The 144179-nt window shown below is 36.9% G+C and overlaps 3 protein-coding genes across 4 annotated transcripts; 2 read left to right on the top strand and 1 right to left on the bottom strand.

Annotated features, from left to right (window-relative positions):
• The first annotated feature begins 56587 nt into the window (after positions 1–56587).
• Positions 56588–132597, top strand: LOC131061908 (F-box/kelch-repeat protein OR23). Its single transcript, XM_057995756.2, has 4 exons — positions 56588–57224; positions 58003–58290; positions 59328–59645; positions 132017–132597. Exons 1-4 carry the CDS (start codon positions 56911–56913, stop codon positions 132345–132347), a joined length of 1251 nt encoding a protein of 416 aa, XP_057851739.1. The 5' UTR covers positions 56588–56910; the 3' UTR covers positions 132348–132597.
• LOC131858075 (uncharacterized) lies at positions 83434–85524 on the bottom strand. Its single transcript, XM_059211022.1, has 4 exons — positions 85280–85524; positions 84787–85187; positions 84265–84673; positions 83434–84165 (listed from the first exon to the last, which is right to left on the bottom strand). Exons 2-4 carry the CDS (start codon positions 85174–85176, stop codon positions 83567–83569), a joined length of 1398 nt encoding a protein of 465 aa, XP_059067005.1. The 5' UTR covers positions 85177–85187; positions 85280–85524; the 3' UTR covers positions 83434–83566.
• Positions 114115–117686, top strand: LOC131855932 (uncharacterized). 2 transcript variants are annotated; one of them, XM_059211021.1, is made up of 7 exons: positions 114115–114383; positions 114665–115310; positions 115406–115638; positions 115733–115885; positions 115986–116386; positions 116540–116945; positions 117069–117686. In XM_059211021.1, exons 2-7 carry the CDS (start codon positions 114697–114699, stop codon positions 117554–117556), a joined length of 2295 nt encoding a protein of 764 aa, XP_059067004.1. In that variant the 5' UTR covers positions 114115–114383; positions 114665–114696; the 3' UTR covers positions 117557–117686. The 2 variants fall into 2 exon arrangements, with proteins under 2 accessions (XP_059067004.1, XP_059067003.1); XM_059211020.1 differs by having other exon boundaries at positions 114662–115310.
• Positions 132598–144179: the final 11582 nt, after the last annotated feature.

Raw genomic sequence — 144179 nt, 5'->3', positions numbered from 1 at the left:
AGGTTATTTTAGCAAAGCCCTAATTTTAAATTTCAATTTCCTAGGGGATTGCATAATTTTTCGCAATTATCAATTTTCTTATTTAATTGAGTAATCATTTTTTCCAAAAAATTGCATTATTCAATTACTTTGCAAATTTCAAATCTCAAATTTCAAATTTCAAATTTCCCTCCCTTAGTGCATGAGTTTTACTACTATTAGTCCAACCTATAATCTCCCTGTGAGAAGAAGTTGTAGAATCAAGGCTTCCCAATATTTGATTACCAAGGAGATGGATCATAATTTGGATAACTTGTTTCATGAGGATATGGGTGGTTCTAGCAATCCTACAAATGTCCCCATTTATCCTCATTTTTTTCATAATTCTCATGATGTGGATGAATCACTAACTAAGGTTTCCATTGCCCAATTGGAGAAGATTGACAATCAATTTGAAAATCCTCAACAATGGATGAGTCAACAATACCCGAAAAGTGAAGCTCTCCCATTGATTGAAGGATTGAAAAGAATGGCTCAAAGTGATAAACTTGGTGTTGATGTCTTGTGTGGTATTACTCATATTGTTTATACTAATATCATGCCTATGAAGAGTTGTGTTGAAGTCCTTGGCTATACACAACCTCCTAGCCAATTTAATCATTCAATTCCTTTGACTACTCCTATGGTTAGTGTTCCCACATTTACATCAAACATCATGGCTACCTCTAAACAAAATTTCATACCTACAAGTGTTAGTCAAGGGGGAAACTCCTCTAATCATAATTCCTTCATTCCTCCTACTACGAGTCTTCCATTTGTTACACAATCATCTCCCATACCTACCTATCATAGTGTTCCACCTCCTTATAACAATATCCCTCCTTATTATCAAGCTCCTCCATCCTTCAACAATCTTACTCCTCCTTCATTCAACAATGTTACTCCTCATTCTCAATCCAACATGTTTAATTTCAATCCTTCTACCAAAGATACCTTCAATATTCTATCCCAAACAATGTCTTCTTTACAACAACAAATAGCTTCCATGAATCAATCTAAGTATAATGTGCCCACATTTGATGTAGTGATCTCATTATCCAATGACATTGTCCGAGTTGTCCCTCCTAAACATGTGGAATTCCCTCAATTTGGAATTTATAATGGAAAAGGTGATCCCTTGACTCATGTGAAAACATTTCAAACTCTATATAGTGACTTAGTTCATGACCAAAGATTGTTGCCCAAATTGTTTACTAGAACACTAAGGGGTAAAGCTTTGCAATGGTATCGTTATTTGCCTCCTTATTCTATAACTTCATTTAAACAATTGGCTAATGCTTACATTCAACAATTTCACAATAATGTTGGTCCTAAAATTACTTTGACTGATTTGATGCATTGTAAGCAAGGTGTTAAAGAAAAAGTGACTGATTTTATTAGTAGATATAAGCATTTGTATTCTCAAATTTATTTTCATGTGCCTGATCAAGATATTCAAATAATTTTTATTTCTAATTTGCAAAAAGATATTAGGGATAGACTTCTCTTTTTTGAGTTTACTTCCTTTATGTAGTTGTGCATGGTACTTTACAATTATCATCTTACTGTGAGTCAATTGGCACAATCCTCTTCAATGGCTCTGAATGATAAAAGTGAAAGTGTTCAACAACCTTTTGTGAAGTTCAAAATGAATAAGGGATTCATCAAGTTCAACGAGAACAACAACACTCAAGTAGCAGCCATAACAACAAGTGTGCCTCCTTTGTCCAAATATTTAGAAAAGAATTCACTCTTCTTAATGAATCTTTGCATAGTATTATGTCGCAATTGTTACAAAGGAATGTATTGAAACTTACCCATATTAAACCAATTGATACAAATAAGCCTTTGACACCTTCCTATGATGCCAAAGCTTTTTTTCAATACCATCGTCAACCTGGTCATGACACTAAAAAGTGTTATTCCTTAAGAAGTAAGATTCAAAAATTGATTGATAACAATACCATATATGTGGCTAGTGTGAATGATAAAGGAAACAAATGAGTATCTCCTCCTAGTCAAAACCTTCAAATTTTAACTAATCATTTACCTTCCCATTTCACTAATGTGGTTGAGATTGATTGTCTTGCCTCCTCTCTCGATGATCTTGGCCTTGAGTCTAACAATGTGGTGAACATTATTGATAAAAATGAACCTCCTAAGGACTTATGCATTAGATTTGATCCTAGTGAGACTATCAAAGCACCTCATGGCCCACTTTACATAATTGCAAAAATCAAAGGTATACCCTCTCAAGGGGTACTAATAGATCTAGCTTGCATGGTTAATGTGATAACTAAAGAATTTATTTATACTTTTCAATTGCATCAAGTGACATATGATTAAACATATGTGATAGTTAGAGTTTTCGATGGCTTCTCTTGTCCTTCTATTGGCTCTATCACACTTCCTATTGATGTTGGCACTAAATACTTAGATGTTGTCTTTGTTATCATTGCTACATTCGATCAATTTTGTGTGAAGTTGGGATATCCATGGCTCTCTTCCATGAAAATGATTGCTTATACTATTCATAAGTGTTTTAAATTTCCCCATGGTAATAAAATCATAATTATTAATCATAGCATATATCAACCTACGATGAGGCATGAAGATGTGTATCTTGTTTATTTTTGGTCTGAACAATTCTGACCTCTTCAACCTAGAAATGATGCTCTCTTTAAATCATATCAAAAATGGAAAAATGAGATGATTTTTTCCTTGAGTAAGCCTCGAAATCCAACACTTAATCTTCCTCCAACTGATGATCATGTGCCTCTTCTTACAGATAAGTATATCCTTCCTCCTAAGGAAAGCGATAATCTTTCTCCTAAGGAATAATCTATTCCTTCTCCTAAGGATGAATCTATTTGTCCTCCCAAGGATAGAAAAGCTCTTCCTCCTAAGCATAAATTTATTCATCCTCCTAAGACTAAACATATTATTCCTCCTAAGGATAGACCTATTCCTCCTCCTCATGATGGACCTGGTCTCCTTCCTACACCTCATATTCCTTCTTTATATGGTGTAGTTAGGCCTCCTACATCTTACAAAGGGAAGCAATTGGCCTCTCTTATTGTTCAACCTAAAAGACCTTCCCCTATGAATCCTTCCTTTAAATAAGAAAGTAAGCCTACACTTGATGAACGCAAACCTTCACAACCTTCAACTAAAACTAAAATAAACCATTGTGTGAGAGAACGTTGATGGATACGTTGTGCTAGAGCTCATGAAATTGCTTCCCAAACCATTTCTTCCCCTAGCACACCAACCCTTGATATAATACCATTTTCTCAACCTTCTCCTAACCAAGAGGTTCAACCTAATTCTCCATGACACAAAATGATTAAGACAAATGATGGTTCAAATTCTATTCCTATTAGAGCTCCTATTTTAGTTAATCTTGATGAATAAATAGGTGAGAATGTTGAAAATGTTGATCCTAATATTTTTTATAATGAATATGAATATTTTTATGTTGACAATGATTTATCTGAGAAATTTTCAAAACCATTAATCCTAGCTCTAAGTAACAAACAAAGTGACTCATCATTAGAGCATGGTCCTTGTTTGGAACTTGTGATAGCTCCATCTACCATGCTCGATGTCCTCCTCTTGCATGTTGTCCACCTTCTCGAAATAATGATTAGCAAGGTCAGGGGGTGGGCGACATGCTTGATTAGCTTCATTAGCACCATGGATTCTCTCTCTCCTATCTTTCTTGTTTGTGACTTTCTTCTATTTCTCTCTCAATTATTATATCTTTTGCCCCTAGTTTTGTCTACTTTAGGATGATGCAAAGTGTAGAGATCTCTTTTGGTCTCTCATATGTTGACTTAAAAGACACATGTGCCCTTTTTCCATGGTGATTTCCTTTCTCTAGAGGATGAGGACAATTATATGCATATATATACACATGATATACATTGGTTATCATAAACAACATACTGACTCTAGAGTTAAGTGAAACCACCCTATGTTTTGTGTTTTGTGATTATTATCTTTTGATTTGTCCTCTCTTGGGGGCTTATTATTGTGATAATGTGCTTGTATTTTTGGTTGTATCTGTCATGCCTGTGAAGTGTGATACATGCAGTTGTAACACAAAACACTCAATAGATCATTACAAGCATGGTTAGAGAATGATAAGAAAACAAAGATGAACCATGACAAAGTGACCTATCACCTCCTAAGAGATGCGAGTATGGATTTGCTCTCAGATCTGGATAAGCAATCCCAGTGACTTGACTACACCTAGACGGAGGATTTGAAATGATAATGATATGCAAAGATGAGATTGATTATAATAGATTGATCCGAGAGACTAATTAAGCTAATGATATGCATTATTAAGTTATGATGATGATGCAATTAAGCTAGAAAAGAGATTTATTAAGCTACATGATTCAACAATTATGCTAGAAAATGATCAAATTAAGCTAAATCTAAGATGCAATTGCTTAAAACAACAATGCTCAAATGATATGCCTATAGTAACAATACCTAAATTGATAATGAGATGGGATCTGCCTATAATAACAATGCATAAGATGAAATGAGATGGGATCCTTATTGCTCCAAAATGGGGGATATTTATAGGTTTTCCAAGGCCAGGGGTGAGGTGGTGGGAATCAACGGTCAAGATTGAGTCTGAAGATATCGAGGGTGAACTTGGAGGAGGTTGGAGAAGAGGTTGGAGGAAGGGACACTTGTCATCTTTGTGGTGACAAGTGTCAAGGAGCTTTGCTCATAAAAGGGAAAGTGTCCAAGACATGAGACATGTGGCCAAAGTGCCATGTGTCTCAAGAAGAAAATATCCACACCATAGGAGGTTTGGATAAGGAGGTTAGAATGTGCAAGATAGGATAGGGTTAGTTAAACCCCAGGTTAGGTAGAATGGGTTAGGTTAGAGGTATGGTTAGGTTAGGTGGTTAGAAGTTAGGAGGCATGTGGGTAATTTGAATTTTAAAATTCAAATAATGGGAAAAGACTAATAATTCTCAACAACTCATAAATTGATTTGTTTTAATTAATTAGAGGATTAGAATAATTTATTGAAGATGGGGGGAGGATTAATTAATTTGAATTAAATAATCAAAGGGAACTATTGAAATGAACCTATTAAATAAATCCTTAGATTTATTAATAAGTAGATGAAAGGGAGAATTTAATCAAATTGCCTAATGAATTCAATTAAATTAGGAAGGGGATTAATTAAATAACTGCTTATTTAATTAATTATCTTCAGACCATTTTTAGGTGTATATAGTATCCTACCTTAAAGCAATTTATCTTGATAATGTGCATGCAATCGCTTTAACGTGGGGGCATAGACTCCACTCAATGATTCTCTCTCTGGCATATCTTGATAATTAAAGTTACTTAGTGAACATTGTCTTTTGCTTTGTAATTTTTGGTATTTTTTTCTCTTCATGACTTTGTTGTCATAAAATTTTGCACCCTTGATGACCCAAGAGACCTTGGTCATCAACCTTCTAAAATATGGAAACAACCTCTCAAGTGTGGGAGCTTGTGCTATATGAGGTTGAGTCTCCGGAGAAGGTCAAATTCCTATTCAATCTGATGCAAGTGTTGGACCAACCCAACACATGAAATTATAATAGATACTTTGACAGGCAAGAGAGAGAGAGAGAGAGAAGGGTTGCATGAAAGGAGGGAAATAATTTTTGCACCTAGACTAAAAGTTGATCTACCCCCACCTGTAATTGCATAGAAAATTAACAAAACTGCCCAAAAGATACACGTTTCTATCTAAGTCTAGCTTTCTAAGACTGAGTCAAGGTTGGAATTCTTAATAATAGAAGAGGAACAAACAATGTTCATACATGCCACCCTAAGAGGATTCAATACTATCACACATGATGAGAAATCAAGAAAAGATGCATTCATACAAGCAGGTAAGAAAATACACACATTTGCATAGACTGAAACTACGTAAGACAAGCAAATTCTATTAATGTAGAGGCAAGGTAATTTTTACAGTCACAAAATTCATAGACTATTGTAAGAGAAAAGAGGGAAGATGTTGAGAAAATGTTACACAATTGCCTTTATAGTTCAGGCATAACTCTGGATTGTTACCATTGAGAAAACCCTAACCCTACCTGGGTTAGGTTACAAAATATGAGAACGGAGAAGATGATCAGATCGACAGATTGAATAGCATGTTGAATCCGGCCTCTGAAGGCATCCTCTGCTTCTAGAAGAGAGAAAACCACCCCTCGGTGAAGTAATCCCTATCGACAAGCATGGTTGGGTACACTTGCAAGGACAACAGTCTTTGTTCAACATTGAAGAGGGCATGGTGGCATCTGAAATCAAATTGCAGGAGTCACCTCTGAAGTTATGGCATGCAAATCCAGTGGTTGGTGTGAGATCAAGACCAAAATCGAGCACCGACCAAGCAAAATGAAGACCTCAACCATCGGGTTCACAACCACCCGCATGTTGAGCGTTCAAAACCCAACAACCACTATGAAATTAAATCTTAGTCATTGAACAAGAGATCTTGTGCGAAGATGGACGCATGAGATCTCGTCATGTAAGCATGCTAAAAACCCCCAATCTGAGATTAAAACATCGTTGTTGGATCGAGCTTTATGAATATCAAATGACCGTCAATGGCTGACGTGGCACCCCGGGTCCATGCTTTCTTCATCATGTTTGACCGCTAAGTAGCCTTGTATACCACGAGGGATAAGCTCTTTCTTTGTTTTTCCATGTTTTCTTATCTCGCGACATCCTTTGTTGTCTTTGTTTACCCCACGGGATAAGGATTCTAAGCTTTGGTCCTCCTTATTTCTTATCCCATGGCATTACATTATGTTCCTTTTAACTTCTTGGGATAAGGAAAATACATCTGCCTTTATTTTTCTTATCTCACGGCACTACATTGTGTTCCTTTTAACTCCGTGGGATAAGGAAAAAACATCTACCTTTATGTTTCTTACCACACGACACTAAATTGTCTTTGTTTTCATTCATGGGATAAGGGGAAAACCTCCCCACCTTTGAGGAGTCTTATCCCGCGGCACTTTCTTGTGGCCTTTCTAAGCTCAGGGGATAAGCAAAATGTTTATCATTGTCGCTTGATGCTCTTATCCCACGGTGTCATGCTGTGTTCTTCATCACCGCGCTGGATAAGAGGAAAAGTTGCCCGCCTTTCTTATCCTGCGGAGTCCCGTTGTCACCATTTTATCTTCACGGGATAAGCAAAATGCCTTTTTCCCTTTGACCTCCTTATCCTATGGCACTTATGCACTATTCTTTTTAGCTCGCGGGATAATGGGGAAACCCCTTTAGCTTTGTGGTTTCTTATCCCTCACAGCCTTATCCCACGAGACCACCTTTGTATTCTTTGTTTCTCTTTTATGCCAATTAGGACCCGCCTTGATGACAAATAACATGACCTGGTCAATAACACAACATGTTATTGACATGAGCTGTTGATATAGCATATTAGGCATGGGGTCAATAACACTCGTGTTATTGACACATCATATAACCCTCGTGTTATATGACTCTGCAAAACTATGAAGAAGTAGCTAACTTTGCTAAGATTGATAACATGACATGTTATCGGCATTGACTAACATGAAATGTTAGCCATACTGAAATCCTGGAACTGATCCCTGCTAAGGTTGGCACAAAAATTGCCAACAGACTCATAGTAAGATAACCTTACTAGTTCATAGTCATGGTTGTCTCTCTCTTTCTCTCATGATGTCCCCTTTATCTTGTTAATGAAGTTGTGAGATCCAAAAGTGGGGGCTTGGTGTATCTTTCCTCCTTGACAACTTGGTGAATTTTTTCAATGTGAACCATTTGTACTTTACCAAGAGTATGAGCTAAAGTGGGGGCTAAATGTAGTATCCTAAAATTGCACCCCTTTGCAATTTTGACCACTTTTGGGTCTTCACCTTAGTGATTGTGCCCCTTGGCCTATTTGAAGACCTGATTATGCTCATGTCTATCATAAATGACACAAACCTTGATTCCCCCCCCTTGGGCACCTTGATCCTAACCAAAAATAGGGTAGGACCAGGGAATGGCACCCTAGTCCTCACTGGGACCATGGTGCCATGCCATGGTCCTCCCTAATTTGAGCCCTCTTTAAAACCATTTTTGCAATTAAAAAATGAGCGGGATTCCCCTCTCCATGTCGGCTCATGTCAAAAAATTAATCATTTTTCTCGACGGGCAAGTATATAAAAGGATTTCCCCTCTCATTTGACATCGATCAACAATCTAAGATATCTATCAAGCATCTGACAATTACATGAGATCAAGCATTCAAGCAATTGAGAATTTTAAATCTTCCTTCAAGCCTTGGAGCAATAATAAAGTCAAGATTCAAGCATTGAGGAGGATATTATTCATCCTACTTTGGTGAAGACTTCATAAACCCTATTTTGTGTGAAGGCAAGCAAAAATTCACAAGGAGGTATCATCATTCAATTTTCAATCATAATTTAGCATCTCCCTCAAAAGGATAACCTTTCATTACAGTCATGTTTCAATTATCTTTTTCATGGTTAATTATAAAACTAGGATTTCACTTAAGGCAAGCCCCTATTCCCAACATTTTTCCCCTCTTTATGTGTGCAGGAAACAAGTACGGAGCTGCGATCTTCAGAATAAGCATTATTTGTAGAGACAAATCAACCCTTTTTGGCATGTGAAAAAGTAGGAGGACTAGGGCACCCACCACCATGGTCCTGATATTTTTTGAGCTTTTTCGAGGATTAGATCCAAATCTGCATATACTTCTCAGATCCAATTGCATGCAAAAATCTTGCGTCTGTAGCTCACTATTTTCTTAGTTTTACCTTCCCATTTCAGCATTTCAACCTACAAAAGAGGAAATGAAAATTAATTTCAATCCATTTAGTATTCATTCCTTGTCTAATTTGTGATTGAATCTAGTGGATTCCCTTCCCTCTTTTGAATTTAATGTCCACAAAAATCTCGAGTCTATAGCTCACTGTTTTCTCCGTTTTACCTTCACTTTTTAGCATTTTACCTAATTTCAGCATTTCAACTTACAAAAGAGGAAATCAAAATTAATTTCAATCCATTCAGTATTCATTCCTTGTCTAATTTATGACTGAATCTAGTGGATTCCCTTCCCTCTTTTGAATGTAATGTCCCTAAGTGAAGAAATTGGGGTTTTCTCTCTCTTGGGTGGAAACCTTAAAAAAAATTCCACATTACACATTGTAATCCTTAGATTCCAACGTGATTAGATATGTGAGTTATGTTGACTTAAAAAGAATCCTAGATACAGTCTCACTGCTAGCAAGTGTCTATAGCCATGACAAGGTTATCATTGTAATTTCATGAATATTTGCTCCATTGTCGGCCAAGTGTCCATAGCCCCGATGGAGTTACTTGCATGTTCCCAAATCCACATATTTTGATGTTTCCTTTCAGTTCATATTTTATTTTTATTTCCCAATTTTTCATTTTATTTCTCATTCTTTCCTTTTGATCTTTTGATATTGCTTTTCTTTTGTCATTTATTTTTCACACATTGGCTCGCAATAAATGAAGCTCATGTGGGTTAGGAAATTACAATGGTTCTAAAGTAGGATTTTAGGTTTTTCACTAGCTACATCTTCAACTAAGAAACCACAATGTCTCAAATAAAATTATTGTGTAAGATATAATAATCGAAAGATGTTGGCATCAAGATACAATAAGTGATACTTTTCCAAGTCAAGTAAAAATCATAACCACAAGATAATGTTAAAGTTATATTATGTGGGTTAGGAAATTACAATGGTTCTAAAGTAGGATTTTAGGTTTTTCACTAGCTACATCTTCAACTAAGAAACCACAATGTCTCAAATAAAATTATTGTGTAAGATATAATAATCGAAAGATGTTGGCATCAAGATACAATAAGTGATACTTTTCCAAGTCAAGTAAAAATCATAACCTCGGATTCCAAAGCATTTCATGAATAAATATCTAGAAAATGGACTGAATATAAAGTTAAGCATGTCCAAGCATGTGACAAAGCAACACAAATGCCTTCTTTACAAATGAAGAATCCTACATAGGAAACCTAGGACTAAGCAAATGGACTAATGCTAACAACTTAAAGCAAACTAAAACTAATGCAACTAAACTAAACTACACAAACTCTGAATGTAGTATTTCTTTAAATGCATTTTATTGACTGGATCGGGTAATGGTTCACCTTAAGTTGTTGCTAATTGATATGTACCATTTCCAAAAACTCTTGTGATCACATAAGGCCCCAACCAATTCAGTTCAAATTTGTTTGGCCTTTCTCTTTCTGCAAGATTCATCTGATTTTCCCTTAGAACTAGGTCTCAAATTTCAAAGAATCAAACTCTCACCCTCTTGTTATAACTTCTTCTCAGACATTTTTGATATGCTTGCAAGTGATTAAGGGCACTTCATCTTTTCTCATCGAGCATTTCTAGTTCTTGTAATATGGCCACTCTGTAATCTTCCTCTGAAATCACATGTTGCAGTTAGAATTGAAGGGATGGTAATTGGACCTTGATAGGGAGGATAGCCTCATATCCAAACATCAGGGAGTAAGGAGTGGCATATATGGGGGATGCATACACAAATTTGATAAGCCTAGAGAATAGGGTTTGGTGTCAAATGCCAATCATGACTAACTTCATTAACAACTTTCTTGAGGATTTCCAAGATTGTTTTATAGTTGCTTCGCTTGACCATTACTTTGTGGGTAGTAAGGAGTGGAAAAATGATGTTGGATGTGAAATTGATCACAGATCTTGTGCACTTCCTGGTTCTTAAAAGGGTGACCATCACTGTGACTATGGTCTATGGGATTGCATGCTAGCATATGATGTAATTAAGAAGGAATTTTGCTATTTATTTACTAGTTATGTAAGTAAGTGGGATCTCTTCCACCCACTTAGTGAAGTATGATGTAGCAACCAAGATAAATTTGTGTCCATTGGAAGAATTAGAGTTCATCTTCCTAACGAGGTTGAGTCCCCATTGCAAAAAGGGTCATGGTCATGTTATGGATTGAAGATCCTGTGCGGGCACATGAATCAAATCACCATGAATTTGACACTATCAACATTTATAAACATACTTGTATGTGTCCTTCTCCATAGTTGGCTAGTAATATTTAGTATGCATAAGTTTTCTAGCCAAAGCAGGACCTTCGAAGTGAGCCCCACAAATTCCTTCGTGTACCTCCCTCAAAGCTAGTTGATTCGTTGAAGGTTGCTTATGTGTAATGAAATTCTATGTTTTAGTTCATGTTGTTGATCATCATAGTTATTTTTATGTTATCATATCATTGTTATTAGGGTTTTTTGTTGTGATCTCTTGATGGCTATTTGTTACATAATGTATTATGTTATGATGTGCTAAAATATGTCCTAATGATTTTTGTGATTACCAATGTCATTTGTTAGATGTATACTTGGATATTTGTGATGTGCTAACCTATATTTCAGGTGATACTATTGAGGATGGACTATTGGTACTAATGTCAATTGATGCTATTGATTAGAGTAGAGTATTGTTATGATGTTATTTGCATATTAGGTAAGAGGGATGATATTGTATTACCTATTCATGAGAGGCATATGATGTTACAATTCCCTATCAAAAAATTTAATTGATTCGCATATTACATATGTCTATGTATATATGTTATTAGGCGTAGGTGTATTGTGTCTCATAGGTACCAGGCATTGACTCCACCTAGCTTCACAGGTTTGAGCGTGCCTAAGAATCCTTGGTGGTGGTAATGGAGATGGCATGAGACCCATGTTGACTTAACCCCAACAATTGTCCCATAATAGGACAATTATCTTTGGGTCATATGTTTACCTATTCAAATTTGCCCTAAAGGTGATATTTGCTACCCTAAGTCAGTTGCTTGAGTTTGTGGTGAATGTTGTCTTTATCTTAGTTATGGTGTAAGTATTTATGTGTAATATTTTATTGGGATGATAATATTATTTTATATTTAATTATTGATGATTGTTAGTATCATTATTAATATTATTATTTAATTAAATATATGATTTATTTGTATCTATATTAAAGTGTTTATTGACACTATTTAGTTATGAGATTAATTATTTATGAGTTGAATATTTTAATTTAAGTGAGAGTATTTATAATTATTAGTATTATTATTCATATTATTATTATTTAATTGTATGATTGTATGTATGTATGTATGTATGTATGTATGTATGTATGTATGTATGTATGTATGTATGTATGTATGAATGTATGCACGTATGTATTTCACTTATATTAATATTAAATTATTATACCCACTATGCAATTTAAGAGATTATTTTATGTGTATTTTATCTAGTGGGGAATAATAAATGGTAAATAAAGTAATATTTAATAATAATTTTTTTAATTGCACATCCATGTTGAGTGGGATGGTTATATTTTATAGTTTTAATCATTTGTTTTATTGCATTTTGATTGGTGGTGAGATGAGTTGTATTATTCAAGTTAACCTTGGTTTATGAATTTTATTTTAATTTTTAATTGTGGCATTTGGTACACATCTTTGTGAGGGAAAATTAGTGTGGTTTTATGTAAGGTTTTTGAGAGATATTGGTTGTTCATGAATGGTGGTTTTGCTGGAAATTGAGAGGCTTAGATTTTTGGTTTGAAAAGAGAGGGATTGGTTGGAGTTTTCTTTCCTTTTTTCTTATGCAATTGAAAGGGGTTTTTGTGGGATATTTCTTGAGATTTTTGAAGGAGATATTGTTGGCTCTTGGATGATATTTTGTGGCTTGTTTGTGGTTGAATTGATATAATTGAGTGTGACCTTCATCCAGGCTTCTTCTCTCATTGAATCTCCTTCAGTTTGTGTTGTCTCCACAGGACCCGAGGTTAGGTTTTGAGACACAAATGTAGGATCTAATGATTAAGTTCTTGTTTTGAAAAGAAAATAATATTGTTTTCAGTTCTTTTTTTTGTTATTTGAATTTATTTTATTTGCTAGGAATGTATGGGAGAAGAGGGCTTTCAATTCATTCCCATTTCCTTGAGTTTTAGGGGCTGATTTTTTAGAAATTTTTATGTTGTTTTTTAGGATCTTCAAGTATAGTTATATGGATTTCTTGTTGTGAAAGATTTTGTTGATATTCTTTAGAATTATGTTTCTCTTATCATGGTTTTAATCTTATTTATGTGTTGTTATTTCTATTTGTTATTCAACAAAAATAGTTTGTGGTGTTCTGGGTGAATCGGGTAGTGTAGTTTTATCACAGTTTTGTGGGTTTGGTAGAGATTTTGGGAATAAAATATATATCATTTTCTACTATGTTAAATCAGATTTCAGACCTTATATTTTGCTGTTAAATATTATAAAATACATTTCCATGGTACTCTACAAGATTACATTCAATTTGGTGTTCCTTTGTGCAAGTCTAGTTGATCAGTTTTGTTGTTTTCGATTGATTCGACAAGATAGATTATGAATCCATTAGCAAGTGTACATGTTGTTTGACTTTTTTCATCAATTAGGGTGTCTTGTTGGATTCTAGAGGCTTTTCATGAGGTTGTTATCTATTATATCAATGCATGGGGGTCAGTAAGACCTGATTTGATATTGATTCATGTTTATTTATGTGTTCCCATGCTTGGATATAAGAATATCATGTGGTTATGGCAATTGGAAGTGAGCTCATTGATATATCTTGATGGTAAGGCCTAGAGAGGCCCTGTGTATGATCTATGATTCTGATTATTGATTATGGATTCATGTAAGATTCATTTGAGATATCTATTCTATTGATGTTTATCATACCTTGAGATGAAACCCTAGGTTAGTGGTGTCTAGGTGCAAGTCAGGGGGGAGTGACTCTCAAGTGGGTGTCGGTGTCCTAAAGTGGCTACCAAGATCTCTCATTGAGAGTTGGATTAATCAAGTGATAACATTAAATTAAATGAATTAAGGGGTAGGTAGAACACACATTAATAAGATAATTATTGGTGCCCCACTCATGGCTTGGAGTGCTTGTTTAGACTCAGGATGAGATTGGGAAGGCTTGTATGGCAGATCAAACTTCCTTGCCTCCATGAAAGCTTTATTTGGCTCCCCATGTGCAATCAAATGGGTGCCAAGGCTTGGATTTTGGAGAGAGTCAGACTGCTAGGATCACCCATGTTGATGCCATGTGATGACACTCTTCCCTAGTTGTAGCCTAGTACCCTATCCTATATGGTGTTTTAGAAGCCTTTGTGTTGTTATATGGAGCTTAATCAGACTCAGAGGTTAAATTTTCCCTACTTCTATCAACGTGGTTTCTCCCCATATTTTTTGATGAGGGTTTGGGGGCAGCGCCCCTAATATGGTGTCAAGGGGCAGTGCCCCTTGCAGGGTCCAAGGGTAGCAGGATAGTGTCTCGCGAGGCCAAAAGGACTTATTATTTTATAAAGGCATCGGGTGTTATTTTTATATTGGTTGACATGTTGTAACCCTAATTTTGTAACTGACATAAGTCTTGATAAAAAGGCTAAGGGTTAGGGTTTTCTGTAGAAAATTTTGTAGCATTTTGCAGTGGTATTGAGTTGCAAGGGGATTGTTTTGATTTACTGGATAATAATATTGGACTCTCTGTTTGGTGGATGTAGCCTAATATTGGGTGAACCACATTAAATATTGTCTCTTTGTTGTTATTATTTATGTGTTTTTTCATTCCTGTGTTAAATATTTATCTTCATATAATTGATATTTTTCGCATGTAATTCCTAACATTCTAGTGAAACCTAGTGATGCCATATTTATTCATATGTATCCTTGTGTCATTGTGTCTTCTTCGATGTTGTTTGGTCAGACTAGTTTGCTTGTTTTGTGTGGGGCCTCATGTTTATCTCTTGAGCATGGTGGGGTGGACCTAAGGGTTCCACATGGTCGAGAGGTTGTTGCCTACCTCCATTGGGGATCGATGGACATATTCATGCATTGGATGGATCCTATGTCTTCTTTCTATTTTTCTCCCAAAGCTTGATGTGGATGATTCAATGATGTATTAGGAGGTGCTATGTATTTAATTATCATTATAATTTGTACACTCCCTTAGGGAGAATAATGTAATTTGATGTAATGTAATGCAATGTGTAGTAATCAAAAGAATGTAATTCTAGATTAGTGTTAAGTGATTCAGTGTTGGTACCAACCACTCTTGTGTGATTGGATGTATCATTATATCTTTCCAAAGGTTATCACATGAATACTTAAATTGGTGATTAAAATAAATATCTAATGGTAGATATGTTTACTCATGTAAATGCTATGTCATGATGATTATTATGGGTTGAGTTATTCATGTTGTTACTTAGGTAGCGACGTTAGGAAACCCACATGAGGATGTAGTTGGGAGAATTATTATCTTCCACACGTGGAAATGTTATTTAATTTCATGTTGAGTTTGTAATGTTATGTAATTTGTTTAAAAAAAAAAATTGTTGCTATGTTGAATTGCTTAGTGAGTTTTTGTCCTATGGGGTTCCTTGGTGGGGCGTAACAACTGGTATCTAAGCCCAAGTTTCTACATTGGGATCTCTGGTTAACATTATTGCCCTTAGTTTTGTGTAATGTGTTTTTGTGGCAAGTTAGATATAGTGCTTCTTGTTTATGTGTTTGTCATCCTAGATGTATGCTTTGAAAAAGTTCATGAAGACCCTGGAGCTTGTTTGATTGTATCTATTGGTGTTATCTCTTCTTGTATTATAGTTGTTTGCTAAAATTATATGCATTTGTCTCTTTTGTATGCTCGCAATGAAAGTGATTGCTTATTTGAGATTAAGTGGCCTTGAGTTGCCCCTGTGAATTCTAGTGTCTTCTTGAATGCAAAGATAGTATTAGACATTTGGATGATCATGTTTATAGATCTGAAAGAAAATGTATATACCCCTCCTTATTAATGATGCTATGCATATAAAATAAGAAATATTATTATATGATCATGCTTATTGACCTTATTATGTTGAAATGATGAATCATTCCTTAAGATTAATGAAATGAAGTGCTTGCTTGAGCTTAGGAATATGTATGAATGTTATGTATCGTGATAAATATAAGAACTTATTTTGATATAAATAATATTGGTCTCTCTCTCTCTCTCTCTCTCTCTCTCTCTCTCTCTCTCTCTCTCTCTCTCTCTCTCTCTCTCTCTCTCTCTCTCTCTCTCTCTCTCTCTCTCTCTCTAGGTATATGATTAATAAGGATGCAACTTGGTGTTGTAGTTTGTATCGATTGGGATCTTTGAGTGCTTACCTAAGAATATAATCTAGTTTGCATATAAGGAATGTGTGGATTAAGAAAGTTTTGGTTGAGGGCCTAATTTCTTTATTGCATTCATGACACTATAGAATGAGTAATTAGAGGAATGTTTCTTTGCATGATAATACTAGAAACTCTTTTGAGAGGTTTGATTAGTAAGTCTTATATAGAATAAATTTTGTTTATAGAGTAAGGAAGATGCATTGCAAGATAAAAAATTTGCTTCTTATGAGGAAATCATCCTTGCATGCCCGCATGTTATTGGTTGTTTTGGAGAGATGAATGTTTTTAAAGTTGAAGGAGATCTACATGATTTTTAAGAGATATAAATGTTGTGCTTGACCAAGTGAAAATGTTTAGCAATGATGTTATTACCTTCTCGTGATTGGATCTTGAAGAGGCATATTTATTTTGAGAGTTTTAGTAAAATGAACGATAGTATAACATGTTCTTTAATGATGAATTTCCTTATAATTTGTTGATTTTATGATGTTAATGAAATGCTATGCATTTGAAAACAGATAAAATGTGACGTAGATATGTTATATTTTATGTTATTGTTATGAATTAGTGTGATGCCTTGTGAAATGAGGATGTATTGCTCATAGGTATGCCTTGGGTATTTAGTTTTAAATTATGTAAAGTGGAGTGAGTTATAAGAAATTCCATTCTAGAAAGAAAGTAATATCAGATGCTTCAGCACCCTAAAATTGCACCCCTTGACAATTGTTGACCGCATTTGGGTCCTTGCCTTAGCGTTTGTACTCCTGAGCCTAACTGGGAATTGATTTTGCTTGCACCATGCAAATATGACCCTATTATTGTTATTTATATCAAATTAGCCCCTTATCCTAGCCCTAAAATGGGGTAGGATGAGGGCACCACGCCTTGGTCCTCCCCATTTAGGCCCCCCTTTAAACCCTTTTTTTTAATTTCAAATATGAGCAGAAAACCTAGCCTCGTATCGGCTCATGTCAGAAAATTAAGTTTTTTAATGGGCAAGTATAAAAGGAGGTTTTTCCCTCTCATTTTTATATATGAACATAAGATACACACATACATTCAAGAACACAAGCAACAACATTCAAGCATTCAAGCAATTGAGCAATTAATCAGTCTTCCTTCAAGCCTTAGAGCATCAACAAAGTCAAGATTCAAGCATTGAAGTGGAAATTCATATCCTATTTCGTCAAAGACTTCATGAAACCCTAATCCTATGTGGACATAAATAAAACTTCACAAGGAGGTATATCATTTTAGTTTTCAGTCATTATTCAACCCCTCCCTCAAAAGGAGAATCTTCAATTACAATAATTCAATTATCTTTTATCTCTTTTCCATGGTTAATTCCAAAACCGGGTTTGAATTAGGAAAAACCCTATTCAAAACCTCTTTCCCTTTCTTTATGTGTACAAGAAATAGGTGAGGAGCTAGGATCTTAAGGCTAGGCTTTATTTATAGTGACAAATCAATCCCCCTTTGGTATGCGAAAAGTTTGGAGGACTAGGGCGAATTTCACCACAATCCCGACATTTTAGGAGCTCTTTCAGGGATCAGATCCAAGTTTGCTTACACTTCTCAGACCCATGTGTGCGGCTCGACTTGACAACTATAGCTCACTATTTTCATTCTCATTTCTAGCACTTTCCCCTAATTTCAACAATTCAACTCACAAAAGAGGGCAAACAAATTCACTGTGAATCCAATCAATATTTTTAGTCCTTATCCTTGTTGGTTTGTGACTAAATCTATTGGATTCATCCCCTCTTTTTAAAGTAATTGGTCCCTAAGCAAAAATTAGCGGTTTTCACCTTTCTTGAGGTGGAAAACCTAATTTCTCACCACTTTACAGATGCTCAAAGTGTTTGTAATTAGAAAAATGATATTAATTATTTTGTTCATGGAAAAAGTAATGAGTTTCTCTCTTAGTAGTGATATCGTTGTTGGTAGAGCACTCCTTGTAAATATGAATATCCAGTACCAATTATTTTGTTGGGTGTTGTGAACTACTAGTACTTACTTTATGTACCATTGGATGGTGAAGTATGTAATCATTCATGGAGGTTATGTTTTGCACCTAGGGTATGGGGATATCATACCATCTATGTGTTGTTTTCTTGATTATGATCCCTTGAGTGTCAACCCGTGAGTTGTTGTTAGGATACCATACGAAGGGATAGTATCAATAACAAACTCTTTGGGACAAAGTCAATAGTATATGAGTAATGGTGGCACGAAGTGGCCTTAGCTTACACATCTTGAGGAAAGTACTCACTACTACCCTTTATGTTGGAACCCCTTTGTGTGGTCATATGTTCTTAGCTTTTTTCCCTCAGTTTGAGCATGGTGTGAGTGGATCTTTAATTTTTGAGGGTTCATGTGTATTTTTATTTGTGGTGTATTCCTTCTTGTTGGAGAGAAATTTCATGACTTTGTTCCCTCCTTCCTCATTTGGTGGCTAATTTTAGTCACATAGTGAAGTAATGTGAAATTTATCATAATTTATTTTATCTTTCTTGTGAGAGCTAACAAATTCACTTATCTTTGTCCATGATGGTTTAGCCACAGTTTGTGAATCATTTTCTCATAGATTTTGTTCTTACATTTGATTTGGTATTGCCAATTCTCGGGATTTTCCTTACTTTATTGTTGAAGTTGATAATTCCTTTTCTTTTCTCTTTCATTTATGAACTCTGATGGCTAAACTTGTTTATCTTTATCTGATTTTGAATGTTGGTCTGGTGTTGTAGTGTGAATCCTCTCCAAGAATATATTAGATAGACTTGGTTGAGTGTATACAAGGAAGCAGACCCAGGGAAGTTTTGAGGATGGGGTTATGTGAGGTTGTTATGCAGCTAGGACCCACTACCCACCTAAGAGTGGTGACTATCTCTTGGAGGCTAACCACCTTACATAAACAAGGGATAGGTACTATGGTCTTGTATGGATGGTCTCACCATATGTGTGTGTGTCCTAACACCATCAAGACACTGAGTGAGAGTTATGGATTATGGATCTTGGTCTTTGGGTGATGGTTTTGGATCAAATTAGTGTCTCCATGAATTTGGGTCAAGATCTTTATCTTCATAGACAATACCATCATCGATAGGGGGTTTGTGATCATAAGATCTATCTACAACATAAGTTCTACTACTATGAAGGGAGTCCCATTCATAGTTGTGGGAATTTGTCTCCATCTCAATATAGGTCTCCACATTAGATCATTCTTCGAGGAATTCACTAACTTCTTCAATATGAGGTAATAGGGTCTTAGTGGTGTTCACTACCAGTGGCATACTGCTTTGACTTGTGGAACTTGTTCTATCTAAGAGGTACCAATTTCTTTAATAATGGGTATTAAAGTACTGATGGTAAAATTTCCATTCCTGGATTTGGATTCTTTTGCAAGTGCTACACCTTCTTCTAATGGAAGCAAGCGTGAAGGTGTCATGTACACCACCAATGATAGATTACTTTGGTCAGTCGATTCTTGCTCAAGAGTTACACTAACTTGTGTAGAAGGAGACAAGGTTGTTGGATGCATTTCAATATCACTGGTTCATTATCTAAGCTTGTAGAACCTTGTTCTATCTCCTTGTATCCCAGGCCCTAATTTCTTGGATTCTTTGTTGGAAGGATAGATTCTATGACTCCTTAGTGTTGTTCCTCCAAGCCAGTAGTGTCGTCATAACCATGTCTTTGTTGGAATTTTGGTGCATTTTGTATGACCGATGAATGAAATAGTTGTCATTGTTGGCAACATCATCTTCTAAGTCTTCATAGTCCATTGGCAAAGAAGTAAAGGATAATCAGTAAAGAACAAGAGTTCTTATTCCTATTGGCGGTGAGTAGACCGGTATACAGAGGTTAACCGACTAAGTAGAGTATAGACCGGCTAAGTAATGTGTAGATAGGGTAAGTAGAGTGTAGACCAACTAAGCAGTGAGTAGACCGACACATAGGAGGTCAATCGGCTAAGCAGCGAATAGATCAGTACACAGGAGGATGATCGACTAAGTAGATAATTGACTGGTATACAAGAGGTAACCGGTTATGTAGAATTTGATTGGCGCTCCAGCATAATAGGAGTCTCAACCAAAAGACCAGGAAACATCCAGTTGACATCCAATCAAACCGGCAGTCTTCTCCAGTCAATCGATGAAGTTATCAACATGAACGACTCTCTTGACCGATATTCCTGGAATGATTTTTGGAGAGTGATTTATGGTGCAGTAATAGAATTTTGAATCTGATGTTTTGGAGGGAAAGTTAGCATCAGAATCAAAGGCTAATATATTCACATAATCCATTCTAAGAAGGTTGTTGTTCATGTGAAAAGAGATCAGTGAAAGTGAATAGAGGGGGAGCAAAACATAGTATATATAGCAGATACATGTATGAATCGATGAAGCCAACACCGATCAGATTGAATAGAGCATGCAAAGTGGATCTATGAGACAGAGGTAGTGTCATTAGAGAGATAACTCATCTTTGTTTCCTTCTAACAATTGCAACATTGTAAATCCCTTAACAGGGTGAACCTTAACCGGTTCTTTATGTAAATCTCTTAACAGAGTCACTTCAAATATGAAGTTGTAAAATCCTCTAGCAAGGTGAACTTTAACAGGTTCTAAGTTATTCTTAACTGGATACCGGTAACTCCTAATAGGGTGATGTTCTCAGAAAGAACAAATTGTAAGCTCTTAATAGGGTACCTTTCTTCAGTGCAGTAAGAGAGAATGTGGGTTATCCCCACTATCGTTTTCTCCCTCTAATCGAGGGTTTCCACATATAATTACCTGTGTTATGTGATATGTATGTGTGCATGAAAATCTCTTTTATATGATGTTATTTGTTTTCAGATTTACACAATGTCTAAGACAATGCAAAGGATAGTTGCAGATCGGTTATTTGATTGGTTGAATTATGTGGAAATTTCTACTGAGAGCTACACTCATTTGGAACTTGGAGAGGAGAGGAACAAGGGAGGAGTAGCTGCAAGCATGTTGGAGAGCATTTGAGGATGTTTCATTGCATTCCTTCATTTTGTTAAGCTTTTCATTATATGTTTGGTATCTATCTTGATATGCTTGCTTAGGATAGTCTTTCATTTATGATTTCTGACACTAACACTAACATTTGAATTGCTCCTTGTGTTTGTGTGTCTTCTTAACATCCTTTTTGTAGAGCATCAGAAACCATTCAGGAGTGAAAGGTATGAAGTTCTCTAAATATTCTTGTAATCATTGTGGTAAACTAGGTCATAAGTCTGATGTCTATAGAAATAAATTGGTTAGTCAAAAGAAGATTTTAACCTTTGATGGTTACTGCCATAATTGTCACAAGTATGGTCACACTGCGTATGAGTGCATATCTCAATCTAGCAGTATGTCAAATAGAAGAAGATTCAATGGACATTGCTTTACATGCAATAAATTTGGACACAAATCTGAAGAATGCATGTTCAAGTAAAATGTATCAAGATCACCATTCAAACCGGTTAGTCCTAATAAAAAAGGAGTAATCAGTTCAATGCCACCTGTTCCACTTGTGGTAATTTTGGTCATGTTGCAGTCAATTGCAAAATGAGAATGGGTCAAAGAAATAATTCAGGACCATGGAGGACAACTGGTATGGCATGTTTCAATTGCCATAAGATCATTCACTTAGCTAGAGAGTGTAGGAACCGATCCTATAACCGGTCTGAAGACAAGAACCGGTTTGGCAAGAAGAAAGGGCAAAATGACCTGAAAGGAAAGAAGACAATTGAAGAAGTAGAAATGAAATGAAAAAGACATGGATTAAGAAGGAAGAAAGAAAAGAAGGAGAAAGTCATTCTGAAACCAAGTCATCATCCATCGGTGATGACAATTCCTCTTCAAACTAGGCATACTGATGCTCAGGGGGAGCACATATGGTAAGATTATTTTTGAATCCCCTTAACCAATAAAAGGTTATGTCTATCTACATAGTTGCGATGCATAAAAGTTAGCCTAAAATTTCTTGTATGAGAAATGACTTGTGAGTTAATTGTTTGTGTATCAGTATCGATAATAAACAACCGATAAAAGGCAAATCTGTGTACTTTAAGTTGTAAGTTTCAATACTAACTGTTGTATCATAACACCAATAAATCTCAACGGATAAATAAGAAAATGTCAATACATTTCACTTACCCTGATTTCTTGTGAACTTTCTCGAGCTCTTGTGTGACCTTAGGCGATTGAAATCTTGCTAGTGATATTTGTGCAAAAAGTTCAAGTAGAGTGATAGCGGCATTTGGTATTTTTGAGGAGAAGGTATTCAAACCCCATTTGAGAAAAAATTGTTTCAAGGTCATCATGGCATCACCTATATCGACTCTTGTGTTGGTCAAAGCTATTAAAGAACCTCAACACAAATTCAAGCTCCATCCAACAAAAGTTGGTGAGATCAACATGACCGATGCCTTATCATTTGTTCCCTCTAGTGTATTATTGGTTGAAGATATTCACTCCTACATCCATTGCAAGGTTGAAGAACTTGGAGACAAATTCATTCAAAATTAATTTAAAGGGTTTTGTGTTAATGATCAGTTGAAGGCGGAATATTTACCTCTGAAGACCAAGGGTTTGTCAAATGTTGTTGATTTTCCCGATCAGTTTCATGCAGATTGGGTTAGGTATGTATTAAGCAGAGTACATGATCAAATCTTGTGGCTAAAAGCTCAAGCACTGATCAAGGTCACAAAGGATGTGATTCAAAGAGTGACAGGGTTTAGCACAACCGGTGAACCACCAACCCTAAGAATAATTTCATCAACTGAAGTCACTCGGTTAACCAAATCTCGATGTGACAGTAGAGCAATGACAATCACTCATATTGAGGATGTTGAAGTAATATTTTCTTCTGCAATGCTAGGCTATAGGATCTATCAATCAAGCCGGATGAATAGTGTGTCGAGCAATGCCATACATGCTGCCTATCGAATCATTAAGGAGGATGCTACATATGATATTTGTGAGATGATCAAAAGCCAATTTCTAGTAAATATAGAGAGAATCAAGAAGGACAAGAAGCAATCTTTCAAATATGGCTCACTATTGGTATGTATATTTTTCTATGTGCAAAACTTATTTCCCGATAAGGGTAATATAGTATGGTCTGAAGAAAAACCTATCATGGTTCAGATAGGTGAAATGATAAGGGATTTAGGAGATAGGTTTGGAGAAACAATGTGGGGATACTTTAAGGAATTTCAAATCAGGATGCACAAAAGGGAAAGAATACCAACCGGTATAGTGCTCAAGTACAAAGGCAACATTTTCTTTCTTGTAGACACAGATTGTTGCATCATTCAAGTGGTTCAATCCAGAACCTTTTGGGTTCCATCTATGGGTTATGAGGTTGTAGTAGATATTGTTAAAATTCATATAAACATGCTATTGTCCAAACCGGTAGACCAGAAGGCAAATAAATTTGATAAAATAGGTACTTCAGGTGCCAATCATGAAAAGAAAAGTAATAAGAATGATTGATACTCTTGACAAAAAATATAGAGGTGAAGCATCTGGTGCCACTACCTCCACTGGTACTAGTGAACAAACAGGGGGCAAACCTAATAAAGATGATGAACTAACAAGTGAAAAGAAGAAAGTGTCAAAGACAAAACCCAAGGGGACTGCAGCTACCAAGCCAACAAAATATACAAAAGAAAAGGACATAGGTACTTATGTATCTTCCCCAAGTAAAGATAGACCGATAGGAGTAAATTATACCAGAAAGAAGAAGAGTGAAGGAAAAGTTGATACAAAGGATGAAAAGAAGCCCATAAAGGATGAAAAAGAGGGTGATAACATTGACACTCAATCAAATGTAGAGATTAAAGAGGTTAGAAGAAGTGGAAGAAACATAGCTCCAACAGTTGATGAATTGGTCCATGGGATCAAAGAATTTGGAGTATTGTCTAGTGTTGGAAAAACATATTCTCTCTATAATGAAGAAGACAAAAGGAAAATTGAAGAAGCCCTGATCTGGAACTGGCACAAGTTTTGTAGAACTCCCAGTGAATTATATGGAATAATTCCCTCATATTTGTAGGATCAAATTGAAGGGAGATGCAAAATAGCTCTATCTATTGAGAAAGAGCACATGATAAAAGCACTCATGCAAGTGAAACATGATCTAGATCTTGATCAAGCTTCACTAGTGGTTGAAGCATGCATTCAAAATTTTAAGATAAGAAATAGAACAGGGAGAGTGGTTGTAGGTGAAGTTGAAGCGGTGCATGAAGAAAGTGTTGCTTTGTGGAAAACAATCATGAATCAACAAAATAAAGTTGAAGAAGAAACAACAAAGGTAAACAAACAAGATCAGAGTGCAGTTGCCCTTGACAAAGGGAAAGGTAAAGACAAAGACTCTACTGAAGGTTTTGATGTTTTCTTAGTTGAGGACATCATAGGAAATGTTGTCTTAGACATTCCCAATCTAACAAAGGATGTCGAGAAACCAATTCATACTATACCAGTGAAGGAAGCTGATCAAACTAAGCATCTCGATCAAGATGAAGTGACAATTGAAGATATTCCTTATGAAGATTCATCCCACAAAACTTCATTGACATCAAATCCTATTCTGTCAGAAAAAGGCAAAGAGGAAGAGAAGAAAGTAGAGGATAAGAAAGCAGTGATGGATACTCCTCCAACAAAGAGGAAGTTAGACTTAGACAAGGAAAGTGAAAAGAAGAAAGTAAAACTCACCACTGCAGCCAACTCTAAGGTTGAGACTGTAGAAAAGGAAGATGAAATAGAGGAGGAAGAAGAGGAAGAGTCAGTCATTGATATTAAGAAAATGACTCCCAAGCAATTGATGAAAGTCTAAAACAAACTGAAAAATTCAAGCTGAAAGGCTAAATTGAGAGCAAAGAAAAAGAAGGCAAGAATTCTCAATTCTGCCAAGACAGTTCTATCAGACCTGATTCTGGACATTGTTGTTGATGAGAATGCACCCATCATTAATCAGTTGGGCACTCTTGTAACAACAATTGGTTTAGAGGCAACCGATCTGGAAAAGATTGCAGTAAGACAATATGAATCAAAGAGAGGAGAAAAACTAATGGAAAAAATATCAATTGGAAAAGTTGCCCTCTCCAACCACACAGAAGAGGTGAAAGATATACTACAAAAAGTTGGCCAATCATTGGTCAAATCTTCAAGTTTTACTAATTTATTCAGAGATCTAGAAGATAAAAGAGCTCAAACTCAAAGAGAAATTCAAGATCTGATAGGTTCTTTTGATCCTCTTAACAACTCAACAACATTTTTTAGTGGCAAGGTAAAACAACTCAATCAAAAGGTTAAAAGAAGAAGAGGACAAACGAGGTTTTAGTTTGTTAGAGCTATAGTGCTATCTGGCACCAATTATTGATTTCATGCAAATAAATGTTAAAGAAGTAGAATGTCTCATAAATGTACCTGACTGCAAAACAGTTGATGATATAGAGAATTTTGTTGCAGTTTTACATGGACACTTCACCACCATGAAATAGGTAAAGCCTTCATGGGAATCCTCTTTGATAGCAGCTCAAGAAAATTTCAAAGAAATTTTTGCTTTACTTTGATATATTATTTTGTATAGTCTTTGCCATTGATGTCAAAAGGGGGAGTTTTGGAAATTTGTACATTGTGAGTAACAGGGGTCAGAAACAGGAGCCATAACCGACACATTTTTGTAGTGTTTGCCACTAATGCCAAAGGGGGAGTTTGTTGGTATTTTGATGCATTTTGTATGACCGCTGAATGAAATGGTTGTCATTGTTGGCAACATCATCTTCTAAGTCTTCATAGTCCATCGACAAAGAAGTAAAGGATAACCGGTAAAAAACAAGAGTTATCATTCCTATTGGCAGTGAGTAGACCGGTATACAGAGGTTAACCGACTAAGTAGAGTATAGACCGACTAAGCAATGTGTAGATAGGGTAAGCAAAGTGTAGACCGACTAAGTAGTGAATATACCGACACACGGGAGGTCAACTGGCTAAGCAACGAACAAATCGGTACACAGGAGGATGATCGGCTAAGTAGATAATTGACCGGTATACAAGAGGTAACAGGTTATGCAAAATTTTATCGGTACTCCGACATTATAGGAGTCTCAACCGACATACTAGGAAACGTCCAATTGACATCCAATTAAATCGACAGCCTTCTCCAGTCAACCGACGGACTTATCGGAATGAACGACTGTCTTGACCGATATTCCTAGAATGATTTCTAGAGAGTGATTTATTATGCGGTAACATAATTTTGAATCTGGTGTTTTGGAGGGAAAGTTGGCATCAGAATCAAAGGCTAATATATTCACACAATTCATTATAAGAAGGTTGTTGTTCATGTGAAAAGAGATCAGTGAAAGTGAACACGGGGGGAGCAGATACAGGTATGAATCGGTGAAGCTGACACTGAATAGAGCATGCAAAGTGGATCTATGAGACAAAAGTAGTGTCATTAGAGAGATCACTTATCTTTGTTGCCTTGTAACAATTGCAACATTGTAAATCCCTTAACAGGGTGAACCTTAACCATTTCTTTATGTAAATCTCTTAACAAAGTCACTTCAAATATAAATTTGTAAAATCCTCTAGCAAGGTGAACTTTAATAGGTTCTAAGGTATTCTTAACCAAACACCAGTCACTCCTAACAGGGTGATGTTCACAGAAAGAACAAATTGTAAGCTCTTAACATGGCATCTTTCCTCACTACAGTAATAGAGAATGTGGGTTATCCTCATCATGGTTTTATCCCTCTAATCGAGGGTTTCCATGTATAATTACCTGAGTTATGTGATTTGTATGTGTGCATGCAAATCTCTTTTATATGATGTTATTTTCTTTCATGATTTACACAATGTCAAAGATAATGCAAAGGATAGTTGCAGACTGGTTATTTTGATTGGTTGAATTATGTGGAAATTTCTTTGATTGATTCACCCCCCCTCTTAATTGAAGGATGGGTTCTATGACTCCTTAGTGTTGTTCCTCCAAGCCAATAATGTCATCATAACCGTGTCTTTGTAACATAGTGAATCCCTTTCCATACTGATCCAAGGGGATCTGGACTAATGGAATGTCTTCTTCGTCCTTGTATAACCATTCATAGATTTCCTCCTATTATCACTGTTTAAAAAATGGGTATTCTTTTCCCATAATTGGCCAAGTTTTTGAAAATTTTGAGTCCGGTATGCCCTTGTTGATTCAAAACTGTTTTAAGTCCAAAGGGGTTTAGGGTTTAGGTTTTAATCGCTTTAATGTCTAATAAAAACCCTTTGGCTTCTAATTTTGTGTTACTTTATTCACTTAAGTGATGTGTCCCTTAGTCGTGTGAGTGTCCCCCCATTGTTATTTGCCTACGCGGTCATTAAATACTTGTAAAATTTTACACCTATCTCATATGCCTTTTCCTAATGTTTGGCGAGCCTCGTAAGTATCGCGCAACTCTCAGATAAATCTACGACTTTCATTGGTTCGTTGGGCGGAGTTGCTAGTATGTTAGCCTCTGCTAAATAGCGAAAGGCATAAGCAAGCCTAACCGGGTGCACTGGCAGCCAGCTTAACGAGACTCCATCTCGTTTTGAATCCAATGGCTCGCGTTGATTCGTAACTGAAATAAGCATGCAAGCTACCTATCGCGTAATAGCGAAAAGGTTTGGCGGGACCCAGCGGTGAGGACTTCTCCCTAGGCTAAAAGGCAATCAGGTTTGAAAGAGATCAACAGCCCACATTGATTCATAGCCGGGAGATGCTCAAGTTTTATAAATCGTGAAGTAGCGAAAAGGCTGGTGGGCCCAAAGGACAGGCAAGGCACAAAGTTAAAAGCCGATCAACTCTGTTTTGATCCAGCAATTCTCGTGGTTTCGTGGCCGCAAGCTGAACGAAGATTAATGTTCGTGAAATGGCAAAAGACAGGTGGAAATCACACGAAGGCATGACGTGGCATGATAGCTGGTGCATTTCATAGGGTTTGATAGTGATGTGTCGAATGCCACATGGTTCTGAAGGGTAGTTGAGGGCCCGCCTAGGCGTAACCGGCAGTTATGTGGGAATAGTGAAGTAAGACACATGGTTGACTCAGAACTGAACCCGAAGGAGCTTTCAGAGCTAATGGTCGACTGCCATGTGGCATTTGTTAACCGGAGAACAAGTAGGGTAAGTGATTTTTGAATAAAGGGCCCACTTAAAAGGTTTGAAGGTTGTTAAAAGGTATCCATCTCGAGGTCGATCCAACGGTTTTCGTTGTTTCATGCCCCAAAGATGTCCGCGACTTAACCTCTGCGAAATGGAGAAAACCGCTAGTTGTCAAGATGAAGCGCGATTAATTAGTGAGGTTGACAGTCCTGGTTAGAGTTAAAGACTGGGTGATTTGAGCTCGATCTAATGGTTCATGCGGCTTCGTGAAAGAAAAGTGTTCAAGGGTTAAAGCTCGCGAAGTGGCGAAAAGGAGGTAGGGCCCGACACTAACGCAGTGAGATCAAGCAGAGATAAAGACCAATCAAGTTCCATCCGATCAGACAACTAGTGCAACTTCACTGGGTTAAAATGCACATTGGCTATCGTTTGTGAAATAGCGAAAGAACTTCTAGCCCGTTGTCGGATGAGGAAAGGTAAAAGGGTAGAGGCAATGCAAGTTTTATTTGATCTAGCAGTTGACATGACTTCGCCAAATGAACATGCAAGGGTGTTATGCTCCGCAAAATGGTGAAAGAGTGAAAAGAAAATACACAGACATGATATGACTCGTTGGAGCCAAATTTTGAATTCTTCCATGAATTCAATTCTGAAGGGACGACCGAAGCATGTGGTATCAATGTCGCAATTAAGAGCCCAGTTACCGTATATGGTCTCACATCAATTGAATGTAGGCATCATTTTGAAGAGTTGTTGCGAAAAGGCGGGTGCAGAGCAGATTTCTTCAATCCAAGAATAGGTTTTCTTGTATTTTTGCTTAACAATTACTTGACAGTTTGTTTGAATTGGGGTTTTGTTCTATTATAGAATTGTTGTGGTTAGTAATTAAGTTACTTGCATAGTATTATTGAGATGGTACCTAAAAGGGAGTTCTTAGGGAAAGTTAATTACCATGAGAGGGCAATCTGTGATGATTTCCTAGAACAGTTAACCATGTCAACTAATGTAGCAGCTAAGGTGAAAGAGTTGGTGCCAAAAGCTCCTCGCCTGAGAATAGGAGAAGGATTGTACGACAAAGGCAATTGGCTGAGAGACCCGCATATAGGGTTGTCTGGGTTGGGTTTATTCAAGGTTGGATTCAGTATGAGACACTCCCCAACCCCAATGAACAGTATTTGGGACTTGGATGTAGGCAAATTGGTGGTCCCTGGAGTGTTCATGGATGTGGATCTCCTAACTCAGATTGCACACAACTATGACCCCATTACAAAGAGTGTTAGGGACATAAATGGAAAAACCCTCATTGAAATAAATGATGAGGTGTTCAGAAATGTATTTGGGCTCAGTGAAGTGTCCAATTACTTGGAACCCATCAATTTTAAATCATTGGCTCAGGTTTACAATGCACAGAGGAATCATCTTAGGAATGGTCCTCTTAAAGAATTCTTTGTTAAAATAGGCGGATTCACTGTTGTAGGACCTAATACCATGGAGCCTTTCTCCTTAAATCTGTTCACTCTTAGAGCCAAGGGATTATACTGGTCACTCTGCCAGATTTTTGGAGAGGATGTTGAAGCAAACATGCCAACTCATTACATGTTAGTGTTTGCTCAAATTTTAAATCCTTCTCTAGCAGTGACATTTGATTATGCCCCCTATATTACTGATGCCATCCATGAAGGCTTGATAGGGATAAAGAATGGAAAAGTGGATAGGCCTTTTGGATGGTACTCCCTCCTCATGCACCTATTTCTATTCAAGGGTGGTGATTTCTTTGCAAATGGAATGGATCTAGTGAAAGAAAAGGATGGAGAGAAGATGCCAGTTCAGTTATGGAGCACAGTGATGTCATGGGACAGAGAAGATGCTAGCTACTTGAGGTTTGATAAGTGTTTTGCATCCAAGATCAGGACTCTTTTATGCTTAGAGAATCCAAGAGTCCCTAAAGCTCTTTTGGAGTTCCTTAGGCCAAAGGAGTTTGTTGAAGATATCAAAATTGTCCACAATTGGGGTGATATGTACTTGTACCCTGTTTCCATAGTTTTCAGAGTGTATGGTTTCAGAGGCACTCCATTTTTGTTGCCATATCAGGTCCCACTAAAAATAGGAATTGTAGAAGTCCTTAGGTAGATTGGAAGTGTGCAAGAGGTAGAGCTAACAGGTAGAGGTAAAGGGACCATTTTCCCTACAATAACTATATCACATTAGTTTGTAATAACTAAAGGGGGTTGGAAGTGCTCTGAAGATTTCCTTCAACCCTACCATTTATCAATTGCAGTATCAAGGTGTGTCGACCCTGAAGATTTCTTCAATGGCATGTTCAAAAAAAGGGCAGTATGCAGAGGCGGACCTCACCAATTCCAATTCCCTGAAGACCTCATCAGGAATGAGTTCAATTTGGATGAGCAAGAGCTAAGGAAAGAAAAGTGGGTGGCCTACAAGAAGGCTCTAGATTTTGTGCACCAATTTGACACCAGCTATGACCCTTTGTCCAGTTTCCACCCCTTTGAAGAAAAGGCAAAATTCTTAATTCTTTGTTTTGAAGATGTAATGTAGACATTGAAAGAGAAGAGGGAGGTAGTGATTAAAAATAACCCTGAGAAGGCAAGATTAGTGTTAACTAGGTCTACATCTGCCAAAGCAATCCCTCCAGGTGATTATGTGCTACATAAAAAGTCCAAATATAGTGTGCTAGTGCCAACAACAGGGGAGCCTTCTACTTCAAGAGGGAAGAGGAAAATACAAAATGTCATTGACATTCAGGACTCCCCAAAGAAGCAAAGGGTGGGAAAGGAAGTGCAATCTGATGAGCCCTCGTATTCCCCATCTCAATCCCCTATTCATATAGGAGATGAACAGGCAGCAACTGAGCAACTATTACAATTAGGCAGTCTTGGGGAGATAGCCTACACCTATGATGAAGTAGAAGAGGGAATGTCGGAAGAGCCCCTTAATGTTGAGATGAACATAACCATTAATGAGTTCAAAGGCCAGGAGCTAGATCCTGATATTAAACAAGCTAGTGAGGATTTCTTGGCCGATAGCAACTTTGTCACATCAGGAGCTTTCATGCAATTCATGTGGAAGCAAAATATTGATCAGTTTAATGCTAGATGTGAGAAGAGGAAGAGTGAGCAGCCCCACAAGGATCCAACTATGGTGGAGGAAGAAATAAAGCAAGAAATGGTCACCAAGTTCAAGACCATCACTCCTAAGTAAGGAAGAGACATGGTAGCAAAGGCTGGTGTACTCATTCTCTCTGAATGGAATATAGCAGATGCCTTGGTTTTAGAGGCAGTAAGGAAGGAGACCAAGCCTATGGAAGGAGTCACCTTCAGCAAGGATAACGCTGCCCTGGTCATATGGTCTCTGAAAAGAGATGAAAATAGAAAGAAAAAGGACACCCCAGGGTCAAGCTACCTTGGAGGTATGATAGTGAAAAGAGTACAAAGCACTGGGGTGGTGGAGGCTACTAGCATAGTCCTAGAGACTGCAAAGTTCAGTGTTGCAGATCTCCAAGCTAAGTTGGAGACAATTTTAAAAGCTTACAACAATGCCAAGGAGGAGGTAATGGGTAAAGATAGCATCATTGCCAAGTTGAAAAGCCAGTTGGCAGGACAATACCATCAAGGTGAGTCCTCAACATTGATGATCACTTCTTCTCCTGCACGACCTCCACCTACTAACCCCATCATTGAATTCCCACCATCTCCAACACCTTCTAGTTCCCAATTGGTTGAGATCACTCCCCATGAATTGGAGAAGCTAAAATAGGCCCAAGCCCTGTTTGCAAAGAAATATGAAGAGAGAGTGAGGGCTATAATTTTGAGTTTTGCTGACACCATAGGGTCCTCATTAATGTACAACAACATGAGAAAAATTTTGGACATGTGGAATGAGCTCAATGGAGACAAGGTTGTTCTAATGCCTATTTTTGACAAGTGGAAACCCAGAGAGCAGGATCTAGAACTTATTTGTGTATCTTATGATGAGGCAGGGGTTGACCCCATTATCAAATCCACTTGTGACATAACAAAGGATCTAGCAAAGTTAGCAGAAGGAGTAGATAATGCAAATAGAAAGATCAACTTGTACAAGAAAGAGTACATTGATCAAGAATTTGAATTACTCCCAAGGGGTTTTGCCAGTCCAACTCAATTGAAGGACAAACAAATATGGCTTAATGAATTAGAGGCCAACCTATCATTAAGAATAAAAGGAATCATTAATACCGATGATACTTCCCTATTTGTCAAAACAATTGAGGAGATAGAGAAAATCAAATCACACTATGGTTTTCTAAATTCAGAGGTCAACAAAATGAGGAACTCTTGGAAAAGATTAGCCAAGATGAAGGGAAAAGTGATTAACTTCTCGTGGCCTGCTGACGATGTATATCAGGAGTGGACAAGAAAGTACACGGTGATGGATGTAGAGTAGTTAGAAGAGGTTGCAACAGAACAACAAGTAGAGGAAGCCGCAGATGTTGAAAAGCACTTGTAACCGCTTCTTGGAAAAGACGGTTGTTTGTAACAAACTTTCTTTTGAAAAGTTTGAAGCTTGTATGCATCCATGCTATTATAAATGGATACCAGGACTTCTAAAAAATGATCGCAAGTAATTGTAAGAAAACGCTGCAGAAATTTATCTGAGCTTTCTTTAAGTCTTATGGAGAACATTTAAGTGTCTTGTAATATTTTTTGAATTAATATCAATACACAGACCATCAACTATGAGCCTAGAATCTGTGTTGTCTTCAAGTGTGTTTTCAAATATTTGTTATTTTCAATTTGAGTAATCTAGGGTTATTCATTTGAATATGGATTGTAAGGAAATCTTAAATAGATGTGTTTCTTAGCTTTTCTCTTCAAGAGGGGAATTAAATATGCAGGAATCGTTTCTATTAGTAAATTCCTTGTGGGAGACTTTGAATTTGATGAATTCTATCTAGTTGTGATGAGGGTAAATTCTTATGTATGTCGGGCATATGTGGGGTTTTATAGAAGCCAGAGTGATGGGATGAATGGAGATGTTTAATTGTGAGATTATTGTTTGAACTTAGATGACTTTGTGGCCTGGATAAGGCACTGGTATCTATTTGTGGTTATCTTTTACATATCTTGTAGGTCGATACTGAATATGAGCATAAGTTTTATTTCTTTGTAACATTTAATTTTGAGGCGATAAGATCCACTGGTTTTTTGGACAATGGTTATTGTGGATTTTGTTTAAAAGTGTGAAAGAATTCACCTAAGGTATACCCGCCTGAACTTAAGATAAGTTCGAAGTGTAGAAGGTTAAAAAACCTTGTCATATGTTGCTTTGAAGTTTCCTTCTCTTTGATTTCTCTTCTGCAGACAGAGTTTATTATTTTATTATAAGGGTTTTTAAGGGGAATCAGAATTTGAGAACAACACCTCCTCCGGTGATTCTTCATTCAATTCTCCTAATCTGATGAAGGATGAGGATGGTGTGTACTGGACTATAGCTTTGGCTTTTCACTATTTCATATGGTTTGGCGACAATCTCCTAAAAGACTTCAGTGACAAGGGTAGATGTTCAATATAGAATCTCTTTTAATAGGAATATTATCCACATCCTTGATCATTGATACACAGTTTCATGTTAGGTGTAGACATGCAAGGAGATGATGTTTATGATATTGACAAGGACTCAAGCTTTGAAGTGAGTAGAGCTACCTGATTTATTAGAACTTGGTTATCTATACTTTCCCTCAGGTTATTGCAATGTTACAATGGACTTGGATCCCCTTGTATGGTGTTTTCAATGCCATTGTATGAAAATTTGACACATTGGTGAAAGGTAGATGACATTGCTTGCATTGCATGTATCCAAGGGCGACCTAAGAATATGTATGTAGCCTAATTTCTGATCTAGAACCTAAAATGTTGTGTTTGTCATTACTGGTTCAACTTTCACTGGTAATGTGATTACTCCTTGGGACGAGCACTCTTCATCATCATAGGCATTAAGGTTAATATTCTTGGAGGAATCAATGCTATGCTCAGATTATCCCAAGGCCTTAACTAAATTTGATATGCATATATTAAGACTAGCTCCACCATCTATCAATACCCTTTTGATCTTATGTTTGTGAACAAATACTTCAAGGTGTAAAGGATCATTATGTGAAGGTTTATGTGTAGGAATGTATTGTTGTGTGAAGGTGACACAAGGGATGATGACTAAATTTCCTACCATGGCTTGAAAACTGTTCTCATCGATATCACAAGGTATTGTAGATTCACAAAGATATTTGTCAAGGATCACTTTATGAGTAGGGGAGATACTCAATAGCTCGAAAATGGATATTTGTGCAAGGATCTTCTTAAGTTGATCGATTACATTGTAAGTTCCTATTGGAGGAGAGTTGTATGGTGCTCCTTGGAGTGTGACCTTAGAGCGATGGGTAGCCATTGCATAATCAAGGTTTTTGGCCTTTACTATAATGGTAGCAATAGTTTCATCAACTTGGTTGATGTGGTTGATCATGTAATCATAGGAGGCATGGGTATAGTTAGCCTTATTTTCTTGTGAACCTGAATTTGGAGGTCTTTCCTTTGTCATGATTATAGAAGGGATTATTAAAAATAGTGTGATCAGTGTTTGAAGTTTCTTTCAGATTTTCAATACTTATTTCTACCTAATCAATGAGGTCCTAAATTGAATTATTGAGCTTATAACAATTTTATGTCTTATGACCTTTGACACAGTGGTATTCACAAAAGTCCTTATCATTCTACCAAGTAGGTTTGAATGGACCAAGCTCATAGGGTTGGACTTCAAGTAGCATTATCATGTTAGATTAGATGATCTCTTGAGCATAGATTGAATGGTCTCTCTTAGGGGGGTGTAGTTTCGCTTTGGATTGTTGTTCCTAGACAAATGTTGATTATTAGATTGCATCGTGTTTGTCAAGACAACGTTATTATCATTGGATTGGATCTTATTAATTGTGGATGTATTATTGGGGCCTTGAAGAGAAGCAATAGGTTGGGCCCTATTTAAAACTCTAGCATCCACTACCCCATCATTGGTAACATTCTTGTTTTTGGACTAAAAGTTGGGTTTCTTGTTAGCCACATTATTTGTTGGATTTCTTTCTTTAGAGTTTTTCAAGATCCCTTGTTCAATGAGACCTTTCTCACACTTGAGTCCCTTTTCCACTACCTAGTGGAATGAATTGAGGCATTGCATTTGAAGAGGATATTTTATCTGAGGTACTAAGTTCTTTGTAAACATGTCAACTTGTTCTTTCTCGGGTATATGACAAGGAATACTTTAGGAAAGTGAGTGCCAACGTTGTAAGAAGGAAGCGAAAGATTCTCCCTCCTTTTTCTTAGTAGAACACAACTCCATTAATGTTATTGGGTTATCGATGTTGTGAGCAAAGTGGTCAATGAATTGTTCGGGTAATTTTCTTCATGATCGTATCCCTAGTGGGGGGTGAGAGAACCACTCTAGAGCTTGACCGCCTAAGCTTTGAGGAAAAAGACACATAAGGTAGGTATCATCACCTGCCACCTCTAAACAAGAAGTGAAAAATTATTGAAGGTGATCTCTAAGGTCACCCTTCTCCTTATACTTTTCAATTTGGGAGTTTCAAAATTTGGGGAAAAGGCGACATATATATCATTCAATCGAAAGGATAAGGACAAAGATCTTCCATAGTATAGATCTTTTTTGTATTCCCTATTTGGAGGTTTGACATCTATCACTGTAGATTCTGAACATGTTGAACGAGGATGTCAATTTGATTCAATGACACCTGGGTAGTGTGATTGGAGTTGATGAAAGGGTTGGTATTGGTATACATAGGTGGTTGTTGAAAATTCAAATGATTGTAGAGATGTGAACCATAGACTCGCTTGGAGGAGTGAAATAAGAAAAATGGGTGCTAATATTGAGTTGATTTTCTCCGAATAGGTTATAGGAACGTTGATTGGGTTGTGCGACATTTCGATGGTTGTATGTTGATCCCAAAGAGAGAGAAACTGAAGGTTACGTGGTTTTGGCCATTGATCCCTACTTCAATCCTTGGGTGATTTTGGATGCAACTAAATTGAAGATGTTAATGAGCCTATGAAAAAATATGTTATAAAGAATTATGAGGACTCCTAAGCATGTTGAACCTAAATCGGATTAATGACATTAGAAGACTCTATTGATTACAAAAGTTTTGAGCAAATTGGACTTTGACCATGAAGTTCCGAGTGACCTACCAAAGCACAAATCTATCAAGCAAATGTGGATCTAAGACATGACGAGTGTGAAATAGGCTTATATCAAATGCGAGATCTATTATGGGCAAATTTGAAATAGGGACTAAATAAATGTGGGACAAATTCAAAACAAATGCGAAAAATATTGGGTTTGAATGCGAAAGTCTGAAATTTTTTGGTCTATTTTAGGGAGGTTTGGACAATTTGTGGTGATTAAATAGTCAGAAAACAACATACATAGTATGGCTTTAGAATTGAGTTACTTTGAAAAATTAGAGTTGTGCATCCAAGGACCTAGATTAGCCCGGCTTAGGACTAACTCTATTGGTTTATCACATCGAAATATTTATAGACACTCAGAAGACAAGCACATGCCCTACTCAATATATAAAGGAAACCCTTTGGTAGGGCCCCTGTGACAATAAAATACCTTAGACAGAATGGACAGCTAGAGATCAAGTGGCGCTCGCTCCCCTCCACGACACTAACACACCTTTTCTCTTACCTTGAAGATTTGAAGATCTTATAGCCAATAATTTCTCATCTCACTCTAAAAAGTACATGGTTGGTATCTATAGGGTATGATCCACACTCCTTAAACTACCGAATGTAGGGTTTTTGGTCTCTATAAACAATAGGCTTCTAGTCAAAATTTAGGGTTACCGACACCCTGCGAGTGTCCAAACCAACCTTACTTAGAGTATAAAAACCCTTTCAGATTGGCAAGTACAAAAAAAGATAATACCAGTTGGGTTACAACTTTCATCTCTTCCCTTTTTTATATAGTGAACTAGATTAAAGTACCACTTGAGTCACTCTTGGGGTGAGTACTTTTTTCCCACTAGGGCAAGTAGTCTAAGAGGGTTTTATACAAATTGGGCAAGTGCCCTAGACACTTTAAGCAAATTGTTCATTTTAGAGAACCAAAAAAAAGTGTTTTCTAATCTAAAAATGACAGACACTTTCCTACACTACCTCTGCAAGAACAATTGATTGGCAGTTTCATGAATTTCTGGTCTTTGACATATTGTACGCCACATTAAAAATAAAAAAAATAGTAACAATGGAAAAATTGAACATGCAGGTAGAAAATAGAACAAAGACCAAGAAACTTTGTCAGTCTAATGTGAAAAACTAACCAAACAAATGTGAAATATTAATCTAATGAATGTGAAACAGATGATTAACAAATGCAAAAACTATTACCCATAATGAGAAAAGAATTACCACCAAATGCGAAAATCCCAGCTGTCAAATGCGAAAATCTACAGATAGATAGTTAAAGTATTTCTAGAAAAGGAAGTCAGAACATCAATATGGGGATTGGATACATGCAATATTTCATGGTATATGCCAATACATGCATCTGATATTTTGTGATTTCTCTATATTTGTCTGGCTCATTCAGCTATTGGTGTTGCCTTCTCAATCACTTTTGTTCCGCCCTTAGATAGTAGCTTGGAAATTTAGCTTTTACTCTACGAGGAATTCTAATATGAAAATCATTCTTAGATACAGAATAAAATTATAAAAATTCGAACACCAAAATGCGAAATTGACTCAGTAAATAAATTTTTTTACCCCTGTGTTTTACTTGACAACTATAAAAGTTTATGCAATGAATGTGCAATTCCTGTTGAACAATTGTGAAATGATAGGCTAAGAAATGAAAAGTAGATTAGGCATGAATGCGAAATTCTGAGTTCGATTGTGGAAATCGAAGCCTGTAATCTGCAAAACACAAAAAAAACACATAAAATTAGAAGATTGTTTTCATGTCGGGCTCACCAGAAATGTATGCACGAGAATTCATCATCTTTGCTATTTAGAATTAATAGATTAACCACCAAAACCCTTCTAATTAACTAATTCCAAAATGCTACACAATGAAAGTATGCTCGTTAATTCAACAATAAAATAAACTAAAACTATTGAAATCTCCTTGCTGAATTTGAGCGTGTTGCTTCCACTGTCCTTTTGATTCTTGTGGTATGTTGGCTCTTAGAGTCACGCTATGAAAAATCTGTAGAATGTTAACAAAAGAATTCGAAGATAGTGGTTGCCAAAAAAGAAAAATTGATGCTAAATTTATAAATGCTGGAAGGTCTGATTGGATGGTTGAGATTGATTTGAGAACTGAATTGATCAACGATTGAGATTTCATGTGACAAGTTGGTGGGAAAAAATTGCTCACGCTAACTAAATCTAATTGTTAGATCAACTGGATTGATTGAAGAGATAACTAATTTGATTGAGAGTTGAACAAAATTGATGGATCAATTAGGAAATTTGATTGAATAGTTAATATAATTGATTGATTAGAAGACTAAATTGATTGGTCCATCAAGAAAAGGTGATTGAGAGTTGACTAGAAGCCAATGACAGTTAGAAATTTGGCATGTGCTGTAAAAAATTATGATGAAATGTCATTTGGTTTGAATTTAGATTTTCGAAAATGTTAAATGAAATGAAATTAGAATTAATGAGGAAAAAAATGTGAATTTGGAGGAAATTTGATTTATTTGAAATGAAAAGAAATTAGATTAAATAAATTCATTTAATTAAAGAACATAATTAGATAATCAAATAATTGAAATAAATTATTTAATTATGGGAGGAATAGAAATTAAACTTAATTAAATGATAAAGATTGTTTAATTAAAGTGAATGATCGAAATTAATTAAATAATAAAATTATTTAATTAATTTTAAAGGGGAATGGTCAAATGATTAAGATAGAAATTGAATAATTAGTTTATGATGAAAAAGGTGAATATTAGTGTATAGAAGAATAATTAGTGATGTTAGTAATGGGATGGTTTTGAGTGTCTACAATATGGCATTCTCTTCTTTGGAATATACATTTTTTATTGCAATATTCATTTGTACATTTAATTTTGTGGCTTGATCTTATCATCAATTTTTTGGAGGTTTTCTTGATCAACAAATATCATAGTGCATATATTTGATCACACATTATATTTGGATTTGGTGTGCATGAATGAATCTAGATTTGCACAATCATTTACATGACTAAATAATGATTTTGTTTGATCTTATACACCTTTTTGTGGGTTAATTGTATTTATAAATATTGTTGATACTTGTATCAAAAGGAGAGGGAACTACAACAAATTAGATGGAGCATTGAATTTTTTTATGGACTATTAGGTCAAGTCTACACATGTGAAGGACAAATCTAGAGCTATAGAATTGATCTCAGGTCTCAAGTTGCATTAAAGAAAATAATATTTTGATCTTGAGTTGAATTTGATTAAGATTTCATATTCTAGATTTGGAGGCTTCTCAAATTATACATTTTTTATTTGAATCATTTATGTTGGAATTAGCTGTGAAGCCACCCAAGATCAATGTGACTGAAGAAAATCAAGACAAGTGATGAACAAAACTCAACAGTCCCTTAGTACTGAACTAGACTCATAATCAACTAAGCTAGTGATCTCCTTCTTTGCATAGGGAGAGGTGAGGCCAAGGAGGGAGTTTTACCTACTTGGTAAATGCCAAATACATGGTTATGCCAACTCAAGTAAGGACAAATAAATGGTTATAGGAAGTGGAAAATAAATCCAAAAGAGGGTGTGACATTCAACTACCCAAATGTGGGTGTGAATGACATGTGATTGCAGGATTATGCCACGTGTCCTCATCCTAACCATTCTAATATAACCTAAGAAAGCTTAATAATGTGTGTAGGAAAAATAAATATTCCCTCACATAATGAAAATAGAAACCTACACTAAATGGCGTGCCTGTGAAGTGTATACCTATGATACCTGCAGCTACAACACAAAACACTCAATAGATCATTACAAGCATGGTTAATGAATTTAAAGAAAAGAAAGATAAAACCATAGCTAAGCGATCTGTCACCTCCTAGTAAATGCGAGTATGAATTTTTCTCTCAGACCTGGTTAGGCAAATTCTAGTGACTTGACTACACCTAGATGGAGGATTTAAATGATAAATGATGCATTTAAGCTAGCAATGATAATGATTAAGCTACATGATAAGCAAATTAAGCTAGAAATAAGCTAGATTTAAGCTAAAATTGATCATGATAACAATGCTACAATGCTATATGCCTATAGTAACAATGCTTGAATGCAAATGAGATGGATTCGAGATAAGATAGATGAATCAATCGAGGTCCTTTGTGCTCCAAATTTAGGTCTATTTATAGGATCTCCAAGGCTAGGGGTGAGGTGGCAGAAATCAACGGTCAAGATTATGTCTGAAGTTATCAATGGTGAAATTGGAGGAGGTTGGAAAAGAGGTTGGATGAAAGGGAAAAATCAGAGGTTGGTAGGAGAAGGGGTTGGATAAAAGGGGACAATGTCATCTCTATGGTGACAAGTGTCAAGAGGCTTCTAGAAGAGGTTGGATGAAAGGGAACATTTGTCATCTCTATGGTGACAAGTGTCAAGAGGCTTCTAGAAGATGTTGGATGAAAGGGAACATTTGTCATCTCTATGGTGACAAGTGTCAAGAGGGTTCTAGAAGAGGTTGGATGAAAGGGAACACTTAGTGACAAGTGTCACAAATCTTTTCTTATGAGAGGGAAAAGTGTTCAAGGAAAGGGGACATGTGGTTAGATGGAATGGGTTAGGTTTAGGAATGGTTAGGTTAGGTGGTTAAAAGTTAAGAAGCGTGTGGGTAATTTGAATTTAGAAATTCAAATAATAGGAAAAGGCTAATTAATTTCAACAACTCAAAAATTGATTTGTTTTAATTAATTAGAGGATTAGAAGAAATGAATTTGAAGGGGAAGAATTAATTAATTTGAATTAATTAATCAAAGGGGATTATTGAAATGAACCTATTAAATAAATCCTTAGATTTATTAATAAGTAGATGAAAAGGGGGTAGCATAAGATTTGTGTTGGGTCATCAATATCTGGAGAGATATGAGTCATTAGTTTGATTGTGTATACACTTGTGATGATACCTTGATGATTCCTATGATAGATTTAACCTTGGATATAAGGAGCATGCGAGATCCCATGTAATAATGAAATGCAAGCTAAAATGCAAAGCTACGATTGGACCAATCACTGGATTATTGCGTTTTGTCATCATTGAGCTTTTGAAATGTGGGAAGTGAGTGAAAACATCGATGGTATAATTAAACCATGATGACCTGAGCACTTCTTTCCTGGATTTTGATATAGCAAGTTAGCACAAGCATCAAGGTATAATTGAACCAAGATGACCTGAGTGTTGCTTGCATAAAATAGGCAGTATTAACCATTTCAATATGCAAATCGAAATGTCTTCGATGATACTCTGGTGATCATGTCTCAAGACAATTTTGCACATATTAATGATTAATTTTTAGACAACAGACAAGAAAAATATCATGTTCCTTCCTTGTTCCTCTAGTCAAAGACATCCTGGAGTCACTCAAAAATCATGATAGCAAAAATCAATTATAGAAAAGTTGAACAATCATGTTAAAATCATTATCCAAAAGATATCATCCATTGAAAAGTGTGTGATGTGCTGAGACTAACGTGTGATAGCTTGATGGTTAACAATTTGATTTCATGTTCAATGTTGGATGTGTCTCACTGTTTTCGCTTGATAAGTGTTGTCTAACTATTGTTTTACCTGTTTGATTAAGCTCAAAATGATTGTAAATTTTGCCCTCAGCTAGGTGTAGGATTTTGCCCCAAGCCTAGAATCAAATTCCTTATGATATACTCAATGATCCAAACCATGGTGAGAGAGCAGTTGCGATGCCTGCGTATGTACAAAGGCTTCATGATGCATATGAACAACGCTGATGGAAAATGAATGCAAGCAGAAAGATGCATGAACTAATAGATGGAAGAGCTAACTGACAGATAGCGCCCGTTTGCCAGGTTTCCACCATCTGTTTTTATTGCACTTTTTCTCATATTTGTTTTTTTTTGCTTTTTCACTTTTTTTTATTTTTCTGATTTTTCACTGTTTTTTTTTTGTGTGCTTTTTCACTGTTTTTGGATTTTCTGCTTTTTCACCTTTTTTGCTTTTTCACTGTTTTTGATTTTTTTGCTTTTTCACTGTTTTTGGATTTTCTGCTTTTTCACCTTTTTTGCTTTTTCACTGTTTTTTATTTTTTTGCTTTTTCGCTATTTTTTTTTTGTTTTTTTGTTTTTTTCAGACAAAATTTCTTTAGATGCATGCTATTGATGGGTTTGTCGAGTTGATCTTCGTCCTGTGTTGATAGCTGATATGCTCCTGATCTAAATACTGTTGTGACCACAAACGGACCTAACTAGTTTGGTTCAAAATTTCCTTTCTTTTCTCGATCTACCTGGTTGCATGGATTTTCCTTTAGTACTAGTTCCCCAACTTGAAATGTTTGTGGTTTGACCCTGTGATTATAACTCCGACACATTCTTTGTTGATATACCTTTAAATGATCAAAGGCATTTTGTCTTCGTTCATGGATTAATTCTAACTCTTGTAATCTAGATACTCGTTGTTCTTCATCTGGGATAAGACCTTTTAATGATACTCGTAGAGAAGGTATCTCTACTTCTATTGGCAATATTGCTTCTGATCCATAAACAAGGGAGAAAGGTGTGGCACCTATTGGCGTGCAAATACTGGTACGGTAGGCCCATAGAGCAGGGTTTAATTGGATATACCAATCTCTGCCAGCATCATTCATTGTCTTTTTGAGGATTTTCAAAATAGTTTTGTTTGATGCTTCTGCTTGCCCATTCCCTTGTGGATAGTAGGGTGTGGAGAATCTATGTTGGATCTTGAATTTCTCACATAGCTCCTGTACATCTTGATTCTTGAATGGTCTCCCATTATCAGTGATAATGGTCATTGGTATTCCATAGCGACAGATGATGTAATTCAAGATAAATGCAGCAATTTGTTTTCCTGTGATATTTATGAGAGGTACTACGTCAATCCATTTTGTGAAATATTTTGTAGCTACAAGGATGAATTTGTGACCATTATATGAAGAAGGATTTACCTTTCCTACGAGATCAAGACTCCATTGGCAAAAAGGCCAAGATATTGCCAAAGCATGAAGTTCTTGTGCTGGTGCATGAATCAAATTCCCATGGATTTGACATTGTTTGCATGTTCTAGCTATCTGAAAAGAATCTCGTTCCGTAGTCGGCCAATAATAGCCCAAGCGTATAAGTTTTTTCGAAAGGGTAAGACCACTTGAATGAGTGCCACAAATGTCATTATGGACTTCACATAAGGCCTTCTCAGATTCTTCTTGTTCGAGACAGCTTAAAAGAGTACCATCTAGACCTCGTTTAAACAGGGTATCCGCGACGAGAGTTAAATGGGAGGATTGGCAAATAAAGTTTCTCTTTTGATTTTTTGGTAAGTCAAGAGGTAAGGTGTTATCTTTCAGGTATGTGTAAGTTTGGCCATAGTGAGAGGAATCATGCCCCACAAGGTGACACATAGTTTGGGAATCTGGACAATTATGAGCAGGGTAAAACAACTCTTCTACCAGGAATTCATAACGTTGTTGATTTTCCTGTGTTTGAAGGAGAGAAGCAAGTGTTGCCATGGCATCTGCTGCTTTGTTGTCATTCCTTGGAATCTGCTGAAATTTTTTTCTACAAAGTATTTCTTGATATCATCAACCATCTTTTTATAAGGCATTAATTTTTCGTCCTTTGTTTGATAGTCATCATTAATTTGATTAATGATGAGCTGATAGTCTCCAAAGACTTGAAGTTGTGTAATGTTCCATTCTATAGCCATTTTGATACCTGTAACAAAAGCTTCATATTCTGCGGTATTGTTGGTGCATGTAAAGCTTAATTTGTATGCTTTTGGGATTGTATGATCTTGTGGTGTGATGAATAGAATACCTGCTCCTGATCCATGTTGTGTATCATTATTGATGCCTGCTCCTGGATTGATATTTGGGTGATGTATTGTAAGATATGGATCGAACCTTGGAATATCTGTACATGAACATGATATAGATCATTTGTGTCAATGATAACTACCTATGTTGTTTCCATTAGGATGAATGACCTCTTTTGATAGAATTCAGGTAAGGTTTCAAATCTCCCATCCTCCGGCGCCTCAAGGAGGTTTTCACCGTTAGATTCGTGCTTTATTTTTACTTTTTCCTCGTCTGATGTTGCCAATAAATGGTTTTCAGCATTATACCTGATATTGTTTTCTTGATTTTCACTTTTGCGACTAGGAGATTTTGCACCCACTTGACTTGAAGATACGTTAGCGGAATCCTGGTGAAAGTTGTTGCAGATTTGATTTCATTAAGATATAAGGATATGGCCTGATCATTAGGAAAGGTATCAATGGCAGTATGTCCTTCATTTTCGCAGTTCATAGGTTCAGGAGGGATTAAAGATAAAGGGTCCTCATGTTGAATTGTGTCAAAGATATTAGGGGTCATGATAGAGATGTCAGAGCTTTCAATATGTATTTCCATGTCTAGAATGATACTCTCGTCAGACTGACCTCGTGTAAGAAACTCCTGATCGTCCTCGTCCTCGGTTAAGTCCATGTCAGTCGAATGTGATTTCGATTCAAGTGGGCTAGTTCCTAACGTTTGTCCTGCATACATGTGAACTATATTGACATCTACATCTATTTCTTCTTCCCTTTCAATTTCAAGTTGCTCTTGTTTGTTTTTCCCTGATAGCAAATATTCTACGTTCCCTCGATCTTTCAGCTGCATTTGTTTTTGCATTCTTGACAAATTTGATGCAAATGATTGTTCTTTGGATTGTGTGCTTGAAGATGCTGCCTCTTTGTTATGTGAAACAATAACCTCTTGAGCTGATTTCAGATTACTACAACACTGCAATGGATTTGACTCTATTGATATTGTGATTTCCTGCTCATTATATGGAAATTTTAGGCACTGATGACATGTTGATGTAATAGCTTGTATGTCCTATATCCATGGTCTTCCCAAGAGTATGTTGTATGGTAGGTCCACGTCTAGAACCTGGCATGTTGTGTCTTTATGCAAAGGTCCTACTTTGAGGGGTAATACCACAATTCCTTTAGAGGAATGCTCTTCTTCACCATAGGCTTTGATTTTTATCTTTTCCTAGGATCAACTGCATCTTCTGCATATCCTAGAGCACGGACAAGACTCAAAGAGAAAATGTTCAAGCTAGCTCCCCCATCTATTAGGACTCGTTTAACAAGTGTTCTATGAATGAGAATTCAATTTGCAAGAGAGCGTTATGGGGATTTTGCAATGAATCAATGCTTGGATATGAAGGAGATGGGCTTTGAATAGGATCCTCTGAAATAGGCTTGATGGGTATATTGTTTGGTGAGGATGCTATGGAAGGTTTTTGCAAGCTTTCAAGAGGTGTAGGAATAGATGCCTTTGGAGAGTCAATTTGTTTATGTAGAGAGGAGCCATTGCTAGACATAGGTGCATGATTGTGATCTTCTTCAGCCAAATCCTTTAGGGACATCTTTATGAGTTGCATAAAAGAACCACTTTTCTTTGGAGATGTGTTTGAATTCTTGTGAGGTTTTAACATAGTTGGATTTTGATTTTGGACTTGTTTGATTTCTCTGATATGTTGTCTTGTTACTTCTATTTTGCTTTGGTATGTCATGTTGATATGATTTTCAACTATTTCAAATGTTTCTGTTTCTGTCTTTGCGATTTTTCGTCTCTGAGCTCTAGTCAAAACGGGCATACACGTGTGTTTAGATATTGTGCTAAAATTTGATTGTTCAAAAGTTGTTTTGATAAGTGATCAATTGTCAAGGTAAATGTGATAGCGTCATATGACACGAAAAGATGATTCAAGTGTTTAAAGGTTTGCAAGTTTTTCGATCTTCGATTTTGGAGTGCAATGATGATGATTTGATAAAAACCAAGTCCAGTAGGAACGATATATCCTATGATTTGGGACAAGATTATCCTGACCAAACGTTTCAGTTTCGTGGTAAAGGATGATAGATCCTTATGAGAAACTATGTTTGAGTGATCAGTTTACCAAAAAGGGTGATAATGCACTTTGAGATGTTTAGATCTTTAACTTGTTGAGGCTGAGCACTTGAAAATCTTAAGGTGTATATTTTCTAGTCTGATTTTGACAGCTGATAACTTGACCAAGCGAACCAAGAAGACAATTTAAGCACATAATAACAGATAACAGGTGTTTATGATTACTGTACACTGATCAAGCAAAATGACAAACCTAAAAAAATCATGCAAATAGATAGCTCTGGACTGATAAAAATAGAGACTCGCATGACAGATCATATAGCCTCAAATGACAAAAGATACAAGCCTATACGACAAACTGAGGCTTTCATGTAAAACAACAGAGGCTCGTACGACAATACTTTCTGAACCATACGATAAAACAAATTACTCGTACGACAAACCTTACTAAGCCATACGACAAAAGATAAATCCCATATGATAAATGATTAGCTCATACGATAGAGAACCTGACTCGTACGATAGATAATAGAGCAAGGATAAAAAGTGTTTGTTTGTTCAAATTTTGATCACTGAAGTTTAATGTTTTTGCCTCTGTTTTCCAGTTTTAGATGTATTATTTTTCAATTTAGGGATGAATACACAATAGACACATGATGTGATAAGTGACTCCAAGCATGCTAAACCTAAGGAAGTTGATTGGGGAGAGAAAAACTTTGCTTGCAAGCTTAGGTACACACCTAATAGCTAATCAGAATACGACCGCTGAGTCTCACACAATGGATTCTCAATGCCGTATTATCTGACTCCAAACACTAATGGGGGCACGATATGGCAAGTATCTTGGGAGAGTTATTATCTCTCTTGCACAAAGATTATCACCCTTTTGGAGGTGAATTGGGTAGCTTCTAATTTTAATTGGAACTAGTAAGGGATCTGTTTAGCGCGTCGGGGTATAATACTCAATTAAGAGGTCTCCCAGCCTTGAAAACCAAGGTTTGATATACACAAAGGTATGGAGGAGAGCTATTCTCGAGCACTGCCGTTGACTTGATTTTCATCAAATCACATTTATTTTATAGTGGGTTGGATTACTTGGCATTAGCCGTTCCCACTTAGGTCATTCCCCTCTCACTGACCTTAATGGCTTTAAGAGTTATTAGCTCCTCGGGATGGCATGCCTGCTAAAGATATGCACTAATAAAAGCAAAAGATGAGTCTAGCTTTCTGATCACCTAAGAAAGGTGAGAGCATACTTGCCTATCATCAAAAACACAAAATACATGATTGTTCATTCCTTTAGCAAAATCAAGTGTTCCTAGAAATATTAAAGAAGATATATAGTTTTGTTGAATTCTTTTAGGCAACCTGCAAAATAGATCCATTAGTAGTCATTTTGTGTTTTGAATTAGGTCTTTGACTAGCATATCTTTGACAATCGTTCTGCAAAAAAAAGAGTTAGGCTGCCAAAAATCTCACAAATAAGTCAGGGTTAGCATTAGTAGTAATCAATTAAAGTATCAAACCCTTAAAATGCAGTCAATTTAAAAATCACAGAAGCAAAGTGTCATATGACACACTTTACCAACTCGTACGAGTCAGGATGAAAGATCGTACGAGTCAGGATGAGAGATAGTACAACAATGAAATTTTACCAAAGGCTCATACGAGTTAGGATCTCTTGTTGTTCCAGCTCACAAAGTATGTCGTACTAGGCTAGAAAGGGACTCGTACGACATTTTGATTTAGACCCGACAGAGATGAATGTCGATGAAGCTTGAGAGGCCAAAAATGATAACTCCGGCCCCATGGTGGGCGCCAAAAATGTTGTGCCCGTGAAGTGCATACCTGCAGCTGCAACACAAAACACTCAATAGATCATTACAAGCATGGTTAATGAATTTAAAGCAAAGAAAGATAAAACCATAACTAAGTGATCTATCACCTCCTAGTAAATGCGAGTATGAATTTTTCTCTCATATCTGGTTAGGCAAATTCCAGTGACTTGACTACACCTAGATGGAGGATTTAAATGATAAATGATGCATTTAAGCTAGCAATGAAAATGATTAAGCTACATGATAAGCAAATTAAGCTAGAAATAAGCTAGAGTTAAGCTAAAATTGATCATGATAACAATGCTACAATGTTATATGCCTATAGTAACAATGCTTGAATGCAAATGAGATGGATTCAGGATAAGATAGATGAATCAATCGGGGTCCTTTGTGCTCCAAATTGAGGTCTATTTATAGGATCTCCAAGGCTAGGGGTGAGGTGGCAAGAATCAATGATCAAGATTACGTCTGAAGTTATCAATGGTGAAATTGGAGGAGGTTGGAAAAGAGGTTGGATGAAAGGGAACAATTAGAGGTTGGTAGGAGAAGGGGTTGGATATAAGGGGACAATGTCATCTCTATGGTGACAAGTGTCAAGAGGCTTCTAGAAGAGGTTGGATGAAAGGGAACATTTGTCATCTCTATGGTGACAAGTGTCAAGAGGCTTCTAGAAGATGTTGGATGAAAGGGAACATTTGTCATCTCTATGGTGACAAGTGACAAGAGGCTTCTAGAAGAGGTTGGATGAAAGGGAAATGTATATGGTGAAAATGGATAGCAATAAACAACAATATTGAAAGACTAAAATGGATTCAACCACCAAACCCTAGCCTAACAATGAACAAAGATCCACCATAACATATGAAGATAACCTAAGACAATGCAAATAACTCAAAAATCACAAAGATTATACCATCACATGTCCACTAGGGTTTTGATCTCCATTCTTCCTATCTCCATTGATCTTGTTTAATATGCTTGCTCTCAGATTTTTATATGCACAAGAGCTCAACAAAGAACGGAATGTGGTTGCAAGTAGAATTGTAGTGTAGTTAAGTCCTCCAAAATTAGTCATTAGGGTTTGTCAATGAAGAAAGCATCTCCTTAAATAGAAGACACAATAAGAAATGGAGGGTTAAGATTGAGAGGTGTAAAAAGGAGGTCGGCTAGGATTAGAGGGTAGGTATAAGAAATACCAAAATAATGAAAGAGGTAGGTAGTGTAGGAAATAAGAGATGAATGACATGTGTCATGTGTAGAAAAAGATAATGAATTAATTAAATAAATAAAGATTTATTTAATTAATAGAAGAAGTAGGACAATTAAATAAATAAAATATTTATTTAATTTAGGAAAGGGATAATTTAAATAAATAAATGTATTTATTTAAATGAGAAATAAGGCTAGAAGAGGATAAATGAATTAATTAAATAAATAAAGATTTATTTAATTAATAGAAGAATTAGGCTTAGATAATTAAATAAATAAAATATTTATTTAATTAGACATGACAATTTCGGGTGTCTACAGGAACAATTAGTGACAAGTGTCACAAAGATTTTCTCATGAGAGGGCAAAGTGTTCAAGGAAAGGGGACATGTGGTTAGATGGAATGGGTTAGGTTTAGGAATGGTTAGGCTTGGTGGTTAAAAGTTAGGAAGCATGTGGGTAATTTGAATTTAGAAATTTAAATAATAGGAAAAGGCTAATTAATTTCAACAACTCATAAATTGATTTGTTTTAATTAATTAGAGGATTAGAAGAAATGAATTTGATGGGGAAGAATTAATTAATCAAAGAGGATTATTGAAATGAACCCATTAAATAAATCCTTAGATTTATCAATGAGTAGATGAAAAGGGGGGATTTAATCAAATTATTGATGAATTCAATTAAATTGGGGATGGAGATTAATTAAATAATTGCTTATTTAATTAATTATCTATCTTCAGTCCATTTTTAGGTGTATACACTAACACCCCCCTTGAGCGTAGCTTAGGTGGGTGAAAAGACACAAAGATGGGTCTGGCTACAATGCCATGTTAGGCACCATACAAAGTTTTTAACTTTTCCTAGCTCCATGTGAAGTTTTGCATGCTTCAATTTGAAACATTAGATCAAGAGAAACAAAACTACGAAGACATCCAAGAGTTTTTGTTTCTTCAAGCATCCATTTTATCTTTTCCTTATCCTATGTAGGTTCAACTACCTTTTGCTCAACATATGGAGTGCACCCAAGTTGAATTAAGGCATTCCATGCATGTTGGTGCCAAGCAACATAATTATATGGTGTAAGCAAATGAGCTTTAGAATGATCCATATGAATAGGAAAAGAAGAGAACAAGAAAGTAGACAAAAACACACACACACCAAGAGAGACATCGTCATTTTTCACTCAATTAATAATCCATCCCAACAAAAAATGATTGTGACACTTTATAAATATGTGTGTTTACAATGCTAGAGTTATTTTCCAGAGTTTTAAAATGTCCAAATATGGACTCAAATATTGAAAGTATAATTAAATCTCAGAATGAGAACCTCAAACTATCACCAACGCGTAGTTCTCAAAAGAATATCAACTTTACAAAAATGAAGTACCTTGATATGTGGTCGTATGTGAAAGTTACATATGTTTGAAGTTGAAAAAATGAGGATTATCCTTCAGATCTAATGAGAACACTGATTTTCTGGAAAATCAGGACCACTTGAGCAAAATAAAATCACTCCACTATGAAGAGCATGAAATTTTGCCCCCAATAAAAAAAGAGAGCTTGAAAACACCATCGTATGACTGAGAACGAGTTGTCAGAAGATTAGGGTCAAAATACAAAACTCCATTGATAAGGGGTCAAGTTTGGAAAAAAAACTCTACCAAATTTAGCAAAACCTTGCTCAATTTGGAGACTCACCAACTTTGGAGAAATTTCAGCTAAATTTGCAAAGCCACCAATTTTGTCATTTTGCCAATTTGTTTATAACTTTGCCAAAATTGGACCAATTGTCGCAAAATCTAGTGAACCACTAAGTGTTGTTGTGATTGCTAAAAACCTTTTAACTCTTCACCAAAATTAGCTCAACCCCAAAATAACCTCTAAATTTGGTAGATGTACCAAAAGGGGGGGCACACAAGCTGAGGTCAAAGAGCTGGTCAAAATTGCAAATCATATATATATAACCACTAAGTGTTGTTGTGATTGCTAAAAACCTTTTAACTCTTCACCAAAATTAGCTCAACCCCAAAATAACCTCTAAATTTGGTAGATGTACCAAAAGGGGGGGCACACAAGCTGAGGTCAAAGAGCTGGTCAAAATTGCAAATCATATATATATATATATATCGTTTCTTAGGTCAATGGCCAAAGACCACACCCAAACCCCAATAATGGGCTATGACCACTACGTGGCGCAAGGCTCGACTGCAAGTCGGGTACCCTGCATACCACAAGTGGTATAGGGGCCTACGCTTGTGTAGGTACCCCAGTACCAATAAACTTTTTTAATTTTTTTTTTTGAAATGTTTTGTTTAATAGTAATATTAAAATAACTTTTCAAAAGGAACTTTTATAGTAAAAGCTTTTCCATTTTTTTGTAATAATAATAAAAAAATTGCATTCTTTCAATAATAACACACATAATTTTTAGAATGCAAGTTTTTATTTTTGAATCATATGGTACTAGTGTAGGTGGGTCATCTGCTTGCCTACCAATTATTTTTTTCACTTTGGATTTTACTTGCTCTAAAATTGACGAATTGGTAGTCAATTTTATTATTTTTGGGCCTTCTGGACGTGATGGTGCTGTTTGTTTGGCCTCAAAATGCCCTGAGAAATCAACTAACCTCCAAATTTGATTGTGAAACCTTTGTTATGAATATTTATAAAATTCCCATCCAGTGTCCAATTTGGATGAAACAAAGAGTGATTCTAACTTTCTCGATTGCTTTGAACTCAATGGTGAGCTTAGATTTGCTCTGGGAAGTTCCCAAAATACTTGCATTAATAAGCAAGAGACAAGAAGTCCCCTAGAAGTTGAACTTCTTTCAAGATTTTTTAATTCTCAATGCCATCATTAGATGCATGAGAAGAGCATACTTTGCTCTCAAGAAAAAATGACTCTAGATTCCTAAAAGAATGCTAACTCGCAACTCACAACTACCTTTGATACCATGTTGGATTTAGCTGTGAAGCCACCCAAGATCAATGTGACTAAAGGAATGCAAGACAAGAATCCAGTGATGAACAAAACTTAGCACTCTCTTAGCACTGAACTAAACTCATAATCAACTGAGTTACTGATCTCTTTCTTTGCATTGGGAGAGGTGAGGGTTGTTTATATAGCAAAACATCGACATATAAAACCAAGAGGAATACTAACTCCCAATAGTCCAAAATAGGAGGGAGTTTTACCTACTTGGTAAATACCAAATACATGGTTATGCCAACTCAAGTAAGGACAAATAAATGGTTATGGAAAGTGGCAAATAAATCCAAAAGAGCGTGCGACATTCAACTACCCAAATGTGGGTGTGAATGACACATGTGATTGTAGGATTGTGCTATGTGTTCTCATTCTAACCATTGCAATATAACCTAAGCAAGTTTAATAATGTGTGTAGGAAAATTAAATATTCCTCACATAAGAAAAATAAAAACCTAAACTAGTAACAATTTAATCTTCGATAATAAATCTAAATATTATCATTTAGAATAATTTATATATTTTAAAAAACTATTAATCAAATTATGAGATTATAAATTGTAACCAATATTAATTTAGTCTAAACTAAACATCAAAAGATGTTCTACAATGATAAAAAATAATAGAATGTAATAATACGAATACAATTTTTTATATTGATAAAAATAGTCAATGGACCACACCCATTATATAATTTCAGAAGAATATAATATTGAGTGGCTCCATGGAAGAGCGACATATCCCTATGTCATATGCTAGATGCAAAACAAAGATCATTATTAACATGTCCCAAGCTACAAAACTTGCATACATTCTGTCCTTTTCCCCATATTATGTATAACTCTAACAAAAAAAGCCTTACCCTTACGTTGATGTTCAATTTACCCATCTTGCTCCCTAGCCACACCTTGCACTACAGATGGGTATTTCAATGTGGAGGACCACTCAATCTTGATGACCCCCATACGGTCTAATGTCTTTTCGAGGTCAGCATCGGAACCACCCTCCCATATCATGAATGGAATCTAGGGAGGATTGAAATCTAAGTAGATTCTCAGCCATTCTTTGTCATTTGTTAAAAATCCAAGGCCCACAACCACACTGTCCAAGTAATCTCACATTCCTAATTGCCATATGGAGTCTCCATCGTTCTTTTGGCACCTTCCTTTTCCCCCCTTCATCCACATCGATGCACTATTGGAGTTCGCTCAGTGTCTACGTCGTAAGTCCTGGTATAGAGATCTTCTATATCTCTTCTTCCAAATCTCACCAAAGAAAGCCATGAACATTTGTCCGGCTCTTATGAATATAGTGGAATCTATTTTCTGAATGCGTAGTTGGAATCTATTTACCTTTGTCTTATGAAGCGCTACTGCCATCATGAATATTCATGCAAGGTTACTACTTCACACTATCCTTATTTTGTTTTCAACACCTTACCAAATCATCTTATGTGTTATAATGATCCTTTACCCCTCGGCCTTTGCACGTTCGCTGAGCACCTCGTGCCATGCTTCTATCATTTCTAGCTGTCTTTCATTATTTCCCATCTTGATTGCGTCGTTTTGCTAATCAATCGCCCATGCCATTTTCTTACCCGTAGATGTTTGAAATGGAGAAATCAATAGAGTTGATCTAGGGGAGATTGTGCATCTTAATTCTACGTGGAAATTTCAAATCACTCTCAATTTTTTACAGCAGCTTATTTGGCAAGTCTCCTGCTCGTAACTAAAGTTTCAGGATCACATCATCAAATATGATGCCACATCAGCATGTTTTTTGTCAAGGTGTCTAAAACAACCCTCCAAAAAGGTGAGACCAATGGGCATGCAAAAGGGGCCCCAATACTTGTGTCCCTGATGTGGCATCACATGATTGGATTGTTTTTTACAACAAGGTATATTTCATTCAATTATTGGTACTCATTATAGAAATAACAACTTTAAAGTCACAACTATTTGTGCAATGTTGTACAAAAACTGGACAATAAATCAGCTAGTATGGGGGTATTAAATCAACAACTTCTATTACAAGAAATGGAACATGCTCAACTATTAGGTCCTCTCCCCTAGCACTTCCCAAATTGGTGTTATCCATTTCTCTAATTTACAATTCAGAGTGTCCTTGCGTTGGATGGTGTAATGGTGAGATGTAAATCACTTTCTAAATGAACCTTTCTATCGTTTACTTTTCTATATAGTTTCATCTTAGAAGAGCTCCCTAGAATTCAACATTGTTATTCGTTTCGTTTGGAATTTTGCTCGGAGCTACTATTCAGGGCTTATCATCTTGGTCTTTTATTACACAACCAACCCTTGAATGGTCTGAGTACTCTCAAAAAGTCTCGTCAAAGTTGATTTTGACCTATCCTTGTCTAGGAGACAATGGTCGAGCATCAACTCTCGGATTAATAGCTCAATCAATCCATAAAATTTCATAAAACAAATAATTATATATTTAAGATGAGTAAATCATTTATTAAAATTATAGGTAAAAAATATTCTAAATATATCTATTGTCAAGGCAAGGCCCTGATAACCTCTTGAGACGAGGATTGACCATCTATGAGTAAATTTGGGGGAGAAAATCAATCTTGAGACCTACATGAAACCATCCCAAAAAACTCTTCTAAATGGAATGGCATAATGGTATATGTGAATCACTTTCTAAATGGACCCTTCTAACATTTAGTTTTCTGCATAATTTCATTTCTAGAAGAGTCACCTAGAACTCAACATTGTTATTTGTTTTCTTTGGAAGCTTGCCAGTGGCACTAACAAGATCTTACCATCTTGGTCCCTTATTACATAGCCAACTCTTGAATGACTTCCTCATTAGGAGGCCTTGTCGAAGTTGACTTCGACACATTCTTGTCTAGGAGAGATCCATTGAGATAACTTTAAGAGTAATAGCCTAATAAACTCATAGAACCCATGAATGAGGGAATGCCACGAGTATTTTAACAAAAACTCCTACTTTTTATTTTAAATTTGACAACCATTTACTATTTAATGACAAATATAAATATATAAATATAAATGAATCTATTTTTTTTTTTTTTTTCACATTATCTTTTTTAAACACAAATTTAAATATAAAGAATATACACTTTGTAATGCATTTGATCTAATAGAATAAAGAAGAAGATAAAAATAAAATAAAAATATTACTATTATTCACTATTTCTATAATTCACCATAAAATTAGTCCAAAATAAAATAAATTATTTCAATAATTATAATAAATAGTTTAAACTAATAATAAATATCTTGGGTAATAAATAGTTAATTTCATAAAACATATATTATATATTTAAGATGAGTAAATCATTTATTAAAATTATAGATAAAATATCTTAAATACATTTAGTAAAACATATTAAACATAACAAAGTCTTTTCTTTTCTTTTTCTCTTTTTTCTTTCCCAATTTCTTTTTCCTTTTTTTTAATGATGGAGATGAATGGTTTGTTGTTAACAACTTGGAGCTTAGCTTTTTAATAACGCAAGCTCTCCATAATATCTTAAAATGGAGAATCAAGAGGAAATTGAGGCATTTGTTGAAAAAATTTGAGGAAGAAAATCAATCTTAAGACCTACATGAAACCAGCCCAAAACTCTTAACAATCTACATAGGGGAAGCATACCAGTACTACTAACACCGAGGGGGAGATTGTTGGCAAAATGGACAACGCTCCTCTCGAGATTCATAACAAAGGACTAACCGCCTCTCGTGCACTCAACCACAAACTGAACCAACAAAATAAAATTATTAAACCTCACAATAAATATATTTAACATACCTATACTAATTATGCTCATGTGTTGACATTTTGTTAATTCTAGACTAGTTTAAGCTTTGGGCTATTTCGTTGGGAACTTCAATCATTTTAAGTGAAGGAAAACCCACTCCGCAAGTTAAATGGGTCCCGTACGTCGCAACGCACACAGCGCAGTCAAAATTCAGGTAAAATGAAAGGCCAGACAAACCCAACACACCACCTCCAAGTGTCTTTGGTAAGATAAGCTTCCGGGGAATCGAACCCCCGACTTTCCTCTTCGCCAACAATTACCAGTAATTTGTGTTGCAATAAAGTAGCATGTAAATGATGCCGTCAAGCTCCAGTCTGTGGCACAAGAACAGCTGAAAGCAGAAGAAAAGAATCTCTAGAACATAACAAGAATTTTTCGATTTAACAATGCTTTTGGGGGCGGGTTCTTGTGAAAAAATTCTCGCCGAATATACCATAATCCCGGGCCTTCCGAATGACTTGGCCTGCCTCTGTTTAGCCTGCGTGCCGTTGCCACTGCACGGCCTTTTAAAGTCCGTCTCCAAGGCCTGGAGAGCTACTTTCTATTCGCAGTTTCTCTTCGATCTGCGCCAGAAATGGGGCAAACTCGAGGAATTCCTGTGCCTCTTCAGGGACGACCCGTCTCTAACACCGGGCGAGATTTTCGATCCGCAGACCGGTGCTTGGAGGCTCATTCCGCCCATGCCATGCGATCCTTACAGGTATCACCTTCCATAGTTTCTATTACAATTTGCATCAAACCAAAACATTGTTAGTTGGAGAATTTTTTATATGTTTATGAATTTGAGGGTCTTATATGTCAAAAGCTTTTGGAAGAAGCTGTGTATTTTGTTTGTATCATGGTTTCGCATCAAACTTCATAATTAATTATTAGGATGAGGAAATTAAGACATTAAGATTGCACAATTAGTTGAGTTCAAGGATTGGAAGAAGAAACTCGGCAAGTGCGGAAGCCAAGAAACATTGTTAAAATATTCGTTGTTACAGACCACAGAAACTTTTCTTTCCTAATACCATCAGGCATATGATTTTAAGGCGTGAAGTGAGAGAAGTAGTGAATTATGTGATTCTTGTGAAACTCTTTTCATTGTACAAGAAAAATTAAGATCATCACTTGACTAGGTTTCCGTTTACGATAAAGAGAAATCATTGTTCTGTAACCTTGTTGAACCCTCAGAATTATAATTCACGATATTAAAGAAAGCATTAATCTATAAATAAAAGAAAGAATTCTGGAAAATACTTACGAGGCATTTAATAAATAAGCGATGTTTTGGATCAGCTTAGGTGACACCTCTGTCTCCTTACGATCATGTTGTGTCATTTGAATGATATGTATCATAGATTTTTTCAAAAGTCTTTTTCCCAATTATAGATAGTAGAAGCCTTAAATCCCCTATAGCTTTATGAATTTTGAAATTTTAATAGAAGAAAACATTATTCTATACCCGAGTAACATAATTCTGTCATTGTATGCAGGTATGGACTCACAAATTTCGTGTCTGTGGCAGTGGGCAGTTACCTATATATCATTGGTGGTTCCCTCTTTGATGCCCGGAGCTTTCCCATGGATCGGCCAGTAGCTTCCCAGGCAGTGTACCGCTATGACCTGGTGCGCTGCCATTGGGAACGGCGGTCTAGCATGATAAATGCTAGGGGAAGTTTTGCCTGTGGGGTTTATAACAAGAACACAATTCTGGTGGCTGGTGGAGGGTCACGCCATGCACAATTCAGTGCTGGGGGAAGCAGGATTTCGTCAGCAGAAAGGTACTGCAGGAGCATTATATAATCAATACATGCCTAACTGTGATTTCGTATGTCTTGGTAACCATTATAACTTAATGCATGTACAAAATTAACAGTTGTATATGATGCATTTCTATATAAAGGTTAAAAATATAAGTTACTTACCTTAAATGACAATGCACAGATGTTAGTTTGACTTTAAACACTGAATTATAATGAAGTTGACGGATTGGAGACACTCTGGAAAAATGCTGGTAATATTACCTAATTCTTCCATGGAGGGGGCATTCTCGTATTACTCAGTGGATGCTGCTGACAAAGTCTGGGGGCATTTCTCTGTAAAATGGCCCGGTAGAATATTTTACGTTCTATTCTGGTATAACATTCTCAGAGTTTGAATAAACAAAAGTTAATATTTGAGAGAAGATTAACATATATTAATATATCTTAACTCCTTATCAAAAATTTCCTGAAATGAAGTGGCACTGCCATGCTCTAACCTGCTATCACTACATTTTCCTTCCCCATCATTTGCTTTTGAATTTGTATAAAGTATAAACAGATGTTAGTTAATTTCTGGGAGAGGATTAATATATGTAAATATGTCTTAACTCCTTATACCTGCCATCTGGCACAAAATTTTCCTGAAACAAAGTGGCACTGCCATGTTCTAGCTTCCCATCGCTACCCATTGCTTGCAATTCCCTTCCTGGAAAATTTTGTTAAAAGAAATATTCTATCATTTGCTTTTTCATTTTGTGCATTAGTTACGTGGGACTACCCTCAGCAAAAGAATAGTTGTTGTAACACCTTTCTTTAGTTCCTGCCCATAGAAAAGGAATGCACCTTATTCAACTAAGAGATGGAAAAATTAATTGTTTGGTAGACATATGTATGGGTGTAACTTGAGTATTGTGTGAAGAAGTTACAAATGAAATCCGTTCTTTGAGATATTTTATGATTAGAGTCCTACAAATGCAAATGTGTATTTTGTTTTCATTGATTTATATTATTGTGTTGATCATGCTCTTAGTTATGGGAAATTTTCCCTTTATCAGGTATGATATTGAGAAGGATAGGTGGATTTTTGAAGAAGAGATGCCCAGTGCTCGATCAGGCTGTGTAGGATTTGTGGTGGATGATGATTTTTGGGTTATGGGAGGGTATGGTATTTCAAAGACTGTCAGTGGGGTTTTGCCAGTAGATGAGTATTACAGAGGTGGGGAGATTTTTGGTGCCAGCAGTGGGAAATGGAGGGAATTGAGGCCAATGTGGGAGGAAGGCGAGAGATGGCGCCTTGGAAGAGTTGCTGTCATGGAGTCTAAAAATGGAGAACCTCCAAGTATTTTCATGCTTGAAAGCTTCCAGATTTGTAGGTCAGTTATTGTTTTCTCCTCTCTTTATTTTTTAAAAGTTATTTTGATTCAAGTGCACACAAAAGTTTATTGATCGTGCAATTAGAAGTAATTAGAAATGTGCTAAAACGTTCATAATTAAAATTTAAAAACATTTTTTCTTTTCATTTTTTATCAGTAAGTTGAGGGTTCTATTTGGGCCCTTACCTGTAAAATATATAAATGTTCACAAACAAAAAACTGGATAATCTAGAATCTAAGAAAAAGCTGTGGAGGCTACTAACTACCAATACAAAAATCTTGTTTCAACAGGAATCAACCCTACTAAAGACAAAAATCTACTTTACCACAACATTTGACCACCTTGGGATGCATACAAACAACCGAAAATTGCTTCCATGACCAAACTATCTGCAAAAATGAGATTGACCTGGATCTGCAGGAGCTGTTTGTAATAGGCTGACTCTAATGACCACAAAAAACTTTCCAATCACCCCTGAAGAATTTTGACAAACAGTTGTTGTGCAATGCCCTGTGGACTGAATTTCTTTTCAAAGAATTGTTTAATTGTTTAGTTGTCACCTAGTGCGTTTTTTGAGGTTTATAGCATTCTTCCAATTTAGAGTGAATGAATAATAGCAGCAAGCTCAACAAAATTAACTTAAGCACAACAACATTTCAAACTATTTGAGTATATATTGTTATCATCTCCAAAATTACACAGTACGAAAATAATATTACTACTGTCTTCAGCTTAATAGCTCCAAATTTGTTTATTCTTAATTCCAATGTGTAAGGCAAGATGAACCTGTTTACAAAACTGAAAGAAATGTAGTCCAGCAGCTGACTGTGAACTTATCTTGACATACAACGTCTACAACACTAAACTGCTCCCACGTCCAAAAACCAAGGCCCAGTCCGCTTCATTGCTTGATTCCCATTGCCAGTTCAGTGGCCACAACCATCCACACCCAGGCTGAAGATGTGGGAACACCCACAAGTCGCCCAACCCTTTCTGTTTGTCACGGACACCATTCACAAGTGCTGGAAGTTCGCTCAGGCCCATAGACACGACTGGTTAAGAGTATACATCAAAACATTTCTCCTCCAATGCTGCAGCTTCTATGATGACTGCCTGGTCACTTGGAATGCAGACCACGTCCCCACTACCATCCACTGCTACCTGCACACTGCCAAACTTAACTGCGTTGGATTACTGGATTCTCAGTCGCAGGTAATGCCGTAGCTAACTTGGGCTATACAGCTGAATGTACTTAGTTACGCCCAGTAAACAAATGCTGCTGGGTTCGAAACCTTTCACCAATGGCTTCTAGGCACTAGAATGAAGGTGCAAAGTAAACAAATGATGACTATCGAACTCACCTTGCTGAGAATACCACTGTTCATTGCTCCAAATGAATCAAATCAATCTTCCATTAAGAACTTATCTCTCAGATTTGATCTTTCACAAATGTGGGAAATGTTGCTGATGAGGGTGTTCATCCCCAAAAGCCAAATATTTCCAGATTTTCTCCAGAAATTCAGTTTCATGAATTCCAAGAACACAATTTCCAAGATGAGTTTCCAGCATTCAATGCCTTCATTTATTACTTCATTTTGGCTCCAATCCCAATGCATCACGAATGTGGGATAAATGTAAAATAGAATAAAATATTATTATCCCCTTGTGTCTCCACAAAGAAGGGGTACTTTTAATAATTTCTTTTTTAACATTAGCTTCAGCATTAAATAACCCCTTAAGTTAAATAATTAAATTTAACTTTAGAAACTTTTTATTTTTGACTGAATAAATAATTCCCCCATTTAAAATGCAATCCAGGAGAATAATTAAATGCACCAAAATGAAGTTAACCAAAATTGCTCCAAAATTTCCCAACACTCTGCCCAAATTGACTTACTATAAATAGTAAGTTCCAGGAAACCCTATCAAAACAACTCCGATTGGCCCGAAACTGAATTTGCCTAGGCCAAAACCATCACCGATCCCTGCAAAGTCCCGGTTAGCCCTCAGGACCATGGTAAAACGGGCTAACGACAACTCGCCTCTTGACTGCTAAAAAGGGGACATTACACTGTTGTAACACCCCTTGTAATGTCCCTTTTTGTAAATGCCCTAGTTTTTGCCCAGTTATATATGTAAATTTGCTGCCCAGTTTAATTTTATTGTAGGCTGCAAGTATATTCCTTGATCGAATGCCTTTTTATCTTTACTTCTTCGATGCTGTTTTAAGTATTTGTTTCTGTATTGTTTGCTGCTGATTGGATTGAGTGCAGACTGTATTTAATGAGTTCTGCTCCTAATTCTGTTCTAAATTGGAATAATATTCTGTGATCTACTCCCAGAAATAACTCCAAATGATCTCTCTTATATACATGTAAATGCACCCATTAATCCAAGGGATGCAACCCCTCATACAGGTTGGCCAGGATAGGATTTTATTTTATTTTTATTTCCCTTCACCAAGTTGGGCGCTCATCTTGATAAGGTTGGTCCAAGACAACTTTGGTTTATTTAATTTTATTTCAAATTCATCATTCCCTAAGAGGGGCGAACATAACAAGGGGGTTGGCCTAAAATATGTAGCCCTTAAGTCAACCCTACTCTATTTATTGCCTAAGCTATGATCTGTCTTACATTACTTCCCTAGGTCGGTCCTAATATATGCAAAGTATCGCCTAGTTTTAGATTATTAATGCTGCTATGGTTTGTTTGTCTAAGTCTCCACGGTAGGGGCATGACAGTCTGCCCTTTCCAAAATTGCTTGTCCTCAAGCAATGTCAACTTTATCCCAATCCTATCCCTTGGAGATTTGTCGTCTCTAGATGCTTCATGGGATGTGATTAGCTTCTGCTGCGCAACTCTGATATTAACTCAACTTGCAATTTTGAATTGAGATATGTTTTGTCTCTACTCCCAGGTGGGGCGTCTCAATAATTCCCTTTTGGTTCGCTTTTCTTATTCTAAAAAATAGGAATCTTATGATGATAGGAATATGCTTATAGTAATCATAGATATTAATGGAGTAGACATTCTGGAAATACATTAGGTATGAGCCAAACACGGAGCTTACACATAAAAACACGAAGCATGCATAAGGATATATGTAAACACGGAGCATACACACAAAGGCACATATTGTTAGATCCCTTCTTATTGACTAGAATGCATCCATAGATTTACCCTAGTACTTCAACACATTAGGATTTGGGATCAACCTGTTTATGCAAGGAAACAACAATTCCAGCAATAACATGCTCTATTTATCATTAATGTTTTAAGAAATAATGAGCATTTAGTGAATAAGAAGATAATGATAAACATTATGACTAGCTAATTATACTATAACCAATCATGGCTTAGTTCAGTAGGAAACTCGAAAGGGCGTCAGTAAATTGCCCAATCCAACTAAGCTTGAGAGCATGCAACATCCAAGTCATGGCCATTTGCCTCACATCTCACAAGTGGCAGGAATGTCTAACTATGACTAGTTCTATCCCTTGGGGTAGAAGTTTAAATTTGACATGTTACAATTTTAATTGTGGAGATTGGCTGGATGATTTGTTTCTAGATCTTGAGGATGCAAGGGTGTCATAGCCACTAGATTTGTTCCTCCACAAAGCTCCATTTGTTTATTGTCCATTTTTCCTTTGATTGGTTGATTTTAAGATCTCCTTCATCGTGCCTTATTTTCTTGTTTGGGTTTTTTTCTTCCCCTTTTCTTCTTTCTCCATTGGATATTGCTTCTATATTATGGGCTTGGCTTCTTTTCCCACATATATGCCCTGGTTCCCATTTTTCTTTACATTTGAAACACAAGTTTTTCTTTTTGAGATCTTTTAGATTACAAACATGTTCACGTCTCCATTCATCTTTGCATTTATGGCACACCTTTTTCTCTCTACCCTTGTCTTGCTCACAAATATGCCCAAGCCTCTATTCTCCTTTGCATTAGAAGCATAAGTTCTTGCTTCTTAAGTCATCACGTCATATCTAGAGAGAAAGGTTCTCTTATGCCCTTCTTTATCATAGAAGGTTTTGTCTTTTGATATTGTGTGTTTAAAGTATCCCTTTTCCCTTGTTTGGGCAGCATTTAGCTGTGTGGCTTTTAGGATTGCCTCTTGGAGTGTGGTTGAGTTGAAGGTGCTTACAAGGCCATGGATTGTACTTGATAACCCTTCTATAAATAGATATGTGAGCCTTTCCTTGGATATTCCAGGAACCATAATTGCTAGTCTTTGGAACTCTGTCACACAATCTTCAGGGGTTCCTTCTTGCCTTATTTTTGTTAATTCTTTAAAGTACCTTTGGGATGTTTTTGTTCATTACAAGGCCATGGATTGTACTTGATAACCCTTCTATAAATAGATATGTGAGCCTTTCCTTGGATATTCCAGGAACCATAATTGCTAGTCTTTGGAACTCTGTCACACAATCTTTAGGGGTTCCTTCTTGCCTTATTTTTGTTAACTCTTTAAAGTACCTTTGGGATGTTTTTGTTCAAACCTCTTAATGAGCTCTTTCTTGAAGGCATTGTAGGTCTTTATGCTTCAATGGTTTTGGGTGATTAAGCCATGGTGCCACCAATCATGAGTGACCCCTTCTAGATGCAATATGGCAAATGTAATGGCATCTTCTTATAACATGGTGCTTAGGGTTGAGTAGGTTTCTAGTTTTAGGATCCATGCACGAGCCATGATTTTTCTTTTCCTGTCAAAGTTTGGGATGGTCAATTTTCCTGCTCTGTGTTGTAAATCTTGATTAGTTTGAATTTTCTCCTTTCTATGATTCCTTCTTGCCTCCGCCTCACAATACATCATGAATGGAATGCTCCTCTTGACTTCAGGGTCAAGCCTTGCATATGCTTGGGCAAGTTCATTTAAATCAAGAATGGGTGTATTAATCTCCCCTTCCCTTGACGGCCCTTCCCTAGTTAAGAAGGGAGGTCGAGTTGGGGTTGACCCTAGTGTAGTTCTATTGTCACTTTTGGATTGGCTAGGGGTGACATCTCTCCCATTTTCTGGGCTGGATCTAAGAGTACTTATGATGGTATTTATGGTTTGCAGGGCTTGGGCTGTTTGCTCCATGGAGGCCCTAAATTCATGTTCCATTTGTTCACTCCTCGTGTGGTCTTGGTTGTGGTTATTGCTTGTGGCATTTTTCTTCTTTTCCCACTCTAGAGCTCTCAAAGCCCTTTGAGGAAGTTTCATCAATTTCTTTTTGTCCCTTAGGCTGGCAGAATCATGCTCTGATACCACTTGTAATGTCTCTTTTTGTAAATGCCCTAGTTTTTGCCCAAATATATATGTAACTCTGCTGCCCATTTTAATTAAGTGTAGGTTGCAAGTATATTTCTTGATCGAATGCCTTTTTATCTTCTCTTCTTCAATGCTGTTTTAACTTTTAAGTATTTATTTCTGTATCGTTCACTACTTATTGGATTGGGTGGAGACTGTATTTAATGAGTTCTGCTCCTAATTCTGTTCTGAATCGGAATAATATTCCGTGATCTTGTCCCTGAAATAACTCCAAATGATCTCTCTTATATACATGTAAATACACTCCTTAACCCAAGGGATGCAACTCCTCCTACAGGTCAGCCAGGATAGCATTTTATTTCTTTTTTATTTCCCTTCACCAAGGTGGGCGCTCATCTTTATGAGGTCGGCCCATGGCAAGTTTGGTTTATTTAATTTTGTTTCTAATTCATCATTCCTTAAGAGGGGTGAACATAACAAGTGGGTCAGCCCTAAATATGTAGCCCTTGTTCAAGTAGGCCCTACTCTATTTATTGCCTAAGCTGCAATCTGTCTTACATTACTGCCCTAGGTTGGCCCTAATATATGCAAAGCATCACCCAGTTTTAGGTTATTAATACTGTAATGAACCTTTGCTGTACCTGCCTCGCCTTCCTGATAATTAGGGCCTGATCTATCCACCGAAGGTTGGATTTAGGCCCACAAAAGGATTTACGGTTTCCTGCAACATTTATATATTTCAGCAGTAATATTAGATCAGTGGCATAATTATTGCAGCACAAAATACATACACGACCCATTCTAGATTTTGAGGACTTTCGAGGTTAGCTGGGCTACCCATCCAGACCCATCCCGTCTCTTAGGGCTAATAGGGCCACTTGAGGATGGGCCCAACATACCCCTGGCTTGCACTCATTATCTTGAATGTACTAACAAACAGAGGATGTCATGAAGATAATAAATGCCTACAGAAAACATAGATTCATGACTATATTACTTGGTTAACATTTATCCATTATATATAAATTTGTATGGATTAATTCATTATATTTGTGCCTAGTTGCAGAAACATGACTATCATTAATTAGTATTCCTTTTCTTTACTTATTAGTTGTGTCTGAGAATGAATGAATTATTTTTTTATTCTTCTGTCTGTCACTAAAGTGTATTTTAATGCAGCATACTAAACCTGATATTGCAGGTTACCTATCTAGTGTGAAGATTAAGTTCATTTTACCCTTTTGTACATTACAGATGTTCTTAGTTCATTTGGCAAGACATTTTTAGGCATGGAACCGATTTAGCAATTAATCTGGGCCACTAGTTAAATTGTATTCATTACTGTTATATGAGGAATGAAAGCAGATTTAATACAACTTGCACAGAGACATACTTCATCATTTCGACATTTAAGCGGATTGGCCTGGGGACATACCAGCCTGCTGGCGATGGGGAGGGATGCTTACTAGGCGCTGGTTCTTCATCGCTGGGAAGAACCAGCGACTAGCCCTTTCACATCGTCTGCTGACTGATGCATTCCCATGGCAGTCCTCATGGTTGTCTAGGCATCATAAATAATGAAAACTGAAATAAATATTATTGCTGAGTAACGAAGTTACCCGTTGGACGCTTCTCCTTGCCCTTCTCTCCTTGTCACCTCCTCTCCCGTGTTTCCTTGGGGTGCGGGTTTATACCTCTTTGAAACCACGCGATTCCCCTTGAAACATGGCGTCTATTTCAGAGGTGGCTTGGGAATGGACGCGTCCTTTCATCACTCTCACTAGTTAAGATAAAACGTATTTTAAGCGGTAAAAATAATTTATGTATTGAAGATATATATATTTATGTACATGTATTGTTTAATGTTTCTAATCATTGTCTGCTGTCTACATGAGAATATGACAAATACTGCTATGGTTGGTTTGTCTAAGTCTCCATGGCAGGGGCATGACACCGCTGCTGCTAGCCTGCCGGATCTCTTAGTCCCTCTACTAGATGCCACTGGGCTACCTGACTCTAGAAAAGTTTGCTTCTTAGCATGAATAAAACCATTTTTGGTTAAAGCTGGCAAAGTGAACAAGTTCGACACTTCCAAACAATTGTCCCTCAAGATAATTCTTAGCCCATTGATGTACATGGCCAGATTGTGGCAAAAAGAAGCAAGCTCCTCTGTTTGGGAGTGCATCACCTATCTCTCCCTTCAATGTATCACAACCTCTTCTGCTGGTCTTTGAATCTTTGAATTGGATCTTCCTCAGCCTCTACAAATCCCTTCCCTGAGCTTTCACACAGAATCACATTCTTTGCACCTGTATAAACTCTGCTTCACCTCTGCATTTGTAGGCTAGCATTCAATTTGTCCTTAAAATTGGCCAAAATGGAAGGTCTAATCCAGAGCATTCCCGTATTTCTCAGTCTATCTATCTCAAGAATTAGCTTAACAAACTTAAGGGTGCCCATGTTGGTCATGACAAAAGTATTTCATAGAAGGCAATATGAACAGCCCATTTATAAGGCAAGTCATGGGAGGAACAACCATGCTACATTCTTAATGAGGAAAATTTGAACTGGCCCCATGCAAGAGAGTCTTTTTGTCCAAACCTACACCATTTAACACTCCGAAGAAAGAGATAGGTTGATACAGTTAAGGATAGGGGGTTAAGATAATGACAACCAGATCATTGGAGCATGAAACCACATTCAATGCAAATGATGTAAAATATAGCATAGCGGAACTTAAAATGAAGCAAACTACATTCACCATGATCAAAGATGATGCTTAAATTTTCTCCAAACACATGTTTATCAAAATAGTCATTAATCAACTCTCCGAACAGTTGTAAATCAACTCAACCCAATTCCCAAAACAAGGTAGGCAGTATGGAATTTGTGAGTTTGAGCCTTGGTAACATGCTGAGATGCTTGATTGGTGTAAACTGAAACTGTGGGATTTAGTACTTGCACAGGTTGAGTTTGCTTACAACAACTGAGTAAATTGAAGTACCATGAAGAACCCCTTCCAAATAGTATGTGTATGCAATCCAAGAGTGTTCACCAAGTTGAGGAGTGTAAGCTGGTTTTGGATAAGAGGAGTGCTGAAGTGGAAGATTATGCAGAATATCTGCAAGAAATTCATCACCATTTAAAGGAGAATTTAGAAAGAGTACAAGCTATAGGCAAAATGCTGATCACAGGAAAAAGGAACAAGATTTTCAATTGGGTGAGTCTTGGCTCATTTAAGAAAAGTTGGATTTCCATAGAAAATCTACAAGAAGCTGAAGTGGAAGAAAATTGGACTTTGCAAAGTCCTACACAAAGTTCTCAGTTAATGCATATGGGATTGAATTGTCTGATGGGGTCAACATCTTCCCAATCTTCAACATTTCCACCCTTATCCATTTCACGAGGGACAGCCATGTGAGGGAAGGGCTGATCCATTCAGCTATAGCAGATTGGAAACTGAACAAAATGAAATTGAGGCCGCGATTGATTCAAGGGTGACCGAAAGGACACAAGGAAATGAATACAAGTTGTACTTGGGAAAATGGAGTTGTAGAACAGTGGAGGGTTCAATTTGAATGTGTGAATCTGAGTTTGGTAGATGTGGCCAATCTTTCGAAGACCTTGTGCATTTCATCAGCTGGAGTTCATAATTACTTTTCTATTACCCTGGGTTTTTGTTGTACAAGTATCAAGGCAAACTAGCAATCTGTATAAAAAAAGAATCTTGTTGGATTTAATAATTCAGCATATCATATAATGAGCAACTTGGCCCTGTCATCTGTTTCTAATCCACCCATTTGCAGTCCCTTAATTTATGCCAGACTGAAATCCAACTCAATGATCAAGCAGTAGAAATGGCTGCAAAGAACTTCCATGATTTCAATGCTATATACCTCTTGAACAACACACAACTGACAGATGTATCTCTTCTCACATCTTTCTATCAGAGAAGTCCAACAAACTGAGGCATCAAAAAAATTGCTGTGGCTGCAGTAGAGCTACATTTCACAGAGCTTTAGTGGTGCTGACTTGTAATTGCTGCCACTTGCAATCTTTGAATGTGGGCTGCTGTGATAGAGGTCAAGGGCCCCATTGATTCTTTTTTAAATGCTTCTTAGGAACTGTTTTGCTGAGTGTATTGCAAAAACATGAAGGATCTGGAGTTCGGGAATTTTCTAAGGGAAAAAATAGAGATAAATTTGATTTGGGTTTTTCATTTTATTGAAGAACTCATCTTTGAATTTACTACAACAATTTATTTGTGGTAAGATTTTAATTGTCTGGTTTCAGGTGAACTGTTTGACTTAGATAAAATGCTTGAACAAAATTCCACATTGACTATTTTCTTTGGGGAGTTGGCTGATTTCTGACGTTTTTATAATTGTTGCTTGGAGAACATTCAAGTATCATCTTTGATCTTGGTAAGTGTAGTTTGCTTCATTTTAAGTCCACTTGTATACTTTTGAAGGAGGAAAAACCCATCCTAAATTGAATGTTTTATGTCATCTGCATTGCATGTGGTTTTAGGACCTCTCTTTGGAATGTATTGTAGAATGGATAGCAAAAACATGATCTAGAGTTTGGAATGCTTCTAAGGGAGATTGAGAATAGATTAGATGTGGGTTTCTAATTTTATTGAAGGATCCATCCTTGAATTCACAACATGAATTTATTTGTGGTAAAATCTTAATTGTCCAAATTCAGGCTAATTGTTTGACAAAATGCCTGAATTAAATTCCACATTGCCTTATGTTGTTTTGGGAGTTGAGTTTGGTTGATTTATGACTATTGTGCTGAATGTATGCTTGGAGAACATCAAAGTATTATCTTTGAGCTTCGTAAATGTAGTTAACTTCATTTTATGTTCATTTATACGTTTTTCGAATGAGAATTATTTTTCTACAGGAGTTGCTAACCTCTGCAGATGTCTCACACCAACCTGTTGTGACCTTTTTCACACATCGCCCCATTGCAAATGGGGACCCTCTCTTTTCCTGCTTTCTAGGATTTTGTTAGTATCCTGTGACCTTTTGCTGCAGTTTCACCAAGCCTTGTCCAGTTCAGAGCATTTCAGGCCCCGACAATTGAAAGTTAGTTTTTGCAAGTTATGTGATTCCAAAATGTGAACACCACCAAAGTGCTTAGAGAGGCCAAAGGATGAAGATCGCAATTGATTTGGACGAATTTGGACAACTTTCTATTTTTAGAAAGTTTGCTTTTTTGCTTTTTCCTATTTTTTACGAAGTTTTGTTTTTGACATTTTTAGCCCGATCCTTGGTATGGCTATTTTTAGAAAGTTTTTCCTATTTTTAGGGATGTCTGCTTTTTGCTTTTTCGGGATGCAAACCTAGGGTTTACACTTGCACCATCAACCAGCTTCGACCAGATCTCGAAAATTCCAAGTTTTGACCTAAAAAAGCTGAATCCCTAGATTTTAAGCTTTTTGCTTTTTCTAGGATGCAAACCTAGGGTTTACACTTGTAATACTGACCGGCCTCGACTGGAACTCGAAAATTCCAAGTTTTGACCTAAAAAGCTGAAATCCCTAGATTTTAGGCTTTTTTGCTTTTTCAGATGATCCACCTAAGCACGGATTTCAAATTTCAAGTTAATCCGGTTAAATTAAATTAAACTGTGAAATTTTGAAATTTCTTTGAAAATTCTTCTAAGTTTGGCTAACAAGGGTTTTGAAGTGTTTCTGCAGGTTCAAACCCCATCACGAAGGTTGAAGAGGCCATGAAGGTGCCAAGCTCAAAGTCCGCCATGCCAAGGGAGGTCATGTGGGTGCTGAGGTTAAAGTCCACCATGCCAATGGAGGTCATGTGGGCGCCTTGCCTAAAGTCTGCCATGAGTTGGGAGGTCACATGGGTGCCCACTCCAAAGTCCGCTCCACCTAAGGAGACCATGGAGGAGCAAGGGTTAAAGTCCGCCCAAGATCAAAGGAGGTCACATGGGCGCAAGGCTTGAAGTCCGCCCAAGGCATAGGAGGGGCCATGAAGGAGGTAACAACAAAGTCCGCCCAACCATGAAGAGGCCAATCTAAAGTCCGCCCAAGTTTGAAGGGGCCACGAAGGAGCACTCTCCAAAGTCCGCCCAAGGTTGGGAGGCTAAGGAGGAGGAGTGATCAAAGTCCGCCCGAGGAGAAGCACTAGAAGTCCGCCCAAGATGGAGAAGACACCAAAGTCCGCCATAGTCATGTGGAAACCTTGCTAGAAGTCCGCCCAAGATGCTAAGTCACGCAAGAGGAGTGTAGCTTGAAGTCCGCCCAAGGAAGAAGGAGACCATGAAGGGGCTAAGGTTGAAGTCCGCCCAAGGAGGAAGGAGACCATGAAGGCGCTAAGGCCAAAGTCCGCCCAAGGAGGAAGGAGACCATGAAGGCGCTAAGGCCAAAGTCCACCCTACCTTGATGGAGACCATGGAGGAGCAAGGGTTGAAGTCCGCCCAAGTCTATAGAGGTCACATGGGTGTTAAGGTCAAGGTCCGCCATAGGCTAGGAGGTGTCTCCAAAGTCCGCTCAAGGAAGGAGCTAACAACAAAGTCCGCCCAAGCTTGCCAAGTGTTGGGAGCAACCTCCAAAGTCCGCCATAGGCTAGGAGGGTCCATGGGTGTCATAGCCAAAGTCCGCTAGGATGATGGAGACCTTGAAGGTGCCTACTACAAAGTCCGCCAAGGTAAAGGAGGCCATGGAGGAGTCAACATCAAAGTTCGCCCCAATGCCTTAGTCAAATTTTCACGTTGATAGAGGCCATGAAGGAGTTCTAGCCAAAGTTCGCCATACCCTGGAGATGTGTTTAAAGTTTGCCAAAATTTGAAAAAGATGGAGATAAAATTCGAAAAATCAACCTACACATGGAAGGTCAAACAAAGTCAACAAAATCCATAGAGATTTCAAATTAAATCCAAAAAGAGGAAATATCTAAATAAAAAAAAAAATCCTCAAAATAAATCCAAAATGGAAAGTTTTTTTTTGAGAATATTGAGGGAATATTAAAAATTTATTAAGATATTAATTCAAAATGGAAAGTTTTTTTGAAAGGGAATATTGGAGGATTAATGAATATCTTCAAACTTAAATCAAAATGGAAAGTTTTTTTTAGAATTACAAGTATGAGTTGGATGATTTTAGGGGTTTTTTTTCTTAGAACTTGTCTACAAATACTTCATTATCAAATTCATTATTACATCAAGAAGTTCAAAATTACTAAGGAGAGCTTAGTAAAGTATGTCAGTTTGAAGATCATCTGGAGGAGATTCTAGATATTGTTGGAAGTGGGATAATATTTTTTTTTGGCAAAAGGCTTACAGATTTCTGGAGAAAGGCATCTTTTTTGAATTTTCTCAATATTTTGGAGAAAACTCTAGCCTTATTCCTATCCAAGTCGGAGGTAAAACTAAAATTGTGAATTTTCTGAATATTTTTCGGAATTTAATAAATGATTTTATTCAAAAAAATTTTGGAGAAAGAAAATTCAATTTTTTTGGCTAAGTATGAAAGTTTTTGAAAATTTTAAACACTTGATGGTGACTTCAACCAGCTTCAAGGCTGAGGGTCTGGAGGTGAAAATTCAATTTTTTTGCCTAAGTATGAAAAACTTTCGAAAGTTTTAACACTTGATGGTAACTTCAACCGACCTCAAGGCGTTTTTTGGCTAAGTATGAAAATTTTCGAAAGTTTTAAACACTTGATGGTGACTTCAACTAGCTTCAAGGCTGAGGGTCTGGAGGTGAAAATTCAATTTTTTTGGCTAAGTATGAAATTTTTTGAAAGTTTTAACACTTGATGGTGACTTCAACTAGCTTCAAGGCTGAGGGTCTGGAGGTGAAAGTTCAACTTTTGTGGCTAAGTAATGAGAGTGAAAAAATGAAAATTTTCCAACACTTAGCCATTTCGCGGCCCCGTTATTTTTTTCGAAATTCTGCAGAATTTTTTCTAACTTAAAGTTTTTATCATTCATCTGCAGGTCTTGAGCACCATGAAGTTCCAGGTAGATAAAGATGCTCCTCCAGAGTCAAGGATGACTTCCAAGTGGAAGAACATCAGCGACACCAACCTCGAACACATCAATCTGAGGGAGTTTAAGAAGCGAATGTTTGGTCTGGACAACCTTGTGCCTACCACCATTGCGCGGAAAATGATGAAGAGTGGTATCGTGCATGTTGCTGGCTTCCTCCCCACCATACAATGCAATGAACCAGTAGTTGAATGTGCCAAAACACTACAACCCCATCAGTAAGGATATTGTTGCACTTGATGGAAGAGTGTTGGCGAATGTCAGCGATGAGGCCATCAGAGAGGCCTTCAGGATCCCTGAGTACCACAACACAATATATATGACCAAGGATGAAGCTGACAGTCTGTATCATGATCACCTGGAAGAATATGATGCCATAGTTAATCATTCCTGGCTAGACAAGCTGAGGAAGGGCGCCTCTAAACTCCAGAGAAAAAGCCTAGTGCGAGCATACTTCAAGGAGGACATTGGGGACATGATTGTCTTACTCAATAGAATAATAGGAAATCCTCAGGGAGCTCCATTCGAACCCTGGATGTATTATTTCATTAATGAAATAATCAATGGAGTAAAAATGATAGACTGGGCCCATATGATCAAAGACAGTTTAGACAGCCAGCTAAGGAATCTGGAGGCAAATAGGACTTTCTTCATGAGTTCTTACTTGTTCTATTCTTTGGCTAGGACCTACAAGTACAGAGGTCTCACTTGTAGAGGAGAAGTTGGGAACAAGGAGAACCAATTTCTGGTATATGATTGCTATCCCCAGCTCTATATGGAGGAGAAGTTCCATTTCAAAAGGGTGAATGATGCCTTCCTAATGCACTTTACTCGGACCCTTCAAGGGGGCCTGCACCAGAGGCTCTCTCAAGAGTCTATGGACTTCATCGACCGGTTCAGGTGTTGGTACATCCAATATCCAAAGTTCACTTACCTCCGAATTCAGGGATTCTCTGGTCCTCCATACAAGCTTCCAGCTTACCCTACCAACCGAGTGGTGTTGCTCGAGGTTGTGAGACAATTGGAGGAGTATATAGTGATTCAAAGGGATAAGCAGAAGAAGGCAGGGACATCCTCACTTACAATTGGTAATGGGCTGGAAACATGTCCATCATCACAAGCTACAGCTACCGCTGAGAAAGAACTGGCCTGGTATCCCTTTTACCAATACAAGGCAAGAAAAGATTTCGATCCATTCCAGAGGATAAAGAAGATCGAAGGGACAACGTTTGAGCACAGACTGGATCTAGAAGACTACTGGGCTAATGCAGCTGATAGTTTCGAGATCCGGAAGAGGTTCTGGTCTAGAATTCCTTTAAGTATGGTGAGAGCAATGGAAGTGTTCAAAGTTACCGATCAGGTGGAAGAAAGCCTAGAACTTCAGCAATCGGGTTTTGAGAAAATGAAGAATGAACCTTTAGTCTTGATAGATTGGACAAAGGGAGAAAAATCAGATCTAGCAGACCTCATTAGGTCAGTGGTTGAATACTCAAGGTGGTGGGCATCTGAAAAGAGAAAACAGTTGAAGGCCAAAGGTATGGTTCTAACTTATGAATTAATGGGAGTGGATGATACTCTGTTCGTCCACCCAAGTACCTCCGCCGGTGATGCTCAGAATCCGAAAAGCGTTGGATCTCGAAAGAGAAAGGAGTTGGGTGGAAGCTCCACAAAGTGCATAGGGAAAAGGGCTGTAGTTGAAAGAAGAGAATCCAGCGAAAGTCACTCCATCCTAAGTGCTGCTTCCATTGCCCTTGATCAGAGTACGATTGGGGAACAAGAGATGAACATCTATGTGAGTGATGATGAAGTAAGAGTGCTTTCTCAGCCAGCTGAGGAGGTGGTGGAGAAGGTCTTCCGAACTCCAGACAGAGGGCAGGGTGAAGCCCCTATAATTTTCTTGGATGGCATACTAGCGAACCCAGGAGAAGCAGACGATGAGTTTGATCGGAATACTCTAGAACAATCAACCATTCCAGATTGGCTGAGAGCAAGAATAAAGGCCAAGGTTCCCAAGGAGGTCCACTCAACCGAGGAGGCTACCGCAACATTCTTGGAGAAGGTGAATGAGCCCGCCGCAGCTAAACCGCCCAAACCAGCCAGGAAGTTCTCCCTGATTCAGAGAGACAGTGCCGGATTCAGGACAGTCCAGATAGCAGTGCCCAAAGAAGGGAAGACTAGGGACAATGTCACCGTAGATGACTACAAGATCACCACCATAGAGATGGGTAAGCCTACCCAGGACCAGGAGGTCCAATATTTTGACGACTCCTGTAATGTTTTAAAGACAAGGTTGGCTCATGAGAAAGAAAAGAGAAAGAAAGTGGAAGAAGAGAACCAGTAGTGGAGGAAGTATGTTCTCCATCTTACCAGCCCGCTCAACCATGAAGTCCCAGCTACTCCACCACAGCCTCTTCAATAGGGATCAATGAAGGACTATGATGAGATGAAGGGATCGTACACTCAAGAAAAGGAGTGGATTTCAGATGCCGTGATACGTGCTGACACCCTAGTAGAAAACTTAGTATCAGTGCATGAGGCAACTTCTTTGTTGATTGATCGTATCCAGGATCTATCATCCAATTGGGAAGAAGTGGATGAAATTTAGAATGAGATACTCCCTCACCTAAAGGTTATCCGAGGCATGTCAAAGAAGAGCTTAGTGGATGCAGGCATCATACAAACAAGAGACAGGTACGACTTCGACACGTGGTACTATGCTCTGGTCACTCGGATTGAAGTCCTGAAGAAATCCGAGACCAAGTGTTTTGAGACAAAGGCAAGGGTTAGAGAGATCCTGGGCAAGGTATTCCGGGTGGCATCAGAGATCTGGCAGAAGGAAAGCCTAAGGGAGAAGCATTTACAAGCAGAGAACCTGAGAGCCAGGATTCAGACAAGCTTCTTTCGAGATTCAGGGATGATTGACAAAGGCGATCTTTCTAAGATTGCAAACTTCCTCTCCATTGATGACAACCTCCTCACCCAGGCAGTGGAGTGGGAAGGCATCCTTGCTACGTGCGCCGACGATGTGGATCTCGTCGACTTCCAAATTGGCAGCTTGCCAAGTGTCACCATGGAGGAGGTCAAGCTCGTGGTGTCCAGATACGTTGAATCTCTGAAAGAGGAAAGTGGCCACTCACCTCAGTAAAATTAGCAGCTGCGCCACTTCTCACTCTTTCATTTGCTTGAACTGATAGTATTTCGGGAAACCCTAATTAGGGTTTAGGACTTTCAATCTTGGCCCTTGATCACTGTTTGATCTCGGCCATTCATTTATTTTTGAGAAACTATATAAGGTTGCCTCCCCTCATTTGAAAAGGGTGAGGTTTTTGATGTATTGTTGCTTAAGGTCATTTCGAGATAATATATTGCATGTGCGTTGCTTTGTAATCTCTACTATTTGAATGATTTGCATGGTTTCAATTGCCTCAACACTTAGTTAGAAATAATATATTGCATGTGCGTTGCTTTGCAATCTCTATTATTTGAATGATTTGCATGGTTTCAATTGCCTCAACACTTAGTTAGAAATAACTTAGATTTGCTTTCATTGTTGTTAATTTGAATGAAGGATTTGATAAGTATCAATTGATGATGTATTTCCGCTCATACTTTTGGTAAATGGATGATTTCCATTCTACCGTGCAAAGTTAGTCTGAGCCCATCCCCTGTGCATCCCAACATCTCGATCATAAGCACAACCCATTGAAGATTGCACCGGCCTTGTGTAGTTGTCCCTAGTGTGGCGAAGCAAGGTTTGGTTCCTCGAAAGCATCCAGTTGATACCGTCTCCAGAATTCGTAGGATTAGATTAGCCTTCCTGAACCCTATCTCTTTTTCCCTTTCTTTTGAAAGTCTAAATCCCAGAAACCCCCCCCCCCAAAAAAAGAAGAGCCTAAATTGCTAAATCCATCTAAGTCCAGCAGTTCAAAAGAATACTTGTCAAACGTAAGTCCCCCTTGAAAATTTCAGCATACACTACCCAAGAAGCTATTCCACTAAAGTCGCTTGTTCGCATATATAGACCTTGGAATCAGTAGTGATTTTTCAGGATAGGATAGAATACCTTCGGGTATCCCATCCTAATGTTTGGTAGATGATAAAACAGACACCAACACAACCTAGATTTAAAAATTGCAAGTGGCAGCAATTATGAATCAGTGCTGCTAAAGCTCTGTCAAATGTAGCTTTAGCACAAATATATATTTTTTTGATGCCATAGTTTGTTTCACTTCTCTAATAGAGTGTAATGTCCCGAGCTCAATTTTTTTTTTTTTTTTTTTCACTTTCACAATGAACAAGCATGAAACCTTAGCACCTTTTGTTCACCAAGATATCAATCTGGGCAAGATGAGAGCATATGGTGAAAAGATTAGAATGATATTATAATGAAATGCTTATTGGTGGCAAGTTGTAAAACTTAATATTTTAACTGTTACAAAATTTGGAAGCAATGAAATGCTTGTTTTGGCGGCAAGCCTTCCATATTATTTACACACTGAATACTGAAAATAACTGGAGTAAGTTCCATTAGCAAGCCTTCCAGAACAAATTACAAACTTAATATTAAATTAGCTAGTGAATTTCACAGATTAACAATAGAATACTAGAAATGAAATATATTCACGAAAAGTCGTGGCGACAATTTTCACTTCCAATTATATTAATATCATCTCACAATTTGAATTTCAGTCTCCTGAAATGGATACAGCTGGCCAAAGTAAAGTAAGATGAACCATTCAATATTAATTAGCAACATTAATGATTATAATCAGCAATAGGAGGTAAGATTGGGGATAAGAAAGGGTACGGTCAACCAAGGAAATGGCCCAACATGATATTAAAAGATTTACACTTAGGTTTTAATAAAATGAATATTAAGAAATCATCTTATTCTGATGCTGAAAACTTCTCACAACCAAAATTTAGAAACCACACAAATTTTAGGAAATCAAACCAAACTGTAATATGTTTTGAAAATCCCACACAACTGAAATAACTGAACTGGAAAACATTCTGTGGTTGTTTAGCTCATGGTAATCGCTGAATGAATTACTCGTATGAATAGGAGGGTTTTCATCCTTGAATCCATTCTTTGCTAAAGGATTTTTGCCCTAAGGCAGGAAAGATGAACAATGTTCAATCTCAAGAGATTGGGGCTAGATAATATGAGATTGATAACCCTCTTCAAAGTTCAACTCTTCTTTATGTATGCTTTTGAGGAAATATAATATTTTTCCTTTTTTTTCTCCTTTTTCCAACAATTTTATGAATAAAAAATGTCTAGAAAGTCCTTTAATTAACATTACTTTTGGAACCCATTCCTAGCAACACTTTTTGCTTCTCTTTTTAAAATAACATTTTTTAATAATAACATAGCTTGCCTTTTTATGAATATATCATTAAGTTAATTTTTGGACAACTTAAGTAAAATAATTAGATTGTTTCCCATGCACCATCCCATTAGTCCATGGGAAATTAAATAGTAGACTAAGGTATTTTTGTGACTAAGCTTGAAAAGGGGACATAACGATCCTTCCCAAATTTGCTTGTCCACAAGCAATTGCAAATTTGGGCTCTTGAAAATCTGCTCTCCCTTCCAAGAGGCATTCTCTATCGACAGATCCCTCCAATGGACCAAATACTCCTTTATGCTTTTGTTTCTTAATGTTTGTCCCTTGATGTATATGGTCTTTTTAGAAATCGATACCAACTTCCCTTCATCATTTGAGGGAGGTAAGTTAAATTGATGGGGTAATATGTTGTCCAAGCTGCTCCTTAAGGCATGATATATGACACGCATTGTGGATTCTACTATTAGCTTTAACTTATAGGCAACATCACCAATCCTTTGATTAATCCTAGATGGTCCATAGAAATGAGGCTTAAGCTCTTCTACTCCATTCCTTTTAAGAGAGGATTAGTAATTTTTTTAGTGGCAAATAGTCACCAATTGGCTAATAGTTGAAATTTGGTAATCAAAATTTGGCTAATAAGTAAGTTATAAGGCAACCTGAATCGCCACATTTTTGCAAAATTTCATTTGTCTTATCTAAATCACCAGTTTTTTATTTATTGAACTTTTTAACTAAAAAAATTGTCACAATATTTGGTACATGATTAGATCAAGTTTTCCTAAGTTTTTGATTAAGGTAAAAACAGGTTTTGAAGGGACTTGAAACCTTTTAACAACATAGCATAGAGTAGTCCAGACTTAACAAGGCATTAAGCCAAAAACAGACCACAAAAGACCAAACTGCCCGATAAGATATACATAAAGCTTCATAACAGATAGGGGGCAAACAAAAAAATATAGAAAAACAACAGAAGCCTGAACACAACAGAGAAAACCAGAGAACAAAAACTCCAACAGCAACAAACTCAGCGAAGAGGCAACAAAACACCAGCACTAGTCCAACAACTTCATTGACTATACTAGTCCAACAGCTTCATTGACTATGTCATTTCCTTTTCAATCTCAATCATTGTGTTGGTGATCTTCTTTAGCTTCTGAAATTTAGGAGGAGGTCCCACTACCTTTCTCTTCAAAGCGCCTTTCGTTCTTTTGCTGGAGCCCGAGGAGATATCCTGATCATCACTGGTATCCACATCCACAATGTCTTTCAGCTGAAACTGTTCTTCAAGACTGCTAATCATATTCTTAAAGCTCTCGACTGTGGCACCAATCACACCATGACTAGTTTTAACAACTTTTTTGATGGAATCCTTTATTTTCCCAATCTGTTCTTCCTGGGTTGCCATCCTAGCTTCATAGTTTTTTTTGAAATCATCAAAGGCCTCCATAGTTGTCTTTAGGCAATTGATAATAGAGGCCTTCTCTTTCTCAGACCAAGGACTGTTCTCATCAGATACATGCACATTAACCATATCCTTAACTTTTTCTTTCATTACCTCCAAGTTAGTGCTATTTGCTCTCTGTTTATGTTGGATATCTTTGATCTCATTGAAGATCCATTTGAAAATTTTGAAAGTATCCACCACCCCATCTTTGGCTAAGGGTAGGACATCAGATACAAACTCTTTCTCAGCACTGAGCAGAGGCGATGAGGGGTCAAGGGTATTCGGAGAAGGTCGCCTTTTAGTGTTAAGGTTTGGTTGAGAATCAATGGAAGCCAAAGGAGAGGGATGCTTGCCCTGACCCAAAGGATAGTCAACCAAAACACCAGCAGTCTTAGAGCCCAGGTGAAGATTCCGAATAGAGGGAGGGAAGCTGGAGCTACAAGGCTTATTAGATTAAGGGCTTTTAACAACAAGGGCTTTACCCTTGGTCTTAGGAGGGGACGCTCTAGGAGAGAAGTCATCATCATCAGTGTCAGTATGGTAGTCATCCCTCAAAGACTGAGGAGGACACAAACGGTAGAGACTTAGCTTGTTCAAAAATTAGAAGGATTAAACCTTCATGCTAGACAGGGTTTTTAACAGGATCCTTCTTATGTTCTACAATGCTGGCATTCAACGAGGATGCAAGGAAGAAGGGGAAAGAGATTCTAACTTTATGCCGAAAGTGATTAAGGAGCGCAAAGTGGTAGGCAAAAGCTCTTGTGTACTGCCCATCAAGGGTAATGTACTCCATGAGCACTTTCAGGACATCACCCCAGATAGTCTTTATCTTTGCTGTGTTGTAGCTTGTGGTCCCATCTCTCACCAAATCTTTCTTCTCCTTCTCCTCTTTAAGCTTGACTGCCTTATCAAATTTTTTTTGATCTTTATAAAACTTCACCTCATCAATTGAAAGACCAGTAACCTCTGCAATAAGGTCTTCATTAACATCACTTTCCCTTCCGAAAAGGGTGACTGTCATAATTTTTGACAAACCCTCTCATCACCTTGGCTTTGATGCCATGCAATTTTTCAATATAAGCGGTAAAATCTCCCTCCTCCAGAATACACCATATGGTTTTGTTATTTTTCAACTCAATGCAGTCCATCGGCTCCATTCGTTTCAAATCCCCACCCATATTGTGATAACCAATGTGCACAGGAAGAGGGAATATTTTGTATTTGACAGAAGCGCTGGAGTTCTTCGAACAAGAAATGGCCCCAAATTGAAGGTGAACACAAAATAACCCCAATTGCACCTAGAAAATGTGCGAGGAGAAACCTCTAGAATGGAAATTAATGCAAGGAGCCCGTGACGTGTTCCTTGCACAACAACCTCGACATACACTCATGGCGAAATTAATCATGGCAAGTTAAGTTCTCTGCTAGTTAGGCTATCCAACCTTAATCCCCTCACTTCATCACCCAATTGGTCCCCTTTTTGCCATATTCTTTTATCATAAACTTGAACTCCAAAGTTGGCGAAATAATCCGCAACTTTGTTACTTTCCCTAAATATGTGGGAAATGTGACAATTTTCAAAAGAGTCAATAATTTTATGGGATAAACCAATCTAGCCAGCAATGTTCCATGAGGGATTAGTTTCTTTTTGAGACTCTGAATAATGTTTTTGGAGTCCTCTTCTATCCACACCTTTGAACAATTTATCTGTTTAGCAATCAAGAGAGCCCGATAGACTCCAATGGCTTCAACAATGTGGTTTGTTTGGCTACCCAAGGGGAGCGCCATTGTCGAAATACAAATGCCATTACAATCCCTAATCACTCCCCCACACCCAGCTAGACCCGAGTCTCCCTTCGCCACCCCATCAAAGTTAATTTTAACCCAACTCGAAGGAGGCACATGCCAACAAGTACCGTCACAGGGTTTTTTGATAGGCTTGAAAACTCTCGCAATATCCAACTGAATTTGCCAAGCATTTGCAATTTTGTGATCGTAGTCAGTGCAACTTTGAATCTCATTTCTCACCTGGAAACTGTCAAGACAGTTGAAATTTTATGGAATACAATCTCAACTGATAAGGCAGAGTCTCTAAATATCCTGTTGTTCCTTTCTTTCCATACACCCCAAACTAGATGAGGAAGGGTATACAAACAAAGTTTTTTGATTACTTGATTTTGACTAGGAGCTCTCCATTGAAGGAACAATTCTGGCATAGAAGATGGAAAAACCCAACAAAGATCCTAGAGTTGAAGCATTCTTCCCCAGATTTATTGAGCAAAGGGGCACTCGATAAAAAGATGGGAAACGGATTCAACATTGGCCATATAGAGAAGACAGATGCTGGGAAGAAAAAAAACCCCTTTTGCATAAGTTGTAAGTGGTTAGGATCTTGTTTTGGAGGAGAATCCAGGTGAAGATATTAACTTTTGGGGTAAGGTTTTTATTCCAGGCCTTGGCCCAAACAAGGCATGAGGCATTATGATTTTGAGAAAGAAGATCAAAGGCAGAGGAAACTGAATACAAACCAGTATAATCAGCTTTCCACACCATCATGTCCTCCGATTGGTCCAAATAGACCGAGTTCAGAAGAATTTGAAGAGGGCGTAACTCTGAATTGATCTGAACCAGATTAACAACCTTTCCTTCGATAATCCGTAACCTTATTGCCAAATCTTCTAATGCAATCTTCTCTGAAGGGATTGAATGAAGTGTTAAGACTAAGAGGCTCATTTCCAATCCAAGAATCCTCCTAAAAATAGATGCTAGAACCATTACCCAACTTCCATTCAGCACCTTTAGCAGCAAGACTTCTAACCTTGATGATACTGTTCCAGATATAGGATCCTCAAGGTAAACAATTAGAAGAAATGAAATCCTTGAAAGAGGTAACTTGACACAAGTATTTACTATGCAAAATCGAATTCCATTCCATTCTATTAGAGAAAATTCTTTACACTTGCTTCGCCAACAACACCTCATGAAAAGTTCTTATCTCCTGCAACCCAAGGCCTCCTAATTTCTTAGGCTTGCACACCTCATTCCAAGCGATCAAAGGAATTCTCTTTTTATTCTCAACACCAAACCACAAAAATCTCTTTTGAATTCTAAGGTTCACCTAAGTTTTATAAGTTTTAGAAATCTAAATTAATTCACTAATAATATATCATAATTATTAGTTACTTTAGAGCCATAATGCCAATCTTTAGTTGCCACCATTTATATAAAATATAATCTAACAACCCTCATTGTATTATGTGAGGTAAAGTGTACACATGATATGTAATGCTCATGGGACCCAAAATTGCTTTTGGATTGTTGATTTCCGTTGAGATCGATGGTCTAAAAACAATTTCGGGCCCAATGAGCATTACAAATTGTAGGTATGTTTCACCTTGCAGAATACGAGGGTTGTTAGATTCTATTTTAAATAAATAGTGGCAACCAAAGAAACGGGACTCGGACTCAGCTCGGACTCGGCAAGGCCAAATCGGACTCGGACTCGGGACTCGGCTCCAGACTCGGCTCCAGACTCGGGAAAGTGAAAAACTCAAAAAATTTAGAGATTTTTTAAGATTTAAAACTTGTTTCATGCACCCTTTATTGAATAAGACACAATAACATCATCAAACTTGGCTCATTTCATTACATAATACATACACAAGTATACATCTATGATCTATCACATAAGCATAAACGCAAATTGTAGCTGAAGGAAATAACAAACATAGATATATAAATATTGTCAAATGTATACAATATTACAAAACTCATGGAATAAAAAATCCATGTCATCATATGATCATCATCAAATGTTCCATACAAATAACAAAGGTAAATACATCTACAAGCCTATGGCGCAGAGGAGTCTGCACCCTCCGGCCCCGACGTCGGCTCCGATGAAGGCCCCGGCCCCCTACGAAGGCGTCTAAGGTAGGTCATAGATGATTGGGCAGCCATAGCCGCTCCTCGTGACACCACGCCATGCTCACCAACATCAGGAACATCTGTGTCACTGTCACCATCTGTGTCACTATCACCATCTGCCTTTGAATCTCCTCTCTCTGCTCGTGCTCTCTGCTCCTCCTCTGCCATGGCTACAGCCTCAGCCTCTATATCTACCTGGTCGATCCAATCAGTGTCATCATCACTAAAGACAGCCACAGGATCTGTCTCAATGGCCCACTCTGCCTCAGGATCAACCTCATCTAGAATGATAGGAGAGATGTCAGCTAATGCATTCTTTCTCATTCTCAGGCGGAGGTTGTAGTGAACAAAGATAAGATCATTCATCTTCTCCACGGATAATCTATTGTGCCTCTTGGAGTGTATGTGCTCAAACATACTCCAATTGCGCTCACAACCAGATGCACTGCATGGTTGGCTCAAGATGCGAATGGCCAACTTCTGAAGATTTGGTGTCGTTGGGCCAAAAAAGCTCCACCAATTATCTGAGTTTGAAATGAGAAAAATAAATAAAATCAGTCTCTCATAAACTCATTTAACAATATACAATAAAACTAAAATTAAGCCTTACAATTTATTTTTACCTGGCATCATAGTTGTCCTACTTTCTTTGGCGATAGGACGAGAAAAGGTCTCCCCTTGTGCATTTGAGAACAGCTGTAGCTCTCGCATAAGATCTGTCTGAGTACAACCAACAGGTGCCATCTTCTCCATGACTGAGTATAGCCCATCAAGGACCTCCGCATCAGCCCTGAAAGTAGGGCTAAAATGGAATGCCGGATTCAAATAATAGGCTGCTGCATGGATGGGCCTATGAAGCTGATGATGCCATCTCTTATCAATGATCTGCCAAATGGGACCATACTTGCTCTCATCTCCTGCATAGATAGATTTGATGCCCTCTTTCACCCTATCCATGCCCTCATATATGTAGCCCATTGCGGGCTTTTCTCCATCCGCAACTCGCAACAAAACCACCAAGGGCTTAACAAACTGTAAAATTGAAAATATTGTGTAATTTAAAACATGAGCAAATAAGAGAATATGATGAATAAGTTATAAAACAAAAAGTTAAATAAAAATTGTAGAATTTATAAAAAAATTACCTTCACTATCTCATCACAAGGGCTCCAAAAGCCTCGCTCATCAAAAATGCAGTCTGCCATATCTTTCCCTGCTGGGGTGGCAGCATAGGATGAGGAAGACCACTCCTCACCAACAATCATACGTCTCAAGGCCATCTTACAACGAAGCATGGACTGCAATGTGATGAAGTTTGTGGCAAATCTTGTGATTCCTGGATGAGCTAACTCCTTATGCTCTGTGTATTGTCTCATAAGAGCCAACACCCATGAATGATTATATACAAATTTGCACACATTTCTTGCCTTTTCTACACATGTCTTGACCCATGGAAGTTTTCCAATATCCTCTAACATGAGGTCAATGCAATGGGCGGCACATGGAGTCCAAACTATAGATGGGCACCTCTCCATCAATAGTCTGCCTGCAACAACATAATTTGTTGCATTGTAATTAATGAGGTTACAAAATAGAAATTAATTTGCAAACAAAATTAGTTTGTAATCAAAAGTTTACCTGCAGCAACATAATTTGGTGCATTGTCAGTCACCACCTGTACCACGTTCTCTTCACCCACCTCATTAATCACCTCCTCTATCTGCTCACATAGGTAGGTGGCATTCTTGCAATGGGCGGAGGCATCAATAGACTTGATGAAAACGGTGCCCCCTGAAATAAAAAAATAAAGCAAGATCAATGATCATTCAATAAATCATTAAATGAAAAATAAAAAATTAATGCCTAAATGAAACTAAAATTAATCAATCACCTGCGGAAGAAACAAGAAAATTAAGGAGAGTTCTATTTCTCCTGGTTGTCCAACCATTAGTCATGATGGTGGAACCTTTAGTGCTCCATATTTGGCGTTGATCACCCAATTCTTTCTTCACATCATTCACCAATTCAGTCAAAATGGGCCCCCTCAAATCAACCTCAGAAGGGGCTTTGAACCCCGCCCCACAAATGGTAAGGGCATCAACCATTTCTTGCCAATAAGGTGACCTGTCACAAATAATTTTAATGAGATAAGTATGTACTATGTATAATGAACTATATACAACAAAAATTAATACGAACAATCAAATTATAAAAATTAAAACAATCAAACATAAAACATTTACCTGGCTGTGAAGAATGGAATACTGCCATAGATCCAAAATCTGCCAACTGCCATTTTAGCAGCATCATGGACCTCCTTGTTCCAACCCATGCTCTCAAGTGACTGTTGGGACCCAGGAGTAGTGCGAGGTGCAAAAAAGGTATCCAACCTAGATTTACGAATCCTAGGTCCAATGCTAACACTCCCACTACCACTGCCAGTGCTAGGAACATGAGAAGGGGCAGAGGCACTGGCACTGGCACTTATAGAAGCAGAACCGGAAGCATGAGTAGTAGCAAAATGAGTGGGACGATATGAAGGTAAGGAAGAAGGCCCTCCAACACAACCTAATTGTGTCCCTGTTCCTAAAGGTGCATGTCTCCCAATGACTGTGAGATCCTCTTTTTCTTTCCTTTTCCTTTCAATTTCTTCAACCATTACATAGCAATCACGTACGGCCTCAGTGACTGCTTTTGTGCATGGGTCGGCATCATGCCCACGCACACCAGCAATATGGTATTTCAATCTATATATGCCTCCATGGAATATTGTTTTGCAAAATATACACTTTGTTTGCCCTTTTCTTTGCCCTGGAAAATCCTCATGATATTTCCAAGCAGGGTCCTTTCTAATGGGAGGTCTAGAAGAGGACATTGTATGATTGTTTTGTGAAACTTGAGGCAAATAAGAATGTGAAGGTTGCTGCAATAAAACATTACAAATGCAAAAATAAATTAAGACATTCATTCTGTGTTGTGCATTCATAATTTCATTCTCATTGAACATTTTTTTCAAAAAAGCTAAAGTAGGGTTTGCAATTTTTTTTTTTTTAAATTGTAGGGTTTGTCAAACCCTACTTTAAAAAAAATAAAATTACAAACCCTGGGCCTACATAGTAACATAGAAAAGATTTTGGAATAAAATGTAAAACTTTCAAAAAAAAAAAGAATAGAAAAATGAATTTTTGCATATAAGAAACAAAAAAATCTCAAAAAAACAATGTTACCTCTTAGAACTCTTGAAGAAAATTGAAGAAATTGAAGAAATCTTCCTTGCTGGTTTTTCTTCAATGCACCCTTGTTATTCTTTTTATCTCACTTTACTCCTCCTATTTTTGCAAATGAATGAAATGAAAGTCACTTTTAGGTATAAAACAAAAATAACACAAAAAAAACAAGTCAAAAAAACCATTTAAAATTGTTTTTTTTTTAACTTTTCATTGACTTCGCCGCCAGCCGAGTCCCAGGCACGGGACTCGCCGAGTTTGGCGAGTTTGGGCCAAACTCGCCAAACTCGGCGAGTCTGGTGAGTCTGGCTCCTGGACTCGGCAGAGTCCGAGTCCGAGTCCCCAGGACTCGGCGAGGGTGACTCGCACTCGGACTCGCCGAGTCCAGGCGAGTCTAGGCGATATTCGTTTCTCTGGGCCAAACTCGCCAAACTCGGCGAGTCTGGCGAGTCTGGCTCCTGGACTCGGCAGAGTCCGAGTCCGAGTCCCCAGGACTCGGCGAGGGTGACTCGCACTCGGACTCGCCGAGTCCAGGCGATATTCGTTTCTCTGGTGGCAACTAAATATTAGTGTCTACCCCTTAAAGGCATCAATCATTTCCACCTTCAAGTCCCTACTTTTCTATAAGAGTTCAATTTCTTTAAAAGGGAAGGATTCACCATTGGTATTTATTACATTTTCCTATTATTTGCCAAGATTTGCTAAGATTTTCCACAATTTTTTAGTGATGTAAAAAAATTACCAACAAAATTAATTTTTTTTTTCAAAAATAGGAAAGATTTGCCAATAAAATTTAATAATTTTTCCAAAAAGTGATAGATTCATTTTTAAGAGAGGATTGCTTGTAAAGTTACGATCTTAAGAAAACCAAATCTCTAGCCTCAAAAGTTTGCTTTTTTATTTTTATTTTTAGATTGTAGGAATCAGATAGTACCCCATAAATTGCAGTGCACTTGGTAAACTTTTTAATGTGACCAGTGACATTGGCACGAGACATCCTCTGGTATCATGTGGGCTGGGGGAGGCTAGACCTCGTGACCTTGTGCTTTACCACAGGAAGCTCTCGCCAATTGAGCTAGGCCCCCAACCCTCAAATGTTTGCTTTGTATGATGCTGATTTGCATAAATTTCTTGTTGATTCTCAGCATGATGGAGGTTTTCCTTGAGAGTTTTCAAACTAACTTAGCTTTTCTTAACCAAGTCTTTGGCTCTTGGAATCATTGTTGTAAAAAATGACTAAATCAGTAATGGTTAAAAACTTCGTCTATATAGTGCCACGAAGGGATTAATTTCTATGGACATGTAATGTGTGGTGTTGTAGTGGTGCTCTCGTGTATAGAGCCATTTGATCCATGCCTTATGCTGCCCTATTGCATAGTGTCTCAAGTAACTTTCAATCCTTCTGTTCACAATTTCTATCTGCCCATCAATTTGAGGGTTATAACTAGTATTGCGAGTAAGTTTAGTTCTTGTCGACTCAAAGAGTGCCCATTAGAAAAGACTAAGGAACCTACCATCTCTATCACTTACCATCGTTTGAGGCAAACCATGGAGTCTAAATATTTATTTGAAGAACAATTCAATTACATGAGGTGCCTTATATTCAAAAGAGGTAGTGAAGAAATGAGCATACTTGGTAAGTCTGTCAAGACAAAAATACAATCCTTACCATGCACTTCTGGAAGTTTTATGATGAAATCCACTGAGTTGCTCTTCCATAACTGCTTTGGAATAGGTAGAGACTGCAATAGATCCATTGGAAAAGATTGGTTAGTCTTATTTTTCTGAAAACCCATGCATTCTCTGATGTGCGTAAGGATGTAATGTTTAATTTCCTTTCCATGAAAACCTTTCATTGATCTGTTTGCATGTCTTGAAATACTTCAGGTATCCTACCAAGGAGGTATCATGGTCTGCCCTCAAAATTTTATCTTCAAACCTCAACTCAGGGACAAGATAAACTCTATCTTTGTAGAGTATGACCTCATTTGCTACCCAATATAACCATTTCACAACTTGCCTTCTAGGATGTTAATGGCAAAGGCATTCTTAGAGTTTTCTACTAAGATATGAGATTTCCAGTCAGCTGAATTGTCAGTCAAAGAACGTAGAGTGGGTTTTCTTGACAAGGCATTTGCTACTCCGTTCTTTGACATATTCAATATCAAAGTCATATGCCGAAAGTTTACTCACCCACTTTTGTTGTTGTTCATTAAAGTCCTTGTGGTTGATGAAGTACTTCAAGCTATTATGGTTTATTTGAAGCACAATTCACCACCCACTTAATATTGGCAAAACTTGGCCAATGCATGCATGCTGGCGAACATCTCTTCGTTGTAGATTGAGAACCTTCTTTTTACCTATTTGAGTTTGCAGCTCTCAATTGTTATTGGATATTTATTTTGCATTATAGCAGCTCCAGTCCCTTCTCTGGATGCATCACATTCCAACACAAAGAGAAGAAAGAAATCATGAATGACTAACACAGGACATGTACTCATCACCTCCTTGAGCTTGTCAAAATCTCATTGTGCTGCATTGGTCCATGTGAAAGCTCCCTTCTTAGTTTAATTACAACCTTATTACATTCTGTATAGTATTATACAAAAACAGTTTCTTGATAATTTTTATAGAAGAGATAGGTTTCCGGCAGAATGCTATATAGCTTCCAATCCTTTGTGGCCCTTTTAAACAAGCTTGAAATTATCATTTGTGAATCACCTTCTACAATCAACTTCATACAGCCCAACAAGGCCACCATCTGAAGACCCTTCAGCACTGCCTCTACCTCAACTTTGCTTTCCCCAAAAGAAATTGTCTCCTTGAAAATAAAAATTGCCTAGAGAGAGACTAAACCAAAACTTTTACACCAACCAAATCGGGATTCCTCCTTGCCATATCATCAAAATTCAATTTCAGGAAACACTCTGGAAGGGGTTTCCAGGTTGTGGCTAGATGCTTAATTTGATTCTTGATTAGCCTATTAATGATAGGAAAAAAAGTTATTTTAGTTCTACTTAAGTTACAATTGCATTTATAATTAGAACTGCTCTTGAAATTATGCAATTTTTATATATATACTTTTGTTGTGAAAAGTAATTGCCAATTTAGAGTGAGCAAGATTTTAGATTGTAATGGTGTGAGTTTGTTAAAAAAATTTCTTAACTTTATTTTGACAGCTATTAACATGTTGAAATAACAATTAGTATTTGAATATAGTATTTATATATAAATGATATTTAAATATTCAAATTATATCTTTTACATTATATTCTATTTTAAAGTTATAATGAAAATATAATATGCTATAAAATATATGGTTTAGATATAATATTTAGTTATAGATGATAATATTAATTAATTTAATAAAATAGAATAATTAAGAATATTTAGTTATAGATGATAATATTAATTTATTTAATATAATAGAATAATTAATAATTCTTTCATTGATTTGTTAATGAAAGGATCTATTGGGGCCCTCTCCCATGTCCAAAAAATCTGAAATACATACTAGTTAAAAACATTTGACTCACTATCACTAAGTCCAAAAAGGCATTATTGCCCTCATTGGACAGAAAATTCAACCAAGAGCCAAATTTTTATAAAAGTGTGTTGAAAGCAACTTCCTTCTTTAGTCACTGTGAACCTTCCCCAATAGTATTCTAATTCAAAACTTCCATTTGCAGTCATTCAGCTTTACTCTTCCTTCCTAACTTTATTGAGTCCCTAGTTTGCCTTAGTCATCTTGGATTCTATTTGTGAAATTTGTGAATGTATAAAGTTGTGAATCACAATAAGGAAACAATTGCAATGCAAGATCTGAACTCACAATCCACAAAATTATGAAATGAAGCCTAAGATCTCTGCATAAATCAAATGATAAACCATAATACCAACACAAAGACATTAGGAGACTCCATGGTTACTTGAGATTTGTTTGAATGCTTTGATATGGGGGTTAAAAATGTGAATGTATGAAAATGTGAATCACAATAAGGAAACGAATGCAATGCAAGATCTGAATTCACAATCAACACAATCACGAAATGAGGCATAAGATCTATCCATAAATCAAATGATAAACCAAAATACCATCACAAAGACCTTAATTGATTCCATTGTTACTGGAGATTCACTTGAATGCTCTGATATGTGGGTTGCTCTTCAAAATAACATAACCATAATTGCACAATGATATGATGAAGAAGGACAGATGCTTGATAAATGCTTGATAGTTGCTAGCTCTTGATTGAGAATGCTTGATAATTTGACTATAGTGTAGGTACTCAAAAGTGCTAGGAGGAAAGTGAGTGTGAAGGTGTTATTTATATGCCCCACATTACGTTTGATCAATGGTGGAGTTTAAATGGCAAGATCAATGCTTGAGAGAATTTGAGAGAGGGCGAGACCTATAACTCACACGGATTGATGATGTGTAAGGATAAGGTAAGTTGTAAAATGCATAGAGAAAATAAATAAAATATGAATTTTATTTATTTAAGCTGGGAAAATCAAATAAATTATTTGAATATATTTACTTTTGATAGGGAAGTGAACTAATTGAATATTTTTTTTGAAAATTATTTAATTATGAAGATAATTAATTAAATAATTGGGATAAAAATGATAAAATTAAGTAAATAAAAATATTTGATTAATTATGGATAGAAAAGGCTAATGAAATAATTAAAATTTATTTAATTATTAGAGGAAAATTAGCTTAACAAGAATTGGTGAGAAAGTGATGGCATGACAAGATGAAAATGCATTAGCTACTTTTGTAGATGTCTACAAAATGGTTAGAAGCTAAAATGTTTTTCATTTCTTTTGAAATCAGCGTCTTGCTCAATCTGAGAATCCCAAAATCTATTTGTGCTATAACTGTGGCCTTCGCTATGCCAATTTCTTCATTAGTCACCTTTGAATGAGGAACCATAGGAGACTTACCTTTAGCTGAGCCAAACCATCCGAGGAATGATATCTTGTTTTCTGCCTATCCACTTTATCATTGGCCTCAAGAAGGGGAGAAAATAGAATAATTAACGTTATATATATAGGGTTTTGAATGTCTTTTAGATAGATGTATTTAAGATGAGGGGTAACTACAATGCCAACACTAGGTAGATTGTAATGGTATGAGTGTGTTGACAAAAATCCCTTAAATTTGTGAAAGCATTACATGTCAAACTAAGAATTAGCAATTAAATATAGTATTAATATACATAGGATAACTACAACGACAAAACTGGGTAGATTGTAATGGCATGAGTGTGTTGACAAAAATTCCTTAAATTTGTCAAAGCGTTACATGTCAAACTAACAATCAATAATTAAATATAGTTTTTATATACATAGGATATCTAAATATTTAAATTATTACTTTTCTAACAAGCAAGTATGGGCTTTGAATCCTCTGCCTATTGTTAATAACTTTGAAAAATAAAAATATAGAGTTCATACATTTGAAAAACCTATAACCATCTATACCATAGTTTAAAAAATTGTAGAAAAATTCAGACTTGTTATTTTTCATGAGAAAATTCTGCTCCCAAGTAACTCGTGAGTTAATTTTGGGACAATTTTTCTTTAGAAAATTAATGACTTAATCACTGAAAAATTGTCAAAAAACATGAGTTCGATGGTAGAACTTGCTTGTTGGTAGAAAGACCCTGTTGTCAAGCATGATATTGCATCATTTTTTACATTATTGCTTTTCAACTCTCACTCTTTAGATATTTTGACAACATCTAGTCCATTTATGGGTGAGCTAATCAGCATAGACCTTGCGTTTTCACCTGTTTGAAGTCTGAAACCGTGTCTTAGTTTGGTCGACACAATTCTATCACCTTTAGTTGTCAGATATGTCGCTTGCACACAAGGAGGGAAAATGTTGTGTTGTATAGGGGCTTGCTTAAGTCAAACCCCATGTTGGTGTTTCCACCTCCAGTACAGCTATGATGATGAAAAAGAGAGCTTACCCTTGGTAGGGCAGAGGCTAAATCATAATTGAAATGCTTGAATTGAACTGATGTTAATAATTTTGTAGTGTTGATGCAATAACATGACATGACGTGACAAGATCAATAGCTTGCTTCTGCATAATGCTCAAGTCTGAAGATACTTGCTCAATAATGCTTTCTCAATGATTAGGCATTCATAGAATGATCTTAGGTAGCTTATGAATGAGAAATGATTCCTTTATATAGGGTTCTCAAGGTATTTCCTAATTTAGGCAGACTTTCAATGGTCATATTAACATATTGTGATTAGATCACAAATGGGAGGAATTGACATTCACACCCATTTAGCTTTGGGCCCTTTTTGGAGGGACTAAGGGGATGGTGCTAGGCCCCTTAGTCCACTAGGACTATGGCGCTAGGTGCCCTCACCAAGAAAAGGAGTAGAGAAGGATGGTTGCAGAGAAGATTCCAAGACATAGGAACAAGTCACTTTGTGAGCATATGACAACAGTTTGGATGTGATGGAGTAAAAAATAGGCTTGAAATGAGCTATGAAAGTTCAAAATAAAGCAAGAGCCCAAAAAGGAGTGTGAAATTGTAAAGGGATACAATTTACGACACTATAGTTCAATACTGAATTCTTTTGAAGGCTTTCAAAACAAGAGCCTCTGAGCTATTGTGTATAACACAACCACCACCTAAGGGACATTAATTTTCCCTAAAAGCAATATCAAAGTTGATTTTGAATATTCCCAATGATGGGTAATCCATTTTACGAATCTTCTATCTATTTCTAGGGACTTATTGCTAGGGATTTAGATTATATTCTATTTTAAAACTAATAATTAAAATAGAGTATAATAGAAAAGATATTTTAAATACAATATTTTATAAAATTATTAATTATTATATCATCTTAAATGTTTGTAATTAAATTAACATTAATTTATTTCTATAATAAATACAAATAAATTAATATTGATTTATAACTATATAGGTATTATATTATATTCATCGTACTTGGCTTCTTAAATGTTTTTGATTAAAGGTAAAATAGGTTTTGAAGGGACTTGAAACCCTTTATGACAAAATCCTGCCTAAACGATAAGCATAGCCAAATGGCAGCCAACCATCAACGCACCAACAAAGACAAAAAAAAGAAACAAAACAAACTACTATAACTTCTTAAGTGTCTTACCTGCTTCAATATCCTTCTACATAAGGTGATCATGCAAGTTGACCACCTCCTAAACCTCTTTTTCTTTATCTTCCAAGGGTTTCTTGGAATGGCTACGAGTGCTAGCACTTGCTCCCTACTTCACTAAAGAACCCCGTTTACCTTTAACCACAAACTTGCCCGCCTCATCAACACCTTTCGACTTCCCATCAGATCATGCACACCCATGTTTTTGACCTTCTCATTAAGAATAGTATCCTCCAGCGTTTTGATGTTGGCCCTCATACTCAATCTTCATCAGGCTAATGTCTTTATCCACATCCTCTAGAATAGCTAACATCTTTTTGTTCTCTGCCTTGTTTATAGAAAGTTCCTCACTACCATCCATTGCCTTCATTGTTCTAAAGAAGCCGCAACTTCACAATTAATTTGATTGATTTCAAGGAAAAACCACTTAAGCAATTTGAATTGCCCCACCACACCCTCCTTAGCCAGACCATGCACATTGTAAACATCCTCCCTATTAGTGTTAAAACAATTGAAATCCCTAGAAAGTTCATGCTGAGTAGGAATTTGATCTTCACGAGACAACTCAATGTGCTGATCTTTGTTAGTTTCCCCACTTTTTCTTTGCCTTTGGACTGGCCACGCTCCTCCCCTTTAGTAGTAGAGATTCTTATGCCTTTTCTCAACAACTTGCTTCTTCCCCACCATGTTTTTCTTTCCTTTCCCCATACCCTACTTCTTCCTTGCCATACTATCCTTTCCTTTCCCCTTATCAAGTTCAGTCGTTTTCCTTTTATTTGTAGAAGAATGCGCATTAGTCTTCATATCATCATCGTTAGTAGGAGAACCCCTCAACCAAGAAATCTCGGTCTTGTCACGCTTCTTAAAAGTTTTCCTAGTATTAGGTTTGTCCTTAGAGGGGGGATTGGAATAAATTTTCATAGAATCCCCATCACCCTCCTCTACAACCCACTTCTCCTTTGTTGATTTGTCTTTTGTGTCAATACTCATATCCGAATAGTGCACACAATATGGGCGATAGGTCTTACGGGTTTTAGTGTTCTATTTAGGCTCAGTTGAGACAGACAAAGATTTCCCATACTCCATAATTAGCAAAATCAAATCCTCATACAGAATAGGAAGCTTTTGAGTTCTTCCTATTATCTCTAATCCCAAACTCGAGAACAAAGCATATAAAATGGAAAGGAAACAACTTGCTTATGACAAAAATGATTGATTAAAATAACATGATACCCAAACAGACAAGTAAACTTGCCATCAAGCATTAAGTACCTAATAATAACTTCGGCAATGTCAGCCCAAATTGGTTTATGGAGCCCCTGTGATAACCACCCAAGGTGAGCTTAACCAATCTGTCTCTTTCATTCTTCTTGAAGAATTTGTTCATTGCAGCCTCTGAAGCCTTTCTATCTTTGAATTTTTATTTGCCTTCAGCAGACAACCCATAAATTTGGCCAATTAAATCCTTCAAGATCTACATCTCCATGCCATAAATTGACACAATGCGGTTCTTCCAACCGTTTACAAAAGCTCTGCTTACCTGCATGTCACAACCATGGAGCTTTTCCAAATATGGGGTAACCCCACCAGCCAGCAATATCTTTCAAACTCGAGCATTACTCCTCGTCCCCTTGCAGGAAATTGGCTTGATAGGACTCCTATCACCACCCATAATGGACAAGACTGTAGAACAGAGCAATAGAAAACTGAAACAAAGCAATACCCCACCACATATGAAAGGGGCCCAAAATATTGCCCAAAATTTGTGTGGAGCTGAGCTTTGAAATGACAAATATTAATCATAGCAATTAATGGTATCACCACTTTAACAATTTTGAATATCATGGTTTATAATGGGCTTAACCTCGAGGGGAAGTGGATTGTGATAGTCCCACCTTTGCTTGAAAGATTTGGAATCTACTTGGTTAGTGAAATAATCAGCTAACATATTGCCCTCCCTATAGATATGGGAGATATGGTACTGTTCAAAGGACTTTAGAATAGAGATAGAATCCCTTATAATACTTTCTATAGTCCAGCTTGGGCTTTGAGTTTCTTTAAGACAATGATAATTTATTAATTAGAGAGTCACCCTCAATCCATACCTTCTTAAAACCATGGGACTGGGTTACTTTCAATCCATTGTAGAACGTATTTGCTTTAATAAGGTGGTTTGTTTAAGTACCCAAAGGGAGTGCCACCACAGCCTACTATTATGATCTCTCAACACTCCCCCACTTCTTGTTGGCCTCAGATTACCCTTGGTTGCCTCATCTAAATTAATTTTGGTCCAATCTCTTGGAGGAGTCTGCTAGATCACATTGGCCCTGCTTAGCTTTGTATATAGGATTGGAGATGTCAAAAGGAAGTTTCCATCTGTTCGCAAGCTGCAGATCATAGTCAGAAATAGAGACTTTTGGGCCACTGTAATCAGTGTTAGAAATCCCAGCTAAGAAATTCTCTTTTATAGAGAAACAAGTTTTGAAGGAAAGTCTTTGAGAAGACAAAAAGGACTTCCTAAAAATCTTATTATTCCTCTCTTTCCGAACTCCCCAAGCAACGTGATGGATAATTAGGGACCAAAGAACTGTTGACGTGTATTTTGTACACCATCATACACAGAATAAAATACCTAAAGGCATCTTATCCTCTCTTGAATAAAGTCTCTAACTGCTGAAGATTCGCATGAAGGATCAGTTAGGATGACTCCAATGTTCTGGTTAGTAGGGTCTCTACGTGTGGATAAGCTCCAGCGGTATGATGTGATTTGCTGTGTCCTCAAGGGGCCTTACACTCCGAAAGTCTTACTAAACTAAAGAAGCTTTCAAAAAATAACAAAAGGATAGGGTTTGCAAGAAGTCTAATCTAATCTAACCCTAAGAATGACTTCATGTGGACAAGACTTGGCAAGATTCTACCAACTTCAATTTCGCCATAAAATAACAACTCAATTGAAATTGATGCGATCTTCTAAGGTAACGAAATGATTTTCAATGCATCAAAGATCAAAGACACTACCACGAAGGTACATATCCAAGATACAATAATGATTGAAGGTTAAGTGATTCAAGTATCTCCAGTCGACCACGCAAGGCGTTCCTACAATCAACAAGAAGCTAGTGGTTTGGAAAGCGAATCCTACCAAAGATCAAGTCTCACACTTTGTCCTTCGAATTAACACACTACTTTGATTGAGCATGATTCAAGTAAATTGAACAACCATGAAGATAACCAAGAAAGTTGCAACAAAACACCATAACTTCAATATTTCATTGATTCCAAAGTCATCATGTACAACAATTGCTTGAATTCCTTTCCTCAAACTCAATCTTGCTACAAAATAAATTACTTCTAACTCTAATCTCTCTAATACATCAAACTCTCTCTCTAATCTCTAATTTTCTGATTTTCTAATTACCAAATGAAATGGAAATGAGGGTATAAATAGCATCCTCAATTACAATGAATGGTCCAGATTGAAAGCAGATCAACGGTCAAGATCATGACACCTAAACCCTAATTAGGGTTTGTTACAAATGGCCTCCTTTTTACTGAACAATATTAAATGCATAGCCAAATATTAAATTCGGCACAAAAACCTAGGAGACATAAACCAATGACAATTAAGGTGCCATGTCATCTATAACAACCTCTCATCTAGAATCTTATTCCCTTTCCAATGTTCCTTTTTAGCATATGCAATGAATCTTGATACGATTCCTTCAATCTCTGCAATTGGAATCTCGGGAAGATTCTTCATACTTTCTTCCAAGTGGATGACCTGATCAAATGCATCTAGAAGAGCTGCGTCCCAAGTAGATTCAAGTTCCTTTGTTCTTTCAATCAGGAGCATGGTGGCAAACATCTGATCATATTGCTCGTCTGTGATATTAGTGTCCTTGCAAAAGATGACCTTGATTCTATCCTCTAATTCTTGCATATCCACATCTGTCTCAACTTCAATCCTCCTGCCAAGAATGGTACGTAGTACCTCAAATACTCTGTCCTGGATCGGGTTGATCACCTCCTCAACATGACTGCATCTAGTACTGATGTCCTCGAAGAGAACTTCCTTCATCTGGAGTAAGGTGGACCACTGAAGCAAACTGTGAGATCCTCCATCCATGATCTTTTCTTGCGCTAAGACCTTCCTTGATGTGTGTCTAATTACTTTCAAGACAGGAATGATAACATCTTTGTTATGAGCAAATGCGGCTACTGTTATCATCAAATTGTGGATTATCTCAAGAACCTGGATAGCTTGATGAATAGTCTTCATCATCCTTGTTACAAATTCTACGGCAACTGTATGAGATTTATCCATCCAAGTACTCGTACGCTGGACCATATTCCTAAATCTTTCTGCCTCATTAATTGATTGAAGGGGAAGTGCCTGCACGGGTGATCTAGCTGGATCCTGACGTCCCAAAGGTTCATTGAGATGACTGAAATATGTCCTCCACGCACCGACCTCTCTCTCAAGCTTTCTATTCTTCTCCATCTCTTCTCTAAGCTTGTCTTTCAATGCCTCAAATGAATCGGTGGCATCATCCAATGTCTGCTCTGCTGTGGATGGTCCTAGCTCAAAAGTCTGTATATCATATTCCTCTGCTAGGATCTCACCTTCATGCTTATCTACCACCGGTGTAGCTATCTGCAGTTTTCTGGATCCAGTCTCATCTCTAATCATCTTGGACATCTTGGTAGCCTTCCTCTTCTCTGTTACTTCGTGTGAGCGTCCATCAAGGCTCTCTAAATCAATTACATTGTCCTCATCCTCTATCACGATCACCTTGGTTAATCTTTCCTTCAACCAATCTGGGATAGCTGATCTTGTTTCTTGAACCTGAATTTCCTTATGCACTACTTCTTCTTCTCTGGGAGGAGATGTTATTTCGTTATCTTCTTTATCTTCATCTAGCTCATAATCCTGGAGAGATCCACCTGGTGACCTTTGCGGTGCCTGTCCTTCTTCCTGCCTATCGTTCTGTACCATCGACTCCATGGATTCTTCCACTTGAAGTGTTCTCTTCTCTGGTCTAGAAGAAGTACCGGATGAACGATCTCGGTTGGCCCCTTGCTTCTTCTTGGAAGATTCTCTCTTTTCAGGTCTCTCTTTCCTCTTCGAGCCTCTTGGATGGAGATTGCCTTCACTTGCACTTCGAAGGTTACCTTCACCTGAATTTCTAGGATTAGGATTGCCTTCGCTTACACTAGCTCCACCTTCGGCTGGTTTCTCTTCCAAAGTGAAAGTCATATCTATGCCTTGCTCTCTCAACTTCTGATGTTGTACGTCAACCCATCTGCGAGTACAAGACAAGACTGGAGCCATCAAAGCATCTAAATCCACGACCTCGGGCTCATTCCAATCTAACCTTACTGATTTACTCTCTCGATCATAGGATGACTGGATATGTCTGCCACTGTCCTGAGCTTGGTCGGCCACTCTGTAAATTCTGCATTTCTTGATGAAATCCAAAGGCAATCTAGAATGCATTTTTCGTTTCACTTCAAGATCATCTAAGAGATTCATCATAAAATCTTCAATTTGGTACTCATGCTTAAACTTCCTACCGACTGTCTCCTCTAAATGTCCATGTGGATCAAAGCTTTCTCTCAAAGCAAAGGATGAAAAAGAATACAAGGCTAATTCCTTCTCTGCGTCATCCATGGCTAAAGCATTAGGACATACCTCAACTGAATTGCCCAAAATGATAGGTACCGGAACTCCATTCCCATGTCTGTGTCTGAATGCCTTCGCATAAGCTGCCAATTGTCTTGTTACTTCAAGTAACACAATTCTGTCTGTCGGATATCTCGGCAACATGTATGGAGGTAAAGGACATCCATGTACTCTGATATAAGTAAACTTCGGAAATTGAATAAACCAAGCACCATACCTCTTTATTAATTTCTGTGCATCCTGAGATAATCTGTTGTGAATACCACCTTGCAACGTCCTTGTGATGTTCATCGTGAAGGTATCATTAACTAGCTTGTAGTTGCTTCCTGGCGGATGATGCAAGTGGACATAGGAATCACAAACTCTGACCTCGCCGGGCCCTCTTCCAATCACTCCTCTGTGAGGTAGTCCTGCATACTCAAAACTCCTGATCAAGGCATATATGACGTATGAACTCATGTGGAAGGACTTGGTAGCCTTGAGTCTCCTCAACTGTACGTCCAAGCAATGGCTAATCATTCTAGCCCAATGAATTGTTCCTTTACCCTGAACTATCACCTGGATGAAGTAGAACATCCATTTTTCAAAGTAAAAAGCTTGAGGTGCACCTGTGACTCGGTTGAGCATTGTAATCAAATCTCTGTACTCCTCTTGGAAATCAATCCTGTGTGGTGTGTTCGGGATCTTGCTCAGGCGAGGACGACTCTTAAGTAACCAGTTCTTGTTAATTATGCTTAGACAGGCATCTGGATCATCCTCGTACATTGACCTGGCTCCTTCTATGCTCTTGTATATCATGTCTCTATGCTCTGGAAGATGGAAAGCTTCACTTATAGCTTCCTCTGAAAGATAGGCCAAAGTGTTTCCTTCCTTGGACACGATCGTTCTGGATTGAGGATCATAATGACGAGCACACTCGATCATCAACTCATGACACTGTACTGCTGGAGGGAAGCCGGCCGCCTTAATGATGCCACTTTCAATTATCCTCCGGGCGACAGGTGATGGCTTGCCAATGTAAGGGACATCTCGAAACTTCTTCGTGCTGAAGTTGCCCAAGTTAGTATCTCCAATGTTGCTCCATTTAGACACGATCTTGGTCTCCACTTCTTCGGTCTTTTGATCTTCCTTCATGAGAGCTGGACGACTGGTGGATGCTCCCGCCTTCGGGGTCGCCATACCTACACAACATTTCATAATTAGAAACTAGATTTTGCAATGAATAACATAGATTAGAGAATAAATCTTAGGAAACCTCATGATAAGTCCTAGAGTTATCATTTCCTAAAAAACGATCGAGCTACTGGAATTCAAAATTTAGGCTATGACGATCAACGCTTAAAATCAAAACAATAAAACCATATCGCCGTACCTCTCTTGAGAGCTAACTCTAGAATGCAAAATAGAGGAATTCACCTAGGCAAAATTAACGTTAGAAGCCTTCAACGTGATCCTCAAGGATAAGGAACGTCCTCTTTATCAATTCGCCACCCTTCAAGTCTTTAATGTGTTCTTCAATGTCCTTGGCAAGTTCGCTCAAATGGAAATTAAGGTTCGCACGTACTCTCCTTTGATGATACTTCGCACCACCTTGCTTGAAATGAAATTCGCACTCCTTAAATACAATTCGCACTTCTCCTTTGTCTTCCTCAAATCGCATGTAGAGATGATTAAATGATGATGTGAAAACAACAATTTTCACCCTCCCTTTATAAGCGCTTACCTCCTATTCACCTCTAGGCCGACTTTTGTAAAATGAGGCAATTAAAACGATTTTTTAAATAAATAATAAAGCCGACTTTGATAAAATAAACCCAAGCGCTTCATTTGATTTTTAACTAAATTAATAATTAATTATTAAATGCCATCGTTTATTAATTAATAAATTCGATTTTTTATAAGGCAAAAATAATTAATTAATATTTTGCGATATATTTTAAATGCCATTTAATTGAATTTTCAAAACCTATCGAATTTAGCATTTAAAATAAATTCAATTGTTTGTTTTGGCGCCAAAATTGGAAGGTAAAAAAAATACGAACCTCATCGCCCTGGTCCCTGCCTGAGGGACAGGAGTGATCCATCAACTTGGTCTTGATTCTTGCACTTTTGACGTTCAAAATCTTCATCCTTACGTTGAAGTTGGCATTTTTGCTAGGATTTTCAAACTTGGGTGACTTGACCCTGCAAATGAGTGCCCTTTTGAGGTGATATCGCCCTGGTCCCTTGGAGAGGGACAGGAGCGATCCCTATGTTCTTACTTGAAATTCTTCGTGCTTGATTTTAACTCCTCGTTCATTGCCTTCCAAACGACGTTCTCGATCCTGTGTACCCTTGCATTGTCATGATTTTTGAAGGAACATGAGTGTTTTAATGAAAATCGCCCTGGTCCTTGACTGAAGGACAGGAGCGATATAGCTTCCTTGGCTCAATTGATAGTCTTTTGACGTTTGGAACCTTTGCATATCATCTTCTTAACATACCTGAGACCTTTTACCACCTCGCATAACCTTAACTTAACGTGATTTTTGAAGGATTTGGCCAATATGGTAAATATCGCTCTGGTCCCTGACTGAGGGACAGGAGCGAACTTCAAGGTTTTGAGCTCATGCTTGCTTTTAACAACTTGCCATTACTTTCATCGTGTAAAATGAAGTCCTTTGATCCTTCTTGGTCGCTTAATACTTGTTAAACTTTCAAAATCTAGGCCTTTATGAAAATTTCGCTCTGGTCCCTGCCTGAGGGACAGGAGCGAACTGGGTGTCTTGGTGTAATTCCTTCAACATTGGCGACTTTGGATACTTCGTTCTTCATTGAGATGCCTTAAAACGTCCTCACCACCTTGTACTTCGTCTTGGAGTGTCTTGAACTTGGAGGAAAGGCAAAATAATCATAATTTCGCCCTGGTCCTTGACTGAGGGACAGGAGCGATCTTGCTCTTGTAGGCTTCATCTCACTTTGCTAACTTCAAAAATTATCTTCAATGGTCTTGTAGTGCTCCGTTTCATTCATCCATGCCTTGGAATTTGCTCTTACTTGGCAAGAAATTTGTCTAAGGTAAAAATCGCTCTGGTCCCTGACTGAGGGACAGGAGCGAACTTAGGCATTGGGTCCCTTGTAGATGTTTGGTAATCTTCAATTTGTCTTCAACGAGTTCAATTCACCTCCTTTCTTGCCTTCAAACTTAAGACTTGCTTGATCTTTGCCTAAAACATGCCTTATGAAGAATTTCGCTCTGGTCCCTGGGAGAGGGACGGGAGCTACAATGGATTTCGCCCTGGTCCTTGCCTGAGGGATAGGAGCGATCTTGGCATTCTGGTCCACTTTTCTTCATGTTTGTGCCTTCAAATTATATTCATCTGGTAAAATGCACTCCCTTGGATCTCTCTAAATCGTCAAGTTGTTAAAATCCTGCAAGGACGAGGTGATGTTTGATTTTAAGCTCCGGTCCTTCACTGAGGGACAGGAGCGATTTTGCTTCCTGAGGCATTTCTGTGTTCGTGAAATTCTTCAATTTATATTCAACAGAAAGATCACGCCTTTCTTTATTACTTCCATTCGAAAAATCATCTTGATCCTGCAGAGATAGTAAGATTTTTGAAAACGAGCTCCAGTCCTTCACTGAGGGACAGGAGTGATTTTGCTCCTACAGGCCAAAATATCATGATTTCACAAGTTTAATCACTTCACAAGGCAAAAACAAATTATTTCCAATGCCCGGGATCAAATATCAAAAACTCAAAATTTGGTCAAAATTACTCAATTGAACAAAATTCACAATTTCATCACCAACACTTAGACAAATTTAGACTCTGCACTCAAAATTCCAATTGAAAATAGACCATTCTGGCGAATTCATTTCATTCAAAATTGCATCCTACAAAAGGAAGCTCAAAAAGCTCTCAAGACTGACTGGACTCTGGCCTGAAAAGATCGAAAAAGGAACCCTAAGGCTTGACCCTAATCCAGACAACTGACAAACTACCAAAACCCTAAAAAGCAAAGCGAAAGGCGAGCAAAAACGAGCAAAAAGAGGGGGTCCCCATTTTAAATGGGGCGATGTGTGAAATGGTCACAACAAGAACCAAGAACAAAGTTTAGGTAAGGAATTTATTTATTTAGAGTCTAGACATTGACATGGATAGGGACCAAACTCATGTAACATTAATCATCACACGATACACCACATGAGTGATAAATATATCAATCAGCATCCTCATTATTTCACCATCACAAAGGAGTGCTTGTGATTGGGCTGAAAATGATTTTCAAAACATAGCTCAAAAAATTAGACTGGGCAAAAGCTTAAGAAAATACTCGGTAAATTTTTTCAAACATTAGAAACCTCATAAATTTGTATAAGTATTCTTCAAAAACATGCATTTTACTAAATTTAGAGAACATATTGCTAATTACCTTCATAAATAGATCAAACTTAGAGTTAAATACATATCATAGATAAAAAAAACAAGTTCAATACAAAAAAACTTCAAGTTTCAATATGGATAAAAATTTGAAATCATAATTTTAATGTTAATGATTTATAAATTTTTTCGATGATTAAATCTTCTAAATGGATGTGTGGATGTCCTTGAACTAGATGTTAGTGATGTAGATTTTTGGTAAGGAACAATGCATCTTCAACAAGAGCCTCAAGCATAGGTTCATGACATGAATGCCACAAACCCCCAATTGATGACTTGCTTACTGCCTCTTCATGTGTTTCTACATTTATTTCCCATTTTGTTACCTTCTTTTTCAAGTGAGTTTTATCATCAGCACTAAACATGTGATTCACATCCTTAATAATTCAATCTGAAAATGGATTGATGTCAAGGTTAAGCACCTTATGTATCTCTCACCCCTTTACCTTCTTTTAAGCAATTGAAGGTTGTATTGCACAAAGACAAGGTCATTCAAGCACTTTGGAGCCATTTGTTGCCTTCTTTATGCGAATGGCTTAAAAAACGCTACAGTTGCACTCACAACATAAAACACTACAGGGCTGTGACAAAATGGAAATGGTGAGTTTTTGAAGATTAGGTGTTGTTGCACCAAAATTTTTTCACCTCAAATTTGGAAAGACAAAATTTACAACTTTGTAAGGATCTTGGAAAACTTAATAGTTAAAGTAAACAATAAAACATATATATATTTTTTACTTGGCTATATGGTGATTCTCTCTGGAATGCAAAGGTAAGGAAAACAACCTCCCCTCTGTGTATAAATTTGTAATTCATTGTGCATATCTCTGAGGTTTTCATTGGTGACCATCTTCACCATGCATGTGTTGAGGCCATTAATAGCATTTTCATCTACTTTGAATGAATTGAAGAAGAAAAACTTAGGGTTCAAATGGTATGCAACAACATGAATATGTTGGTGGAGTTGTCAGTTTTACTTGCGATCATTAATGTGTTAGAGAGGTGTCATGTCCCCATCAAGAAGGGAAATCGCAGCCATTTAACCAGGGTTGCAGCCATAAATTCAGGAGAACAGAAAAAGATATATTAGGAGAGCAGACTAAAATATATTATTGGAGCAGACTAAGATATATTTACAGCAGACCTAAACATATCATTACAGTAGACATCTGAACATATTAGCATCATTGGCTCCAAGGAGTACAGCAATCAGCGAAAGTAAATAATATCCAGATCAGAAAAGGTGTGTGTAAGCAGCAGATACACAAACAAGATCAGACTCTATCCGATCCAATTCAGACCTGTTATATCAAACATCTAATGATCTTAACAATTAAAGAAACCACAGATCGAATCAAGACAAGAGATTGTCTATCGCTGTCCAAGATACCAGAGATCGCATGAAGGCAAGTGATTATCGCTGTCCAAGGAAGAGGTTAACTCAATTGACCATTAGTTAAGCAACTAACAATATTAATTAATAGAGAAGAGGCACGATTTGGCAATTGGATGCAATGATGTTGAGACATAACTTCGTACATCATGCCCCATTGTGGTATACTTAAGAGAGATTATGAATCCTTCCCAAGACATGGAAATTTGTTTATAATCTTTTTACACAAGTGCAGTGCTCAAGGAGCCTCTTGACAACTGAGTAAGAGGAAGTATCTACCTACCCCATTAGAAGGTGTAAGGCACATGAATTACAGAGCAGACCTAGCAGAGACGGCGTTCAGATTGCATAATCACAAGGAGATATAATAGGAAGGGCAATCAGAAATCTGGATTCTGATTCTTATATCATAAACAAAGTTAGTTAATCACATGTTCTAAAAGAGCCAATTCAGGCACAACAATCTTATTTTTGTAAGTTCAAAAACATATAATTGTACCGATCATTAAGGTAGTGAAACACTGCAATCGCAGTAAATTCTGCATACATACATATATCATCAGATCACGTGTTCATTGGACTTATATTTGATTTCTCTTGGAACAATATGTTGAAGTTTACAACAGATTCAAAGGTTATATTATTGCCTAGTAATTATACATTCATATAAGACCCACTGATTGAATCTTGTCTGAAGTCATTAAACATTTCCAATCAAGTCCATAAGAAGCATAAGCGTAATTGTCTCATTAAACTGTAAAGATAGGGAAAATCTTAAAGGGACATTACAAGTGGTATCAGAGCATTTTCCTGCCAGCCTGAGGGAAGTTAGTTAATGCAATTAAGTCAATGATCTTTAAGGGCTATTGAAAGAGAAAGGAAGAAAGCTGACAAAGAAAAAATGGAACAAGAGTTCAAAGCCTTTATGGAACAAACTACTCAAGCCTGCAAAACATAACAGCAACCATAAATGACCTTAGGGCAAACCCAAGAGATGAAAGGGAGAACACCCCTAGTCAACCAGAAAGTGATAATAGGACCACCTAGGAATCAACACCAAGATCAAATGGGCCACCTTTTTTATTTAGAGAAGAACCATCAAGGGAAAATGAAGAGGCCAATGCACCCAACATGAGGGAACTCGCCATGGAATACACAAGACTAGACTGTGAAACAAAAAGGAGTATTCTATTTTTGAGTATTGTGAATCCAATGCAAGGAGGAACCATAGGAGAGGAAAAACACAGGCTAACCTAGAAATACAACACAAAGTGGGGAAAATGACCATTCCCAAATTTTGATGGGAAAGGAAAATCACAGCCCATTCATGGATTTATAAATCAGAGATATACCTCACCCTTTGTCCTATGGAAGAAAAAATACCATTACATTCACCATATTACACCTAGAAGGAATGGCACATGAGTGTTGGCATTATGGCTTAGTTACCCAAGATTATAGAAACATAAAAACCTATGAGGCTTTTAAGAGAAGGCTTATTGAAAGATTTTTGACCAAACTCAGCCTTAGAAACATTTCAAGGAACTAACTTGAATGAGGCAAAGGGGGACTCTCGAAGACTACATTAGGGAATTTCAAAGGTTAGCAGTCTTGGTCCCCGAAATATCTGAAGACTACATTACTTATTCATAGAGGGCCTTTTGGACTCACTCCACAGGTTGGTAAGTGCATTCGGCTCAGCCGCTCCTCATGAAGCAATCTCAAAAGCTACTAGGCTTAATGCCAAATCAAGGGACAAATATCATACGAAAAATCAACCCTCTCCCCCTCTATCATACAATGAAAGAAAAGAGCTCATGAAAAAAGGACTATGTTTCCACCATAAGGAAAAATGGGAACATGGACACAATTCTAATCGAAAAAAAGTAAAAGACGCCGAGAAGACCCAAAAGAGAAAGGTTTGTGCTTCAAATGCAAGAAAGAATGGAGATCGGGACACATATGTGAAATCCAATTACATAATATGGAGGCAATGTTCAATGGTGAAATAAAAGGAAATCCAAGTAAGAAAACAAGGCACGATGAGGAGGATTGTAAAAGCATCCAAGCAAGAGAAGAAAGGACAATAAACAAATGGAGCTTTGTGGAGCAGCCAATCTAGTAATTATGGTGCCCTTACATCCTCAAGATCTATGGGACATATTAAGCAAATGTTTGAAGCATATTGGAGAAAGTTTACGACACATCAATAAGCATACAAGAGTAGAAAGATTGGGGTTAGGTTGTAATGTCCCCCAATTGGGAATGCCCTAAATTTGCCCTAATTCTCAATTTCCAAATAAACAAGTGGGGTTAGAGAATACCTTTTCACTTTGATTGAGACCTTGCAAACAAGTTAGGAATTATAATCATAATTCATAAAATAGATCTCTTTAATTAGAAATCAGCAAATATATATTAGAAAGATAGATCTAATCACAAGATTGCTTAACCAGTTTGGGAAGGCTCAACCATAGAAGAACTAAGATAGGATGACTCGATAGGGTGCCCTAGAGATCCTCTACCCTAGGCCCAAGGGTGGACCTTATCCCTCCCTTGGTCTCATGTGGCCTGTGCCATCCATATAAGGTGGAGTTCCTAGTGAGGTGTCCTATAACCATTCCCCTCAATCTTGCCACTTCTATCCTACTTCTTATTATTGAACATTCTTAATACATTCATTTACCATGATAGAGAGTATGAGGAGCATTCACAATAGGGTGCCCTGAAAGTTCATCCTTTCTAAGCCCAAAGGCAGTACCCTTTGTACCCCTTTGGCCCTAAGTTGCCGAATCAGGTACGGGAACGAGAACGAGAACGGGTACATGGTTACGAAACGTCGGTGTAGCGGAAAGTTTTTGTAGGGTTGGGTACGTTTTTAGTACGTTCATACAAAAATAAAATATATACATATATTTATATATATATGTGTGTGTGTGCGTGTGTGTGTGTGGGGGGCTAAAAAGTAGAATTAAGTTTAGAATGTCATATACCATTACATAAGCTAAACAAAACCATTACAAATTTCAAATTTTGAAGCATAACATTCTAACTAAAATTCAGTTTTCAATATCAAAAAGATCAAACTAGAATCTCATGATAGATAAGTTCGGAGTTCACTAATCAGCATTGTAGGTCTTAAGAATATCAAAAGGATCAAACTAGAATCACTAAACATTTCAGAAACATTTCGGCATCTAAAAACACGAACCCTAGACGCACCCACAGGAGATTCATTTCAGAATCCGATTCCGGTATTGTTCCGTACTTGGAATTGCCCGAAAAGTTCCACGATTCAGCAACTTAGCTTTGGCCACATGGGACTCCTGGTTCATATACCATGAGATGGCGTACCTAGAAGATAACCCCAACAACATTCCCCTACTTGTAATCCTCCCTTTATCATGGCTGGAAACACTCAGAACATATGAAATAAATTAACCGCAGAGTATTTGTTGTCATTTTATGACACCCTTGGTCCATTAGCAAGAGCCGGTCAGAGATATGTTCCATGGACAAGCGCTGCCCCAGTTGATCAAGGACAAAACCAATGGAATCATGAAATGTTAAGTGTTATCTTGTCAGGAGGCAGCTTCAGTTTTCCCCTTTGCATGCCTTCATACCCCGAAATCCCAAAACCCGGAATTTCGAACCTCCTTTCCTCCCTTTCCTCCTTCCTTTCCAGACCTCGAAATCTCGAAACCCCGGAATTTTGGACTTCCTTTTTTCTCTTTCCTCCTTCCCTTCCGAACCCTGGAATCCCAAAATCTCGAAATTCCAGACCTCCTTTCCTCCTTCCCTTCTAGACTCCGGAACCTCGGAATTCTAGACCTCCTTTCCTCCCTTTCCTCTCATTCCTCCAGACTCCGGGGCTCTCAACTCCTCTCCCCTTGCAACGTTTTCTTGAGGGCTCGATGTCCGACTTCCGAGGATTCGCAACACTTCCATATGCGTGATCAACACTCAAGGCTCTTAATGCTCCACCAACCCTTGCGACTTGTCTACTTTCATTCATGGAGCTACAGGTGCACATTTAATGTTTTTTGTAGGATTGCCATCAAGTGGAGTCCAAGGACATGCTTATTTATGGTTACTTGATGGCCTTCACGTTAGGTCTGCATGCTCTGACTTTGGAATGTTAGGCAATCTACCTTCTAGAAGTGCTTTACTTATTGGGATTGCCTTGTCAAGATATGGATGGGTGTCTTGCACGCCTCCATGTCAGATCTATGCTCTTCCCTACCTTCACGGACTGACATTCTCCTATGCACGCTAGGGTCAAGGTTTCCCCCTTTTGACCATTGGTCTCCTCTCTGCGACCAGTTTCTATATATAGGTTGTTCAGCCTCATTGTAAAGGGTTCTCTCCTTGCTGCCTTGAGCTACTCTTTGCTCTTTCACTTCTCTTGAAGGTTTGTGTATTTTCTTGCTTTTTGGCAATTGTAAGTTTGGTTATTGGCCTGAGAATGAATTGAAATTATCATTCTTGCCTCCCTTAAACTTATGCATCTTGTGTATGTTTTCTTACCTTCATTGTAAGTGCATGTTTTGTGGCTTTCTCTCACGTGTATGCTGTGTTAACTTGTTTCTGAGTGTGACTTGTGGAAAACCTTCTCCCCTTTGGACATTCAGCAAATATATGCAGAAATAGATGTATAAATATTTGTTACAGCACTTAATGTGTTTAGACAGAAAATTCATACCAAACTGCAATAATTAGACGGATTGCCTGAATACTAATGTCGTAGGGAATGTCAGATTCAATGCCTTCAATTTTCTCTTGGAATAGTCAAATAGTTGTATAAATATCTATCCAACGTGGGTGAGGAGTCATGTCCTTCCTAATAGCCACGTCCCTTTAAAAAGTGATGTCTCCTTAAATATGTCTATCGCCCCTTGGCTTATTAAATTGTTGTTAATATTAAACTCGTGCCTTTTCAGGCATCGTGCCTTTTAGGAACTCTCAACCATTGCACCATTTTGGAGATATATTGTAAAAATATTTGTTAATACTTCAGATTGCTAATCAAGGTAATGAATGTCTTATATGATTTTTGTTTTATTCTTATTTTGTCTTCTCTATTTTGTCTTTTATGGTTTTGCATTATTCTTTCTGTCATATGTGTTGCATGTATTAAATGAAACTGGCTGCATATTATAATTGTTCTTTGTAGAACAAGACCGCTGCTGCTTTATACATAACAAATAGCTGTTTATTAATATTGAATATGTCATCTCTGCTTTAGTAATATAATCGCTGCTCTGCATATATTGCTGTACATTGTATGTTAGTATTTTGCTTCCTTTTTGGTGTGATGGAGATATATCAAGGTGGGGTCATGACAGTCCACCCTTCCCGAAATTGCTTGTCCTCGAGCAATGATTGTTTTAACTAAATCTTCTCAATGCAAGGATCCCTAACTAACCCTTGAAGATTTGTAATCTTAAGACAAGTTTTATCTCATCAATTATATTTGTAAGAACTGTCTTGGTTAGTCTTATGGGTATCTTTTGAGACAAGCAAGGGGGAACTTCCCGTCTATTGAGAAGAGGATTAGAAACATGACACACATCTATGACCTCAATTGTGATATGACTATGTAGGCTATGCCTTATAAAGTGGAGACCTTTAGGAATTAGTTCACTGAATCTCATTTTTTATATGGTAGTTGTACCCTAACACGATTGTTTGGAAGAGAGTAAAATGCTACAACATTTGTAAAGAAGCTTGATATTGTTTAGTCATACTCTATACAATTTTTTTGAATATGATATTTCACGTGTGATAAGCAGTTAGAGAATAGAAGATCTTTTGGTACAAAGAGTTAAGTACCACTTATGACTGCTGAAGTGATTTTGTGGGAGCTGCAAATGATAGTTTTACTCCATTATTACATGATATTCATGAGAGGAGAAATCTCTTGCTTCATAAGTTGTTGGAGGAATATGTTTAAGTCAATAGTTAAGACATTTGGTGAGATAAATTTCTCAAAAACATATAAAGGTTGTATTTGTAGAATGTGAAAGATGTTTGATATTTATTAAATAGGTCTAGATGATGATGTGAAAAAGTTAATAATAGCTATACTTGATGTCAAAATTTATAGTATGTATCTTGAACCCTTAACATTGGAAAGTAATTAGTCAACGAGAAAATTTCAGTTGATAGTGTGAATATCACTGATTTCGTAGTTACTAAATAGAAGTGAGTAATGAATAAGATTTCAATTTCTTTATCACGGAAATCTGGCATCACCCCCTTTTTACCATACAGTTTGTATGTATATAGACTGTTATGGTTGGATATTGACGTATTGGTAAACTTAGGTGGTAGATTGAGATTAAATGTATTGAAATTATATTGAATGGCTAAACACGTTTCCTTTCTCCTTTAATGACAATTTATAGGCAATTTTCTATACTTATCGCTTCATGGTTTGAGCAATTGTACTCACACATTCTTCCTTCCTATAGGTTTTCATAGTATTTTCATGTTTCAATAATCCCTATGTTGTTTTCCCATGTTATTATGTGTATGAGACTCATGTTTGCAAAAAGAAGGGCCTTGGTGATTTAAAACATGCACCTCATTTAGAGTATAGTCCTTGAACATTTATAAGTACTCATAAAGCATACTCATGGAATAACCAAGCATATTCAAGGAAGGCACAAACACACATGAAGTAATCACATTGAAACATTTAAGATATGAAGCATCCATTCAAGACAAAAAACATTCATGCTGAAAATACATGAAGCAATTGCATAAGATACAAAGCACATTAATGGATGAAGCATGGACATAAACACATGGAAGGCATGAAGCAATTACATTAATGCACACAAGGCATGAAGCATAAAAAGTATGTAAGACATGAAGCATCCACGTAGGGTATGAAGTAATACACATAAATGCACACAAGGCATGAAGTCATGTAAATCTTGACTCATAAACATAAGTAAGGTATGAAGCAATACCCATAAATACACGAAGGGTACACAGCGTAAATGTCAGACATGTAAGGCATGAAGCAATACAAAATAGAGGCACAAAGCATACATGGGAAAGGTATGCATGAATCCAATACGACAAATATGAAGCATACACATGAGTCATGCACGAATGCACATAAGGTGTAAAGCATGGAGTTTACAAATGAAAGCGCATAAGGCAAGAAGCATTGACGTAAAACATGGAGTATACACAAGGCACAAATGCATGAAGTATACACATGAATTCAGTTAAGGCATGAAGCATACATGTAGCATAAAGTATACATATGAGGCATGAAGTAATGCACATAAATGCCATAAGACATGAACTATGCACATAAGGCATGAAATAACGGACACATGTAAGGCAAGAAGCAACACACATGAATATACGTAAGGCATGAAGTTATGCACATAATGTTGATGTTTGTAGCTAGGTCGGATTCCTTCTAGGGCCGACCTAGCATATGGGTGACTAATTGGCCTATCGGCCTTAGTCACATTGATATGCAAAATTAAAATGTAACTTTTAAATTGGGCTGACCCCATAATGGGCGATGCAACTTGTAAATATGGCTGACCCGATAATGTGCAATGTAACTTGTAAATGCATATAGGGCTGACCCTATAATGGGCGCCATTCTAAGAGCATATTATTATTATTATTTTTTTACCTTGTGAAGCCGACCTAAGGAGAATAAGGTGGCTAAAGCTCATATATATACAAAGCCCATTCATGCATTTAGGTCATTCAATTCATTCACATACAAGCAATGAAGTACTCAGCGAATTCTACTACAAAGCATCAGCGAATCTTCTAAGAGCAGCGAATTATTGTCTAAGGGGCAGCGAACTAATTCCTAAGGGCAGCAAACTAATTCCGAGACAGCGAATCTCCTCCATGACCAGTGAATCACATTCATGATCAGCGAACTGAATCCATGATCAACGAATGATCCCTGTGATCTGCAATTGATCTTCATGCTAGCAAATTGTCTTCTCTGATTAGCACATCATCTTCAGTCAAGGATATTGCAGATACGTTTGCCCTAGATCAGATTTACATGCTGCTGTTCATACTACTGTGTATGCCCTAATTCAGTTTTATATTCTGCTGTTCATATTGCTTCAAGTGGTGAAGAAAAGTTGTAAGACACATACTGATTACTGTCTAATATAAACTAAGATTCATTGCTGGGTTTTTCACCTCCAAGAGGGAGGTTTTCCCAGGGTATTCTTGTGTTCTCTGTGTTCATTGTGTTAATTTTGTTAATTGCTATCAGTCTGATCTAAAACTAACACGTAAGGCATGAAGTAGCTATGCAAAGCACAAATCATACACATGAATACACAAGACATGAATCATACCTGTAAAACATAAGGTACTAGCCAGAGTCCCCAAACTCGCCGCGAGTCAGGCGAGTTTGCCGAGTTGGCGAGTCGAGCCAACCTCGGCGAGTTTTGCCGACTCGCCGCTCGGACTCGGCGAGTTTTGGGCAAAACTCGCCTGACTCGCGAGTCAGGCGAGTTTTGCCAAAACTCGCCGAGTCCGAGGTCCAGGACTCGGCCGCGCGATAGGCATAATTCGAACTTAAAAAAACAAAAAAAAAAAGAGCTTTTTCATTTGTTTTTTTTTTCCATTCTCTTTGGTATAACCCTAAAAGGTCTTTTAATTGTTATTTGTGAGAAGAAGAGAGGAAAAGTGAGAGTGAGGAAGGAAAACAAGAGGCCATAGGTTTGCAATCAGCAAGGAAGAAGAGCATCAAGGAGACCACAAATCACATTGGGGAGGCCATAGGCTTGCATTGAGAGCATCAAGGAGTCCAAAGCAAGACTTCTCAACTCATTTGAAAGAGGTAAGGTAGATTTTGCTTGTTTTTTTAAGTATGTTAATGGATTTTTTTCATTTGTTTGTTAATTTTTTTTTAGTTTAACAGTTAACTTTCCAAATCTTGAATGTTTTTATTTTTTTAGCTTAATTACAATGAGAGAAGTAGAATAATGGCAAAGTGCAAACCCTACATTTTTTTAGAAAAAAATTGTAAACATGTATTTACAATTTTATTTTTTTTTAAAGTAGGGTTTCTTGATTTTTTCTATTAGTTTATAACTTTATTAAATTTTCTTATTGCAGCAGCTTTCACGTTTAAAAAACATTCATTTTTCACAATGCCTAAAAAGGATGAGGCTTGGAAATATACTGAAGACTTTATTGGCAGACAAAAAAATCAAACAAAATGTTTTTTTTGTAAAGAAATTAATTTTGGTGGCATCAATAGATTTAAATACCATATTGCCGGCATACCTGGCCATGATATTGAGGTATGCAAATTACAAACTCCTGAGGCAAAACGTTTCTGTTATGTCCAATTAGAAACACATGAACAAGAAAAGTTAACCAAGAAGAGGCAATTGGAAGAGTTAAGTGCTATTGGCTCCCATGCACCCACATCCGCATCTGCATCCGCATCCGCATCCGCATCCACATCCGTAGGTTGTGTTGGAGAGGGTTCTTCCATGCCTCCCTTTCACCCTAGTGCTTTTGCTAGTGCTAGTGCTTCTGCTAGTGCTAGTGCTTCTACTTCTACTCCTCCTGGTGGCACTATTACCTTTGGCCCTAGAGTTCGGAAATCCAGGTTGGATAGTTATTTTGTGCCGCGTAGTACTCCTGGGGCACAACCCTCGCTTGAGGGTATGGGTTGGAACAAGGAGGTTCATGATGCTGCAAGAAAACAAATTTGCAAGTTTTGGTACTTTTGCAACATTCCATTTATTGCAGCCAGGTAATTCTTTTTGATTTGATTGCTTTAAGTTTAAAAGTAAATTTATAGTTTGAAGTTGAATTTTACTTTGTCTAATCATAATCTATTTGTGACAGGTCTCCTTATTGGCAAGGCATGGTAGATTCCATAACCATTTGTGGTGCGGGGTTTAAAGCCCCTACCGATGCTGAGTTAAGTGGCCCCCTCTTGTTACAAATGGTTGAGGATATGAAAGTTGAGCTAGAGGACCACCGACAGTCTTGGAGAGAAAAGGGTTGCACCATCATGACAGATGGTTGGACGGATAGGAGGAATAGAACACTCCTAAATTTTCTTGTTTCCTGCGGAGGTGATTGATTATGATTCATTCTAATTTGTACTTCCCTAAATGCATTGAATAAATTAAATTTTGATTTGTTGAAAGTTTGAAACTCTATTTTCAGGATCTACCATGTTCTTGAAATCTATTGATGCTTCCTCACATGTGAAAAATGCCACATACTTATGTGAGGCTATTGAGGAAGTCATACAAGAGGTGGGGGAAGAAAATGTGGTGCAGGTGGTGACAGATAATGCAGCAAGTTATGTTGCTGCAGGTAAATTTTGAACTTTTCAAGTCTTGATGGAGAGGCATCTATGATTATTTAAAATTTTCTTAACACATCAAAATTTCTAATTAACTTAAAATTGCTGCAGGTAAACTTTTGATGGAGAGGCACCCGAAAATTTTTTGGTCTCCTTGTGCGGCCCATTGCCTTGACCTCATGTTGGAGGATATTGGTAAGCTTGAATGGGTGAAATCAATAGTTGAAAGGGCCAAATATATCAGCAAGTTTATCTACAATCATGCATTGGTCCTTAGCATTATGAGGCAATACACGGGGCAAAAGGAGTTGGCTCGTCCAGGCATCACGAGGTTTGCCTCAAACTTCCTCACACTGAAATCCTTGATAAAATCAAAGGCGGCTTTGAGGTGTATGTTTGTTGGTGAGGAGTGGACTTCCTCATCCTATGCTACAACCACTGCAGGGATAGATGTGGTAAATTGCATTTTTGATGAGTCAGGTTTTTGGACCCCCTGTGGAGAAACCGTGCAGGTAAATTTATTACAATTTAACATTTAGTATCTACTATCTAGTATCTACTATTTAGTAATTTAATTTTAATTTATTAACAATTTAACTTTGCAATTTTTCTTTTTTTTTAATTTAATTTGTGACTTAATTGTTTTTGTTTAACATTATGTGTAGGTCACTGAGCCCCTCGTAGTTCTCCTACGAGTTGTTGATGGGGAGAAGCCCTCTATGGGCTATATATATGAGGGTATGGATAGGGCCAAGGAGGCCATTAGGTCCATATATGCAGGAGATGAGGATAAGTATGGCCCCATTTGGGAGATTATTGATAGGAGATGGCAGAACCAGCTTCACAGGCCCATCCATGCAGCAGCCTATTACCTCAATCCGGCATTTCGATTCCGTGATGACTTCAAGGCAGATGAGGAGGTTCTTAGTGGCCTGTATACAGTGGTTCAAAAGTTGTGTACTGATGGCACAGCCTCAAGAACAACGCTCCAGCTGGATAAATATAATAATCGAGAAGGGGCAATCTTCTCAAGCAGCATGTGCATAGAGGCTCGAACACAATTGCAGCCAGGTAGAAATATATGTAAACTTAAGATTCTTAAGTTTATGGCTTATGCATTTTAATTTTTTATTTTATAATCTAGCCTTAAAGTTGGAAATGAGTTTGATTTTTTTTTCTTTTTCGTTATTTCAGATAGATGGTGGCAAATGTTTGGGCCCTCAACCCCAAACCTTCAAAAAATTGCCATCCGTATTTTGAGCCAGCCATGCAGTGCTTCTGGATGTGAGCGCAATTGGTCAATGTTCGAGCACATCCATTCGAAGAGGCGTAATAGATTGTCTGTGGAGAGGTTGAATGATCTTGTTTTTGTTCATTACAACCTCCGTCTTAGGACCAGACAGATTTTGGACACTGACTCCTCTCCGATCACTTTAGCGGAGATCGATCCAGAGTCTGAGTGGATCACTGAGTCTACCGATCCCGTCTTCACTGAGGAGGACCATGAGTGGGTTGACCAGGCAGACAGAGAGGCTGAGGCTGTGGCTATGGCAGAGGAGGAGGATAGAGCACGATCCGGCATAGGCACCTCACAGGCGGAGACTATGGCTTCTCAGTCATCCAGGACCTACCTTAGACGCATTTGTAGGAGGCAGACAGACTACTCTGAGGCTCAGGATTAGCTAGAGCCTGAGCCATAGACTTGTTTTTGTTTACAGTTATATATATGTTTGGGAACATTTGATGTCATGGATTTTATATACATTTGACAACATTTATAACTCTATATATCTATGTTTTCTATTTCCTTCAGCTACAATTTACATTTCTACGCATGTGATGGATGTATGTTTATGTATGTGATCAAATCAACTTCTATTTGATGATGTTATAGTGTCTTTAAGCTTTATTCAATAATGGGTGCATGAAACAAGTTTTAAATCGTTAAAAATCTCTAAATTTCAAGGGTTTTTTATTTTGCCGAGTCATAGCCGAGTCGTCGCCGAGTCATAGCCGAGTCACGAGTCGAGTCGGCCTTGCCGAGTCCGAGCCGAGTCCGAGTCTGGGAACTTTGGTACTAGCATATATGAGAAAGGTTTTCACGGAGTAGACATGCTGAAGACACATCAGTCATGAAGCATACATGAGAAAAGTATTCATGGAGTAGACATGCTGAAAACACCTCATTCATGAAGTAACACATAAGATATAAAACATATATGCTGAAAACATGCCAAACATGGTGCAAACACAAGGTATACATGAGGAAGGTGTACATATAAAACACCCATGGAGTAGGCATGCTCAAAATACATTAGACACAAAGCAGTTAATGTTAATGCATGATAGCTTCGGTAAGATAAATGATTGAATGAGAGATAAATGAAGTCTCTCAGTAAATCATTTATCCTATCGATAACTATTAGGAAAAACTTCAAGCTATTTCATTTGATGATCATTCTTCATTTGTATATGTTCAATCTACTTAGTTCGATCCATGTTCAAACTATCATAGCATAGTATACCGAATAATATCGGTTTGCATTATAACTGTGATCACCGATTATTATCGGGCTAACCAAGTTTTCCGATTTATATCGGTTGATTTATTGACAGCAAAACTAATGATGGTTATCGGGATTAACCGATTGCTTTCGGGTGACAAAGCATACACCACTTGGTATCACTTAAGCGATCACCAATTAGTATTGGTTAACAAGTCACGTAGACACCGATTGGTGTTAAATAACAAGTTACGTAGACACCGATTGGTGTCAAACGATAAGTTACGTAGACCCCGATTTGTATTGGGCTGTTGATTAATGTAAACACCGATTGGTAATTATAAGTCAAAGGGTGCGATCAAGTAATGTCTTGATCGGTCATGTCTAAAAGACATGACCGGTGAAGGCATTGCTTGATCCTCCCCTCTTGCATATATATATCAATTGATATTTGTGAAAACATCGAAATCAATAAATGCTTCTCTCACCTGCCATACAAAAGAAGATAATCAGATTTGTCATATAAATATATATTACATAGATCAAGGAAATATAAACTAGAATATATCTTGCATATTGAATTGAGAATTGAACATCATTTACAGTTAAAGGCACACTTATAAGAATGCAATGTTGGCCTGATCAATTCAATTTTTGATTTATTTAAGAAGAGGGCTGAATAATTATTCCTAACTGAGTAGTCATTAAAGTAGGTTTGTCCAACTGGCTGGCAGAATCATGCTTTGATACCACTTGTAATGTCCTCCTAGTTAGGAATGCCCTAAATTTGCCCTAATTCTCAATTTCCAAATAGACAAGTGGGGTTAGAGAATACCTTTTCACTTTGATTGAGACCCTGTAAACAAGTTAGGAATTATTCATAATCATAATTTATAAAATAGATCTCTTTAATTAGAAATCAGCAAATATATACTAGAAATATAGATCTAATCACAAGATTGCTTAACCAGTTTGAGAAGGCTCAACCATAGAAGAGCTAAGATAGGAAGACTCGATATGGTGCCCTAGAGATCCTCTACCCTAGGCCCAAGGGCGGACCTTATCCCTCCCTTGGCCTCATGTGGCCCATACCATCCATATGAGGTGGAGTACCTAGTGAGGTGTCCTATAACTGTTCCCCTCAATCTTGCCACTTCTATCCTACTTCTTATGATTGAACATTCTTAGTACATTCATTTACCATGATAGAGAGTATGAGGAGCATTCACAATAGGGTGCTCTGAAAGTTTATCCTTTTTAAGCCCAAAGGCAGTACCCTTTGTACCCCTTTGGCCTCGTGGGACTCATTGGTCATATACCATGAGGTGACGTACCTAGAAGATAACCCCAACACTGTTGCCCTACTTGTAATCCTCCCTTTATCATGTCTGGAAACACTCAGAAAATATGAAATAAATTAACTGCAGAGTATCCTAATCAGATTTATATTTATCATGACATATATGAGCAATCATATCAGTATATGGTTAATCATGAATATGCAGAAATAGATATATGAATATTGATATGCAGAAATAGATATATAAATATTGTTACAGCACTTCATGTGTTTACACAGAAAATTCATACCAAACTGCAATAATCAGACGGACTGCCTGACTAATAATGTCTTAAGGAATGTCAGATCTCAATGCCTTCAATTTTCTCTTGGAATGGTCAAATAGTTGTATAAATATCTATCATACGCGGGTGAGGAGTCATGTCCTTCCTAATAGCCACGCCCCTTTAAAAAGTGATGTCTCCTTAAATATGTCCGCTGCCCCTTGGCTTATTAAATTGTTGTTAATATTAAACTCGTGCCTTTTCAGGCATCGTGCCTTTTAGGAACTCTCAGCCATTGCACCTTTTTGGAGATATTTTGTATAAATATTTGTTAAACTTCAGATTGCTAATCAAGGGAATGAGCGTCTTATATGATTTTTGTTTTATTCTTATTTTGTCTTATCTCTATTTTGTCTTTTATGGTTTTGTATTATTCTTTCTGTCATATGTGTTGCACGTATCAAATTAAACTGGCTGCATATTATAACTGTTCTTTGTAGAACAAGACCAGTGCTGCTTTATACATAACAAATAGCTGTTTATTAATACTGAATATGTCATCTCTGCTTTAGTAATAAATCGCTGCTCTGCATATATTGCTGTACATTGGTATGTTAGTATTTTGCTTCCTTTTTTGTGTGATGGAGATATATTAAGGTGGAGTCATGACATAGGCTCACTTTCTGGCTCGAAATGCATTGGGAGTAGAAGGATTCGTGTTATGCCCACTTTTTGGCTTGAAATGGATTGGGAACAGAAGGATTGGGGTTGGGCCCACTTTTTGGCTCGAAATGGATTGGGAGCAGAGGGATTGGGGTTAGGCCCACTTCTTGGCTTGAAATGGATTGGGAGCAAAGGGATTGGGGTTAGGCCCACTTTCTGGCTTGTAATGGATTAGGAGCAAAAGGGTTGGGGTTAGACCCACCTTCTAGTTTGAAATGAATTAGGAGCAGAAGGAGTGGGGTTAGGCCCACTTTCTAGCTCAAATGGAAAGATTGGGTTAGACCCACTGAAGGGATCTAACAACATGTGTATTTGTTTGTATGCTCTGTGTTTGCATATATTCATGTGTATACTTTGAGTATTTGTGTATGCTCTATGTCTTCGTATATTCATGTGTATACTTCGAGTATTTGTGTATGCTCTGTGTCTTCGTATATTCATGTGTATACTTCATGTTTTTATGTGTATGCTTCGTGTTTGGTTCAGATATGAGAATAACTAGAGTAAACAAATATGAGTTGCATTTGAGATCATAGATATGTGTCATGTTTCTAATCCTCATCTTAATATATGTTAAGATCACCCTTGCTTTAATGTAGAGAGATATCCAAGACATTATGCAAATCTTGGGCCAACCAAATTAAATAAGGAATACAAATCTCCAAGGATTGGTCTGGAACCTTCATAATTCAGTTCATAGAAACCTACATTGCTTGAGGACAAGTAATCTTGGGAAGGGTGGACTGTCATGTCCCCGTCAAGAAGGGAAATTGCAGCCATTTAAATAGGGTCGTAACCATAAACTCAGGAGAACAGAAAAATTTATATTAGGAGAGCAGACCAATATATACTATTGGAGCAGACTAAGATATATTTACAGCAGACCTAAACATATTATACAAAAGACATCTGAACATATTAGCATCATCAGCTCCAAGGAATACAGCAATCAGCGAAAGGAAATAATATCCAGATCAGAAAAGACATTTGTAAGCAGCAGATACACAAACAAGATCAGACTCTAACCGATCCAATTCAGACCTGTTATATCAAACATCTAATAATCTTAACAATTATAGACACCACAGATTGAATCAAGACAAGAGTGTTTATTGCTGTCCAAGATACCATAGATTGCATGAATGCAAGTGATTATCGCTGTCCAAGGAAGAGGTTAACTCGATCAACCATTAGTTAAGCTACTAACAATATTAGTTAATAGATATGAATGATTTGGCAATTGGATGCAATGATGTTGAGACACAACTTCTCGCATCATGCCTCATTGTGGTATACGTAAGGGAGATTATTAATCCTTCCCAACAAATGGAATTTTGTTTATAATCTATTTACATAAGTGCAGAGCTCAAGGAGCCTCTTGACAACCGAGTAAGAGGAAGTATCTACCCACCCCATTAGAAGGTGCAAGGCACATGAATTACAGAGCAGACCTAGCAGAGACGGAGTTCAGATTACATAATCACAAGGAGATATAATAGGAAGGGCAATCAGAAACCTGGATTCTGATTCTTATATCAGAAACAAAGTTAGGTAATCACATGTTATAAAAGAGCCAATTCAGGCACAATGATCTTATATTTGGAAGTTCAAAAACATATAATTGTATCGATCATTAATGTAGTTAAACATTGCAATCGCAGTAAATTCTGCATACATACATATATCATCAGACCACGTGTTCATTGGATTTTATATTTGATTTCTCTTGGAACAATACGTTGAAGTTTACAACAGATTTAAAGGGTATATTATTGCCTAGCAAAGCATTTTACATTCATATAAAACCCATTGATGGAATCTTGTTGGAAGTTATTATACATTTCCAATCAAATCCATAAGAAGCATAAGCGTAACTGTCTCATTAAACTGTGAAGATAGTGGAAATCTTATAAGGGACATTACAATAAGTTCATATTTGTTTTTATTTGACCTGTACAAATGTTGAATAGGCTCTTTGGCCTTGTCCATGGTTTCATATAGATTCCCATAGGGTTTTTATCCCCATCTACAAGCCGTAGAACCCTACCTAATGATTTTGACACCTAAAACAAGAGAGCATATAAAAGTTAAATAAGAAAATTAAATAAAATAAAAAGTTTAAAATAAGAATAAAAATTACCAAAAATTAAAATATCAAAAATTCATGAAATCAACAAATTATGGCATAAAATAAAAAATGTAGTAAATTATGAACGATAATTTACTTTGATTATCTCCTCCATGTACTTGGAAAATGCAAGATTAAAAATGGTCCTTATGATGTTTTTTCCTTCAACCTTCATAAAATAATGACTTTTCAACCACCTAGTACTCACAAACATGCACTTACTCTTGACTACATGAACTCCTTGCCATTCATGCGCTCTTATGAGATTTATGACTCATGTGGCTATACATGTATATTGTCCTATGTTACCTCGAGTTTCCGGGATGGGGGGATGGGGAAATGGGTTTCCAGGACTTTTTTTTTTCTAGGAACAGGAAGCAGCTATATATATATATATCTGAAATTTATATAACATTGTAACATAGTAAACATTCATCATAGCAACATAATAACATTTATAAATTAGAATCTAGATCCTAATTCTAAAATCATTGAATCGGACACTTCATAGTCTTCGTTTTCCTTCTTTTTCCTTGCTCAGACCAAAATGAAAATGAAAATCAAAAAACCCTTTCTCCTTTCACACTTCACGTCTTCACCAGTTCTGTATTTCTTCCCTTGCTGAGTGCTGCCGTGAAAGGTCCGCCAATGTTTTTCTTATTTTCTATAAAACCGAGCATGACTTTTATCAATATCATATGATATCGATATAATAATATCGATATAATATTATTATATCAATATCATATATGATATCGATATAATATTATAACGATATCAATAATATGGTATCGATAGCTAAGTAAAAATAAAAAAAATTAATTGCTCATTTTCTTTTGATATTAATAATTATTAAAAAAAATAAAAATTTAATCACTTTCTATCGATGGTTTTCATTGAAAAAAATTTAATTGCTTTCGTTAATAATTTTTATAAAAAAAATTGTTTTTTAATTGTGCCTACTGCCGGAAATGGCCATCCATCCCCAGGACGGTCAGGGGACAACTCGGGTGTCCCTTTCTGTCTGGAGGACGGTCAACGGTCCTCGAAAAAAAGGTTGACCGTTTTTGAGTTTCCAGGACGGCTTGACGGCTTGACGGCTTGGAAACGTTTCCTGCCGTCCCCAAGTCCTCGAAATGGTTTTTGTTTCCGGAACGTGTGCCTTTAGGTTGGAAATGCGTTTCCGGGTAACACTAATATTGTCACATTCTTCGCATTTTTCACCACATTCATCACCTAGCATAACTTCACTATAGCCTCTAAGATAAGCATATTTTCTAAACGACCCACATGATTTAGCAGAACAAATCCCACCATTTTTCACCAAAAGAACCTGCAATTCTTAACCGAAAACCCTCGAAAAAAGCACCCAAGATTTTCATAAAAAAATCGATCCAAAAAATTTCCAAAAATTTCCTCAAAATTTCTAGGTAATTTAGCCACAATTTTTTTTACAAAAAAATCATCAAATTTTTTTAACCCGCTCTGATACCATGAAATGACAATTGATTATTCGTTCGAGAATAGAAACACAAAAGAAAACATCCTAAAAGGAAACTAAATGACTAAGACTAAGATGACCATTATAGAAACATTGCATTATTATTTTAATACAATTTTAATGAAAAGAGGCATTACTATTTCAAAAAATTGTGCCTTGTGTGAAAATGAGGCAGAATCAATTAGGCACTTATTTCTAGAAGGTCAATTTTCCTTTGAGAATTTGGATATGATTCTCTTTCCATTTATTCTTTCTTGGGTACAACCATGTTTAGTGATGGAATTCATTGTTCAATTGAAGATTCCTCTCTATACTTCTCTTAGGGATGTTTGGAACCTCTATCTCCCCCACCTTTTATGGGGTTTTCAGAAAAAAAGGAATCATAGAATTTTTCTTGACAAAAAATGCCTTGCGAGTGGGCGTTAAAATTATTGAACCTATCAAGGAGAACATTTTAATCTCATTTAAATATTACAAGTTGGTGGTGCTCCCTAAAGAGGAGGCGACCCTTGTACAAAGTTGGAATTTATGATTTCCCCAAGGAGATCTCCCATCCTTGGAAAAGGTTGGCTGGAGTTTGGTCATGTGGGTTATACCCTCCATTGATTGGGTCAAGCTCAACTTTGATGGTGTGTCAAAGGGGAACTGAGGAAAAGTGGGAGGGGGAGGGGTAATTAGAGAGAACAACATGGTGTTTGTGGTTGCTGATTTGGGTCGAATGGGAAATCAAACAAATTACCATGCGGAAGCCATATCTAGGGTATACAATTGGCATCAAAGCTAAACAAGAAACATCTCATCATTCAAGGGGACTCACAAAATGTCGTTAACTGTTTTAAACAAGACAGTCAATGATAAGAATCAGATGTAGAACTTTTTTTTTAATTCCAACTCCTTCATACATATTGTCAAGGAAATTGATGCACAAATTGGTTTTCTATTAGGGGTTCTCAAGTGAAGAGCTTGTAAAATGGACTAGGCCCACGTACCATCCAAGGTCCATTAACCTCTTGATAATTTCAGATACAAATGGCCATAGTTTGCAGACTCGGACTCAGAGAGTACTCAGCAAGCCCAAAATTTTTGATGTGGCAAGAACTCGATAAAAACTCAGCAAAAACTAGGCAACTTAGAAAGTACTAAAAATTAATTTTTTTTAAAGAAACATTGTTTTTTTTGCAAAATTCAATTACAAAATGTATTAAATTAAAAATTGTATATTGAAAGAGAAAACACATGGTTTTATGGCAAAACAACATGTGAAAAATGCAATTTGATTAGTGTTTTACTTGTGTTGGCATTTTTACCCCTGTTTTTCCTATGTCTATAAAAATGCGAGAGTTAAACTTGTAAAAACTCGCCCAGCAAAAAAAATAGAGATTACTCACTGAGTTTGCAAACCATGCAAATTACAATTATCAAACTTTGGAATATCAACTTTTCCAGTCCTTGGAGATGGCTGAATGGGCCATAGAAATGTAGCTTCAACTTTTCTAATCTATTCTTCTTGAGAATAGATTGCCTGTAGGGTTGCAACCTCAAGTAAATCACATTTCCAGCTTCAAATGCACACTTTATATGGTGCTGATCTGCATACAGATTTTGCGGATTTTGAGCATGTTGGTGGTTGTCCTTCAAGGATTCATTATTTTTTGACTCTCCTGCAACAAATCCTTAATTTGCTGCTCTCTAATATCACTAAACAGTAAATCAATGAAGCCTAGCTTCATACCCATATGATGCCATAAATGGAGACATTTTAATAGATTAATAACAACAGTACTCACCCAAATGAAGCCATTTTACCCAAGCTTTTTTCTGCCCTGAAACATAATTTATGAGGTAACCTTCTACCCACTTGTTAACAATCTCTGTTTTTCCATTAGTTTGTGGGTGATAATTGGTGCTAGGAGTGAGCTCAGTCCCACTCAGTGTAAATAATTCTTGCCAAAACAGACTTAGGAACTTGCTTCCCTATCACTTACAATGTTCTTTGGCAAGCCATGCAACTTGAACACTTCTCTTAAGAACAAATTGGCCATCTGAGCTGCTGTAAACATTGCAGAAATAGAATAGAACTGTGCAAATTTGGTCAATTTGTGAATAATGAGAAAGATACAATCCTTCCCTTGCACTTTGGGAAGATCCGTAACAAAGTCCATTGAGATACTTTCCCATTTTCGATCGGGAATTGGCATGGACTGCAACAAACCAGCAGGAAAATTGTGCCCATTTTTGTTTTGTTGACACACTTGGCATTCCTTGAGACACACTTGAGGAATTCATCTTTAAGCTCTTTCCAAGTAAATCTTTCACGGATCTGCTTGTAAGTCTTGAAAAGCCTTGGTAACCAGCTAAGGGAACATCATGGAAAGTCCTCAAGATCTTCACTTTGAGCATCGATTCAGGTACACTGAAGATTCTTTATTTGTAGAGAATAAGTTTACTCACCACTTTATACCTTTCATCTTGCAAAGTAACTTCCAGGATATTAGTCGCAAAGAGGTTTTTGGCATACTCTACAAGAATCTACTTCTCCAAATCAATAGTTATCTCCATCATGGAACTCAAATGTTGCTTTCTTGACAAAGCATAAGCCGCAATGTTCTTCTTCCCTTTGACATATTCAATGTTAAATTGTTAGCTTGTAGCTTACTAATCCATTTCTGTTGTCTATCATTGAGATCTTTCTAATTAATTAAATACTTGATGCTATTATAATCGGTTTTAACAATGAACTTACCACTAACCAAATAGTGCCTGAACTTTGCCGAATCATGCATTATATAGAGCATCTCCTTATCATAAATTGAGTAATTCCTTTATGCTCCTTTCAACTTTTTGCTTTTAATGGCAACAAGTTGCTTATCTCACACTAGGACAACACCTATTGTGTAATGTCCCCTTTTAGGATGATCTTGGATCTTGCCCTAAAATCACGAATGTAATATAGTTAGAATTATATCTTACCAATAGAATGTCGTTATTAAAAATAAATCCTTGTTTAGGTCTTCCAATCATGTTTGATAATATTTTGAAATATAAATCATAAAACTATTCATTTCTATTAGGGTTAGGGTTCCAACAACACATATAAATGCATGTATATATATCAATAATCATCTTCACCCACTTAGATACATCATGCAATAACTTGTTGATCTTTAGAAATCAATCATCAATAGTTCCATTTCCCTTAATCAATCAAAGTAGGGTTTGGAGAGGAAAGCTACAAAGGGTGCCCAGTTACTATTCAGCCCAATTAAGCCCAAGAGCACACGGCATCCAACTAATAAGACAACTCGCCCCTTGGCCCACAAGCAGTAGGAACATCCATCTTTGATAATTCCATCCCTTGAGGTGGTCTGTTTAATTCGAGGGAACCCGAGTTATTGAGGAAGACTGTTCAACCCAATTAAGCCTAGGAGCATGCAACATCCAATTAAGACAACTTGCCCCTTGGTCCACAAGCGGCAGGAACATCCATCTTTGATGATTCCATCCCTTGGGGTGGCCTACTTAATTCGGGGGAACCCTGTCCCCTACCTCTCCCCTAATAATTTTCCCTCCATTCCCATACTGATTGCTTGTAGGAAGAATAGACAACTTATCAATTAAAGAAACATACTAAATTTACAAGTTTATTAATAATTCGTTATAGGTATACATTAAAGATTTCAGCTGCATAATAACATTGTCCCTATTGCATACCAAATACTTGTTAAAATGCAAGTCTGCTGTTTGCCTTATATTAATCTGATCTGCTGTTTGTACTCAAATGTATATGTGTATCAGAAATTCTCCCCTATTTGCCCCTCCAAATAGATTCTATATTATCTTTTTATATCCCCATGTCTCTATGAAGAGATGCATCTCTTTGAAAAGAGATAACCTTTTAAATGGACATCTCTCCTTGTTACCAATGCTGCCTTAAACTAATCACTGCTTCTAAAACTGACCGCTGCCCTTTTTATTATCTTCCTTACGTTAATTACAATTGCTGCCTTATTTATATGTTATTAACTTGGGCGCCAAAATAATGAAGGTTGGCATGACTTTATCTTATGGTAATTCCTGCAAGGTTAATGGCCATGCCAAGGGAGTCGGCCTATATTAATAAAACATTTTCATAAGAGGCGAATCCTTAGAGGGGTCGGCCCATATAAGAGACATAATTTAATTTATATTGTTCTCCCCAAGGTGGTTCTTCACTAATGACTAGTCGGCCCTTTTAAATAGTTGTAAATTCCTTTAAATGGTCGGTTCCTCCTGGTAATAAAATGTTAATAATTAAAGTCTTTTATCCTTGCATCTAGGTCGGCTATAATCTGATGCAGGGCAGGTACACCCTTTGAACTACTTGCAACTCAGTAAATACACATCCATACACACAGGCCCTCAATTCTAGCCCAGGTCTCTGCTGATTCTAATGCTCTGTTCTCTTGTTCAGCAACTCAGTTCTTTGGTTCACCATGTTCACAACCCTACTGCACTGGCAATATCCCCATTGGTATCTTTCTTCATATCGCATCTTTCACTAATCTGCAATGCCTCCTCTTGATCTTCATAACTCACGGGCTGTTACTTTTCCCTTAAGCTGCCCCTTTGATCACCCAAGCATTCCTCGCAAATCTCAACATGGAATGCTGCTCTCCTCATGCAGCCAAACATCATTCACAGTACAGCCACACACCTTTGCTGATAGCCCCTTCTTATTCTTTGTTCATTCTTACTCTACTCAGCTGGAGTTTCTTACACACTACCTTCTAATGCAGCTCCTTCTCCCCTTATTTGCTACACAGCCCCAAGTATTTAATGCTCTCCCAAAAATAGAGAAGAGGAAGTGGGTGAGTAGCTTACCCACTCCTCCTATCATTCCTACGCCCTGAATTTTGCAGTTTTTTTATTAATTTGAATATCTGGAATACTGCTGCCTGTGAGGCGTTAAAAAATAACTACTCATATGGAGCTTTTAATAATTGTTTTAATATATATTATAAGAGGCATCACTTCACTAAATATAGAGAATTTCCTACCCTCATAAAAACTGTAGCATCTTCAATGTTTTTTTAATTTCTGATTCCAGCAGCAACAATAATGATTTTAACTCAAAATAGATGTCTCATTTCTATCAGTAAAATTCCACTACTTTTTCTCATGCATTTTTGTCGTTCTTACCCTTAAGCATATACATATCAGCTTCTTTTGTTTTCTTTGTCACATTGTCCTCATTCATTTCTTGTGCGTTACCAAAGAAGGTTATTTCCTCCATGTTATTTTCAAAACCAATCCACATGTAGAAGACACCTGTCATTGCATTTTGAAAGTTCAAAGGCCATATCCTGCAAGGATGCTCCTGCATCATAATCACATGCTCTTGGTTGGTCTTTCACATGGAAAACTTTTATTTTTTATATTTCAATGCCTAGGTTTTACTTTTAAATGCTGCGATCTCTCCTTATAAAATCTGTCATCTGCTGTATTTATTTGCGGGGAATGACTTATTCCTTCATCAAATGCATCACATTTGAGCTTGAAGGGCTTGGAAAAATCAGGTATAGCCAAACCTAGACATGTGCTCATAATTTGTTTGAATTGATCAAAAGAATTCTGCGGTGCACTAGACCATACAAATGCCTCCTTTTTGGTAAGATTAGTAAGTGGGGCAGCCAATATGAAAAGCCTTTCACAAATCTTTTATATAAGCCATAAAGACCAAAGAAACCTTTCAACTGAAAGAGATTTGTAGATGGAGGCCAATCTAAAATTGCCTTGATCTTTCTTGGTCAATACTTACACCCTTTGAGCTGATCGCATGACCAAGGTATAGAGTTCGGTCATTCCAAACTTGCACTTGGACTCTTTAGCCAAAAAGGATTCAACCTCAAAGATACCAAAAACTTCATCCAAATGCCTTATATGCTCCTCCCAAGTTTCACTAAAAATTAAGATGTCGTCAAAAATTATTAAAACAAACTTTCTCAGCTGCTTATTGAACATTTGATTCATTCAAGATCGAAATGTTGAAGGAGCGTTGGTTAAGCCAAAAGGCATACCTAGGAACTCGTAATGCCCAAAGTGGCATCTGAATGTAATCTTCTGTCTTCCTTACAAACTCTTATCTATTGATAATCAGATCTCAAATCAATTTCTGAGTAGTAGACAACTCTTTGTAGCTCATCAATGGGATATTGATTCTTTATAGTATTCTTATTCAGAGCTCTATAATCTATGCACATGTGCATAGTTTTGTCCTTTTTCTTCACCAACAAAAAAAGATGCAAACGGGCTCTTGCTTGGACGGATGTGTCCCATCTCCAAGAGCTCACTCATTGCCTTTGCAATCTCATCTTCATGTCTCTTGGGATGCTGATAGGGAGTGGTGATGATTGGTTTGGCTTCCTCATCTAATTTTATCACATGCTCAATACATCTTTCAGTAGCTCTTCCAAGAGTTACACCACTGGAAACCTTACTTCACTTGGTTGGCAAAGCTTGCACATCTAGATAATAAGTTCTAGGGTTTAAAATTGCTAGGGTTTTCACAAATAAGAGCAGATTAGAACAGATCCATGCAAAATAAGTGAAATGAACAACAATATGTTGAATATCTTAATGAGCCCCTTCTAGTGGGGGTGCACATCTCTCACAACCTTACAATGAGAATAAAATTGATAGAATCAATGCCAAATAGTGGACAACTACTTCACATTTATAGCATAATTAGGTTAAGAGTGACACCCATAATATCAACTAGGCCAACTACTACAATCAAATGATCAAGTCAAAGGTTAAGTGTACAATTCTATAACCCGATACACCTAATAGACTGAGGGTATAGCAGAACCGCGTGTTCTTTTTTTTTTTTTTTCAATTTGTTTCAACTTTTTTTCATGTCTGCCTTATAATCTGAATTAGAACATATCATGTGTAGAAGGGGTGCTCTAGACTATGTTACTACAAATTCTCAAGTTATGACATGTTTTCCAGATTAGAAACAAGTTTATACTTAATATTAGTAACAAGAGCTCTGTAAAATTCTATTAGCAGAAGTTTGATAGAAATTCTGGGTAATGTACTTAGTAGTTTTATGCACATCCTATTCACAACCTGATTTGGAAAGGTGTCCCACATTTAATCTATGTTTACAGAATACGATACCAAATGAATTCATTGTATACAATTTCGATCTGCTGCCTTCTAGGCCTAGAGAACCTAAGAATGTGGTAGCTGTGTAATGCAAGCTAGTTTAATCTGAGGACCTGTAAGGTAAAAAATCTTCAAAAACATGAATCATCGAGGAAATCAATCGGGCCAATATTACCAAATATTGGAGATCATTGATCAATATTATTATGAATCAGTACCATTCTCTAGATGGATGGTATCTAGAATATTTTATTCCAAATTTCGAATACATGACCAAAATAAGTTCTGGGTAATGTTTCAATTTTATCCTTTATGGTCCAATGAAGACTCCTGTACTGGAACCCAAAGTCAGTTCCATGCCTCTCTTGTCAAGAACCTTGCTATATTGATCTCTAAATTTCCTACATGAAGAGAGTTGTTAGATTGTCTTTCGTTTCAGTCTTTCTTTTCCTGCAGAGGTGTAATGAATTGAATTATTGTAATTTTGATATTTTTTTCTTTTGTCTGGGAAGCTATCATCATAAATAGATTTTAATTTTTAATTGAATCTTGTATGTACTTATTCATCATCCAGGTATGACATTGCTTCAAATAGATGGAAAAAGGAATCTTGCCTGCCACGGAAGGTTATTGCAGAACCAGCTTGTGGGCTAATTGCATTGTATGGGGAACTGTACGTCATTCCTGGCTTTTCTCTTTCAGAGTCAGGAGGTGTCAGAATCCCAAGATGGGGCTTTTCTCCTTCAGATTCAAGAGGTGTAAGAAAACCAAGGAGGACACGGACATCTTTAATTATTCAAGTATACAACCCAAAGAAACATAAATGGAGGCATGTGTTGACTAAGCCACCTTTGATAAACCCTTTGAGCTTTCCCTTTGCTGCCATGTGCTCCATTAGACTGTAAATAAGCCATTTTATTGTATGATCTACATGCCACAAAATTATTTTACCACATCGATGTGGCCTTAATATTAGCTTACTTGCATGTATATAATACTCAACCTTGGTCTTAGGCTTTAGCTTGAATTGGGAGAAAGGATTATCAGATGGATATAGCTACTGGAAGGATCTAATTTCAAGTGCAAGCTGGAGCCCAGGGGAAATTGTAGTGTTATAAACCTATTCTTAATTGAAATCAAATTATTTTTTAGATATGACATAATTGGTAAGAAATATTAGTTATTTTATAATGGCTTGAATGGCACATATTCTGTTTGCATCATTTATTTTCATGAACAGGTGTGAAAGTGAAAAACTCTGTAGAATTATTTTGCAATTTTTCTTTTCTATAATTTTAAGTATAGACCAGGGTACACAGGGCCCTGAATATTTTGACAATGTATGCCCCTCAAACTATCATAGATAACTTGGCCAACCTTTGTATTCTTAAACGAACCATAGTATTTTGATATTCATCTGTCTCACCCATTTATAGACAGAAGATTTTGAACTGTTTAGCTTTTACATATCCCAAAATTTTCTGTTTTCTGTTTTCTGTTTTCTGAGTTTAGAGAGCAGTTTTTTGAGCCTTTTGTGGCTCTTTTGCACGTTTCTGTAATCCTTTGGCATTTTGTTTCATGTTATATTATTTCCTGTAAATATAGATTGGAGGATTAAATCCAGACACACATGTTAAATTGAACCATGCCTGCAGCCAACTCTTGGCGATATAAATAATAGTGTGTAAATGATTCTTGTGACTAAGTCGGTCATATAACCACGGGTCAAAATATGTGTATTTTGAGTGCAGGTGCCTTAAAATATAGAAATAGACACCTCAGTTGCAGATCAAGGGACTCAGTCTGAATAGAGAGTCTTTTTTCAGTTTTTCCCCCACGCCTGAGTTTGTTTTATTGATGGTTTATAGGCATAGACTCAGGTAAAATCTCTATCCACGATAGTCATTTGTTACTTCAACATGAGACCATTCTTTAGAGATGTAACACATTTTGGTACTTCTTTCTTATTCTTGTTAATGCTGCAAAGGTTCTAATTCAAAATTTATGAGATCTAGAGAGGAGGCCTCATTGAAATATTTCCTTATGCTATCTTGTTCTCATTATATTAACATTTTCTTTTGTTTGTTTTTAATGCACGTGGGCCGTGGCATTCTTTATTGTTTGCATAGACATTGCAAATCGCTTATGTTTACCCCTCACACTGCAAACATGCATCTGAACTTGAAAACTCGATTGGTTTTCTTTTGTCAATAAAGTCATACAGATAAGGGGATCTATGAAGAGAAAACTATTTGATATTTATAATTATATATCAATAAGTAAAATGAATAGATGATTACAATCACATTATAGCATCATACTAGATACTAAAGGATTGCATGTCATTACATTGTCGGTTCATGTATACTCGACCAAATGAATGCACATTGCAAATAGGCATCAAAATCTGATAACCTGACTTACATTCTTTTGCAAACATTTTTCATTTAACGATAAATTTGTGAAGATATGATACCCATACAAAGAACAATATTTAATATTGATATCATGTATCAATGGACGAATGAATAGTTGATTACAATACAGACTGATTGTATGTCAAGAAACACTCTCATAGATCAATAATTTAAAAAGAATCTGTCAATAAATCGTCCATATGACAAGAAACGCTTTGCCCTCATATAGAGAAGGATAAATATCAAAAGAAGATTGATTTCTATTCTACTTCTCTTAGTACATAATTTTTTTTTTCCACAACTACTTTGAGTACGTTTGGCTACAAATGCCAATGCTATTCTTGAAACTTTTCCCATTAGTTTTAGATGAACATGAGAATAACCTGGAGAAGAAGCTAGGAGTGTTATTTGTTTTTGATTAAGGTAAAAACAGGTTTTGAAGGGGCCCCGAAACTTTTTACAAACAGAGCTTAATAGAAAAAGCAACAAGAGACAAAAAGGAACAGGCCAACGAAAAGCCAGCAAAAAACCATAGAAAACCGACTAAAGCCCCACAAAGTCAGCAAAACCAGTCAGACCCAAGAAGAGAAACTAATTGATTTTTTTCAGGGCATTAGCCAGGGTGTTGCTAATCCCATGCAGATCTTTGATGTTATCCCTGAGATTTGGGAGATCCTTAGCAGAAGCAGACACAACTTTCTTGACACTCGCCCTGGTCCTCTTAGCAACACCACCAACCGGAGAAGCTAGGAGTGTTATTTGTTTATATGCCTTAAAAATATAATTTTGATGAATGTATCAAAAGAACAAACTACACATTTGCAATAGAAAAAGATTGACACATTATATTATTCTTAATAGTTATGAATAAACTGTCTGTTTTCGAAAAGATAGTTGTATTAATTGAAAATAAGGAATGGGACTTGAATGATCATCGTAATACTTTTCATCTGATTCTGAGTCAACTAGTTTCAACAGAAAGACAGTTTGAATGTCTGCAGATTGAAGAAGGCGATGTTGATGCATAGTAGCTTCGGTTAGATATAAGGATGATCGTATATATATATATATACTTTTCATCTGATTCTGAGTCAACTAGTTTCAACAGAAAGACAGTTTGAATGTCTGCAGATTGAAGAAGGCGATGTTGATGCATAGTAGCTTCGGTTAGATATAAGGATGATCGTATATATATATATATATATATATATATATATATATATATATATATATATATATATATATGTATGTGCCTATAAGACATACATACACACATACACATTTCTTGTGCCTATAAGAATAATAATATCAAATGCTTTGTAAAATCATCATCCTTGTATTTGATCGAAATACTATACAGATACAAGTATATTAATCTGTGTAATCAGATTCTATTTCATCTTCTCTTGCCATGTTTCGAGCAATGATCATTGACGACAACATTGTTTTATCTATAACAGATCAAGAAATGATCATATTTATTATATCAAACATACCTGGATCGAGTAATGATCAAATGTAATGCATAACAGATCGACAGCTTTCATAATATTGTTTTTGGTTTTTATGTTAACTAAACCGATTGAGGATCAGGCCTCTTGAAAGCACCCTTTGGCAAGTGTTGTATTGTTTGAGAGAGGGCCATGTCATGAGCGGACATGGCTCAACATTGTGGAGACATGTCCCTCCACATATATATTTATACATGCCGATATCATAAAGAGAAACATATAGAAACGAAAATGCTCTCTCTCCCTTTGATCGACAATCTCAGACTTGAAGAAAAGAAGTACATCAGCATCTCATCAATACATTATCATTATTAACATTCATATTTGTTAAGGATTAAATTCTGAATATATACCTTGAAGTCAAAAGAAGAAATCAGTACATTATAATCTGCATATTGTAAGAATTGCATTAGTCTGAAATAAATTTAATATACTTTAACAGGTGAAATAAGGAGATGATCATATTCAGTTTCAACTGGTGTAACATTAGAAGATGATACCATTTTACTGTTTTCTTTACTTGATCCATGAGATAACTTGATTGCAACAAATTAGTGGAAACACTTAACCTAAGGAGATTGTATGGGCTTTGCTTAGTGAAGAAATTGAGAGAAAATTTATGGATGATTCTAGTGTAGAGCCATTCCACCCTTACACACTCAAAAACATGCTTTGCTACCACTGGTGATGAGCCACTTCACCATTACACACTTAGAAACACGCTCAGATACCATTGATGAAGGCTTAACAATGCTTAACAATGCATAAATTGATAATAGGTGAGTTTTAACCTTTACAAACCCAAACACAACAAAAATGGAGAAATAGAGAGAAAAATGCTTAACAATGCATAGATTGATAATGGGTGAAGATGATTACAAATGTTCATATGCCTTGCTTATATAGGCAAGAGATGATGGGGTAGGTACAACTACCTTTGATAGAAAATTAAATGCCTAAAGCAATTATTAAATAATGAGACATGAGCTGATATCTTCTATAATGGCACCTAGGATAACTAATATGAACTTTATTAAATGACAAGTTACAAAAGTAACTTTATGAGAACTAACTTATGACAAGGAAGCCTTAGCAAACTTGACCTATAAATGATATTTACTCTCGTGTAAATGATATATTTTTTTTCTCTTTTTGTTTTTTAACAATTCCCTCAAGCCATAGACCACACATATTGACTAATTTTCACCCCCTATGTCCCTTTCGACACTTGAAGACCTATATATGCTTACATTTATTTTTAACCACCTAACCACAATATAAAATAAAAGTAACAATATTTTTTGGGAGATATAGGGTTTTGCCCTATTGTCTAGATGCTCTTGCATCAGACATCCGAGGTAGGAAAATTTGTGAGCTTGTTCTCACAAAATGGAGTTGGATGGTAGAACCATTTTTCAAGTTGTCAACTATCTTCAACAAACTCTTATCACTGTAACAAGTACCTCCATTTGGTTCCTCTTTCTCCTCTTCCAACAATTTGTTAGAACAATCATTCTCTTACTTTGGAAAGATTGCTTTGCTCTTGTCTTCCTTGATGTCAAATTAGCTCCACCATAATCCGTCGTCCTCTGCCATATTTGGTCTGCAACAGTCTTCGTTAATGTAGATTTTATTCCATCATAATTCGACTTCCGCCAAATGTCGCTTCACTCAACATCACTCTTCATCTCACCACTCAATGTTGTTCTTGTTTTATTTGTGATTTTAACCTACCCAAGTCAAGCCACCTCCACCAAATGCATTTTGTAACCTCCTCTACACTCACTACCTCAACATACTTCACTCTAGCATCCCCTTGCTTTACAACTAACCTCTCTTTCCTTGACTGCTTCATGCTCTCCATCATCCTAATGCACTCCAAAGGATTATCACAACTACTACATCTTCATCCAGAGATGCAATTCCTTTTTTTTCTTCTTTCATGCCTTCCCAAAGTCATTCTCCTTTATCTTTAATCGATGTGAGCCATTTTGCTTCGACTATTGCAATATCCTCCCTTGCTACAACTTTTCTTCACCTTCCTCTTTTGCTATCAATATTTTCAAGCATTCACAAAGACTTTCCTCTACCGCAATCTCTTCCACCTTCTCAAGTTCAACTTCAAATAAGCTATTGATTCTTTGAATCTCCTCTAAGATGACATCCTCATCTTCATTGACCTGCTCATCAAACAAAGGACCCTCAAAGTCCATCATCTTTGTTTCTGTTGCAATCTCCTCAATCTCATTCTCCATGCCTTTCAATAGACATGTCTTTGCTGCAAACTCTTCTTCATCTCCATTGGATATCAGACCTTCCAAGTCCTCTTCTACAACTTCCTTCTTCACACAACCCATTTGTTGTTACTACAACCTCTATAATTTCATCTTCTATGTCTTCCAACAGACATCCCTCAGCTTTAGGTTCATCAATTGTTTTATATCCATCCTCTTCCTCATCCTTAGTGTCACATACATGACACCGTTGCATCTTTCGTCTTTCCCGTGACCAAAACATCATTAGAAAAATAACCAAAATTATCATCACCTCCTTTCTGATGAAGGACTCTTCTCCTTTTCAATTCCGCTTCCATTTCTTCACCTGTTGCTACAATTTTATAAATTCATCTCTTTTATTTCTTATTCTCTCTTTGATTTTCTCAAGTCTTCGAATGATCAACATCCATCCAATGACAAATGCCATTTTCTTCTTCCTCTTTTCCATATTCAACTTCTAAAATCCTCAACATGTTTAGATCCTAGTGCAAACTTCCTCATGTTCAGCGATCTATTTACACACTCAAGTAAACTTGCTCCACAATTTCTCTATGTAGTTCTAATTGAAACTTGCTCATACATATGCAACAAACTCGACAACATCTATCCTCTACCCAACAAAGATTTCTGCAAGACACAACTCTCACTACCTCTACCCACTCTCTCTTAGTGGAGGAACTATGTGCACCTTCTAGCCAACCTCAAACCTCTTTTGGAATATATGAATCAACTCACACACTCCACTCTCAATTCTTGTTGCCAAACTGCCTCATGTTCGATGCTATGTTTGTAGGCTTAGGAACTCCTAATCTGATACCACTGATGTAGAGCCACTCACCCTTACACACTTAAAAACATGCTTTGAGACCACTAATGATGACCCACTTCACCCTTACACACTCAGAAACATGCTTTGATACCACTGATGAAGGGTACTCCCTTTACAAACCCAAACACATAACAAAAATGGAGAAATAGAGAGAAAAATGCTTAACAATGCATAGATTGATAATGGGTGAAGATGATTACAAATGTCTATATGCCTTGCTTATATAGGCAATAGATGATGAGGTATGTACAACTACCTTTGATATAATATTAAATGCCTAAAGCAATTATTAAATAGTGAGACATGGGTTCATATCTTCTAGAATGCTACCTAGGATAAGTAATATGAACTTTATTAAATGACAAGTTACAAAAGTAACTTTACAATAAATAACTTATGCCAACTAAGGCTAAGAAAGCTTGACATGTAAATGAATTCACTTTGACGTGAATGATATTTATTCTATTTTATTTTCTCCTTTTTTCCTCCCTCTTTGCCCCCCTCCCCCCTCACCCCCTTTTTTTTGTACAATTGCCTCAAGACATAGGCCACACATATCGACTAATTTTCACCCTCTATGTCCCCTTTGGCACATGAAGGCCTATATATGCATGCATTTATTTTTAACCACCTAAGCCTAATAGAAATAAAAAGACAATATTTTTTGGGAGATGTAGGATTTCACTACACCCATGGATGCTCCTACATTAGATTCTTGTAAAGATACCTTGCTTGTCAGTAGTCACTCAAACAAGAAGACAGATGCTTAAATGCTTGTAGATTGAGGAAGTCGAAATAAGGAGATGATTTTACTTGCATTCATAATTTTTATAGATTAATACATTGTTGGTTCTCTTTTGGTGCTAGGTTTTGTCTCAAAAGGGTTTCCCAAGTTATAGGTTATCTTCTTTGTGGACCATGGGTGTTGATATATTTCTAGATTTTCTTTCAATTCCTCAATCGTTTTATGAGTGATTCCTAACTTTTTTTCATCATTTGGTATCAGAGTCACTAGTTGAGACTTGATTGGAAGAATTGGAGTCTTTTTTTCTTTTTTTGTTGCATTTTTTATTGCAATGGGAGTTTTGGTGGACTCTGAAAAGTTAGAGATAGTTGCTATAGAAGTCATGGCTAGCAACTTGAAAACTGATTGAAAAATTCAATGGCTAGAATTTTGAATCTTAAAAGTTGAAGACCTTTTGGTAGAAAGAAATCAATGAACTCTAGTGTCTATATCAACAAAACCTTCTAGAATCTCAAATGAAGAGTGAATTAAATTTGATAAGAAAGCTAGAAGTTTAGGTATTACTGATGAATGTATTAAAGTACATTGTATTAGTCTAGGAGTCTTGTGAATAAATTGTTCTCGAAAAAGATAAGTACATTGTATTAGTCTAGGAGTCTTATGAATAAATTGTTTTTGAAAAGAAAGTTGTATTTATTGAAAATGAAGGGGTCTCTATGAATGATCACTTTAATGCTTTTAATCCAATTTCAAAATAGCTAATTTTGATAGGAAGTTAGGTGCTTGAATGTCTAAAGATTGAGGAATGCAAAATAATATTATAATTGATTGTATTTGGATTCTATATTTTTACAACATACATGCTCTATTTTGGTGTTCAATTTTGCCCCAAAATGATTTCCCAAGTTATATGATATGATATTTATGTACCATGGATGTAAATATGTTTTTTAGTTTTCTTTCAACCACTTAAATATTTTCCTAGTTGGTTCTTAATAGCAAATTTCAAATGTGATTTAATGTTAGGAATGTTAATATTCTATAGCAATTCTTGATTGATTTTCATCATTAGTATTAGAGCCAATTGGTAGAGGCTTGATTGGAAAAAGAGGGATGTCCTTTAGACATTGAGAATTCATGGATTTGTACTATAAAAGTCATCGTTACTAAGTGTTGTAGACCTCTTAGTCAAAAGAGATCAATGGATTGTAGTGTTTAAATCAAGAAAACATAGATGAAGATTCAATTAAACTAGACAATAAAGCTATGAGAACCATACATTAATGCTTGTCATATACTATTTTGATGAATGTATAAAAATAATAAATTGCACAATTGCTATGGAAAAAATAAGGTACATTATGTTAGTCTAAGAGTCATGTGAATAAATTGTTTCTAAAAAGTAAGTTGTATTTAGTGAAGATGAAGTGGAATTTGTGAGTGATCACCTTAATGCCGTTAATCTAATTTTGACTCTACTAGCTTCAATTGGTGTAAAATTACAAGAGGATAAGTGCACCATTTTACTTTGTTCACTATTCATGGAATAATTTGATTATAACAATTAATAGAAATATATCTTCATCTATGCTCGAGGGAATAGTGGGAGCTGCTACTTAAGGAGATTAGAGAAACACAAAAGATTACTATAAAGATACCTTGTTTGTAGGGGTTGGTCAAAAGATAGAGGGGTTAATAAGAGGAAGAAGGGTAAAGGTAAATCCAAGTGAGAGGGTGTAGCATCGTAAATTATATCCGCATACAATTTTGTCCTCACCTAGACCTCACCTTAGTGCTTCGTATCTCGATGCCCAATGACTATTTTGATTCTAGTCCCGATTCTTAGGACCAAGGCACCCAATGCCTTGGTCCTCTTAATTAAGATCCAATTTGGTCCTCACAATGGTCACCTCAAGTGAGTAGGAAATTTGATCTTGTGTCAGCCTACTCCAAAAATTTAACTAATTTTTGGTCAGTCAAGTATAAAAGGAGGTTTACCCTTCTCGTTTGAAGTCTAATGAACAAAATATAAGCCATCTAATGATCCTAATTACACTCTAGCAAAGTGAGAAAGTAATCAGACATTCACCAAGTATTAGAGAAGAAGTGAAGTCAAGTTCAAGCATTCAAGATGACATCCATGATCAACTCTCTATGATGACATTCTACAAGACATCCTAAAACCCTTTCATGAGGATTCAAGAAAGCTTCATCAAGGTATAATTTTCAATTACAAGCATTAAATTTCACATCTAACCTTTCCCTCAAAAGGAAAGAGTCTTGCTGCAATTTCCATTTCAATTACCATTTCAATAACCATTTCAATTTCAAGGTTAATTCCTAAATCGGGGTTTGACCCAAGGCAAACCCCTATCCACAACCTTTTTCATCTCTTTATATGTCTAGGGAATTGACTTAGAAGTTGTACTCAGATATTTTGATAGAGTTGATGACAATGAACAGGTTCAGCTTTTGACAAAGCAAAATTCAGAGGACCACGTCGAATCTCTACTACCTAGTCCCGAAAAATAAGGCCGAATTTTTAGGTACAAATTCTAAACATCCCAAATCCCTGCTTGTGTCTCTGTTGGATATTTGTAGCATTATTATTTTTTCAACTCAAATACTTGCCCTAAATTCAACTTTACAATTTAAATTGCATTTTCAACTCAAACAAAAGGGGAATAAGACTTCAATCATCATTCAACTCTCTTCTTAATAAAATTGAGGTTGGATCTATTGTATTTATCCTCCTTGTAATGTTCGGCATGAGAAAGTTAGGTCATTTCTTAGTTTACAAAACATAACTTGTGAAACCCTAATTTTCCCACCATTACATTTTGGTGAACCCGACTTCTTCTATGCTTGTTTTTGATTTATTGTCTCATATTTGATTTTTATTCACTTTAATATTAATGTTTGCACTCATAAATCATACTTGCAATTGAATTACATAAATTTAATGGTCAATTTCATAAAAAACCCTAATTTATTATTCTATAATTGACTTGTGGGTTGCATAATTTTTCAATCGTGTTTTCAAATCTAATTATTATGATATTTTATGTTCAGATTTAGATATATCTAATATCCAATATCGTAATTCACATTGTTTAATTTATTGGTTAATCAATCAGTTTTACAAATATTTGCATTGCTTAATCATAGTTTCCAATGTTTACATCCAATTTTCCTTCCTTTGTACATGAGTTTTGTTACCCTTAGTCTCACATACAATATTCCAGTGAGAAGAAGTTATAGACTTAATGCTTTCAAAGATTTAAACAATTAGGATATGTCATCTTAGTTGGATAACTTATTCCATGTGAATGTTGATGCTTTCTCTAATCCAACAAATGACATCACTTATACCCATTCTCCTCATACTTCTCATGATGTGGATGTTGGCAATTGACACTCATTTGATTGATTTCAATATGTTGTCATTGATGGCAACATGTTTCGACTTTCATATTTTGGTTTGGTTGATTATTGATAGACACTTCATCGGCACCGACAGGTATCTTCATCGGTTTGAAGGAATTCTTTGGGTACTGGCATTGCAGGCTGACATGCCTTCATCAGGTTATTGGTATTGGAGGCCGACATAATTTTGGGAGATCCGATATCGACAATTAATTTTGATATTTATGTATTTATGTAATTGAGCCAACATGTATATTCACTTTGTAATTATCTATGTAAGCCGACATAAGACATGATGGATTGTAAGGGTATATAGGTCAGTTGATTAGATCATTTTGTAATATGGAAGGATAAGAGAATGTGATAATGTTTTGTAATGCGAAGTTTATGTAAGAGGTTATTCTGGTAAGGGTTTAGGGTTTCAGACCAAAACAGACAAAGATTAACCGGAACTGTATTCAGGCATAGGAGATGCTATTTTTGCAGTTCACTCATTTCTCCGGATTGTAGTCTGGATTTGTATGTAGTTAGTGAGGCTCTTTTTGTGATTGAGCAGTGTGTTCTAGGCTGCAAGCCTTCCTGCAAGTGCAGACCCCTATATTTTGTAATATCTTTTCATATGGCAGTGGATTGATATTGTGGGTCACAAATCCCACCATGGTTTTTCCTCTTTTGAGGTTTTCCATGTATAATTCTCTGTGTTATGGTATTCATTTATGTGATTGGCTTATTGGTTGCTTTACTTCTTTCAATCTTATATGTACCGGTTTACCGGTTGGTGAATGCATGTTTTAATAAGGTTAAACTTGATCATTCCGGTAGAACATTGATTCACCCCCCCTCTCAGTGTTCTTGGATTCCAATAATTGGTATCAAAGCCTTGTGCCTTGGAGGAAGTTTAACAACTTGAGGAAGATCCTGAATCCAGAATCAATGGATATGAGTTTGGAGAAGCAACTTGAGGTAGCACTTGAAGATTATGACGTTGAAAGGATGAAGAATTTGAAGTTACAAGATGAATTGAATTCTACTTAGAAATTCATTCTTATCCTACAGGAGAGGCTATCATCTGTTCAAGCTAGGAGGAAGGAACTATTACAGAATAAGGATAATTAAGAGAAGGATTCCCTTAATGAGAAATGTTAGAAGTTGAGTCAGGAGAACATGGTCATGAGGATGTCAAAGGAGATTGAAGACCGGAAGAAGGAAGAAAATCTTGCTATATCTCTGAAAGACAAATTTGAAGAATACTCCTGGTTGGTTCATGAAAATGAGATGTTGAGAGCTAATTTAGTGCAATCCCTGAGTAATGAACAAGAACTTGAGAGACAAATGATAATTCTGAGAGATGATCCGATTGCTGTAAGTGAGTAGAAAGAGAAATTCAAGGTTCGTTCAGCACAACTTGATGAATTATTGAAAAGTCAAAGACAAAATGGAGTTTCCAATGGACTTGGATTTGAACAAGGTCTGAGCTCCAGTACTGTAAATGAAGATCAAAACCAAAAGGCACTGGTAAGACAACTTAATGCT

Source organism: Cryptomeria japonica, chromosome 9 (assembly GCF_030272615.1).
Source record: "Cryptomeria japonica chromosome 9, Sugi_1.0, whole genome shotgun sequence".
Classification (NCBI taxonomy): domain Eukaryota; kingdom Viridiplantae; phylum Streptophyta; class Pinopsida; order Cupressales; family Cupressaceae; genus Cryptomeria; species Cryptomeria japonica.
This window is presented reverse-complemented; position numbering and strand designations above follow the sequence as displayed.

Excerpts from the sequence above, each read along its gene's own strand:
- LOC131061908 (XM_057995756.2), top strand. The coding sequence starts at position 56,911 with ATGCTTTTGGGGGCGGGTTCTTGTGAAAAAATTCTCGCCGAATATACC. Across the intron at positions 58,291-59,327 it reads AGGATTTCGTCAGCAGAAAG|GTATGATATTGAGAAGGATA; the intron begins GTACTGCAGGAG and ends TCCCTTTATCAG. Across the intron at positions 59,646-132,016 it reads GAAAGCTTCCAGATTTGTAG|GTATGACATTGCTTCAAATA; the intron begins GTCAGTTATTGT and ends TTCATCATCCAG.
- LOC131858075 (XM_059211022.1), bottom strand. The coding sequence starts at position 85,176 with ATGGAGAGGTGCCCATCTATAGTTTGGACTCCATGTGCCGCCCATTGC. Across the intron at positions 84,674-84,786 it reads CTTGTGATGAGATAGTGAAG|TTTGTTAAGCCCTTGGTGGT; the intron begins GTAATTTTTTTA and ends TCAATTTTACAG. Across the intron at positions 84,166-84,264 it reads TAGGACAACTATGATGCCAG|ATAATTGGTGGAGCTTTTTT; the intron begins GTAAAAATAAAT and ends TTTCAAACTCAG.
- LOC131855932 (XM_059211021.1), top strand. The coding sequence starts at position 114,697 with ATGCCTAAAAAGGATGAGGCTTGGAAATATACTGAAGACTTTATTGGC. Across the intron at positions 115,311-115,405 it reads ATTCCATTTATTGCAGCCAG|GTCTCCTTATTGGCAAGGCA; the intron begins GTAATTCTTTTT and ends TATTTGTGACAG. Across the intron at positions 116,387-116,539 it reads CCTGTGGAGAAACCGTGCAG|GTCACTGAGCCCCTCGTAGT; the intron begins GTAAATTTATTA and ends CATTATGTGTAG.